Below are 144179 nucleotides of genomic sequence, written 5' to 3' on the forward strand. Positions count from 1 at the left end.
GAGGCTAGGGAAATACAGTACAGTATAGGGAAGTCACCAAAATCATGACATTTAAGAACCATGTGCCTTTCCTCAGTAGTAAAGGCTGGTTTGCAGTTTTGCACAACAAAACAACTGCATCATCATGGTATCGGTGCTTAGTGATGCTGCGAGTGTCATTGTTTATTGAGAGTGATTCATCTCTTAGTGAGTTTGTCCAGTGATTTTGGCCCATTATTTTAGTAAGTTTGGCTCACCTCTGTGTCTGACTTAAACCTATTGTACTGGGAGTGTAAGTTTTGTGTTCAAGGTGTCATCCCTCCCCTCCCCCCTTCCCGAGTCAGCACTTCTTCACATTAGCAGCAGGAGATTGGTGTATATTTTCTGGAGAAGAACAAATCAGACAGCAAGTTGCACTTAAAAATATTTGGATCCAGGAGTTTGGTCCAGATTATAGTGAGCTGTTTTCGTTGGTCCAAGCTCACAGAGGGACAAAATCACTGGTTACCATACCATCACTACATTTACGTCTGCATTAGACTTCCAACACACGAGTGAAAAATTCCAGCTGTTTGTTACCAAACATGTATGTTGTAATTAGTAACAGTGTTTTGTGGTGTTTAGGGCACTACAAAGGGCATATAAGTGGCCAGGAAGTTAAATTGCAGCTGCACAGTCTTGGAACAGGGGGAAGCAATTATTTGCAAAATTTTAAAATTTGTGGCAAAGTTTTACATATTGCCTACAGATGTTGTGGGCCAACTGTGGACTTACTCCATCAATCCAATAATATATTTTATACTGTATATTGTTATTGATACAGCTAGATTGTTTTCATTTAGAATGATCAAGCCCATTAATGAAGGCTATGTTTAACTCCATCAGTTTAGAAAGTGTCCTCAAAATTATCTAAGGTTCTGTGTAAGTATGAGGTCCTTTACAGGTATGGACCTTTGCCTTGGTAGGAGAGTAACAGCCTGAATTAATTGTTCCATATACTGGCAAAGTGTGAATTGGGAATAGGTGTCTGTTGGAATAGTGATGCATATGAAAACTGAAGTGTTTTAATGGCTGTGATTGTGTGTATTAGAGTCTGTCTACTGTGTGCCATCAGTAATTCCAAAGCACAAACATATTCACATTTATGAAAGGGCATAGTACTGCACCCATTTAAAATGCTCACCACAGCTTGGGTTTGAACCTTGACCCAGCCACACACATCATGAGGTAGTATGCCACTGATAAAGCTGCTGCAGATGTGAAAATGGCAAAAAAGAACATGAAGAGAGCCTACTTATAACGAGGATTTACTCTCCTTTGTCATGTTACTGCCTTATCAGTAACCCTATATTCACAGTGTAGTAGCTGCATACGTTTTGTCACATCATTGTTCTTCCAGTAATAGTAGATGTACACTGCTCTTCATACCTTGCAACATTTGTATAGATATAGAAGATAATAGCTTTGGTAAGATTAAGGTATTTGTGAAGTGCCGAGCATCAACCCCTTCGCCTCTGATGATGTATTTTCTACTGTATTCGTGCTACCTCCCTCCAGATGATTTTGTTAAGCTTTGGAAAGACCATGTGGAGTGACTGGGTCAGAAATGGTCTCCTTTAAGCCCGTGGTAACATGATCTCTCTGTTGAAGCTGAATAAAATAATCTGAAGGTAGTGAGAAGTAAGTAAAGAAATACATCATAGAATTGAAGGGGTGCTTTCATGCATGTAAGTTAAGTGCATATATGTTCATCTTGTCAAGCATTCTTTTTTCTGATGCATTATCATATTGATATTTCAGTACACTTAGTACGTGGTAATCCCAAAAGCATGAAGAGTTCCACTTATAATTTTCAATAACTAAGTGTAAAATTGTTTGAAACTGTAGTTTGGAATTAGGAAATTTTCATTCCTATGCTTACTGCACTGGAGTAGAAGAGGAATTTGAGCATAATGTTGTTGCACAGCACTGAGCTTACTCAGTACTGTAGATGAATTATACCCATAAATTGAGTTTATTTCATTGTGTATGTGTTTGTGTTTTATATATATATATATATATATATATATATATATATATATATATATATATATATATATATATATATATAAATCTTTTTTCCATGTAACCTTCATTCTCTACAGTCAACATCAAGTCATCAGCATACAACATTTCCCATGGGTGTCCATTTCTAAAATCACATGAAAGAGCTTCAACCACCATGACAAACAATAAGGGGCCCAAGACTGATCCCTTATGCTTGCCAACTTTCACGGAAAACTCAGCACTCAAATCTCCTTTCGCTCTCACCTGGAGGTGAGCACCCACCTGCTTAGCCATAACCACCCTAACCAGCCACTCCTTGATCCTCTGCTTTCTCATTGCTCACTTCACTACCTTCTAAGGAACTCTGTCAGAGGCCTCCAAATCAACAAAAACAAAATACAGCTCCCTTTTCTTTCCTCTATACTCTATATGTAGTTGTCAGACTATGAGTATGGCATCAGTGATCCATTTGACTAGTATAAATCTGAACTGTATCTCATCAATACAATATTCACACTTTCCCTAATCATACCTTCTAGGACTCTCAATCATCACTCATCATCCAATCCTACATTGCCCCATGAGGAGTGTAGGAGTCCGGGGCTAGGCAAGTTGGTCCAGGCATTTAAAATGAGAGTGACCAGCCTCACTAATCCCTGAGTGGCGTTACACAAGTAATAAACCCCAACCACTCCTTGGATATAAACCTAAACCGGCTCAATCCGATTGGAGTGCCGTAATTACCCACATAACCACTAGGCGCCAAAATTTTGTTATATTGTTACCACCCAGCATAGTAAATGGCTCCCTGGTGCACAGGAAACCATTTGGCTTGTCACTCCATTACTTTCATTATCTGGTTCAAATGCTGTACTTTCCTCTTTCCAGGCCATCACTCTTCCCCTTGTACACATTTACAGTCGTATTTTTCAGCCAGTCGTCTGGGACAGCACACTCATATATAATCGCATTTATCAAGTCTGTAACTAAACCCATTCCTACATCTCCTCAGGCCTTCAGCATTTCAATAGTCAACCCAGACACATTCTGCTGCCTTCCCCAGCTGCATTCTACCTATTGCCCTGCTCACAGTAGCAGGATCAATCAAAGGCCAAGGCCCAAACATAGGATCCAGTGACTCCACACCTTCCCTGTTCCAGTCAAACTCCTCATTCAGCAACTAGTTATAATGCTCTGTCCAGGCATATTTAATATCCTCGCTGTACACCATTACCTTTCCTTTCTTCAAGCAAAATAAAATATGTGACAAAATATGCACATGTCACTCTGTATTATATGTGGCATTTTGTTGTACTGCACTGATAAAAACAGCAACGGCCGAAGCCAGTCGTATATTACCCATTGTGCGGTGTAGGAGTCTGCGGCAAGGTTAGTGTAGGCTACAGTAATAGGAGTCTAGATAAGAGGGAAAGGAAATATGATAGAGCCATCAACAGCATGCCATGTGAAATGGGCTACTCATTCACTTCCCGTTCAAGCCAACAGAACTCCTGCTGCACTTCACATGCTTAACAATCTGCGTTTGTATTGAATTACTGTAATGTATATTAGTGGTGTGCCCATGTTGCAAGACACGAGTAAACTACTGTTACAGTATGTCTAATTAACATGTTCTTGCATTCAAACAAGTGTAATTTTGAAAATCACTGTGACACCTGAGATATCTTTATGACCAGAGTGTGAGTCATGACCCAGTTTGAGAAATCCTGCTCCAGAACATGGAACAGTAGGCTACTGATGTACAGTATTCCCTTAGTGACATTGTATGATCAACAAATCTACAACCACAAAGCATACTTTCTCCTCTGCTGGCATCTTTCACTAGTAAACCATGAAGTTTTGAAAGTTCATTTAACCCCTTCAGTCCCATAACATATTGTTTATTTAATTCTTGCACTGTAGACAATTTTGTTCACTTTCGAATAAACATTTTGAATTAGGGGGGTAGATATAGCCTTCTGCAACTTCTTTACTGGAGGTTGTTATTGTTGTTGTCCTGGGCTGATCTGAATGGGAACCTTGCAGACTGCAGGCTGAAGTTGCCTTTCTGCAGTCTCCCATCCTCCTTCTGGAGGATAGGGAGGGATATTGGTGCCACTGTATAAGGAGGTTTCTCTGTGGCACTTGCCTGGAGGTTGCAGAAAGTAAGTAAAGAAAAGATAAAAAACTCTTTGGCTGGAAGGGTTAATTAAATTCAGTGATTGAAGGGGTTAATTAATTTCAGTGGTTCATTTATTGTGGGTACATCCGAGTTGGACTGTGTTACTGATTTTTTTCCCAGATAAACATTATACATGTCAGCTGTGCTGTACAACTCATGCTTATTTCATTCATTTCATTATATTGCATTGTTGTAGCCATCCTATTCATCCATGTGATCCATGCCATATAGTTGTTAAAGTAACTAATTTTAGTTCAAAGTGCACTTATAGGGCAGCATTATTAAAACTTGAGTACGCAGAGGTGTAAGCAAGCCTGTAATTTATGGCGATAAATTTTAAGACACCTGTGTGGATAAGAAATGGTTAAACTGCATTCCACTTTACATATTGTACATAACAACAAAGTAGAAAGGTCAATTTATATTTTCACCATGTGTTTCGATATTTGATGTCAGTTATTGGGGGTTTGCCTTCCCCTCTATGACCTCTGTGTTTAGTAATGTGGCCCATAGCATCCTGAGTACTCCTTACCTAGCTGGTGAAGGAACATCTATGTCAAGTAGGTTTACAGCATAGAGTTGTATTTTTGTTGGCCAAGGAGGCTCTCTAGCACCTCTTTCTTATCAGTTTGTTTCAGCTTTTGGCACATTAATCCTGTAGGTCTCATGACATATTTTCAATTTTATTGTTGCTATCTCTAGGTAATATTATTCGTTTTGGGACTGACTTTTTGAGCTGGAGGGGTTAGCTGTAGCCATCATTGATACCTTCAGATCTACTGTTTTTGTTAAGTTAGATAACATTGTTTGGAAGCAGCGAGTGTAAAATATAAGAAGGTGTCACCGTATTCAGGAGGTTAATTCTCAGACTTCTATAACCCAATCAGAGATTAAAATCATCTGGCATTAGCTGGAATAGATTACTGGACTAAATTTATCATGATCTTGTGAGGGTTAATGGTGACAGTCAAGTACAGTAAAATCTCAGTTATCCATCGTCCCAGTATCGGACCCAACTCAATACTGTATCCAGTGTAACTATCTGGGCTCTGTTAAATTAATATCTGGCTAAATTAGGCAACATCTCACGCTGAAATGCGACATAACCGATTTTCCAGTGCAATATCTGACGCTGAGGTGTCTCAACTGACTCATAAGCGGTATGCAACTGGCACCAGGGGAAATCCTGAAACCCGGGAGCCATTGGATATGCTAGGTTACGCACCAGCCAGTCAGAATCCGTGGTGGGTGTAGTTTATCCAGTCCACCAAGGATACCGCTGTGCTCTCATTCTTGCCTGTGGGTGTCGTAGAGTCAGGTCCTCTAACCATGTGGTCACAAAACCCTGCTGCTTTGACCAGCTTTGTGGCATCCAGTGTTCAAGCTGCTGTATTGTATTGTATTGCATAGCTAATGGCCTGTCAGTGCTCTTGTCCTAGTGCTCTGTGTGATTGTTAAACTACCCCTGTGCTGTATTGTGTATTGTACTGTTTACTAATGCAAACCCCCCCAGTGCTGTTTCTCCCGATTGATGCCAACACTTGGTGAGTACATTCAGTAGTACACTATGTACAGTACTGTATTACTGTACTGTATCATTGTTGTATTGTTTTTGTGTGTGTAGGTTTCATTTTTTACTCCTGGTAAAGTTTTTAGGATACAGGGTCAAGACAGATAGAATCACAATATCTTGCTCAAAACCAAATGTTGAGCCAGATGTGCAATATCCAGGATTTCACATCATTCATCATAGGGCTTGGCTGGATTAAACCAGATGATTGAGAGTTACTGTATTAACACTCAAGCTCGTATGGCCCACATAGAATATGATTGGCTGGTATTAGTAGAAATAAAGTACTTTACAAGGGAAAACATGACCATGAGTGAGTTGAAATTCAATTGTATTTTGTCTATGCTTTCACGGTAAATCATAAGAGGCATAAATACTATACAAGATATTATTAGACTATTAGGACCCACCTGAATTAAATCATTTGGTGACAGTCAAAATAAAATACTTAGGAGATATTAATACTCTCAGGCTCCTATAACTCACCATCAGCAGGAAGAAACCCCCTAGTGGTAATCTAAATAAATTACAATACCTTGTAAGAAACTTGATGCAGTCATGGGAGGGTTAAGATGAAATAGGCAGAATAAGTCAATAATGAAGAGGTGCTAGAAAGCCATCCACCCTCATAAGACTATGGCCCATAGTCTCTCAGATCAGAAATCTTCAGATCAGTGTATTGAACAGATTGTAAATATACTGGGTATCATGGGAAAAGCAAATCAAACTGCAAGTGGTGTTCTTGAGCTGATTTTGAGTAATAAAATGCAATACCAACATGAGTGCATTTCTCACCAATTATGGAGCTACAGTTTCTGATTACCTTACTGGCCATTATGGAATTACAGTTACTGATAACCTTATTGGTAAATTTATGAGGGACACTTTTTGCCCATAAAGTCATTATTAGTTGTAGCTTCAGAATGGTTAAGAACTGGACCTAAGTTGATAGTACCTTTTATTACTTAAAATAAACTCAAGAATAACCTCCTGAGGTTTGCCACACTTTCCCTTAGACACTTTCTCTGTGTGCACAGGGGAGCAGCCCATTGTAATTTGGTAATCAAAGTTACAGAGTCTGTGTTGAATATATACCCCATACTTTTATGTAAGATGTATACCGTAAATGATAAATAAAGCATTTGCACAGGATTTATTTGGTGTTCTTGCATTAACAGGCTCTTATGGCTCACTCTCATCTGAAGAATATTATCTGGTTATAGGTGGAATAGAATGCTAGGGTTATCCCAACCATTAGAGGGTCAATTTTACTATTATTAACACTCAGGCTCCAGTGACTCATTCAGCTGAGTAAATGCATATGCCTTTATTTGGAACAGAATACCAGAGTTGTCCTAATTGTCAAAGAGATAAATATGCTCATTCCCTCTTTCAGGAAGTGTATATCAGTCACTCCAGGCTTCTTTAATGCATATTACAGCTTAGTATTCTCTTGGATGCTATATGGGGTGCAGGGTAGCTCAGTGGTAGAGCACTTAACTTGAGACCACGAGGTCGAGAGTTCATGCCCCGCTCGGGTAGCTGCCTTGCTGGGAGGGTTAGCACTCTCCTGTCACCCTAGCAAGGCTATATGATCTATCAGGGCCTAGCTCGGGGGATTATTCCTCTTCCTCCTGGACGCTTTATATATATATATACCATACATTTTTTTTAATATACAGTACTTTGATTGCGGAAATATCATACAGGAATTATTAATGCACTCACTGCAGAAATAAACTGGTAAGGAAGATGTGCTGGGGAACCTTAACAGATGAGAATATGAACCATATACTTTGAGGACTGACTGTACAATGACAATGGCCACTTGACCCCTTGAATGTAGTGACATCTAGTCTACTCTTGCTGCTTCCAGATGATCATAATCATATTAGAAGAGCATCCAATTAATGATAATGAAGCCTATACCTAACCCCTCCAATTCAAAAAATCAGTCCTAAGCTGTATAATATTGTATGTAAATGGCAAAATTAAGGTGGAAGATGTGTCATTGGACTAAAGACGTTACTGTAAGTACTGGAAGTTTGCACCCTACATATTCCATGTATGGATGTAGTGTTCAGCTCACCAGAGAGCATTTTTCATTGTCTAGTTCATAGTGTATCAGGCAAAAAATGAAAATGTATTAGTAAAAAGGGAAATGAATTAATGGGAATTATTTTTATCAGTGCAGTAGAGATCACCTGTCTTACACAATGAGAAGCAAGATTACATGATAAAGGGTATCCCTTCTGAGCTGGACAGGTTGAGGAGCTAGCTCTGTGAATAAACATTGTAGTGTAAGAGGTAAAGGACTGTACAGAGTGTTGTGTGCTGCTTGTACAATATGAAATCACGTGCAGTAATTAATAATGGAGATGGTATATACAGTATTAGTGCTTGAGAGTATATATACACCATAAAGTACCATATATACAAGTCTAATGCAAAGTGTAACATATTACGGTATTTGTATTGTGTTCGTGTGTTCAACATGCTGTACCAATACTGCAAGTGTATTGTGTATGCCATTTCAAATACAGTAGCTACTGTTTGCTATATTGATAGTACTATCAGTACTCTGAGTATGGAGGATTATTCATACTGTACTTATATTACAACAAATATTTGCTTCATTGCTGAAGTAAAATACAGTGCTGTAACTGAAGTGTTTAGTAGTAACCATGTTTTGAATACAGTACTTGCCAGAAATAGTCATTGTCATGAGGTGAACATGCTGTTAAGCCGTATCCTTAATTATGTAAAAATTATTAATACACAACAATAACATTTATCAAATTTATTTACAGAAAGGGAGAGTAGTGACCAACCTCATTGATTGTGACTTTCTATTAATCCCTTCACAGTAAGAGGTCTTTTTTCTCAGTTTCATACAGTAGAATGATGGTGATAGTGTCAAATGCAATGCTCTAATAAAGATGTCATTGTATTGAAGGGTTCAGTGGAGATTATCTCTTGCCCCTTCACTGCTAGAGGTCTTTGGTTAGCTGAGTGAACTCATCTGGCAGTAGGAAGAGATAATTACAAAAGATATCATAGTACTGAAGGGGTTAGAGTTGTAATACAGGTACAGCGTCAATTTTCTGGCACCCTTAGTTTCAGAGCATTGACAGATGAATCATTTTGATGGACTAACTTATGTCACATACAGTAATTGAAGAGGGACCAACAGGTATTGATTGTTAGGAATGGTTAATTATGAGAATTTCATATTCACAGACAAAATACAGTACAGACAATGCTGACCCACAAAGTTTGGAAAAATATGAGAAATGGGTTGCCTGGTTCACAAAAAGAATAGCAGAATATTTGTAAATATTGCTCATCCAATCCCTCCAGTCTTTTCAGTGGTTATTGTTTGGACATTAGGCAAAAAAGTGTGTGTAAACTTGTGGGCCCTGAACCAATTAACATTTATTCCCATTTATTGCTTTATTTGGTTATTGAAGGTTTTCGTCATTGCGGTAGTTTGGTGAACCAATTAATCGTGAGGTTGGGCTGTTGGAATAGACTGGTGTTTATGCTTGACATTACCACTGGTTCCCCCTGGGGAAGGGGGGAAAGAATGCTTCCCCAGTATCCCTGCTTGTCGTAAGAGGCGACTAAAAGGGGCCTCTTTGTCTCCAGTCTCTCTCCCCTTACTGTCCCCTTCTTCTCTTCTCTTCTGCCTCTCTTCTTGATATTTTTGTGTTTCTTCTCGCTTTTATTTCCCACTGCCCCTATCAGGTAGACATTTGGTTTCATGGCATGATTAGGTTAAGGACCTCCCATTGGCATCCACCTCTCAACTCCTCCTGGGTCAAGTCATTCTCCACATATCCAAACCACCTCGGTGTGTTTCTCCTAACGTTTCCTATCACATCCACACCACAACGCTCCTTCACTTCCTCATTTGTCAGTCTGTCTCTCCATGTGACTCCACATGATCCTCTCAGATAACTCATTTCCACTGCTCTCACTCTTGACTCCTGTCCCTCCAGCAAGGTCCAAGCTTCACTTCCATACGTTAGAGTTGGTATCACAGTACTATCATGTAGTAGCTTTTTCACTTCCATCCTCACTTCCCTGTTTCTTATCACTGTCTTCAAGGAACCAGCAACCTTTTTTCCCCTGTTGCACCCTTTCAAGCACTTCACCCTCTAAACTTCCATCCTTACTCATCACACTACCCAAGTACTTAAACACACCCACATTTTCCATTTCCTCCTCATCCAACCACACTGTCCATTCACTGACTTCATTTCTCTCGAAGACCATAACTTTATTCTTCCCTACATTCACCTTTAGATTCTGTTTCATACACACTCTCCCAGAATTATTCACCAAGCCTTGCAGCTCCCCTTCATCTTCACTTAACAACATAGTATCATCTGCAAACAACAGTACAGGTAGTTTCCAAACACTGCCCTCTCTCACTAGGGTCGCTCCATCATCCACTGCCCTACCTTGTATCACTTTTATAACCCCATCCATATTCAGATTGAACAACCATGGAGACATGACACATCCTTGTTTCAATCCAACCTTCAAATAGAAAAATTCACGCAGTTCACTATCCACACACACTGCAGCCTTAGCACCCTCATACATACTCTTCATGGCCTTCAACAACTCATCTGCTCCATATATTCGTAATACATTCCACAATCCTTGTCTATCCACCCTGTCATATGCTTTCTCTAAATCCATGAAGGCTGCATACAACTTCTTTCCCTTCTCTAGAAACTTTTCCACTAAAGATCTAAGAATGAATATCACATATATATAGATAGATAGATAGATAGACTGCTCAGGTTTCTATTTGTTTATAGTGTTGAACATAGTGCAATTGTAAGTCAGTACAGTGAGTTTATATATGATTTTTTTTTTTTTTTTTTTTTTTTTTCCTCCTAAAGGTTATGATACAAACTGACAACAAAATTTTGCTGCAGTATTGGTGTATATGTGTATGCTGCTTCTTCACAACTTCATTTTGTAAGCTACAGCAGATATCTCAGCAAGGCAGGTATGGAGGCTGTTAGTTCTATTACATAGCATAGATTGGATGTACAGTAGTAGTGATTTTGTTTACTATTCTTTATTGTTGTGTACATAGTATTAATAAATAGTACAGTTACATTAAGTATACCAGTACAGTACCAGTATTGTATTGAGCTATATATTGAAAAGTGCTGAATTCACCATAAGTACTGTAGTTCTGTAGTTGCATTGCAAGAAAGCAGTAAAATATACCCTATCATATAACTACAACGCTTCTCTCAGTGATAGATTACCAGCCTATCAGAGCACAGTACAGATCATTTATGCTGCCTTGAAAGACAAAATGAAGTAGCTTGTACCAAAATCTCCTTTACAGTGATGGTGTATTGGGTATAATGAGTCAACTGTTGATGCAAAAATATTATCCTATGTTTCAAATTACTGTCTGTGATGACCGCAGGAGGCTGAAGATCCTGAAATGTTTAGATGGATTACGTATATACCCCTACAAAAATACTAAACAGTAAAACAGATAACAGATCATTATTCACCCCCTTTTTAGCCTGTACAGTAAGTTGATTGAACCAGCTCAGACATGATAGTGAGATGGTTGCTGATTTTGGATTTTATTTTGTATCAGATTATTTCCTTTGATCATTGTGTAAAGACCCTGTTGCTCTAGAATATGTACTTTTGACCTTTATAAGATAGTTCTCTGAATTATGAAGGGAGATTATGGGTGGGCCTTTGTGCTGGGGGCTGAAGTAGTGCATTAGCCCGGTTGCTGTTATACAGTTTTTAGTTAGCACTCTGGGTGGGTGGGGTTCATTACCCAGGTAATGCCACTAAGGGGCAAGCAACTATTTACTTTCACCTCTTATGTCATGACTGAGTAGCATAGCCTTGGGCCACTACACTCCTGATGGGGCAGTACTGGACTGAATTTTGGATAGTTGGATCATTGTGTAAAGTGCAGTGGTTTGTGTTTACTGTTAAGGAACCACTGTACAGTAGTGTTAGTCACTGTTTCGCCAGTAATCAACCATTATTATTCATGTTTTATGAGTGTGTTTTTCCCATGGGAATGAAGAAAATTGCTGAGCAGAAAGACCCCCTACCCATGTACTGTGTGCATGTTAGAAAAGGTACCAAAAAGAGAAAGGATTCGTGCTCCTCCGTGCATTGGCAGCGGCACGTAGCACCCTTTCTGCTGATCACTTGTATCAGGAGGCGTGGCTGGGTAGTCACAGTACACAAGTGTGTCTTTATTCATCTTTGGAAGGTACTGGGATGTACAGTAGCTTGTTATTGGCTTCAGTTCTTTTCTACAGTCACATCAGGATGTCATAAAGATACCTTTGCTGTTGCCATAATACAATACATTGTGAGACTACAGTCTTTAGAAATGCAGAATGAAGGCAATGCCCAAGTGGTGGTATGCATTAATTTCAACTGCTCGGCCTTAGGGAATGTTCTAAATAGTCTATGCTCAGAGGAAAAAAAAAAAAAAAAAAACATGCTGTGAGCCGTTGGTTGTCGTGCATTTGGTTATAGTGGTTTTTATTTTCACTGTCAGATGAAGATCTGCAATCCTGCTGTTATTGCACATTTTTTGGCTAAACAACATTGATATTGTGCACCTGAGGTGGTTTCTGCCAACAGTGATGGTGCAAAATCTGTGTTTTCTGGTGGCTTATAGAGATTCAAAGATGAGGCCCAACTCGAGGAGTTAATTCCAGGTGGTGGAGACCACTAACTCTACCCTCCAGGCTTAGAACCCCTTACCTCAAGCCATCTCAGGTCTCTGTATGGTACGTGTTTCTTCTTTATTGTGCCCTTTTCATCATTTTCTATTAACCTAACCATGCTTATGTGTATTTCTGATACGTATAACAGTACGTACTGTATGTATTTAGAGGGAGTCCAAATTATTCCAAAAGGAAAAATTAGGGTTTTCGAGTGGGGTGACCAGTACCTGCTAGGATAAATCCCATAGATTCTGTGCTTTAGGTTGGTACCAGTTATGCATAATAACCAAGGGATCACCATACTGTACTTCCAACCTATGACATGAAAGGCGGGGACAACTACCTAGCACACCCTTTCCCAAAGTCTTGTCCCTAGCAAGATCAAAGAGCTTTGCTCTAGATATCCATATCCAGGGCCCAAGAGAATGAAGGATGTAGGACTGCTTGAGACTAAATTAATGTACTTGATCATTTAAATAGGAAGAGACCTCCCTTCAGCTTTGCTGCACTTACATTTTGGAAAAGCTTCTGACTATCTCCTAGATTTGACCATAGTGTGTTAAAGAAAAATTTTACCTGAGACTTCAGCATCTTGAGTTGTCCCAGCAAGAGAAAGTTAATAGTGGTTGTTGTTGATCACCTCCAGTCTGACCAAGCAGACCAATCAACCTCAGACAAGCAACCATCCCTGTGGAGTTGTTCCGTGCATTGAACCAATGTTCCCTTTCGGCTGACAGCACCTCACCACAATGAGGTGCAAGGAATAGTGTGGAGGTTTGGTCCTCGGATGGATGCTACATTTTTTTATCACAGGCATCATAGCAAGCACTACTTCACCCTGTAATTTGGTTACAGGGTTACCACCATGCAAAGTAAATGGTTTCCTGGCTTACAGAAAAGCATTAGGCTTCTCATGCAGTGTAGAGCCACCTGAAGTGGAAAGAGTTTTAAAAAAAGTGACAGGATGGAGAGGGAGAAGTAGGAAGACAGGAGGGCAGGCAGAGATAGAATGAGAAAGGGGAAAAAATAGGCAGCACAATATCAGTTAAGTGAATGATGGTTGCCATCACCATGTCATTAAGAACACTCAGGCTCCCATATCTCACTTTTAGCTAAATATAAATATCCTGTACAGTATCTCACCATAATTTGAATAAAATCATCTGGTGTTAGTTCACATAAAATACTAAGACTTGCTTTGACCATGAGTATTGATGATGACACAGTATTAACTTTCAGGCTCCTGTTACTTTCATTCTGCTGAATAAAATCATCTGATGTTAGCCAGCCCAGAATATCGAGTTGAGTTGTTTCGACCATGAGAGTAGTAATGGTGACAGTACAGTATTAACGCTCAAGCTCCATAACTTTCTTTCAACTAAATAAAATCATTCGGCATTAGCTGGAATAGAACACTCACGTATGCTCAGTCATGAGAATGTTAAAGTTCTAAGTGTCCTCCTATGGATGAGAATGGTGACCAAAGAAAGAATCACGTTCTTTTGTACTCTTTTATTTACATTTGCTACAATTACAGTAACAAACACCTGCACTAAGCATTACTGGTCACCATACTACTGCAATCAATACTGGTGGCTCACAGTATTAAACACTACAATGCACATAAATAAGCTAAAGCATCAATGTTAATCCTTTAGTTCTTTCACAATTAAAATTCCCTACCTGGCAAAAGGTTAACTTTAAACACTGTCAATAGCTATTAATCCTGGAAATTCTACTAAATATACACAGCTTTAAAAATATGTCCATTAAAGCATACTGTTAACAAAGAAAATGTGAAATGTAACAATCAAATGGCTACACATTCTGAATGATGTGGCTTACTTTATACAATAATGTTAAACCTCCTATATAAAATTACATTATATCTAGTTTTGAAAGCTGCATTCATCATCTGGCAAAGTTTGCTGTATATAACAAAAACAGTCGATCCCATACAAATCCCTTTAACATGCAGGGACCTGAGGAGAAACTGGGTTGTAATAATTTAAAATATTCAAACAAATTTCAGGCAGATACATTTGAGCCACAAGCTATCACTTAACAATACAGGCCGTCACTGTTCACTATTATTGCTACGATATGACTAAAATATCAATTTATACAGTAGTACAAATAGGTCACTGGTCTTAGCACCACAAAAATTTTAATGTAGTCTAGACTATTTTCTTTATCATACAATACAGCTACAAACTTTGAGCATGTTAGTTTTAATACAGTGTTGTGAATATGACACTGTCTTAAGCAACAAAATACAGTATGTTACATATTTTTCTGTGTTCACTGATTTTTTGCCCACCTGAAAGACAACTAAATGCTGAAAAGAGGTTAATCTGTCTAAACCTTGATGGTCTGATGCAGGACCAGGTATCTAATTTGGGTTTTATGCAGGTTATCACATTAAAAATTAATTACAGTGCTGCCATGGTGACAGTTTCACATGCGTCAATAAGTGGACAAAGTATCTTTTTGGTGACAGTTTAACTAGTGTCACTGTGTGGACAAAATTATCTATTTTTTCGACTGTGATGGTGATGATGATGTGTAAATGTCACTACTGAATAACTGGAGATCAGGGCCATCAATATTCCCACATTGCAGCAAAAGAAAGCAATACCTTCAAGCCATATGGGTACAAAGGCATTGATGGCATGAAACTCAAGCAAATATGCTGGCAAGAGCCAGGATGCTTGTGCTCCCACCCAACACAATGTCAGGATGATTGCCTTCTGCCAAGACACAGCCAACCTGGGAACAATTAGGGGAAGTAAAAGAAGATACCAAAGAAAATACTGAGATGTCACTACTTTATTAAAGGTGACAAATACGACTGTCTGAGTGAAGAGACCAAAGTGTACATCAATGCGATGGCTAAACTTGCATCCTAAAGCAACCACCAGCACCAGCTGAGGCCCAAAGGTTGCAACATTAAGCCCTGGTATGTTAAAATCTGCTCCAATATACAGGAGGTAAAAATAGACTGAAAAATTGTGTCGTGTATCAGTTCGTGAGAAATGGTAAAGGAAGGCTTCTTCAAGATACTGTTCACCATACATGGCAAGTCCCACTCCAGTCAGACCAAAGAATGATATCACTGTACCAAAACATAACCTCATCTTTGAATAGTTGGGTAGGAAACACCTCCAAAAATAATCATGAGGAGGATTATTTGAAAGAGATAGGTACAATGGCAGACAGTATATGACTGGGTATAATTTAAAGTGAATTGCTGCTCCTAGGAAGAACCCAGCAAGAATATTAAGTCTAAGTTTCATCATATAGAGGGTGAGGAGGATCAGAACAGCCATGACAGCCTCAGCACTACCTCTGGTTGATACACCCATCACTAGTGGGTTGTACAGCCACATAAAACAACACTTCAGGGCCATTACTTTGTTTTGACCCTCTAGAAGCAATATCTCATAAATCAATCGAGAAACAAGACAGTCAAGAATGGAGAATATGAGCTTGCCAAACACAAAATGGATGTAAACATTAGGGAGCATCATCCAAGCTAGAAATGGTGTGTATCGATATGTGTGCCTGAGGAAAGGTGGGTTTCCAGCTGCCACATGCCTTGCTGCATCAGTAAACACATGATAATCAATATCCGTGTACTTAAGGCTCGTGGTGCGGTCATGGTGTTCTCCATACATAACTAAAGCCACACGCACTACAAAACCTAGCACCATGTGTACCTGGATCAGCTCAGTGGCTCCAGCTCGGGATCCTCGACTGCCTAACCCCATGATGGTAATTCTTGTACAGAGCAGCAGTGAAACAAAAGGTTCGCAATATCAGAAGTACTGCAGAGTAATTATTATATTAGGATCTGGCAAGAGTAACAGCTATATTTGCCTATCTCTAATAAGAGGTAGCATTCTTCATCTTTTCTGTAACCTGTGTGCTATGTAAATCTTTAATTTCAGTTACTGGAACAACGTTACCTGCAAGGTAGATCCCAGATTATACAGTACTGTGCTTCAAACTCTCATCTTTGTCTTCTTAGCCACTTCACTGATGCACTTCTTAAAAGATTCAAACTCTGCAGTACAATCTCCTTTCAAGATATTCTCCCGAAGTGCAACACAGCGAGCATATTCAGCAGCGGAAGGTCCACATTTGGCAAGCAATTTGGGGTACAGTTGGAGACGTCCTCGTGCTTTCCTCACAGACTCCATAATGGTACTGCCAGTATTGTTAATCCTTTGATTCTGCTATCTTTCTTACAACTGACTGATGAACATATGAATCCACTTTTAAGTCTGATTCTGCTGCTTTCCTTTGTAGAGTACCAGGGGCTACTGAATCTTCTGTCACATCTAATGCTGCTGCCTTCTTTTTTACAAGGGAGTACTGATTATAAGAATCTTCTGGGAAGTCTAATTCTGCTGTATTTTTTTTTTCTTCCAACAGAGTAAAGAACATAGGAACCTTTTGTTAACTCAGTGCTTTAGTTTCAACTGTTTAGGTTTAAGTAATTAATACAGTATTAGTTCCCTACAATGGCCTCTACATAAATCTTTCTTTAGACTTTCATGCCTCAGTCTCCTTCAGGGCACGGCTCTGTTTGTATTTGTCAACTTTATCTCGTAAAAATAAATCATAAATTGGTCGACTAAAGAAAATTGAGAGGCCAACAGTAATACCAATAATCTGGAACTTGATCGGATTGCGGTGGATCCACAGTCGTCCACGTCCAATTTTCTTTAGCTTCCTGGCCTGAAATAAATAAAACTCTGTTACAATTTACCATAATAGCTTTGCACTATTTATATAAATTTTTTCAAATATTGTAAATGTAATGACTGTGAACATAATGACTGTAAACGTATTGAAAACTTTATGATATCTATTCCCCCACAGATAATAAACTGCTTTCGTTTTGTTTAGTTTAAAAAAGGTTCCAAAAATGCTTGTATGCGTTGGCCTCGGTCACCTAATGGTGGGTGTCCATGCTGCTTGACCTCTGCCAGCCTCCCTATTCAGCCACTCATCCCTGAGGTCATACTCTATGACCTCATCCCAGGTCTTTTTCGGTCTGCCTCTTGCAACCCTACCCTCTACGTTCACACTTCTCACTTTCTGCACCCAATTGTCATCCTCAATCCTCTCCATACACCCAAACCATCTCAATCTACCCATCCTCATCACAACACCAATACACTCCAGTCCCATCCTACCTCTCAACTCTTCCATTGTAAACCTAGCCCCTCCAGGCCTCACATTCAGGGACATACAACACATCAACCACATCAATGTCATTTCTATACATTTGAGCTTATGAATTTTCATTGGTTCAAGTGTAGAAAGGAGAATGATCAGATAAACATTTAGTGCATCCCTGACTGAAAGGTTTGGGGGAATTACACTTGTGAAAGATGAGAGTTCAAAGGAAGGATGGGACTTGAATATATTAGTGTTGTGATGAGAAAGGGTGGACTAAGATGATTTGGGCATGTGGAAAGGATGGAAGATGACAACTTGGTATGCAGGGCGAGAGGTGTGGACGCTGAGGGTAGAGTTACAAAAAGCAGATCAAAAAAGACTTCAGTCAGAGTCATGAAGTCTGACTTCAGGGATGTGGGACTAGCTAAGTGGAGAGGCTGCTAGAGACTGAGCGGCATGGAGAGCCGCCATTAGGTGACCAAGACTGATGTACGTATGCATGTTGGAACACCTATAAAAAAGGTAAAGTGAACAATGACAAGCCTACAACCAGCCTCAGCATTCCCAGGGTTGAAGTGACATGAAACTATTCATACTACTGTAGACAAGATACCATTTGGTATTTAAAAGTGTTGAGTTCATGTGCTAAAACAGATAATACTTCTGAAGCTTACATCTTCGTTATCATTGTACTGTATTCATCTTTTTCCACATTTATGGTCAGAAGGTGGGACCTGGTATCACCTCAGGGAGGTAGGTGGTCTTGCTGTGCACAAAATCAGTCTCCCTTTGGCAAGCAGTAGTACACATCTGTACCCCTAACAGTTAAGGTTATGACTGTATCAGGTGGCAGAACCCTGTAAGGGTTGGCAGCAACCCTTCAAGGGTAAGGATAACTGAGTACTAACCTGGGTAGGAGGAACTTGTAGCGTTGGAAGGCAGCTCCCTTGGGAAGCCCCCAAAACAAACCATGGTAATGAGTAGGGACTGCTACTGTAACTGGCTATAAAATAGACTAATTTAAGCCGTTGGCCAGTGGAAGGAAGTACTGTATAGGAATACAGTATTGTATTCCTATAAGGAGAAAAAAGAACCAAAGAACCAAGGGTGGAGGAATAATCAGGTAAAAGTGACCACCACAATGAGAAGCAAAAAGTAGGAAGACAGAAGTGATTAAATATAACAGAGGGGAGATTTATGTACTGCTTCCTATTCAAAATGTCCCTCCTAAGCTCAATAAAACTACCCGAGATAGCAAGACTGAAAATAAAATGACAAGGTACTGTACTGAAGAGGCTACATGAAACCCACCGTCAACCCATCCTTAGGTAGGGAAAAAGAGGTATGATGATGATGGTGATACCAAACACAATGAAAAGCTAAATATCATGTTGCTGTTGCTGTGGCCTTGGGTTCATCTGAAGTGAAGCCAGTGGACTACAGACTGATGTTGCCCTTCTCCTCCAGTCAACCAACTTCCTTTGGGGGAACTGGGAGGGAGGTGAGTGATGTTTGCAAAACTGCTGCCCAATTATATTGGTAAGGCCTCATGAATCTGACCCTCTCCAGCACCAAGCTAAACATAATATCAAACAATGTGCTTATAGTTATTACCTGATGTGTCCCTGGAGACTGGCCTGGTTCCTTGGGATAAAGCCTGGGGGGATTCAGATGATGGTGTGGGAAGTTAACTGAAGCATGGCCAGATGGTCCAGCACGATAGGAGCCAGGCACCTGAGTTTGGCTGGCTCGTATTTCAGGCTTCTGAGCACCAGACATCACTTCAGCTGCACCGTGAAGGAAAGATACCACTTCACATACACAGTCAAGGAGAAATGGAGAAACTGAAGTTGTAGAGTTTGAGCTAATGATGCAGAAATTTAGCCCACTTTAGTTTAGCTCCTTCAATTCAAGCAATCTTTCCTCAGTTGAATAAAACTGTTTGGTGGGAGCCTAAATACAACAGAACTCGTCTTACAGAGAACAAGTTTGTGGCAGTCAAAAGTAAATAAGAGAAATCATCATACTGATTGGATTAACAGAGACTGCTTTCAACTCCTTCACTATGAAACATTAACCTGATTGAACTGTTTCATAGCAAAAAAGAAAAAAAAGGAAAAGTTTCATACTGAGAGTACATAATAGTTCCCTTTCATCCAACCATTATCCTATCCTACATTGCCCCATGAAGAGCATAGCAGCCCGGGGCTCGGCAAGCTGGTTCTGACATTTAAGATGAGAGTGAATAGTTCCTCTTAATCTGAATAAAACTATAGTAACTAGAACAAAGCTGTCTGGATGCATTCATTCATTCAAAATCCAATCCTACTTTGCCCCATGAGAAGTGCAGAAGCCTGGGGCTAGGCAAGTTGGTCCTGATATTTAACCCCTCCGGTACGCAATTCTCCAGCCTCGGCTACCCCCCAGGACGCAAACACAGGCCTATTTTTCAACTTTCCCAAAGGTTAAAAGTTTTATGCCCGATTTATAGAGCTTGAATTTATTCACCTGAAAACGCAAACCCCCCCCTCCTAGACACAATAGTTACCGACCTATGGCCCATCAAATTTTATAATAGCTACCCGTTGTGGCCCCTGTGAGAAAGAAAATACGCTGCTCACATCCGTTTTCTTCCCAAAAATACGTACAAAAATCACCAAAATCAATATTTTTTGGTGTGTATAGATGTCATAAACCACTGTAAAGTGCTTAGAAAAAAATTGAATGGTCACAAATGAAGTACAGGTAATGATTCAAAACACATGCCATAAAGCGTAAACATTATGCAAAATATATGAGGCTGGGAGGGGGGGGAGATACTCTGTGCTAGGGGTGGGGGTCGGGGTGGGGGGTGGTAAGTCCAGGAGGGGGTGTACGGGGATGGAGAGATGGAAGACCACCTCCCAGACACAAAGGAAGGGCCTCAGCGGAGTACAGTACTGTACAGGGACGTGGAGGAAGGGTAGGGGAGAAATGCCCTCCCTCCAGATGACTGGGAGGGAGGAACATGGGAGGGATCCACATCGGACGGGTGGAGGTTGCATAAGGAGGGTGCGGGAGGGGTGGTGGTGGTGGTGGTAAGAACGGAGGAAGGTACAGTAGTAACAATGTAGTGGGGTAGAGGGACGTGGCGAGAGGGAGGTGGGGGGTACATCCCCCACAGCCTGGGTATGGGCCTGGATCCTCCCTCCCATGTGTCCAACACTTAGTTCTGATTGGTCACAAGCCATTACGTCACAGCCGGGGTGGAGCAAGCTGCTGCCAGTTTTTTGTAGAAGTTGCACAATCGACGTTCCTCATCCATTTAAAAAACTGTGAAAAAAACGTCGATCGTAGTACTTTAGGGGTTAAGATGAGAGTGACCAGCCTCACTCATCCCTGAGTGGCATTATGTGTGCAACAAACCCCAACCACCCCTTGGATATAAACCTTCACCGGCTCAATCCGATTGGAGCGTTGTAATTACCCACTAAACCACGAGGTGCCAAAATTTGGTTATATGGTTACCATCCAGCATAGTGCAACCAGAATATATTTTGCAGTAGCTAGAAAAAAAATAACATTAATGGAGAGTATTTTTAATTCCTTCAAAATATGAAAACCCTTCTAAGATGAATAAGGGTAGCAGCCATAATTAAAAACAATGGTCATCAAATGATTAGGATTATTGCTGAATACCTCCACAGGCAAACAATAATACAAGAGAAGAAACACTACTGTGGTAGGTGGGGGCGCTCTCACTCGATAAAGAGCTGCCCTCGGGTGACTGCCTTTTCCTCTCTTCTTTCCTTCCTTCCTCTTCTGTCTTTACTTCCTTCATTCTTTCCTCTTCCTTCTGCCTATGGCTGCCTTTACACTCTCCCTTCTTTCTTTTCTTCATTCTTTCCTCTTCTTCTACCTATAGGTGACTCTTCACTGAATGACAAGTCAAATGGTTTCCTGTACATCAGGAAACCATTTACTAGGCTGGGTGGTAACCATATAATCAAATTATGGTGCCTGGTGGTTTAGTGGGCAATTAAGGCACTCCAATCAGATTGGGCCTGTGCAGGTTTCTATTCAAAGGGTGGTTGGGGTTTATTGCTCACAAAATGCTACCCACGGATGAGTGAAGCTAGTCACTCTCATCTTTAATGTCAGGACCAACCTGCCTAGCCCCAGGCTCCTACACTCCTCATGGGGCAATGCAGGATTAGATGATGATGATGAGAAACAGTCTAAAAATAACACCTATTTATCCATAGGGTTAATACAGGATCAGATATCTGTAGTAACTGCGAAGTACTGGTATTATTAAGTGGGGCTAAATGACAAACAATAAGAAACATTTACTTATGTTACAATGTATGAACAATCATTTGGTGTAGGCTATTCTGCAGCCACTCCATTTACTTTATCTTACCCAGTCATCTGTCATGTAATATTTCACTCCTTCTTTGTAGCTGATGTTGGGTTTTCCTTTTGGCTAGGACTGGTGCTGTTGGTTGAAGTGGAATCAACCTTGACACCAGCACAGCACCCTGATTCTTTGGACCACTTCTTGCAACACTCTTGCAAGGCTGCTATCTCAGCCTGGCAAGATGTCTCCTTGTAGTTATTCCCTGAGAATGATTGGAGATACTTTAAAGAGGATTATTAACCAAACATGAAAGCAGAGTTGGACATGCAGGTATGGGTACTAAAAACTACTATAGCCTAATAAACCAGTCTGAGAAGGGGACAAGCATTTTTTAAAATAAGTCTGATGGAAGAACAGAAAAGATTGATATACTTTGTACAAATGATTGAGTTTTTAAACAGATGGATGGAGGTTAACTGGATATATGAACATGTCTGGGACAGAAATACAATACATGCAAAGGTATTAATCCTCCCATCATCCTCCCATCCCCGTGGACAAAATCACGAGACAGTGATCATCTCACTTGCATTCTCACTTTTCTTGGGTATTTATTTTCCCTTAACATGAATGGGCCATTCACTGTTTCTGAAACAATTATACACAATGTACTGCTACAGGCAACACCATGAAGGAAGAGAGATAATGGGTATGAGAGGGAAACACTGTCCTGGCAATGCTTGAATGCTTGGGAAGGCACTGACCAACCCTTTGAAGTGGGAAAGCTTTGCATGTGTCAGATATCAGTTGTCACAGCAAATCTGTTAGGTTCTGCTATAACATTGTCACTGCTAATGTTTTGTGGTTTGAAATTTGAAACTAACTCTAAGTCTGAGCAGGCTGCCTGTTTCATCACTATATATAAACAAACGATAACAAGCCACAGATCATACAGCTTCGGTATTATATTTGGTTTATATCCATCTATCTATAGTCAGATGCCATATCCCGTAAAGGGTGGCCTTTGTCTTTGAGTTAGTGGTTTTATGGGGAGGGGTACTAACTGTCTGCCAACCCACTTGCTGACATGTAGGGAACTTCTGTGGGTTCGTTATATGGTTACCACACAGTGTTGTAAATGGCTTCCTGGCTTAGCCTACAGGAAACCATTAAGCTTCTATGATACCAAAAATAAGCCTTCCAAAGGTGAATTATAGGCCAAACAATACCCGAGTTAGGACCAAACGATGCTGAGGTGATGGTTAAAGGATATGATACCAGGGTTAAGATTTGATTTTCAAATAAGTTCAAAGTTAGGATAAGGACTGTCACTTTCAGGTTAAGTTAAATAGTTTCCCACTGGGTTTGTGTAATCGTTTTCGTTTTGAAGGCTCCAACATGCTTGCATGTGTTGGCCTCAGTCACCTAATGACAACTCTCCATGCTGCTCAATCTCTGTCACTTTCTCTGTTTTGTCCCTTAACCCTGAGGTCACACGCAATGACCTTGTCCCAGGTCTTTTCTGTCTACCTCTCACTATCCAACCCCCAACATCAACATTCCTCACTTTCTGCCCCCAATTACCATTCCCCATCCTCTCAACATACCTAAACCATCTCAATCTACCTCTCCTCATCACAACACCAATACACTCCAGCCCTATCCTCCCTCTCAACTCTTCCATTGTAAACCTAGGCCCCTAGGTCTTGCACTCAAGGATGCACGGCACATCCACCTAATTACTGCCATTTCTGTACATCTGAGCCTGTGAATATCCTCTTCCTTTACTGCCTAGGTCTCCCTACCTTAGAGCATTACACTCCTAACACATGCCACATACAAAGATCCCTTAGCCCAAAGGGAGAGCCCTCTCAATGTCAGAAGAGGCAACAGCTCCCTGAACTTCCTCCAACCACTCCTCACTCTAGCTACAGAGCTAGCTCCTGCCCCACCTCCAGCACATAACATGTTTCCCACTTAACAAAACTCTTCCACACACTCAAGAGACTCACCAGCAAGTTCAATCCTTTCAAGCCTGGCAATATCCACGTTCTCCCCGACACACCGCACACATGAAATCAGGATTATCTCGCAGTCTACCTCTAATACCACTGCATCTCTTATGCACCCACTTATCACAAACACAGCACAGGATGTAATTACTTCCTATGCCCCTGTGACAAATTGCACATGGCCACTCTCCCTCTCCACTGACAGTACTGCCCCCAGCCCTAGATACCATCACTTTTGTTCCATCTGAATTTACTCTAAAGCCCTTGTGCCTCATACCATTTCTCCACTCACTAAATCTTTCCTCTGCCTCCCTTTCATTCTCTGCAACCAACACCAAATCATCAGCATACAACATCTCTCACAGAGTCCATTTCTGAAGTCTTGTGACAGGGCTTCAAGTACCATGCTAAACAACTGTGCAAGACTGACCCCTGATGCACACCAACATTCACGGAAAACTCATCACTCGAATCTCCATTCACCCTTACCTGGGTGTGAGCACCAACATACATGGCCATAACAACCCTAACCAGCCACTTACTCCAGAAGGTTAAGTAAACTGGAGGTACACTTCCAGGCCAGTTATATGGTAAGACTTCTCTATCATACACAAAATGAATCGGGAAAATAAAAATAACTGGACTTAATTTTGCTATATTAACGTGCCTAGTCACAACTTGCGCCTGTAAACTGTATAAAGAAATAAGCAAATCACTTGAACTCAGCTGAAAAGCTTTTGTAATACTTTTTCTTTTATATCTATTACCTATATGCCAACATTAATCGCTAAAATCAACCGATACGATTCTGAATGAGCTTCCCAATGCAAAACTTCAGCTGGTAGACCGGCATCAAACCGTACCTTTCCAAATCAACTGATATAAGACAACTGCACTCTCAGTTAATAATACGTACTCTGCAGGCAATACTGGATGTCACAGGCTCGCCTTTGGCACGGATCCTTCTTCATGGATGCACAAAAATATGAATTTGGTAAGATAACTTTTCGTCTGCTGAGGCCCAGAGTTCCCACACTAACATCCGCTTAAGAACACCTCGGCATAATGCATTGTGTCATCTCTAGTGCTCATCTTCCCCAAATTCATATTTTTTAAAATGTAAAACATGATGGTACTTATCATTAATAAAGAAAAAAACTGGCCATTGTTGATAAAGAATTTGCTTTGCAATATATGGAAGTAGTGCAGGCTTTTTACTTTATCAACATGATACATGAGGTTATCTTTACATATATATATATATATATATATATATATATATATATATATATATATATATATAAAGGTTACCTTGTGTCGAGTGGTGTTCAATATCTTAACACACTTCAATGTAAAATTGTAATCCCGCACAGAATTTGACGCTCCTACAACTGACGTGTAAATGTTTACTTTGACCAGCTGATCTACTGTACAGACTGTTTTGCTAACTTCGCGTATGTCACCGTGATTTATAGTTGTGTTAGTTATTTTTAGGTAACTGTTTTGAATTTATGCGTTGTTATTAGCATTAATTTAGTGTTTTCTGCTTTTAATATGAAATAGGGCATGAGTGGTGTTAACAGTTGAGGCACACGCCATGGATTGCCATAGGATTGCGACAGTAAGTGGACAACACTTACTTTAACCTGAAGAGGTAGGAGTAAAAATAGTGTGAATACCCTAGAAGTCAGCCAGTTTTATTTTACAAGTACACAATATGAAACACAGTTAAGGGTCATAGACAGGTAGGCCATCTAAAAAGATAACTTTTGCTTTACGTACGATACCATTCGCAAATGCATAATAACGGATATATTAATACCTAAAAACTACCAATATTTCATGGGTAGATGTGTGGCTGATACCATTTCCAAGACAATGACGTACGTTTGAAGTCATGTGGCAGTGGTCATTAAATTACCGGTAAGCATATTGCTGCACCACATAGCCCACTTTTCAGCCTCCCTGCCTCACTCAATGAGTTAGGTGTCATTATGCCGTAATAATAAACAATACATGTACCGTAGTTAGATTACAAACCTGTATGCAGTAAAGTATAGTACATTGTGCCTCTGTCAAAATCTGTACAGTAGAATTTTCGGTATTATTTTACAAGTTGCCAATATGCGGTTCAGGGATATTACCACCATAAACACATTGTATGAGACCTAACTCTAAGATAAGCATTTCGCTGCAGCAGGTTAGGTTAGTTTAGGTTAGGTCCAGAAAAATATACTGCACAACCTGGGGTGCGTATTGGCAGCTTGTAAAAATTTACCGAATTTTCATATGCTGTGTGTTGCAGTAGCTATAATTATTACCTTTTTTTTTTTTTTTTTTTTTCTCAGAATTTCAGTAATATCAATAATATAAAACACCATACTTGTTTCATGTGCAGAACAATGTCATCTGAGAGTGAAGATGAATTCCAGTCAGCTGATGAGGGCTCAGATGATGACACCACACAGCCTGTTATCAGTACTGCCAAACCAACACCACAGCAGCAGCCCTTGGTCACTGCTAATGGGGTAAAAGCACCAACTGCTTCACATACTAATGGTATTGTTGGTAACTCGGGTATAGCATCAAACAGCCAGCCAGAGAGCAGACCGCAGGAAGGCAGTTCCAGTGATATGCATCATGCTGTAGCAGACAGTGAAAAGCATGTAGTTTCAAAGCCTTATAACAATGATTCACATGAAGAAAGGGAGACTTCATCTGCAAAGGATGAGGTAGAACATGTTGTAGAAGATCAAAATACCACAGAAAATGAAAATGATAGGGTAAGACAAAGTAAGGCAGACACAAAAAAGTATGATAGAGAAGCAGGTGATGATGGTAAGACTAAGGTTATTGACACAGAATCGGAAATTTGTAGTACCAGTACTACTTTGCAAGATCTAAAAATAAGTGATGAGATGAAGCATCATGAGGATAGTGCACCTGTTACTTTAGCTGAAGAAGAGGAGATGACTGTAATGAAAATCCAAGAAGAAACTAAGAGAGAGCAGAAGTTTACAGAGAACTGTGACACAGAATCGAGAAAGAAAAGTGAAGTAGTAAGTGAACCAGCACAACTAGAAGGTATTGCAGACAGTAGCTCACTAGATACTGCAAAAAAGGACTTGAACAGTGATATAAGGTCAAAACAACCACGGGAATCAAGAATTGGCATGAAAAAACCCCGAGAGAAGCTTGGTGAGCGACTTGGTGCAAAAAAGTTGGGATCAAGAGTGGATAAAAAATCACTAGAGGGACTGAGCTCTGATGATATGGCATCTAGACCCAGAGAGAGTGGTGACAGTAAAAAGAACCACACAAACAGCCAGGGGAGAGATGGTGCCAATCAGGAGAGGAAATGGGAGACTGAGAGGAAAAAAGAGAGGCAGCTTGAGGAGGAGCGGTGGCATCAGATACAGCATCAACAGGAGGTAAGAAAAGATTATCATCATCACCCATTCACCCATCATCCTGATCTTTTTCCAACCTAAAGATGAGATGAGACTACAAAAATAAAAAATGCCAAATACTGGTATTGGTACGGTACATTCTTTGTAGGACCTGCATATTATGTGTTTGATATCATTGTTAACATCTTAGCCTGTGTGACTTTAATGTACCCGTTTGTCTCATATCTGTCTATCTATCTATCTATCTATTTATGTATCTATGTCTCTATCTACCTATCTGTCTATCTGTCTCTATCTATCTATTTATCTATCTGTTTACAGTATATATATATATATATGTATATATATATATATATATATATATATATACACTGTACTGTACAAGAATTGAGAGTAAGCACTACAGTATTTATTGCCAGTTTGTCTTATGAAGATCATCAAAATAGCCTTTACAGTACATTGTGTTTAAAGTTTATCTGAGATAACTCTTATTAGTACTGTAACCCAGATTTATCAATAATCAATTCTTGTCCATGATAGATTTTTGTAGCCAATGCAGTACTACCTGTATTCATAATCATCGTAGCACAGATTTCCACATACAGACCAAGCATACTATACATGGAATTTGGACTAGGATGACCTAGTGTTATACAGTAGGAATGTACAGTATTTATGTCAGGAAAAAGAAAGCACCACATAGAGAATTTCTTCATCTTTCCTTTTGCAGTACAAGGTATGAGGTCACAGTTGATCCCTCTCTTGATTAGGACTACTCTTGTATTTTGTTCCAGGTAGCACTCGGTTATTTTTTTCAATTGAAACTGAGTCACAGGTGTCTGAGAGTTAATCTTATCGCCATGAATCGTTTCATGATAGACAGCTCTCACATTGTATTCCAGCTGATGTCAGACTCCTTTTTTTTCAGCTAAAAGTGAGTCATAGGAGCCTGAGAGAGTTTATATACCTGTAGAGGATAATGGCTAGTTGCATTAAATTTCACACTGAATGTCTCATCATTCTGATGGTTGGCATACATCAGGGTTTTCATTGGCTGCCATGCAGGTTCTGTTGGTTAAATTACAGCTCATATGAATACTTTGTCCATGTACCAAGTATATTTTGTTCTGCATACTTAGGTTGCTTCACTGATCCAAGGGATTGTCCTTCCTGCCTCATAGCTAAGGCTTTGAATCTCTTGCAGTCATGACTTGTATTAATATTCAAGCTGTTCCATCAGGTGAACAGAGAATAAAAAATAACTACAGTATAGCCTGTCCAACCTAGACCTGTTCTGATAGTTATTACAATTGACTCATTCCTTCAGACCACACAACTGTCTGATGATGGTGGCAGTAGCAGTGGTTGGGGTGGCAGTTGGGGAGGATGGGGCAGCTCTCTGCTCTCAGCAGCCTCCACCTTTACCAGGGAGGTGGGGCGAGGGGTCGGCACAGTAATGGAGACAGTGGAGAGTGGTCTGGGGGTTCCTGATGCTGAGACAATGGCCAGAGAGATAGTAGAACAAAAGAAGATGGAAGAAAAAGAAGAGCACACAGCAGATGCCCCCAGCACTACCACTGGTGGTAGGTGCTATACCGGTACTCTCTACAATCCTCACACACTACCCTTTTGGGTACTGTTTGTGATTAAATTGCTCTCTGGAACTTGTAACTTTCAGTAAATCAACCTCTAAATCCGATAGTTATCTATACAGTAGTTGTATACTTTTTTTTTTTTCTGCACAGACATTGCAAATTTGAATTGATATATTCAGGGTGACATCACACTACAAGTATGGAATGACTTGTCATAAAGAACACTGTGTTTGACTAAGAAGCTTAACTGATACCGTTGGAACAACTTGATACACCAATATGACATTTTATTGGGTGAATGCCAATGATTTTTTTTTATATATTTGAATAAAATCTCAAAGATCTGGTTGTTACCTTTAATTTGTCATGAGCTGTACTCTTTACTGCTTGGTTTTATTTCATTATTATTATGAGTTTACGTTCTCCGGTTGTGACAGTCTGGTACTTTTGTATCATATCTTATTATTTATTAAGGGTCTAACATGATTGCATGCATCAGTCTTGGTCACTTAATGGTGGCTTTCCACTCTCCTCAATCTCTGGCAGCCTCCCAGTTCTGTCCCTTATCCTTGAGGTCACACTTTGTGACCTCGTCCCAGGGTTTTTTTTTGGTCTGCCTCTCGCAACCCTACCCCTGACATTCATGCTTCTCACCTTCTGCACTTAGTTGTCATCTTCCATCCTCTCAACCTGACCAAACCATTTCAGTCTACCGCTGCTCATCACAACACCAATTCATTCGAGTCCTATCCTTCCTCTCAGCTCTTCAATCACAATTCTAGAACCCCCCAAGGCCTTACATTCAAGAACACATTACACATCCATCTGGTCATTGTCATTTCTGTATGTTTAAGCTTTCAAATATCCTCTTCCATTACCTCCCAGATCTCTTTGCCATACAGCATTACACTGCTAAGACATGCTGCAAAGAAAGATCTTTTAGCAAAGAGGGAGAGCCCTCTCAATGTTAGGAGAGGCATTAGCTACCAGAACTTCCTCCAGCCACTCCTTACCCTAGCCACAGAGCTGGCTCCAGCCTGGGTGCATGCACCCACATACATAGCCATAAGCACTCTAACCAGCCAATCCTCAATTCCATGCTTTCTCATTGCCCCTTTCACCACCTCCCTAGGGACTGTGTCAAAGGGACAGCTCCGTTATTCTATTCCAGGTAATACTAGAATATTTTATTCACCTGGAAATGAATCCTAGGAGCCTGAGAGGGCAAATGCTGTTATATTAAACCTGCTTATGGTTGGGATAACTCTAGTATTTTGTGCCAGCTAATCCCAGAGAATTTTATCCAACTAAGAGTAAGTCCTAAGAGCCTGAGAATATTAATGAAATGTTAAAGCTAGGAGCACTTCAGAATACCTAAAATAATGTTTTATTGTATTGTTGCCATTTATTGAAAGCAGAGTGTGGTGAGTCACATGATTATAGTTAGAGGAAACAAGAGTACAATGAATCATAGAATTATACAGTACAGTACTGTATTGTAGTACTAGATGATAGAATGACCTCTTCTTGCAGAGAATCCTGCCAGCAGTGAGGGTGAGGAGAGCAGCAAAGTAAAGGAGGCAGGGCAAGGGGGACTGGGTGGGATGTGGCTGGGCTCCTGGGTGTCTGGTGTGTCAGGGGCACTGGAGACTGCTGGCAACAAGGTACCTCACTTTTCACTAGTTCATTTTATTTTCTTCCACTTAATTTTGAAAGCCTATGTACACATGACATTGCCACCCCAAGAAGCGCCAACCACCAGTGATCGAGAGTGGAGATTTGCTGATGATGGAGCTCAGCTGGGTGCTGTGTGCCGTGTGCCGGAGATAAATGCAAGGAAGAATTCAAGAACATTGAACACTGTCAGTTGCAAGTGGAGGAAGTGATGACTTCACTTTGAAGGGTTTATGAACGAAATGAGTTCATTAGCTAGTGAAAGCTTCAAAAGTGCTTGTGACGAAAGTGATGTGGCGGGTGGTGCAGGTGCATGCTAGGGTTCCGAAAAATTTTGCCATTAAGTCAGTTCGCCGTCAGAATATAATTACCGTAACTTGTTTCTTCCTCGCTGTAGTTGCTTTTTGTCTTGTTATTGTTGTGATGGCAAATTAACTTGACAGCAAATTCTCCTGAAACCCACACTAGGTGCCTCACCCTGCCTCAGATCCCCTTCTTACCTCCATTAAGCCTGTTGTCCTCTTGGGTGAAGGTGAGCAGCCATATTCTTGTTCGTTTAGTTAAGCCATATCCTTGTTGATTTAGTAAAGCCATAATCTTGTTGGTTTACTTTATCTTAGGTAATATGTCTTAGATAGTTTCCCTGTACAGTACAATACTTAGGTCTGAAAGGTGTCTCAAGGGTTGCCCATGAAGGAGGGTGCTGCCCATGTGTAAATTTTCCTATAAGTTTATGTATTCAGAGTACGTGAATTGCTAGTAAGTGACATCCTTTGCCGCCCATATACTCGTGTGCTGTGGGTACCTACTGTAGCTCATAGTCTCCCGTGAATGTTCAGTTTCATCGTCTGAATGTGCATATACTGTAATAATAGCACTGACTAGGACTTGTTACAAGCAGGTAATATATGGTATCTCCATGAAAGCAGATATACTAGCATGGTTTAAAATCATCAAGCATTATTTGTTAATTGTCATCCATAGTGTCATAGTGTTTCAGGCAAAGTGTTTTTGTTCGTTCACTTTTGAAGGTTCCAATATGCTTGCATGCGTCAGCCTTGGTCAGCTAATGGCGGCTTTCCATTCTGCATGATCTCTGGTAACTTCCCTATCAGTCCCTTACCCTGAGGTCACACACAGTGACCTCATCCCAGGTCTTTGTCAGACTTCCTCTGGCAACCCTACCCCTAACATTAACGCTTCTCACTTTCTGCACCCAGTTATCATCCCCAATCCTCTCCACATGCCCAAACCATCTCAATCTACCTCTCCTCATCACAACAATAATACGCTCGATTCCCATCCTACCCCTCAACTCTTCCATCATAAACTTGGCCACCCCCTGACCTCACACTCAGGGATGCACTGCACATCCACCTAATCATTGCCATTTCTGTATTTTTGAGCCTGTAAATATCCTCTTCCTTTACTGGCCAAGCCTCACTACCATACAACATTACACTTCTAACACATGCCACATACAAAGATCCCTTAGCACGAAGGGAGATCCCTCTCAATGTCAGGAGAGACAACAGCTCCCTGTACCTCTGCCAACCACTCCTCACTTTAGTCACAGAGCTTGCTCCAGCCCCACCTCCAGCACATAACATGTCTCCCAACTAACAAAGCTCTTCCACACACTCAAGAAACTCACCAGCAAGTTCAGTCCTTTCACGCCTGACAATCTCCACCTGCTCTTCCCGACACACTGCACACATGAAATCAGCATTATCTCACAGTCTATCTCTTATGCACCGACTTATCACAGACACTGCACAAGATGGAATTACTTCCCATGCCCTTGTGGCAAATCACACATGGCCTCTTTCCCTCATCTTTGACAGTACCATCACCAGCCCTAGATACCATCACTTTTGTTTTAACTCCATTTATTCTGAAGTCTTTGTGATGCATTCCATCTCTCCACTTCCTAAATCTTTCTTTCTGTGCAATCAACACCAAATCATCAGCATACAACATCTCCCACAGGAGTCCATTTCTGAAGTCACATAAGAGGGCTTCAGGTACCATTCTAAACAACAAGGAGCTCAAGACTGGCCCCTGGTGCACACCAACATTCACAGAAAACTCATCACTGAAATCTCCATTCACCCTTAACTGCGTACAAGCACCCACATACATGGCCATAACCATCTTAACCAGCCACTCCTCAATCCCAAGCTTTCTCATTGCCCACTTCACCACCTCTCAAGGGACTGTCATAGGCTTTCTCCAAATCAACAAAAACAAAGTACAGTTCCCTTTTCTTTCCTATATATTTTTCAAGAAGCTATCAAACAATGAATATGGCATCAGTGGTCCTTTTGCCTGGCATAAACCCAAACGCATCTCATCAGTATTCACTCTCTCTTTAATCATACCTTCTAGAACCCTCTCCATTACCTTCTTTATCTGGTCTAAAAGCATTATGCCTCTATAATTTCCTCTTTCTGGGGCATCACCCTGCCCTTGGTACACATTTACAATTACACTCTTCAGCCAGTCATCTGGGACAACACACTCATATATAATTGTACTTATCAGGTCAGTGACTAACCTCTGTCCTATATCTCCTGAGGCTTTCAACATTTCAGTATGCAGCCCAGATACACCCACTGTCCTCCACACTGGCATCCTGCCTATTGCCCTGCTCACAGTAGCAGTGTCAATCAAAGGCCAAGGGCCAAACACAGATCTGGTGGGCCCAGACCTTCTCTGTCCCAGTCAAACTCCTCATTCAGCAACTGGCAGTAATGCTTTCTCCATGCAACTTTAATATCTCCACTGTTTACCACAACCTTTCCTTCATCATTCTTCACATACTGCTCGTGTATGATATTCCCAGTCTCCCCTTTCATCTGATTTGCCACGTTAAATATCATATTCTTCCTTTCCACACAATTTAGGTTATCAAGTAAGAGTTTCCGTGACTTGGACTTCACCCTGTAAACCTCATTTCTATCTCTGTGCTTGGCAACCAAGTATACCTCTTTGTTACCACCCTTTTTTCATTCCCAGAAAACCCTTCTTTTCTCCTTAACTTCAGCTTCTACACCCTCATCCCACCACCAGGTTAGTTTATGTCTTGGTGGGCCTCTTGTCCATCCACATACTGAATCAGTAACTCTCAAGAGGTTGGTCTTGAGGGTTCTGTACTGTTCATTAGCACCTCTGACAATGTCTCCCTGTATATATGAGGTCACTCTAGAAAGAAGCCAAATTTTTAAAATAGCCAGCATAGTATGATCGCAACGGTAGCACTGTGTAGTAACGACTTAGAGCTGTAGTTAAACACTAGCTGCATCACGACGTGTCTCTTAGTCATCGAGGTCCATGCACTTGAGTAAACGTATGTGAGGAGGCATATTATACTTCTTACTCATTTTGTTGGTGCAGGTGTTGCTGGGGGGCCTGGATACGTTAGAGGTCATTGGACGCAAGGCCATGGATGCCATACAGGAGGGAGACCCAGGCCTCAGGAAGAAACGAGCCTTCCTTACCAACAATAAGCCAAATTTATCACAGGTATGTTTATTAAGCCATCTGTCAGTAGGTAAATAGATGTTTACTGTTTTTAGACATTAATGCTGAAGGCATACTTTTTTTTTTTTTTTTTTTTTTTTTAAATAGATTACTTTGCCATTAATTGAAGGTTCTACTATGGCTGTGTATGGAGAAACACATGACAAGGGCTTGGCTCTGTCTGACAGGGGACTTGAACTAAAGTCTAGGATGTCCCTTGGCAAAATTCTTGTGTAAGTGAAATACCTTTAAGTGAAGCTCATTAGGTTAGTGATGGGGAGTTTAAAAATGACAGCACATATTTCTGGCTTCAAACAACTTCATCTCAAATTACTTTAAGTGATGAAAAGGCATTAATTCATCAGCCACTTAATAATGGTACAACTTTACTTGAAACCCCTTTAAACAACCAGTAACTGTATGTACTTGATTAAACTCAGGTGTTGCAAGATGCACGCATGAGAGCAGTTGAGGAGGAGAAAATCAGGAGTGTGTGTGACGACACAGGAGCCAGAGGTGTAACCCTGGTGGCAGCTTGGGATGGGACAGAAGGTGGAGTGCATCTGGAAGCTCTTTCCCTTGTGGCCCGTCAGTGTGAAGCCAAAAATGCATCCATGATGGCCACACTCCCACATTTCCTCCGTAACTCACTCTCGGCGTCTAATTCAGAGATTAAGGTTAGTGAATATTTAACATTATTATTTAATGTTGGTAAGGGCTCATATTCCTCTGTTCATATTATTTTTTTCTCATAATTGACTTTACTATCAAAGCAATTACAGTAAAATTCCTTCGGTCCGACTACCAGTAATCCGAATATCCCAGTACTCTGAATGTTACGAGGCAGCACCGAAATTCCGCTGGTGACGGGGAGTGGCAGCAAACAGGGAGGACTGTCATTTTCGTTTTATACCTGTGCCCAGTCTGATTCTCTTCCAATAATTCCACTCGATTTTTGGACTAATAAGTGACTACAACAAAGTAGCAGTGGCTCCTAAATCTACTTGTCGTAGTGGAAAGAAAACTGATAAATGAAAGCATGTGATACAATAACTGGTAAACTCAAGGTCTGACCCCCCTCCAGCCAGCAGAATCCTCCCACTTTCCACCCCTCCCTTCTCTCCCTCCCTTCTACCCTGCTGCATGTTCATAATTTTTTCACCCCGAAATATTTGGATTACCAGATTTGATTTTATACCATTAGAAAGCTGGGGCTTTGTAGAATGAAATGAAAGAAAAACAAAAGTGATATTGCACAAAGTAAAATAGTTGTGACAAATGTAAGTTGAAAGCGTGTAAAAATTTTTATCCCATTTTTTTCTAAGCGTTTGTTTTTTTTAAATTTTCCCATGGATGAAAATAGTATCACCGAACTGGAAAGTGTTAATGATCATGTACATATTTCTAATGTTTTCAGAGGTCCCTCCCAATAGTCCAAAAAAACACTAGTTAGAAATACCCTTCAGTCCCCTGCCATTTGGATTACAGGACTTTTACTGTATCAGGGGTAATAGTTCGGTTTGTATGGCTTTCTTCATTTGTTGTCAGGGAAGGTATGATGAGTTAAGTTGGCCACTAAACGAGATAGGATTTAGTATCGTATTCATAATAAGAAAAGTTTTAGTAATCCCTTGCATTGCAGAAAAGAGCCATTGTTTGAAACTCTTGAAACTTTTTTTTTTCTGTAAAAGTACATATTACAGTTCAGTGCAAAATGAGTACAGGTACAGTATTAGTAGTTTTTCAGAATTTTGATGCTCTGAAGTTAGAATGACTGGTAAAAATGCCATTTCATTGTTGCATGTATGTAAATCGTTATGTGCTATACAGTGATCCCGTGGTTATTGTGCACATGGTTATAGAAGTTTTCATTATCACTGCAAGATGAAAAAATGCACTCCTGCTGTTGTCATGCATTTTTCAGCAAAAAATTGTCTGTATCACACTCCTAAGCTGGTTTCTGATGATAATGATGGTGCAGTGTCTTTGATTCCTGATGGCTTTGAGGGACTCAAAGATGAGGTCCTACTGGAGGAGTTAATCCCACATGGTAGAGATGACATACTCTCCACCCCCAAGCCTCAGAACCTCGTACCTCAAGCCCTTCTCAGGTCTCTGTATGGTAGCCTATATGTTTCTTCTTTATTGTGCCCTTCTCATCACTTTCAGTTAACCTAACCATACTTATGTGTATTTCTGATACTTACCATAACGGTATGTACAGTATGTATTTAGTTGGTCTGAATTGTCATAAAAGGGACAGTTTGGGTTTACAAGTGGGGTGTCCAGCATCAATTAGGATAAATCCCACAGGTTTTGTGGTTTCACTATCACGCAATATCGTTATCACACACTAGTCGCAGTACCAGTTATGCGTGATAATCAAGGGATCACTGTACTTTGTCTGCTTTGCTGTGGTGAAATTGACTATGCTCATTTTTTTTTACTAAGGCGAAGATGCACTTGACAGGTTGGTGATGATTGGCTGACTGCAACATGTCTGAATGACATCGTTGTCTATCTGTCTATAGCCCGATGCCCTAATCCTGCAAAGGGTGGCCGCAGACAAAACACCTCGAAGTCGCTCACCATTTGACTACCGTTCCCCCAACTCACCCCCCTATCCCTCATATACTTCTCAACTCCATCCCTCCACCTCATCCTCGGTCTACCCCTCCCTCTCCCTCCCTCCACCTCACCTACATACACCCTCTTAGTCAGTCTTTCATTCTCCATTCTCTTCACATGTCCAAACCACCTCAGTGTATTTCTCCTAATCTTCTCAACCACATCCACATCCACCCCACAATGTTCCTTCACTTCTTCATTCGTCAACCTGTCCCTCCACGTCACTCCACATGCTCCTCTCAAGTAACTCATTTCCACTGCTCTCACTCTTGACTTGTTCCCTTCTTGCAAGGTCCACGCCTTGCTTCCATACGTCAGGGTAGGGATCACAGTACTATCATGCAGTGACTCCTTAACTTCCATATGCACCTCCCTATTTCTCATCACTGCTTTCAGTGTACCAACAACCTTCCTTCCCTCCTGTACCCTTTCACGCACTTCATCCCCCAAAGTTCCATCGTTGTATTTAAAATAAAATAACAAGTAATGTGAATTGAAACTTATTTACTAACTCAAATTTCTCCCCTCTCATATATGTTGCATTCAGCCAGTCATCACCAACCTGTCAAGTGCATTTTTGGCTCGATAAAAAACTGAGTATAGGTTGTGTAAATGAGAGGGGGAGCTTGAATAAGGAGAGACACAGTTGTAATTGCTGAGAAACTAATAACTGTAATGTAGCAAGAAGAGTAGATGAGGGAGGAAAGATAATGAGTGTGTGAATGATTGGAAGATGATTGAAGTGAGATTATTGGAGAATGACCAGTTGAAGAGAGCAAGAGTTGAAAGTAAGTGTAGAGATGTATTTGGAGTGAAATCATATAAAGGGAGTGAAGGGGAAATTTTCGAGACACTAAACGAAGAGAATGAGGAAAGGAGATGATTGAGGATTATGTGTAGAGAGACCAAATGAGGAATATAAGGAATGAATGTGAGTGAAAATGAATGTTTTGATATTACTGAGTGAGGGAAATTAGGGGGGAGTGGGCAGGGAGGGCAGTGAAGGGCAATATAATGAGAGGGACTGGCATTGTTTTTTTTAACCTGGTGAAACCGAGCTACCCCCACAACTTGAGTGCTAGCTAGTGGTTTCATGATATTCAGTGAGCTTTCATTATGAAGTAGAAAGTAATCTCTTTGTCCTTGCAAAACTGACCCTCCAGTTTGATTACATTTGGCTATCAGTTGAACCAAAGTGTTAAGGAACTTTTAATAAATATGGTATTGACAGAGTGCATGTGAAGTGGGTGAAGAGGGTGACATGGAGGGCAGTCTGGAGGGGGACCTAAACCAGCACATAGCAGCCATCATTACCCACACTACCCTTCCCCTCAACATCAGCCGCATATCTCAGGTTAGTACTGTATCTTGTGTGATTTACTCTATTTGTAGCTTGTTTAAATCTGTGTATATACCATATTGTATTGTATTTACCTAGTACATGCATGCATGTGTGTGTGTATGTATGTGTATGTGTGTGTGTGTGCATGTGCATGCATGCATGTCCACATGTGCGTGTGTGCGTGTAAGAGAATATTATTTTTCTCCTAAGCTATTTATCAGTACAGTTGGAGGTATGATAGAGCATGGCTAGAACTGTTTTGAGATTAACCCCATCAAGTAGATGACTAATTTTTAAATTTTGTTATGGAAGATGGAAAGGGGTGCAAGGAACAGCATGGTGGAGTGAAGAGGTGAGACAGGCTGTGGCACAAAAGAAGAAAGCATACAATGAATGGATGAGAAATAGGGGCATGGAAGAAGTTGAGAGGCGGAAGAGAGAGTTATATGTAGAAAGGAAGAGAAAGGTGAAAAGATTAGTAAGATAGATTAAGAAGAGAGTGGATGAGGAATTTGGAAGGAATTTGAGTGTAAAGTGGAGGGACTGTAAGAAAATGTTCTGGAAAGGGGTGAAGAGAGTAAGACAGGGTGGCAGTGAAGCTAGTAGGGGAGTGAAAGGTTAAATGGTAGATTACTAGTGGAGAAGGGAGAAAAAGTGAGCAGATGGAGAGAACACTTTAAGGAACTGTTGAACATAGAGAATGGAAGTAATGCGAGTATAAGTGGCTGGGGAATGGCTGGGAGAAGGAGGGAGGTGAGAAGACAGGAAGAAATCAGTAGGATAGAAGTTGTGGAAGCAATGAAGAAAGTCAAATTGGGGAAAGCCCCAAGAATTGATGGAGTGTGTGGTGAAATGCTGAAGCATGGGGGAGAGATAGTAGTAGAATGGATGTGCAAGATGTGCAGATTGGCCTGGGAGGAAGGTAGAGTCCCGGAGGATTGGAAGTCAGGTATAATTATTCCCTTGTACAAAGGAAAAGGGGAAAAAGAAGTGTGTGGTAATCATAGGAGCATTTGTCTTCTTAGTGTAATAGGAAAAGTGTATGATAGGATACTTATTGACAGAGTTAGGGAAATAACAGAGGAATTAGTTGGAGAAGAACAGGGTGGCTTTAGGAAGGGAAGAGGTTGTGTAGATCAGATATTCATTCTTAGATCTGTAGTGGAAAAGTTTCTAGAGAAGGGAAAGAACTTGTATGCAGCCTTCATGGATTTGGAGGAAGCATATGACAAGGTGGATAGACAAGGATTGTGGAAAGTATTAAGAATATATGGAGTAGATGGGAAGTTGTTGAATGCTGTGAAGAGTATGTATGATGGTGCTAAGGCTGCAGTGCATGTGGATGGTGAACTGAGTGAATTTTTCTCTTTGATGGTTGGGTTGAAACAGGGATGTGTCATGTCTCCATGGTTGTTCAATCTGTACGTGAATGGGGTAATAAAAGAGGTACAAGGTAGGGCAGTGGATGTTGGAGTGGCACTAGTGAGGGAGGGTAGTGTTTGGAAACTCCCTGTACTGTTGTTTGCAGATGACACTGTGTTGTTAAGTGAAGACGAAGGGGAGCTGCAACGCTTGGTGGATGAGTTTGGGAGAGTGTGTAAGAAATGGAATCTAAAGGTGAATGTAGGGAAGAGTAAAGTGATGGTCTTTGAGAGAGGTGAAGTCAGTGAATGTACAGTGAGGTTGGATGGTGAGGAAATGGAAAATATGAGTGTGTTTAAGTTCTTGGGGAGTGTGATGAGTAAGGATGGAAGTTTGGAGGGTGAAGTGCTTGATTGGGTGCAACAAGTAAGAAAGGTTGCTGGTTCCTTGAAAGCAGTGATAAGAAACAGGGAAGTGAGCATGGAAGTGAAAAAGTTACTACATGACAGTATTGTGATACTGACTTTAATGTATGGAAGTGAAGCTTGGACGTTGTTGGAAGGACGGAAGTCAAGAGTGAGAGCAGTGGAAATGAGTTATTTAAGAGGAGACTGTGGAGTCACATGGAGAGACAGGCTGACAAATGAGGATATAAAGGAGCATTGTGGTGTGGATGTGGATGTGGATGTGATGGGAAGCATTAGGAGGAACACACTGAGGTGGTTTGGCCATGTGGAGAGGATGGAGGGTGAGAGACTGCCGAGGAGAGTGTATGTGAGTGAGTTGGAGGGGGATAGAGGGAGGGGGAGGCCGAGGATGAGATGGAGGGATGGAGTGGAGAAGTATATGAGAGAGGGGGGTGAGAGTTGGGAACAGGGCAGTGAAATGGCAGGGGACAGGGCGATGTGGAGGCGGTTTGTTTGTGACCACTCCATATGAGATTAAGGCGTCTGGCAGTAGATAGATAGATAGATTATGGTTGTGGAGAGGTTGCACTAAAACAACTAGACAAAATTCAGAACAAAGCTCTTAGAATTATTAAAAACCCTGCTGTTACAAATAAACTACCTTCTCTACAGATAAGATGGAATGTTCCCTCCCATGTAGTATTTTACAGATACTTTTATGGCAAATGCTCTGACAATGTTGCATCCATTGTGCCACCTCTCCATGCCTTCCTCTGTGCTACACGGGCATCTGGTAATGCTCATTACTGGAATGTCACACACTGCCCTATTGCAGAACTTACGCTTTACAGAAATATTTTATTCCCCGAACTGCATCTCTTTGGAACTCGCTTCCTCAGAGTTGTTTCCCCCCAAACTTCAACTTACAGCTTTTCAAGTCCAACGGTTACAGATTTTTTACGGATGAAAGACACCACTAATCTGGTGTATAGAGTATTTTTTTATTCGTTTTTCCTTCCTCTGTTCTGTTAATCATTAAAAAAAAAAAAAAAAGTATACTGGTTACTTTATTCATCTTAGGAGAACCCTAGTAATGAAGGCTGTATCTAATCCCCCCTCCCCACAGTTTGAAAGTCTCCTCTAAACCGAGTGAAGTTGCCTGGAGGTAGCAAGATTAAAATAGTAAAAAGATGCCATGGGCATCTGCCCTTTCCTCTCCTCCATCCTTCTTTCTTTCTATCCTCTCCTGTCTTTCTTTCCTTCATTCTTTCCTCATCCTTCTGCTTACAGGTGACTTTACACTTCTTCTCTTCTGTCTTTCTTTCTGTCATTCTTTCCTCTTCCTTCTGCCTGTGGGTGCCTCTACACTGAATGACAAGCCAAATGGTTTCCTGCACACCAGGAAACCATTTACTACACTGGGTGGTAACCATGTAACCACATATTGGTGCCTGGTGGTTTATGGTTAATTATGGCGCTCCAGTCAGATAGAGCCAGTGAAGGTTTATATCTAAGGGGTGGTTGGGGTTTATTGCTCACGAAATGCCACTCAGATGCGTGAGGCTGGTCACTCTCTTCTTAAATGTCAGAGCCAACTTGCCTAGCCCCGGGCTCTTACGCTCCTCTTGGGGCAGTGTAGGATTGATTGATAATGATGATGATGAAAAGATGCCATCAGATTGTTGGGATTAAAAGCTTTAAAGTTGTTGGTCATGAATGAATAATGCTGATGTGACAGAGTTTAGAAGATTCACCGGATTGTTAAACCCCTACCTCCCCCCACTCTCCCCCCCCCCCAAAAAAAAAGAGACTGTGGGCAAAGACATGATAGTCTAATCCCTGAGGCCTAGCATTTCCCCTGTATGCCACAAACTTTCACATGTAACTACTTCAGTGCTAATAATTATCATTAGTACCATATTGAATACATGCTAGAGCTTTCTTATTCAGATGGGTGTGGTGGTATAAGTGGAGGTGTTTTTACAGTGCATTATTGAATCTTGCTGAAGGCCAATAAAGTCTGTTTTAATGACATTTAGAATATCATACTATTCCTTGCCCTGGCCTGGGATCAAAATCACATTCCTTCAAACAGCAGATAATTTCTTTAACCACTCACCTACCACCTCCTTGTGCCCCTGACAGACGTGGTCAAGGATGCAGGAGCTTGAGGGTAAGGGTTGTGCAGTGGAGGATGGGGTTGATGAGGGTGAGTTATACAGGGGTGTTGCAGAGGTGGTGGCACAGGTGGTGGCTCTGACACACAAAGCTGCAGAGATGGCCCTCATCACACCACAGGTGGACCCTCTTAAACTTGCAACAAACTTTAGACAGTAAGTATCTTGTGCTTAACCATATTCATCAGATGACATATTCATTTTACTTATGCTCTAACCAGGTCATTACATTTTGTTTCATCTATATAGGCTCCAACACGCTTGCATGTGTCGACCTTGGTCATTCAATGGCGGCTGTCCATGCTGCTTAATCTCTGTTGGCCTCCATATTCAGTCCCTTATCTCTGAGGCCACGCTCTATGACCTCATCCCAGGTCTGTTTCGGTCTGCCTCTTGGAGCCCCACCCCTATTGTTGACACTTCTCTCATTCTACATTCAGTTGTCATCCCCTATCCTCTCCACATGCCCAAACCATCTCAGTCTACCCCTCCTCATCACAACACCAATACACTCCAGTCCCATCCTTCCTCTCAACTTCCATTGTAATCCTAGCCCCCCCAAGCCCTGCAATCAAGGACGCACTACACATCCTCTAATCATTGTCATTTCTGTACATTTGAGCCTCTGAATATCCTCTTTCCTTACTGCCCAGGTCTCACTACCATACAGCTTTACACTTCTAGCACATAGAGCATACAAAGATCCCTTAGCACAGAGGGAGAGGCCTCTCATTGTTACGAGAGGCAGCAGCTTCCTGAACTTACTCCACCCACTCCTTACCTTCACCACAGAGCTAGGTCCAGCCCCACCTCCAGCACATAACATGTCCCACAAATAACAAAATTCCTCAACACACTCAAGAGACACTTCAGCAAGATCAGTCCTTTCATGCCTGACAGTCTCAACATGCTCTCTCTCACCTCCAGCACATAACATGTCCCCCAAATAACAAAACTCCACACACTCTGCGAGACTCTCCAACAAGATCAATCCTTTCACTCCTGACAGCCTCTACATGCTCTCTCCGACACATAGCACACACAAAATCAGCATTACTGGTATTTGCCAGTCTGCCTCTAATACCACTACATCACTTGTGCACTCGCTTATCACAATCATTACTCAAGATGGAGCTAAATCCCACACCCATGTAGCATATTATGTATCATACCAAGGGCATTCTGTACCTATCATTTGTATTTTTAGACTGAGTTGCAGGGTGTGGGGTAATAATGTGATGATGACAGTGAATTTGATAATAATAAAGATGACCCTCTACTTATGTCCTTTACCAAGGATTTACTGTACTGTACTGTATAGACTTTTTTTTTTCTCTCTAGCTCCCTTGAGATTTACGGTACTTTACTGTATACCCATATTTTGTGCCTTCAGATTGAGCTGCAGTGTGTGGGGCAGTGTGGAGGGTCTGACTGACAGAATATGTGGGAGCATCACCTCAAGTGCCTCGACACCTGATGCGCAGGTTAACGACACTATCACTAACATCTACTTGCAGGTAAGGTTATGGTGGCACAGTTATTTATTTAACATTTTCAGTGTCGTGACATATATATTTCAGTCATTCATTTTTTGGACAGTTTTGTTTGACTCAGAAGTGACAGTTGGGCTCAGAAGAGGGTTAGATAGCCTGTTGTAGTATTGTGTGTGTGTGTGTGTGTGTGTGTGTGTGTGTGTGTGTGTGTGTGTGCATGCATCCATGCATGTGTGCAAGTTTTTAAAATTTATAGCATTCTGGGTCATTACAGGTATCACACGGAAGCAGGTACATTCAGCAGAGCATGGGGTACTTATCACCAGTACTGCAGTATGTAAACACCAAGAGAGCTGCAGCAAACCTCTAGTGAAGAAGCAGTGTGGTAGAACCTCTTTAATATGGCATGATTGGGCTTTGCAGTCAAAATAAAGGTAATTTTTCATTTTATGTGAGGGATGTCTTCTAAAATGTCACAACTCTTTCCATGCAGTTGGTACTATAACTTGGGGAAAGTGACAGATCAGCTTTGTAGAGAGCAATGGAACTTTTTTTATGCAAGTTTTTTGTTCTTTGCTTTAGACTTTCTAACAGAAAATAATATAAAAAGGGAGAACATATACCAAAAACTTAATGCAACAGATTTACCAATAGCATGCACAATCCCCCGCCAGCTAATCTGCATCATTACCAAATTTGCTGGATATGTCAAAATTATTGACATATTGTGGTAGGTGGGGACGCTCACCATCCACTCACTCGATGTAGCGCTGCTCTAAGGTGTTTGCCCTTCCCTCTCCTCCATCTTTTTTTCTATCTATCCTCGTCTGTCTTTCTTTCCTTCATTCTTTCCTCTTCCTTCTGCCTGTGAGCTACTCTACAGTGAGTGACAAGCCAAATGGTTTCCTGTACACCAGGAAATCATTCACTACGCTGGGTGGTAACCATATAACCAGAGGCGTACCTGAGAGGGGGCAGGGGGCTGTTTGAAACTGCCCCCCCCAGGTCCCCAATATAGGGGGGCCCAAAAAAGCCTTAAAAATTTATAACCTTGTTATTAATATTTAAAAATATATATATTTATTATCCCGACAATCCCAGCTGAGATATTACATAAGTTTTGAGAATGAGAGGGCTAGGTGAGGGGTTGCCCTGCAAAGAACCTAGCCCCCCGGGCCCCAAAATCTCTAGGTACGCCCCTGCATATAACCAAATATTGGTGCCTGGTGGTTTAGTGGTTAATTACGGAGCTCCAGTCGGATTGAGCCAGTGAAGGTTTATATCCAAGGGGTGGTTGGGGTTTATTGCTCACGTAATGCCACTCAGGGATGAGTGAGGCTGGTCACTGTCACCTTAAATGTCAGCACCAACTTGCTTAGCCCCAAGCTCCTACGCTCCTCATGGGGCAACGTAGGATTGGATGATCAATGAATGAATGAGTGTATATTTCTCAGCAGTTTTGTATAGGTGGTTTTACTATTATTTCAAAAGCAAAATATGATGATTTTAATGGAAGGTAAGCTCAGTATAAGTACATACAGTGTACTGTTCTCTTGTATTTTATTTCATTATCTTTGTATCAGCACTTTTATCAGTTTTGTTATGTCTTAAGTCAGCCATGTGTCATGTGTTTGCCTGGAACATGCAACACTGTTTTCTTTTCTTACTGGTTAGTTCAGTATAATATATCATAATTAAACTCTTCTGCAAAGTTTTGTTTTTCCTGAAGAACATTCAGCACAGCATTTTTGTTTTTCCACAAGAACATTTAACAGTGCATTTTTTTTTTTTCCAGCAAATGGTTTCCTGTACACCAGGAAACCATTTTCTGTGCTGGGTGGTAACCATATAATCTGATTATGATGCATGGTGGTTTAGTGGGTAATTAAGGCGCTGCAACCAGATTGAGCCCTTGTAGGTTTATGTCCAAGGGATGGTTGGAGTTTATTGCTCATGTAATGCCACTCTGGGATGAGTGAGGCTGGTCATTCTCATCTTAAATGTCAGGACCAACTTGCGTAGCCCCGGGCTCCTACGCTCCTCATGGGACAACACAGGATTAGATGATGATGGTGATGATGAAAAAGTTCACCTACAGTCCCCTGCCAGAATTATGTTTATCAACATTCAAGTTCCAACTCAAACATCTAAGAGTATCCTTTCTGAAACTCTGCTATTGTATACTGCATATTGTTATCTGTCCCATACACTAATTTTTCACATAACACCTTACATTGCCATTGGTGGCAGGGAAGTGTCAGCAAACTTTTGATCGTGACAGTACCTGTTGGAGGAAGGTTTAGAGTGGTCAGGGGGAATGGTGACAGAGATGCATGGGAGCGCATCATATATATGTTGCAGATAGCAAGTAGCAAGGATAACCTTGAGGCTTAGACATATAGTACCAGTAATAGCACTTGACATTCCTATCACGCAATGGCAGTTCTCCATCTGTTGGGAGCCTGGAATATTTCCCTGCTCAGTTTCTTAGCCTGGAGGTCTCCACGCAGAACTTCACTCCATATCTTCCATGGTTTCCTTAGGAGCACTGTTTCTTCTACATTCACACTTCTGACCCTCAACCAGTCATGCTTCTGCCACCTCATACCATTTCCAAACCATCTCATCATTTCTTTTGATATTTTTAGTGCCAGATTTCTCACAGTACACAATTTTCAGTTCCGTCATATTGTGAGACCCTACTCATCCATCTCGCCACTCTCATATCTGTGTATTTTCACATCTGTCTGCATGTACCCTCATCTCTTACAAGCCAAGTCTCATTGTAATACTGGGTAGCATAACACTGCACATGTTTTGTGGAGAATACTTTTGACAAAAAAAAATGGGTTGCTCCTCATGTTCAGGAGAGGCAACAGTTTCTTAAATATCTTTTATCCATATAATTCAGGAAATGACTGATTTATGCCCATTGTGACAGTTAAAGTCAAACCCCTGCACATAAGGTACTGCATACTGTAGTACAGTGCTCTTCTGTGGGATACCAGCACTTCACAGTGCTTTTTAAACCATGATGAAATATTGTGCATTGCTGAAGAAACAGCATTTGGTTCACACAGTTTTGATGATCCAGTGTTCTTAGGTGTTGTCATTTGTATGTGCAGTACAGTCATTTGTATGTTCAGTGCACTTGTACACTGATGACGTTACCCTTCACCTTTCCATTCGGTTCCCGCAACGTCCATCTCAGCAGTTACTTCAGCAAACAAGGGATGAGGCTATGGCACACCTAATATCTGACTTGGCTTGTATCTCTGACTGGGGTAAAAATAATCTTGTTGTTTTTAATGCATCAAAGACCCAGTTCTTACACCTATCAAACCGACAAAATCTTCCACAGGAGTACCCAGTAATGTTTCATAATATCCAGCTCAGTCTTTCATCATCCTTGGACATGCTTGGGGTTTCATTCACTCTGACTTCTCTTGGAAAGATCATATTACATCTCTTGTAAACTCTGCTTCCAAGATTATAGGTGTGCTAAGCCGACTCCGTTCCCTATTTATCCCTGCACAGTTGTTGACTTAATACACGAGCTTTATCCGCCCCTGTATAAAGTACAACTTTCATGTGTGAGGAGGCTCCCCACATACAGTTCTTCTCAATATGGTGGAGTCAAAGGCTTTTCGTCTCATTAACTCTCCTCCTCTTACTGGCCTCCTTCAACCTCTGTCTCTTCGTCAAACTGTTGCATCTTTATCTCTTTTCTCTCGCTACTTCAATGGTCACTGCTCCTCTGAACTGTCTGCTTGCATCCCTTCACCTCTACGACGGGCACATAGCACCCTTCTAGCAGCAAACTCTCATCCCAGCTCTCTAATGCAAGAGTTAACCGTTACTCCCAGTCCTTCATTTATGCAGCAGGTCAGCTCTGGAACTGTCTCCCTCTGTTTGTATTTCCTGCTAGCTATGATCTCCAGTCTTTCAATCGCAGTGTGTCCAGGCATCTCGAAATGATTGGATCTTGAATTTGGCTCTCTCCTGTACTTTGTTTTTCTCTTGGAAGGAACAATAATTGCGGGCTCACGGGCCTTTGGTTCCTTCTTCTTTGCATAAAAAAAAAAGGTCAGACAGCCCACAGACCAGTTTACGCCCCTCTGCACAGTGACGTCACGTGTACCACATGCCCGCTTCCCTCTCTCTCTCTCTCTCTCTCTCTCTTAAATAATTTGTCTTAGATTGACTGGCAGTATATTTGGCACGTTTTTAGTGTGTTTTTTCAGAAAGAAGAATCAATATGTAATACTTTACTACGAGATTTATTTACACAAGCAGTTTACATATATGATATACGAAGGTTAACATAGGCAAGTTTGTTCTGCATACTGTCACGTTATCGACTTAATAAATTTTCTATTTTCACTCCTGCAGGTCTTGCCATTTTTCATATTAATTCTAATAACACTATAAACTTCCTAATTCTAAAGAACACAGATATTTTGGCAAAGAATGCTATGACATCCTTCGATAAATCGACTCCTACACTGTGGATTTCAGACAATACGCTTGAAGCATTCTTTCCCCTTCCTCAGACCGTCTCCATGTAAAAGCTGAGATACTTCCCTCATTGTGGATAACTGAGAATACAATAACTCTGAAGGAACATACAGTCCACCTCTGTTTGTCAGTCTAAGTTCTTTTGTTCTGGGAAAGAGGAAATACTGTAAATTTGATCCTGCTGTATTTCTTCTTGTATTATAGCACCCCTATACTGAACAATTGCTTGGCATATCTGCAACGTTGAAGAGAGTTTAGTGGAAATATGTCACAGTAAACAGAGGGTGTACACACAAAGACGACCTGGGTCAGACTGGAGTGAAGGACACTTAGGACAGGGCCGGATTTACCAGTAGGCCAAGTAGGTCATTGGCCTAAGGCCCACCGATATCTGGGGGCCCACTGATAATAATTAGTTGCGCAGTGTGCCAGTGTTTAAACTTGTTTCAGGTGTTCATCGAGTATTTCATTATATAATATATTTAAAACCATAAGGGCCTCTGTGCAATAAGTATAGGGCCCGGCGTATGGGGACCCTGTACAGTAAGTACAAGTAATTACAGTAAGTACAAAATATAGTAATAGAGAGAGAGAGAGAGAGAGAGAGAGAGAGAGAGAAACATGCAAACATTTCTGTAAATCTGGGGGCCCACTGATGAGTTTGGCCTGGGGCCCACAAGTCGGTAAATCCAGCCCTGGTCAAGGACAGGGAGAAGCTGGCAGTTTGGTATAGTACAGCTGACGTCGTCACTCGCTCTACCTGCGCGCTGTCTGACCTTGTCTGTATGGGCCATGGCTGCACGTATTTTCTCCTGCTCCCCTTTTAGCCGGAACTGCGGTAGATCCTTCGACCTGTTGTGTTGGGGCCCCGGGTATTTTAGTAAGATTTGTGGACAGACTAAAGCAGCTGAAAATAAGACAGCGTCTAGTTTGGAATCTAAGGTATGTTCGTGACCTCAGGCAGTTGGAGTTTGTGCAGAGAAGATGGACTAGGGAAATACGTGGGTTGGAGAACATGGATTACTTCCGGCGGTTGAAAACTCTCAATTTGTACACAGTCAGAGGGAGATTATTTAGGCAAGCTATTATGCATGATAGTCTTCTATCTCGGGATGAGTTATATCCTCGTCCTGGGTTGAGTACCACGAGGGGCCATGACTACAAAGTTGCTTATACTCAATCGTAGCGTGAAGTCCGATGGAGATTGTGTAGTAAGTGTAAATTTGTGGAATTCTTTGCCTGTTGAAGTTGTTTCTTGTAATAATATTGTTGCATTTAAGCGTGCCCTAGAAATTCATCTTGGCTATACAAATTCAAAATTGCCGCTTATGATGCACTATCCAGCCATTTCTGTTCAATTATTTTTTTTTTTAATGTATATTTGTTTATTGGGGCTGGCTTATCAGCAGAGTGTGGCTTCCCGCGACGCTTTGCTGAGTCTGCTTGTCTGTGTGTGGGAGTGGGAATTAAGCCTACCAGCATACGGTAAGAAGACTGTCAGGTGCTGAGTAGGGGCGGGGTGTGGGGTGTGCTCTGGAGGGACTTAAGCAATTTGTGGGGTAACTCCCCCATGCCCCCCTCCCCGGCAGCTACTCTACTGTGCTGTACCGAAACGTTTTAGTAGGATATGGACACCACGAGCTAATCACAAAAAAAAAAAAAAAAAAAAAAAAAAAAAAAAAATGCACCACGTGTGACGTCATCTAACTTTTCCCCTTCTCCGGCAGCTACTCTACTGTGCTGTACCGAATCGTTTCAGTAGGATATGGACACCACGAGCTAATTATACGACAAAAAACCCTACATTGCACCACGTGTGTAAATAGTATTAATCTACTGTTACAGCTCAGCATTCTAGATGGAGAGATGGCAGTTTTAGGTCAGGTTGGAGTAAAATGGGTTTATTAGACCAAGATTACATCATAGAACTTTAACATCCTCCTTGTGATGGGTTCTTGTGACAGGAGAGCAGTTGATTTACCCACCAACTCGGGGCAAGACTGTGGCACTGGCCTGAGTCTTAAATGTCATCTTTAATGGCCAGAAAAGTATATATGGGATCATGTTACACAGTTGGGCAATATAAGATTTTGACCAAGCCATGACTTTGAGGGATGTGTGGTAAGTTGAATAAAATTGGCGCAGCAACAACAATATTAGACGATTATCTGATGAAGGAATTTAAATGTCATATTTAATGGCCAGAAAAGTACTTAGTGAGATCATGTTACTAAGTTAGGGAGTTTAAGATTTTGACAAAACCTACACTTGCATCGGATTTTGGTAAGCTGAATAAAAGCGTTTGATGTTAACAAGAACATAATAAGACCTGTTAGTGAAGGGCTTGAAAGTTATAATGGACGGAAAAGTAAATTGGGTGATCATGGTACACAACTGGAGTCACTGCATGATAGTATTGTGATCCCTACCCTGACGTATGGAAGCGAGACATGGACCTTGCAAGAGGGGAACAAGTCAAGAGTGAGAGCAGTGGAAATGAGTTACTTGAGAGGAGCATGTGGAGTGACGTGGAGGGACAGGTTGACGAATGAAGAAGTGAAGGAACGCTGTGGGGTGGATGTGGATGTGGTTGAGAAGATTAAGAGAAATACACTGAGGTGGTTTGGACATGTGAAGAGAATGGAGAATGAAAGATTGACTAAGAGGGTGTATGTAGGTGAGGTGGAGGGAGGGAGAGGGAGAGGTAGACCGAGGATGAGGTGGAGGGATGGAGGCGTTTTGTCTGCGGCCACCCTTTGCGGGATTAGGGCGTCGGGCTATATATAGATAGATAGATTCGATACCATATAATGAGAGTCATTATTTTCATATCTGCATAGAACTGGCTGACGTTTATTAAAGTTATTTCGAAACCAAATTCAAGTTGCTTGTGAGAAAGTCTAGGCAGAAAATGAACTAAAAAGCTGGGCAGTGCAAGGATGAGCCTGACCTTGGTGATCGTACCAAGGCAGTGGGGAAGGGTCTCCGACGATGCCAGTTCAACTTTGCAATAGGTGGAGAATCATTTAACGCAAAGTTTTGATGTCCTCTAATATGAATAAAACGATATTCCAAAATTCTGTCAGTATTATACCAGCGTTTTGAAGGTTTAATCATTTTGTGGATGATTCCTGGAGTCATGCAGAAAGACATTCTAGCATCTTCAGGTTTTACGTAGCCTCTCCCCGGGCTTGGCAGGCACGTTCACACCCAGCCGTATCCACTTGCACACATACGAGATGTACATGGAAGTTCTTTCGTTTTTAGGGCCTGCCATACATGTTTGCAGAGACAGTATATCATGATGCGTTACGACAGACACAGAACGTTCCTTGGGCATCAGTTCAGTCACTTAAATATCGAAGTCTGGATGTGAATGTTGACGTCATGGGTCTTCATCCTCCAAGCCTGTGACCGATACGTTTATGTCGGTGGATATTTAAGCGCATGGATTCAGGATTTCAGGTGGAGAGGGACTGTGTTGTAGCAGCGTGTAGACGATCAAGCATCCCGATCGTAAAAGACGTGAGTATTTAGTATTAAGTATTTTGTAATGAGACTCGTAAGTTTTATGTTCGCATTTCTAAACGCTGCACTCGATGACAATTTTTAGTTTATTTCTGCCATCTCCAAAATAGTTTGTAATGAGTGTTCAGTGTTCTTAACCGTTGCAGGCTGGGGACATCTTTTTAATTCCATTCTTACTGCTCCCACATTATTTTATTCAACTTAAGAGGAGTCCCTCGTGGTGAGTTTTAACAAGTGTATGTCTAACCTCTTGTTCAAAAAGTCTCTTCTGACAATAAAATCGTCTAGAAATACATACAGTAGAATAAGTTCATAGAAAGTCATGTATTGCTAACTGCTTGGTACTCTCCTTCAGTATACTGACGTTTTATAATCTAGTCTTCCCTTTACTGAATGATTTCACATGTCGTCGCAAACTTTAGAAATGGTTAGGTTACCAGTTGATAGAGCCTTCGTTAACCACTTCACGACATGTGAAGAGAACTGTCCTGTTCAACACACACACACACACACAAGGCGCCGTAGAGTATACTTACATTCTTAAGGCTCCATATTTACACAGCTGTCTTGAACTTCAGCCGTGCATAATAATCGGCTTCTTTTAATCACGTTTTCATTCACACTGTCGCCAAGTACTTAGCAATAACTGGAATGAAAATTAACGTGAAAAATGCCACCAAAGAGGGACGTTTGAGGGACGTTTGTAGCCTATAACCAGGCAGTTAAACTACTCAGTTTTCACCTGACAAAGATCCCTAACCCTTTCAGCTGAGTTGATGGCCAAGTGTGGTCAGATTTGACTATCATAGTAAGCAAGGAGCCTCATTCCTACCATGTAAGTAAGGCTGAGCGAATGTCACCCAGCCACGACTTAAGTATTTTCGTCATGAGAGTGGCTTAGTTCCCTCAAATGAAAACAAACCAGCTATGGTTAATATGAACGTGAGTGCTTTTGTGCTTCTTGCCTACTGTACAAAGAAACAACTATCATCCCAGTTCCGTCTGAAGAAAATTTACAACTGGCGAAATGCAATGAAAACTTGATCTTTACTAATACGTGTTTCAAATGGTTACGATTTTTCCGCTGTGTGTTCGTCAAACATCCGGGTTTGGGTATGACATCATTTCCCAATCTACGAACAGTCCGAGAGGGTAGATTTTTTTTGGATCGTATTCTAATTGGCTTTTGAGATTATTTAGCACCTCATCCTTACCGATTTATTCTGCTCACTGCGCCTCAATATCTTCTGTGTTACTGATGAAAACATTTTTTTTTTTTTTAATTTATCAATATGATGTAAATAGCATACAAAAGAATGACAAGGGGTTATACTGCAGAATTAATCGCTAAGGTGATACCACAATCCACTCAGGTGAGTGGATTGTGGGGGCTACGAAGCCTTACTCTGTGGGACGATAGCATCTCCGTGTTATTTCCGCAGCCGTCAGACAATTAACCCCGTCACTATTGCGATGTAATTTATATGCTTAGTTGTAGTAGTAGTAGTAGTAGTAGTAGCAGCAGCAGTAGTAGTAGTAGTAGTAGTTGTTGTTGTTGCTGTCATTTAGCCTCAGGTTCGTCTGAAACGTGAACCTGGCTGGCTGCAGGCTGAAGCTGCTCGACTTCTCCACCAGTTCATTTTGGGGGATAACGAGGGAGATATGGAACGTTTGTAAAACTAGGCAGAGGAGCCTCTCAGTCATATCGGTGCCACCACGTGAAGGCATCGCTCTCCAGCACCATACTATATTCTTGCTAACTTCACACTTGCATGATTACTCAGCTTTCGGTAGACTTTTCGAACTTGAGAGATATAGCCTTTATTAACCTGTACTCTGATCACTTTTTTGTGACCGTACTACTTCCAGAGAAATATATTGAGGTGGTTTGTCCATGTAGAAAGGATGGGGAGCGAGAGACTAACGAGGAGATTATGTGAGTGAGATGGAGGGGGGGAGAGGGAGAGGGAGACCGAGGATGAGGTGGAGGGATGGAGTGGAGAGGTATATGTGAAAGGGTGGTGTGAGCTCGGAGAGCAGCGAAATGGCAGGGGACAGGGCGACATGGAGGCGATTTGTTTGTGGTTACCCCTTAAAGTACGGTCACACCGAACGCGACGTGCGGAGAGGGGTGAGGTGACACGATAAAACACAAAATCCTATGTGGGTGGCCATACTGAATGAGCGGGGAGGTTTGTCTCCCCGCTCACCCTCCACGCTCGTCGCTACGCGATGCAGCATGTTCCAAAATGCCGCGCACCGCCTAGCAACATCCCCACTCCCCAGGCATTTGCATCATCGTCCGTCGTGCTGGTACTGCATGTTGGGGAGGTTAGGTTTGGTAATTATGTCTACTGAACACTTATTGGAGCCGTGTACCACAGGAGAGCTGTGTGGGATCCAAATGATCCATTCCACAAAAATATTGGAGTGTTGAAGAAACACTGGGAAGATATCTGTGAATAACTGTATACAAATGGTAAATTATTATCGAGCATTATCTTTTCATACGAATGCTTAAGTAAAGTTTGTTCCACCGTTGTTATAAAACCTGTAAAAGACCATTAATGTTAGTGCTCAATACCCTTTGTTACACCATAGGCTTAAAACCAATAAACAGATAAGTGTATACATTGTATGTATATGTGCAGTATATGTATATATGTAATGAACATCGACAATCTTATTATTTATCAGTACATAAATCTATGAAGTATAATTTAGTATATAGTGAACTGTCCAGCATATATTCCACTATAGTCACGCTTCTAACTACCTGTCGCCCGCGAGGTTGCCGCTCCGTATTTGGACACGCATCACGTTGACGTAGTAGTTGTTCCCTAGGCATCTGGCCGAACAGCCCCGTCGCGTTGACGTTTACCTCGCCGCTCATCGCTCGACGCCACCTCCACGCTTGTCGCGTTCGGTATGTATTAAGACGTCTGGCCATAGATAGATTGATAGACTGCCTCCAGACACTTTTTATTCATTTATTTATCAGCTTAGCGGAGACTTTTCAGACAGTAATTTGATCACTTTTTTATTACCTTACTACCTCAGACATTACTTATTTATTTATTAGCTGTGGAGAACTTTTCAAACTAGACGGGTCAGATATAGCCTTCATTAACGTTTATATCTGATCACTTTTTTCTATCATCGTATCCCCAAGCATTATTTAATTATTGATTTTTTCACGTATTCATCATCATCATCATCATCATCTTATTCTTCGTCGTCGTCTTCCTTTTTTCTTCATAGTCTTCTTTGTTTTTTTTGTTTTCATTGTTTTTCCGATATTTTTCTTATTTTTTTATTCTTGTCTTCTTTTGCTTCTTATCTTTTTCTTTCGTCTTTCCTTTTCTCATCTTTATCTTCTTTTTTTCTTCTCTTTTGCTTCTTTTTCTTTTGTTTCTTTTTTCTTCTCTTTTTTTCTATTTCAATTTTTTATTCACTTTCTTTTTCTTTTTTTTATTTTATTTTTCGTGTTTTTTTTCTTTTCATCTTTCATCTTTATCGGTACCTTTCATCTTTTCCTAAGCTCCTCGCCCTTTTTCAGGAGCATATTCCACTACAAGATGGCCAAACCTCAGTATGAACTTGTGAAAAACACTGGTTCTGCACCTGAAGGAGCCGTTCAGCTGGGCTTGCAGAAAGATGCCTCCGGGAATGAGTGGACGGCGGTGGCGCATACCCAGTGGGGAGACATACCAGGCAAAGCCACCGGGGGCACGTGCTGGTACCCCTATGGCGGATTGGAACATAAAACACAGGACTTCTCTTGGCTGGTCTCTCCAAAATCTGAGCTGGTTCTTATGATGAACGATGGCTCAGGACCGCCCCCAACGGCTTTCAAAATTGGTCACCAGAATGATGGAGAGGAGAATCTTTATGCTGCCATTGCAGTGTCAGATTCCTGGGGTTCCATCCCTGGGAAGGCAAAGGATAACACCTGCTGGTTTCCTTATGATGGAAAGGAACATCGTACTGATCTCTTCTATTGGGTTGGTACCAGGTTCAAACTCGAGAAGAGTTCAGATGTTCCTGTTAATGCAGTTCAGCTGGGTAAGCAGAAGAACTATGACCGTAATTACTACTCTGTGGTTGCTCACACACAGTGGGGTGACATCCCAGGCAAGTCGAAAGAAGGCAACTGCTGGTTCCCCCACGGTGGGAAGGAACACACCACAGACTCCTTTTCCTATGTGATCACTCCTCGCGCTGGAGCATTTTTGACACGAAACTCAAACACAGGGCCTCCAGCCACGGCTCTAAGAGTTGGCCATCAGACTGACGGTGCAGGGGATTTGTACGCTGCCGTGGCCATCACTGAGGAATGGGGAACAATACCAGGCAAGTCCAAGGACAACACGTGCTGGTATTCGTATGGCAGCAAGGAATACACAACATCGGACTTCTATTGGGTCACCAGTGTTAATACTCCTACAAGGTAATTATTTAAGATGACCATACACATTTTATCAAGGCTGTGTTATTTAAACTGATCATACACATTTTATCATGGCTATAATTGTATTTTTTTAAACTGACCGTAAACATTTTATCAAGGCTATAATTATGTTATTTCAACTGATCATACACATTATATAAAGGCAATAAGTACTTTATTTTAACGGATCGTATACATTTTATTAAGGCTGTATGTTATTTAAACTTACCATAGGCCTACACATTTTATCAAGGTTAATATTATTTAAACTGGTATAATTCAAGGATGTGTGGAAGCATCTCCCAAATAAACACAAGAAAATTACCTCTCTCTCTCTCTCTCTCTCTCTCATACACACACACACACACACACACACACACACTTTTGTATCACCTAACGCCAGACGATTTTATGCAGCTGAGAGTGAGTCAAAGGATCCGAAGTGTTTTTGCTGGTACCAAGACTCTCTAATGGTCGGTACAACTCATGTGTTCTTCCGGCTACCGCCATACGATTTCATTCAGCAAATAGTGGGTTAGAGGAGCTAAGAGCGTTATCATCAAAAGAGGATTATTTACTATACTGTGTATACTTTAACTCGACCTAAAACTGCCGTCTGTTCATGTTGAGTGCTGGTCTATAACAAGAGATCATCACTGAGTCGAGGTGCTAGTCACGAGGAAGTGTTGTGGAAACTGTGCAGAACCGCGGTGTTCTTATTCTGTCACTGAGTTGCAACAAGAGGTTAACTCTAGAATATGGTGTCACAAGGAAGTGCTATGGAAAGGACGTAGAGCCTTATTCTGGCATTAGGCATTAGGCTGCGAGAAAGAAGCTGCAGAGTTACAAAAATATACACCAGGTTAGGTGAACGAACTACAGCACAGTTTTATTAATCTCTCTCCCTCTCACACCAGGCCTCCTCGTCCAATAGAGGAGATTTTGAAACTGGTGAAGGAGTCGCTGTTGGAGTGGCGAAACACCAGAGGGCAGACTGTCAAGGGGATCAGGGCCCTGGCAAAAAGTGTGCAGGAGCACTTCGAGCAATTCAAGGTGTATGACACTGTGGGACTGAGCACCTCCATCACTGCAGGGGCCCTGGGTGTGGGTGCTCTCGTCACTCTGCCATTCCCTATCTTGTCTCTGTGTTTCGCTCTGCCTTCTGTCTTCATCGGGGCTGCTGGTGGAGCCACGACTGCTGTGGGAACGATATACAACAACGCTGCGCAGAAGAAGGCTAAGGAGGATGCTGAGAAATTGGTGACTGCAGACTCGGCCTGTCTGGAGAAAGTGTTTGCGTTGCTGCAAGAGCTGCATGATAAGCTGAAGCAACTCATTCCCCCTTCGCTACGGGACGACGAAACGTTTTGGAAAAAATTCTGGACTAAGGTCGTCACAGCTCTTCCCATCGCTGGGCTAACATGGGCCGGTGCAAAGCCAAACGTGCACGCAGCCAGTTTGATAATCAGTAGTTTGGGCAGTAACGCTGCACTGGTGCAAGAGTTTGGAAGTGTACCGTGGTCTGCATTATCCACCACTGGCCGCGTCATCTCTGGGGCAGGTCACGCCATCGGTATAGCAATGCTGGTGTACAACATCTATGAGCTGCAGGCGATTCTGAAAACAGATTCCCCGGAGCTGGTGAAGCAACTTGAGAACCTGGCCGACGAGTTGGAAAAGAACTGTCTGTCTGAGAGAGATATTGACAAGGTGATCAATGACTTGGGTGAGGCGGCCAAGGCATAAAGAACGAGGGATATGGGGCCCATCGCAAGACTAAACCTTTGAATCGGGTGGCGTCTGGCCTAGCCTTGGTGGCAGATTTCCCATCTATATACCATTTTTGCAATATACAGTATGTTAAGTTTGGTTTTCCCGGGATGATCACCCTTCCTTTTATTTTTATTTATTTTTTTACTTTGACCAGTTTTAACCTATCCAAACCTAAGTTAAACTAACAAATTAACCCAAACAACTAACTGACTAAACTAATATGGTACTAACAATACAAACTTACCAAGCTGATAGCAACAAAACAAACTTAATCTAACCTAGAGTTTCCTCGATTTTAAAAAGAAGTGCAAAAATTGTATACAGAATGAAAGTCAACGCCCCGGTCCACGTTTCTGATGGACAGTTAAGTATGGGGTAATAATTTTCCATAGGTGGAATACAGAGATTTTCGAATGCCGGAATGTATGAGTAAACAGATGCGTTGCCCATTTTAGTCACGCTGATAGCTCTCTCCATTTATCATACTGATGTTTCCCACTCCTGTCAGGATCCCTAGCTTCATTAGTGGGAAAGAGGGTTAGAATGATGCTTATATAACCCTTGTGTAGTTGATAGACTTTAAGTCCTCTCATTGTTTCTGGACCCATCCCACTATACCGTAAGTACCGTATTAGTGGGAAACAGGGTCGAGGTGATGATGCTAATGAATTTATCACCCGGGAACCGTCAGTTTACTGGGTCCGTATTTGTCAAGGATCTTTACCAGTTTTCAGGATAAAGAAGTCTCCATGCCTGTGTATTATTTATTTTTCTGTTAATATTTACTCTAATTGTGAGGTAAAGAGTAGGTATAGGAGTGAAGACAAAAGAATAAATAAGCAATTTTACACATCGCTTAAGCTTAAAATAAAACAGAAGTTGTTGATATTGTCCCAGATCTTGCATGGGTTTGTTTTCAGACTGAATAAATTAGTGTTGCTAGCACATTAATTTCTTCACATCATATACCTTACATACTGCATTTTGACGAGTTCAAAGCAGTCATGTGCGATATAAAATTCACTTCTTTAATAGATAAATAAACTGATTCTGTATGAGCTGAACAAGTTGTGTTTGTGAATATCTGTATTTCCTACTCAGGGTTTTGCTGGTAGTTGGTGTCGACCATCATCCACTTGATGTGGTGCTGCCTATATCTTCCTTAGGTGACTTTGTTCTGAGTGACAAGCCTAATGGTTTCCTGCAACCGAGGAAACCATTTACAACGCTGGGCGGTAACCATATAGCCAAGTTCGGGATGATGTGAAACCCACTATGGAAAAAGTGTGGTGTGGTGGGTGTGGCGTGCGTGGTGTGGTTTGGTGTGGTGTTGCATAGATGAACAGGGAACCTCTCTCTCTCTCTCTCTCTCTCTCTCTCTCTCTCTCTCTCTCTCTCTCTCTCTCTCTCACTGTGTGTGTGTGTGTGTTTTATGTGTGTGCTTTATGTGTGTGTGTGTGTGTGTGTGATTTGTGAGTGTGTGTGTGTGTGATTTGTGAGCGTGTGTGTGTGATTTGTGAGCGTGTGTGTGTGTGTGTGTGTGTGTGTTTTGTGAGCGTGTGTGTGTGTGTGTGTGTGTGTGTGTGTGTTTTATGAGTAAGCAAATGTACGTCTGTGTTTGTGTTTCTTAATATGCGTATGTGCGACTACATAACACTGACGATGACTCTCTCCCCGACGAAGGCGAAGAAGGCGATGCACAACCCCACCAACAGGAGATAAAAGGCCGTCTGTAAGTGGTGCATCCCGAGCACCTCACCGCTCCTCCTTACTTTTTCCTGCCGACAAAGGAAGACTACTTTTATCTCATTTATCCCATCTTCTCATCTAGTCTCGTCTCCTCTCTCTCTCTCTCTCTCTCTCTCTCTCTCTCTCTCTCTCTCTCTCTCTCTCTCTCTCTCTCTCTCTCTTAAACTCGCCGATGCCGTCTGCTGCTCACCCTCCCCTGGCTTGAAAACATCCTGCCTACTACGAAATCCCTTATCTTTTTCGTCTCTCTCTCTCTCTCTCTCTCTCTCTCTCTCTCTCTCTCTCTCTCTCTCTCTCTCTCTCTCTCTCTCTCTCTCTCTTAAACTCGCCGATGCCCTCTGCTGCTCACCCTCCCCTGGCTTGAAAACATCCTGCCTACTACGAAATCCCTTATCTTTTTCCTCTCTCTCTCTCTCTCTCTCTCTCTCTCTCACCGATGCCGATTGCTCCTCACCCTCCCACCCTTCTTCTTCCTTCCTCCTCCTGCTCTCGGCCAGTGAGGCTCTAAAGAGTTCATCCAGCCAGAAGTCTATGAGTCCGGCTTCAGTCAGAGTTCCTATAACCCAGTCTAAGGGCTTCAGGAACGGGGCGTTCTTCCTGGGGAGCAAAAAGACAGATCTGATTGATTGAATGATTGATGGATTGATTCAGTGAGTGATAAAGAGACATGTAGCAAGACAGATAAATAAATAGATAGATAGAATGATAGATATACAGACATATATAAATATAAGGGAGATAAACAGACACAGACTAACAGGTAGATGCAACTCGGTCTGTGTTTGTCCATTTCCATTTTATTCATTTCGCCCCGTGACAGACACAGACAATGCTACGGCTTCACAACCATTCCAAAGCACGTCTTTGTGACTAGCACCATATGTTTGTACTCATCTTCAGTTACATTTCAACATATATCATGGAGATATGGAAATTTTGGGCGATGTTAGAGCTGTTGTTTTTGCTTAATCCTGGTGTAGACCCGTTGACCACAGGTAAGCAAATGTTTCTGGGAGGTCATCTTACAGGAATAATGGAGTACCGTACATACGTCGTGTAGGACTCCGGCGCTCTCTTGTGGGAGACCAACTCACTAGGGTCGGACCAGTGTCCTTCAAGGGGCAAGGTGCACGAAATATCAGGAGGTTTAGCTCACGAGTGGACGCCTAAGCTGCACGGCGCCACCACGTGCAAGTTCGTAGTCATCGCTAAGTTAGAATAAAAACAAGACAGAAGGGATAATAACTTCATGAACGTTAGGGAATCCCTGGCAGCTGATAAGGAGGGTATGTATGACTCGGAGCGTTTTCTTGTTATGACCCACGTAAGATATTAAAGTGGGAAAACTAGTCCTTTCACAACACCCCATCCGCTCTGTCTAAGGATAGGTATCTATTCTGTTCTCGGCGCAAAACTGGCTTTTGTCTATCTTGAATGCCGACCTGTAACAAGAGATTGGCAGCAGAATATGATGCTAGTCTCGAAGAATTTCCATGGAACGGCTGCTGAACCATAATATTGTTTTATTCTGCCACTGAGCTACCGGCCAATCGATTATGGCACTAATCATGAGAAAAAAAAGTGTCGAGGAAAAGACGTGGAGCCGCAGCATTATCTTATTTTGACACTGAGCCACGGGATATATGCTCCAAAAAGGACGAAAATCTCCGCCAAGTTATTGACTGAACTGTAGGAGCGCTGATGTGGTTTATTCTAATTTCTCGCTACCATGAGACGATTTAATTACCCTGGATGATGAAACCAGGCTCAGTAGATGCTTAAGGAGAATACAGTTCATTCATTTTAACCGGGCGGAGATTTTTGTCCTTTTGCGGCTATTTCCCGCAGCTCAATGGCAGAAAATACTGTGCCGCGGCTAGACAACCTATCCATAGCACCCCTTCGTGACTAGCATCGGCTGCATCTAGTCTGGGCGCAAAATCCAATTTGCTGCTGTTTAATTTGGACGCCAGTATACCATTTCATTTGGGCGCCAACATATCGTCACTAACCAAACCTAACCTAAACTACTCTAACTTAACCTAACTTAAGCTAAACTAAATTATCTAACCTAACTTAACCTAGCCTAACCTAAATTTACCTATTCTAACCTAACCGAACCTAACCTAACCTATCCTATCCTATCCTATCCTAACCTAACCTAATCTAATCTAAATTAAATTAGGTTAGATTGGTTTAGGTTAGGTTTGGTATGTAACGATATGTTTGCGCCCAAATGAAATAGTATACTGGCGTCAAAATGAAATAGCAGGAAACTGGATTTTGCGCTCAAATGAAATGCATTAATCTCTGGTACAGTTCAGCATTCAAGATGGAGGGACGGTCATTTTACACCTAGTCAATGTGAACAGAATGTAGGATCGTCGATGTATTCTCTTGTCATAACCTACGTAACAAAATAGTGATAACTAAGTCCATTTAGTGTTGTTCTTGCCACCACCAGGCGACTGAATTAGCCTTTTGCTAGTTTGGGGCTACAAAGAAGTTGAAAATATGGACATTGACAATTTTCGTAGTATTGACACAAATCCCGTTTGAAATAGAAAAATATCGTGTTAAAATCTCATTGACAATACCGAGTACTGGCTGAACAACCTTATGTTTCCGTTTTGCCATAAAGAAGGAAAGTGCGACATCGAAAGCCGCCCATCTTTTCACAGTATTTGAGAAATTGCTTGCTACTTTCCTTATTTACAGCAAATGGTTGCATACCGTTGCTCAGCAAGTACTCAGTATTATGTCAAAACTATTTTCACATGATATTTTTCAGCTCTTAATGTGATTGATGCTAATAGTACAGAAATTATCAATGTCGATGTTTTCAACTCGTAACCCAAAACTTGCAAATGGCTAATTCAACTAAAGTGATAAAATCATATGCCCTCACCTAATTCCCCATCCACTCTGCCCAAGTATCAGTTCCTGGGTGCCGATGTGGAGGCGAGTGGAGCCCTGGGTGTCGGTGTAGTGGACTGAAATCACCGTCTGGATGTAGTATTTCCAAGTAAAGAAAGCATGCGAACCCGATAACACCTTGGCTAGCTGCTCCTTCCGTGGCGTTACCTGTCAGTTGTATTATTAGTATCATCATCATCATCGTCATCGTCGTCATCATCATCTTAGTATTATCATCAGTATATCCCGTGGCCATTTATTAGTCATGTCCACAGGCTCACATTCAGGATTATCGGGTCATTACGCCATTTCCTTTTCATTCCCTTTGCCACAACCTCAACAGAGCAAGACAGTAGTCTGAGCATCGATCTTCCAACTATACTCTTTTTACTCTCACTTGACCTAGATTTTCGTCCTTTTGCAACTTACTTCACATAGTTCTGTGGCTGAAAGTGACAGTGCAGCCACTCTTCATACTGTCCATAACAGTTTGTGACTAGCATCATAATTTAGTGCCTATCAATTTACACAAGTCATCAAGATTGAGATATGGGATTTTTAGGCCGTTAGAGTAAAAGGAGTATAACAATTAGACATACTGTGGACTGGACTATACCGATCACCAAAAGATATTATGTTCCGTATTACCGTATTTGAAGGCATTTTTTTTTTTTCCTTCTGGATGTTTACAAGCATTTCCCATAAGTATTCAGTTGTCAAGTACACTGTATCACAAGCGATGTTTACAGTGCATAACGAGAGAGAGAGAGAGAGAGAGAGAGAGAGAGAGAGAGAGAGAGAACAGCAAATATCAGCCACACACCGGTTTCCTTGCACCCACCTCCATGGCGTCAAACATTTGCTTCACCTCCGAGTTTATGTTATACTTGAACCAGTCCCAGCCCACCCCGTAGCCGCCCTCCAGTCCCCACGTCGCCCCAGTCACCGCCCGTACCTCCTCCAAGGTGTTGAGGGGCGCAGGGGTGAGGGGGACGGTGAGGTGAGAGATGAGGGAACTGCGATACATGGCCACCATCAGCACGCAGAACATCCACCACCACACTGACACCACCTGTAATTGACCGTGCAACATCATTATGGGAAAACTGATTATTTGCAACACTGTTCTGACACGATCTGCAATCAACCAAGCAACATCATTATTGGGAACTTTATTTTTTGTAGCACCACGTAGAACAACAACCACCTGTAACTGAGCGTGCAACATGATCAATTATAACCCATCGACATCCTGACACGACTTGCAGTTGACCTTACAATTTGATCATTTCCTCCCTCTAACTATCGGCCAGTTGCAACTCAAGGTGCAAAAAGATCATTTCCAAGCCTCTAACTATCGTCAGTTTGCTCTAACATCTTCTATCATGTATTTATTTGTTCCTCCTACCACTAATCCGGTTTATTTCACCTCCCCTCCTACCTCCCTTCTCAGTATTTTGACTCAAATATATTTTCCTAATGAAAACCATTCCTACGGTCCTAAACGCATCCTTATTTACACACATACATCCGTACATACATACATATTTGAATAATACATATGAATGCAATACATACGCACATTCACGCATGCATAGATAGTTACATAACTAGACTGACAGATAGAGAGATACATACATACATACATACATACTTGAATAATACACATACACAGTACATACATGCCTACATGTGTAGATAGATAGATAGAGAGACAGATAGATAGACAAGCAGATAGATAGTTAGAAAAATATATACACTGTAGACTGATAGATAAATAGAAGGACATATACATACATACATTCACACATACCTTAGCCGGTGTATGTGCTGGGCATGGGGTGGGCGGGTCCTGAAGAACCATAGCCCAGGCCGACAGTAATGTCTTAAGAAAACCCTTTTTACGCCCACCCTCCCCGCCCACCCCCGCCCACAGCCTCTCCACCGCCCACATCGCCACACCCGCAGCTGTTGTCCCTACCACCACCGCCGCCCACACCCCACCTGCCACGTGTGGGCGGAGGGAGAGGGTTAAGCCACTAGGATTGGTAGGTTAGTGTATGGTATTATTTCTGTTTCCTTATTTTATAGTGTAATAATAGTAGCGATGGTGGTGGTGATCGTAGTAATAGTAGTGGTGGCAGTATTAGTATTGGCATTAGTACTGGTATTAGCATTAGTGTTAGTAGTGGTGGTTGTGGTAGTAGTAGTAGTAGTCGTAGTCGTAGTAGTAGTAGTAGCAGCAGCAGCAGCAGCAGCAGCAGTAGTAGTAGTAGTAGTAGTGGTGATGGTAAGGACAATGTGCGTGTGTGTGTGTGTGTGTGTGTGTGTGTGTGTGTGTGTGTGTGTGTGTGTGTGTGTGTGTGCGTGTGTGTGTGTGTAATCAGATTCCCACTAACCAGAGAAAGGTCGAACTAAGGCAAGATGCTGCGGAAGGGGACCAGGGCGACGAGTGACCAAGACGAAGGGCTCAAAGATGTAGGGTCGAGTGAAATCGATGACCATTTTCCTGTGAGCGGACCAGAAGAGTCTCAGCGACATGTCCGCCTCTCCACGTCGCAGTTCGCCCACCATGCCGTTCCATCGCCTTCCCACACGTGTCCCCCACTTCCCATCGAGTGGACCACGGACCTTGTACCTGCAGACATTGCCAGTTCATTTGGGTTTTCGTGTTGTTAGAACCCTGAGCATACTGTGGTCGCTCTCCCTGCATCCCATTAACTTGCCCTTCTTCTTTATGTTATTTATATCTACCTCTCACACCAGCCCGTCCATAAACAGACTGAACAGCCATGGAGACATTTCACATGCCTGAGACAACCCCATCTTTACTGCAAACCATTCACCTTCTTCCCTTCCCACCTTCGCACATGCCTTATACCTTTAGTAAAACATCTTGCCTGCACTTAAATCTTTCCTCCTGCCCCATGCATTTGTAACGCGCACTACGAAGCCTCTCTCTCTCTCTCTCTCTCTCTCTCTCTCTCTCTCTCTCTCTCTCTCTCTCTCTCATCTGCGTCATATGCCTTCTCCAGGTTCATAGAAGCTACGAACTGTAAATGGGGTATGCGGCCGGGGCATGTATTCGGCTCAAGTAAGATGGGAGCCCCTGCCTTGCATAGTCCCGAGTCACCCTTGGGCAAGGTGTAGTGCTCATTAGCCCACCAAAAAAAGTAGTAGGTGGGTGGTTATCATCGTCCGGGGAGGTACTACTAAAGGAGTCACGCGGAGACAAGGCCCGGTAGCTGGCCATGCACAAGACTTCCTGGCGAGGAACTCGACCACATTAACCACGTAGTCAAAGTCCGGGCTAAGACTATTACTCATACATTATCTGTTATACACGGCCCATCTTCCTCTATGTTCCCTGCACCTCGCCATGTGGAAGGACCCTGTTCCGACCCTGGCAAGGCGCCTTCTGCTACAGGAAGGCGGCTGTCTGGGAGTGCTTGTGTGAGGCCAGCCAGTGTGCTTTTGCGAACACTAAAATAGTGTTATCTTCCAGGAAAGATGTAACCATTCATTTCCTACCTCTGTAACCAATAATAATAATAATAATAGTAGTGGTAGTAGTAGTGGTAGTAGTAGTGGTAGTAGTAGTAGTAGTAGTAATAATAATAATAATAATAATAATAGTAGTAGTAGTAGTAGTAGTAGTAGTAATAATAATAATAATAATAATAATAACAATAATAATAATAATAACAATAATAATAATAATAATAAATTAAAAAGTCCGCAGAAGCAAGCAGTCACGCACGTGAAGTTGAGTCGAGTAGCAGCCGTGTTCAGGATACGGAAGTCCAGTGAGTCGCAGGGCGTGAGGAAAGTGGAATGACTCTCCTGGCTCTGAGGTGGGAGAGGTGAACGCTTCTCAAAACACACGTACGGGTACAGCTCCTTGGCAACAACACGCAGCTCATGTCCGCTCAAGCTCTTCATCTCTAGCAAAGCCGACAAATCAAAAGACGCTACAGTGTTGACAGGTATGTACATTCGGGAACAAAGTAAAGTGGACATTTAAGTGAAAAATACATGAGTTTTGTGTACGCGATTGTTTATATTTCTGGTCACTGATGAAACTACCAAATAGTTTACAAACAAGATAAACATTATCTAAAAAAAGGGGAAAGAAAAATAGTATAATTTCTGACAAGAGTCAATCGCTAAAGAAAAGACCTCATTGTTGTAAAAATGGATGAGGATACTTTTTGAATTCTCTTACTCCCCCAAACGGCTAATTAAGATATTAATAATGATGGTGATGATGACAGCGACGACGACGATGATGATGATGATGATGATGTTAATAAAACTGAAGATGGTGATGAGGATATGCGACGAAGACGATCACGATGATGATGATGGTGGTGGTGGTGATGACAAAGACGAAGGCAATAAGTAATAAGAAGACAGTTATAAATACGACTACCGGGTAAGTAATTTATGCATATGATAACGAGAAACGGATTCTGACCTGCAAAAAATGGGATATGCTGAGTGATGCCGTAGGTTGGGTGAAATCCACCCTTCAACACCACTCCAGCCCCTCCAGCTAGGCAGTATTGGCACCTCCCGTAGATGCTTATCTTGAGGCACCCCTCTTTCACACAGGCACCCTCTGGAGAGAGAGAAAGAGAGAGAGAGAGAGAATGTTGATTGATTGATTGAATATTATTGTTGTAAAGGTGTACAGAGTACTTATACAACAAAAGAAGGTGAGGGAAAGTTAGTGTATATGCGTTTGGGTGAGAAGTTGCTTGTGTGTGTGTGTGTGTGGTGTGTGTGTGTGTGTGTGTGTGTGTGTGTGTGTGTGTGTGTGTGTGTGTGTGTGTGTGTTACCAGTGCTGTAGTGTGGATGTGGGTGGAGGTACAGGGCGTGTGGTGAATCTCTGAGCTGTGGGCGTAGTAGGGCGGCTTCTGGGTCCCCTCCCGCTTGTTCCTCTCCGCCCACTACCACCACCCTTGTCTCTGGCACCAGCGTCAACACCTCCAACACACTGGTGGTAAAAAGTCAATTCCGTAACACCTCCTTACCGATTTATTCAGCACCACACCTCAGTATCTTCGTGCATGTTATTCGGTAAAGAAGACGAAGAAACAAAGAAAGAGGAAGGAGGACGAGGAGGAGGATACGGAAAAGGAGCAGAATACGGAAGAGGAGGATACGGAAGAGGAGGAAGAAGAGGAAGAGGAGAACGAGGAAGAGAAGGAGGAGAAAAGATGAATGAAGAAAAGATGAATGAATGGATGGTTGGGAGGGTGTGTGGATAGATGCATGGATTGATGGTTGGATGGATGGGTGGGTGGGTGGGTGGGTGAGTGGATGGTTGGATGAAAAGAAAGGTTATTTGATGGATGGATGACTTGATGGTAGATTAACAGATGGATAACAAGCAGAACATCTGATTGATGACTGCCTGGATGATGGATGAGTGAATGAATGAATGAATGAATGAATAAATGAATGAAAGATTAACTGTGCTCCAGTTCTTCAATGTTCAGTTTTTTTGAAAATCCAAGCTGTGCTTTTGTTCAGTACTAAAAAAAAAAAAACGACTTACCTATATAAATCAGTAGCGTTCAAGATCCGTCTGATCTCAGTATCCGACGCTGTAGAGTTATAAATGGACTGCACGGGGGTGTAAATGCGAGTGATATTTGCTTGACTGTGGAAAGTTGTCATTGTAGTGGAAGCACCGGGTATTGTAGAATTGTGGAAAGTTGTGGAAGTGGAGGCACTGGTAGGTGTGGATGTAAAGGCAGCAGGTCTTGCAGAATTGTGGAAAGCTGTGGAAACGGAGGCATGGAGGAGGATGAGGGCCTGGCAGGGGAGGGTAGTTGGTGGAGTGGCAATATTAAGAGGTGACAGAAGGGTCTCATCAATAGTCGCCATGGCCACTCCCAGTCCTGCGTCCCACATAGGCCTGTATACACCACAAGAAGACACGATACTTCTTATTAGAATCATATTCCGCCCAGGGACCTATTTATTAGATTATTTCCGCTTATGAGAGCCTTCTCAGACAGCAGAGGTTATATTACAGTTTTCATTAACACCTTCATTATCATTTTTTTTTCTCTAAATTAAATAATATCATCGGACGTTGGCAAGAATGAATTAGAAGATATGTTACCCTGATTCAAAGGGCAAAGAGCCAGATATGACTGATATTTTAGTATATGTTGTATTTAGTACATTTTGCATAGTGGACTCTTATCCGTAATGCGATATTTGGGGAGCATTATCCCCCCCCCTCCCAGTGAATCTTAAGGGTGTCAGCCTCCCTACCCAAAATAATAACGATTAGAAGTAATGGAAAGTGAGCACATGGATTTCAACGAAATCGCCATACATATCGCAGGATTACGTTTCTAGGATTTCTCTGAATGCACAGAGAGAAACTGTGCATCTGCTTCATTATTATACTGTATATTATTTGTAGGATACACAGAAATCAAAGGTTCGTCAAACACTATACAGCAATATGATGATATTTAGCTTTTACTCATGCCGTTTCTTGATATTTTTATTAAGTTTAAGAGAGACTTAGAAATGATAATGTTAGATAGTGCCTTCGTTAACCTCTTCACTACGAATCATTTCTCCAGCACTGACTTAAACTGTCTAGCAATAGTAAGAGCATAATTTAGAAGATGACATCAAGTTTAGGAGGTTAAAACGAAATGAACACAGTATTGTAACTGTGCAAGAGACAACAGGAACAAATCCACATGGTCCCTGACCGTGGGTGCTTGCTCGTTGCATAGCACACGGTATTTTACATTTACACCACCATACATCTCCATAGCACCTACAGAGGCACCACAACAGCTACAGAAACACACCACCAACACCACAGCACCGGCAGCAGCACCATAACAAGAAATACGTAACATCACCAACACCACAGCACCGACAGCAGGATCATGACAACAGCAGAAACACACAACACCACCAACTTCACAGCACTGACAGCAGCATTATGACAACAACAAAAATACACACAACAGACCCAGCACTACAGCACATACTTGAGTATGTTTGCAAGAGTGGTGCTTTGAGGAGTTGCAGTGAACAGCATTAGATGACAGCCTGTCAGGTGTTGTGTTGCCACAGCTCCAACAGCATCAGCTAACACCACCTCCTGTCCCCCTAAGCCCACTCGGAAAGCTGGAAATCCTGTTGGAGGGGCGGCCCGGACCTGTACCGCCACAAACACTACTGCCCTGGAAAAAAATATATATAGGCCTCGTCAGCGCACTGACTGAGACGAGTTCTTTCAGATGTCCATAGTTTTCTTGCAGCTGGCCTGAATGTAATATTGCAATTTGTCAATAGCAGATACTACTACTACTACTGCTACTACTACTTCCGTCACTCTACTTATTACCGTTGTTTTACTCAGTGCCACTTACATAACAGTTTTTATGGGGTTCGGTGAATGTAGAGCCAACATGGCAAAGTTGTCTAGCCTCACACACCCTTCTACAGCCTGGCGTTATCTCACTGGAAGACTCTTATTTATAGGCTACCCAATTTCCCCGCTAAAATCAGTTCGCCACAAACTTGTACGGGACTTGAGAGGGTGATTATACTTGCCTGCCTGATATTATTATTATTGTTTTTATTATTATTATTATTATTATTATTATTATTATTATCATTATTATTATTATTACTATTATTATTATTATGATATGAAGTATTATAACAAAGTCATTACTACGGCCCCAGTCGTGCTTTATCATCCTCACGCAGGCGACGAAAAAGTTTGACCTTAAATCCTAAATGTCATCCGAAGACGATGCTCAAGTTCAGGTAATCTTCGCGGGCAAGTAAAAAAAGTAGTCCTAATTTTAATATAAATTGTGTGATTATGTCAAATGAAGAAATAATCAGACAGAATAAAGAGAGGATGCCAGATGGTATAATTTTTGACAACTCGCTTTATACCGTTGTGCAATATTCAGCCTGTCTGTGTGTGTATCTGTCTGTCTGTGTATTCTGACTTAACTCCTCCTAGGCTGTTTGATGGATCTGAATGAAACTTCACAGGAAAGTTCGTCTGGTTACTCCGAAGGTTTTCCACTATATACAATTTTCCAAACATTTTTAGGGGGTCAGCTCTCTCACTAAATTAAAAATTTTCAGAAATAGTGACATGAGGGCAGATATGGCTTTGATATCATAGTATATTATGTTGTACAATGAACTTTCATCCGTGATGAGATATTTAGGAAGAGTGGTCCCCCATTGGTTCTTGAGGGTCAGTCCTCCTTCCCAAAATGAGAAAAAGATCAGAAACAGGGGAAGGTGAGCTCATGGATTTCACCGAAACTTCTCATGTCATTTCGTCTGGTTCCTTGATAATGTCTCCAGTTATACAAAAGTTTCCACCATTATTTTTAGGGTGGTCAGTCCCCCTCCAAAACTTATATAGGATACAAAGTAGGGGCAGGAGGGCAGATATTGCTTTGCTATCTTACTACATGTTGTAGAATGGACTCCCATCCCCTAACTACTGCTACTGATGAAACAACTACTGCTGCTGTTGTTGCTACATACTAATACTACCACAACGACTACTATGTGTATCCTGGGATATCATCCCTTCACATGTGGCACTATTGCGATCATGTGGCCTTTGCACTGAGATACTAGCTTCTTGTATGAAGATGTAGTTATTTTGTGTTTCAGATCCGCATACATATCGCAGGATTGGGTCAGTGTGTGTGTGTGTGTGTGTGTGTGTGTGTTCTTACCTAATTGTTCTTACCTAATTGTATCTTTACAGGAATGAGTCAAGCTCGTATTGTCCCGTGTCTTAAACCATATTTATCGTACATATCCTTAAATTTGTGAATTGTTTTGGCACACACTATTTCATTCGGTAGTGCATTCCATTGATCAATTGCTCTGTTTGGGAAACTGAATTTCCTTACGTCTTTATCACTTCTCTTCTTATGCAGTTTTTTGCAGTGTCCTCTTGCTGATGCTTCTCCATATGTTATCATTTATGTCTATTTTCTCCTTTCCTGATATGCACTTATATAGCATTATCATGTCACCTCTTTTCCTTCTCTCCTGTAGTGTTGGTAGATTCAGTTTATTTAGTCTTTCTTCGTAGCTTAGGTCCCTTAAGCTTGGTATCCATCTTGTAGCAGCCCTTTGAACTTTTTCAATCTTGTCTATATACTTTTTGAGATGAGGACTCCAGACTATTGATGCATATTCCAGGGTTGGTCTAATGAATGATGTTATTATCCTTCTTAGCATGTCTTCATTTATGTATGTGAATGCTATTCTCATATTTGCAAGCAGTGTATACATGTTCCGTACCTTCTCGCTGATGTGGTCAGCCGGAGATAGTCTGTTATTGATAATCACACCTAGGTCTTTCTCTCTTTCTGATGTGTATAGGGTTTTATTTCCTAACTTATAATCCCAATCAGGTCTTTTTCCACTTTTACCAAACTTGATTACATGACACTTGTCCACATTGAATTCCATTTGCCATGTACTACTCCATTCATGAAGTTTATTTAATTCTTCTTGTAGCTCCCTACAAGAGTCTGTGCTAGTAATTCTCCTTTGTATTTTTGCATCATCTGCAAACATATTCAGATAGCTGTCATTTCCAGTGTTACTGTTTATATCATTTATGTACACTAGAAACATGATTGGTGCCAGCACCGAACCCTGTGTGTGTGTGTGTGTGTGTGTGTGTGTGTGTGTGTGTGTGTGTTCTTACCTAATTGTTCTTACCTAATTGTATCTTTACAGGAATGAGTCAAGCTCGTACTGTCCCGTGTCTTAAACCATATTTATCGTACATATCCTTAAATTTGTGAATTGTTTTGGCACACACTATTTCATTCGGTAGTGCATTCCATTAATCAATTGCTCTGTTTGGGAAACTGAATTTCCTTACGTCTTTATCACGTCTCTTCTTATGCAGTTTTTTGCAGTGTCCTCTTGCTGATGCTTCTCCATATGTTATCATTTATGTCTATTTTCTCCTTTCCCGAGATGCACTTATATAGCATTATCATGTCACCTCTTTTCCTTCTCTCCTGTAGTGTTGGAAGATTCAGTTTATTTAGTCTTTCTTCGTAGCTTAGGTCCCTTAAGCTTGGTATCCATCTTGTAGCGGCCCTTTGAACTTTTTCAATCTTGTCTATATACTTTTTGAGATGAGGACTCCAGACTACTGATGCATATTCCAGGGTTGGTCTAATGAATGATGTTATTAGCCTTCTTAGCATGTCTTCATTTATGTATGTGAATGCTATTCTCATATTTGCAAGCAGTGTATACATGTTCCGTACCTTCTCGCTGATGTGGTCAGCCGGAGATAGTCTGTTATTGATAATCACACCTAGGTCTTTCTCTCTTTCTGATGTGTATAGGGTTTTATTTCCTAACTTATAATCCCAATCAGGTCTTTTTCCACTTTTACCAAACTTGATTACATGACACTTGTCCACATTGAATTCCATTTGCCATGTACTACTCCATTCATGAAGTTTATTTAATTCTTCTTGTAGCTCCCTACAAGAGTCTGTGCTAGTAATTTTCCTTTGTATTTTTGCATCATCTGCAAACATATTCAGATAGCTCTCATTTCCAGTGTTACTGTTTATATCATTTATGTACACTAAAAACATGATTGGTGCCAGCACCGAACCCTGTGGTACTCCACTAGTCACTTCTTTCCATGATGAGTAGTTTCCTCTTAGTACTGTCCTCATTTCTCTTTTTATGAGAAAGTCTTGCATCCAACAAAACAGTTTGCCTCGAATTCCTCCTTGATGGTACAGTTTCCATAAAAGTCTTTGGTGTGGTACTGTGTCGAAAGCTTTCTTGAAATCTAAATAGATACTGTCCACCCATCCCTCCCTTTCCTGTATTGTGTTTGTTACTCTGTCATAGTAGCCTAACCGCATCTAACCCTACTTAATCCTACCCAGTCTCACTTAACCATACCATATCCGACCTAACCCAACCCAGTCAAGCCTAAAATGACCTAATCCAACCGAACTTATCCCAGCCTAACCCAACCAAATAAAACCCAACCCAAAAACCTATCAAAACCGACGTATTCTAAAGCAATCTAACCTAATCCGTCTATATCTAGTCGAACTGAACCCAACCCAACCAAAAATTACCTAATCAGACCAAACCCTGCCCAAAGTGACCTAACCTAACTTTCGATCGCCATAAATTCGCTTAAGAAATTTTGCTGCCTGAAAGTCTACGGATGTCACATTCCAAGTTTCGCCTGTTCTGTGTACACGTATACCTTTGTGTGTGTGTGTGTGTGTGTGTGTGTGTGTGTGTGTGTGTGTGTGTGTGTGTGTGTGTGTGTGTGCCTGCTTCAACTCTTCCTAAGCTAATTCATGGATTTGAATGATACTTCCCAGGTGAGTTCGTCTGGTTATTTAAAGGTCTTCCACTATATACAGTGTTCCAGCCCTGATTTTTTAAGGGGTCAGCCCCCTCACCAAATTAAAATTACCATAAATAGTGAAAGGAGAGCATAGATGGCTTTGATATCTTAGTACATGCTCTACAACCGACAAAAAAGTATCGTTACTTCTTCCTACGCCCCATTTTAAAACGCTAGACAAAGTGATTGATGTTGGTCCGAGAGCCTCGTTCACAGTTGATACACCTGTTTTACATTATCAGTAGCAGCAGCTGGGGACGGGAGTGGGGGTAGGCAAAGGCTGACCCATGTAAGGTATATTAGGAGAGAGAGAGAGAGAGAGAGAGAGAGAGAGAGAGAGAGAGAGAGAGTTCAGTTATGGCTTTTGATTGATCTAATCATGCGAGTTATAAATACTGAAGGTTCCATTTTGAGTGGCTACATGTTTTATTTTTCTCTTTCTTTCTTTCTTTTTTTTTAATCCCCATTATAAAAGCCTTCACCTTATTGACGTCTCTTTACATTTTATTCTTGCTCTCTTCAGACTACTTTATTCACCTTAGGATGGCCTATTCGAACTGGACGGATTAGATGTATTTATTACCCTCACATCACTACTACACTTTAAAATGACCTAAATATCCATCGCCCTATCTTGAATGCTGAGATGCAGTAAGAGATTAATGCTTAAATATGGTGTTAGTCACAGTGTGCTGTGAAATGCATGCAGGGTCGTAGTATTGTCTTATTCTGACGCTGATCTACTGGATATATGCTGCAAAAGGACGGAAATCTCCGGTAAGTGAAAATAACCAAGCTAGTCGTCTAGTTTTTTTTATTATATTCTTGTAGCCATCAGACGATTTTCTTCAGTCTAACTCCCTTCATTCTGATGACGTGTATAATATTGTATTATTGCTACCACCAGACGATTTTAACTTTTAGGAGGGGGAATCCCAAGTTTAGGCTTTTGTGGGACCATAAGAGCAAGTATTTAATACCTAGCAACTTTGAGTAAGACAGGGTCACAATATAAACTAGACCTACTTGTAGGCTGCTTTATTATAGTCAGAATCTAGTGATTCGCCTTCCCTCAGACTGACGAAAATAAGAGCAAGACTGTGCAGCCCCACTCCACAGTAAAATACTCCAAAAGGACAGCGGTCGCGTTGGGGATCGCCCTCGGGGGTTCCACCCTGCCTAAAACCTTGTCTGGGTGCAGGTGTAACACTGTGTGACCTCTCGTAGCCCTAGGTAAAAAAAAAAAAAAGAATGAATGTTAGTGTTCAATGGACCCCCGAGAGCCTTCACGCCCCCCCTCCCCACCCAGCAAGGAGGGGGCCTTCTGGGATCCCAGTCTGCTTAAAACCCACTGTGGTAAATGTTTTGTTTGGTTAAAAAAAAAAAAAAGAAAAAAAGAAAAAAAAAGAAAAAAGAAAACTGGAAGTACCCCTCCGAGGGTCGCCTCCTCCGTGGGGGCAGGAGAGTCTACCCAGCCTAAAGCCTATAGAGTGAAGGGCTACCAATGTGTGAACAATTTCGTCTTCCTAGGTAAAATAATGGTCGTGCATACCAGCGTGGACAACCAGATCACCCGGCCCCCCTCCCCTGAACACACTTCTCCAAGGGGGGTGGGCCTGGGGGATCTCATATCCCGCGTAAAACCTAGTAGGGTACTATCACAAAGCAAAATTTCACCTCAGGGTAAAAGAAAAAAAAAAAGTCATGCACACTGACACTGACTGACCCAGGATCTGCTTCCCTCTGGGTCCCACCCTGTCTAAAACCTGGTTTTAGACATTCGTTTTCCTAGGTGCTGCAGATGCTGACGAAACACGAAAATACGCCCTTAAAGAAACCCAAATAAAAGCTGTGATTCTCCCGAAGCGGGATCGATGTTTTCGCTTTAGGAAATGAACAAATAATTTCATACCTACCAAGATCATTTTTCAGCCCCTCCTTGGCTCCCTCCCCCTCCCCCCCAAAAAAATGTATATATTTATGTGGTAGGTGGGGGCGCTCACCATCCACTCACTCGATGTAGTGTTGCTTTGGGTGTCTGCCCTTTCCTCTCATCTTTCCTTCCTCTTCTGTCATTCTTGCCTTCATTCTTTCCTCCTTCTTCTGCCTGCGGGTGACTTTACACTCCCTCTCGTCTTTCTTTCATTCTTTCGTTTCTGTTCTCTCTGCCTATGGGTGGCTCTACACTGAGTGACAAGCCAAATGGTTTTCTGTACACCAGAAAACCATTTACTACGCTGGGGGGTAACCATATAACCAAATTACGGGGCCTGGTGGTTTAGTGGGTAATTCAGGCACTCCAACCGGATTGAGCCTCTGCAGATTTATAGCCAAAGGACGGTTGAGGTTTATTGCTCACGTAACGCCACTCGTGGATGAGTGAGGCTGGTCACTCTCATCTTAAATGTCAGGATCAACTTTCCTAGCCCCGGGCTCCAACGCTTCTCACGGGGCGGCGTAGGATTGGATGATGGGTATCTCTCTCTCTCTCTCTCTCTATATATATATATATACACAATTCTGGGTCCAAAGGATGAACTATATCTGTCTTTGTTTACTAATGGTTCCAAGTTCAAAAATTCCATTTAAACAATTCACGGCATTGAAAATCAAGACAAATCCGGATCTTCTGTGGTGTTCGCCGGAGTAAGATCATACTGACGACATGCGCAAGGACGGATCTATTTGTAAACATGGCAGCGTCACTAGAGGAGCGTGAGTATATGGATTTGTTTTTGTTATTGGCATATTAGGTGGCAGATGAATAAAATTGCTTCCAGTGAAGCTTTAGTTCATCTGATGAAACATTTGCACACAATTTTTATATTTGTGTCTGCAAAGGGTGTGTGATATTGGAAGGATCTCGGAGTATGAACTATGAAATTATTTTCAGAGCGGCCTGCTGCATGGATTTTGTAGGTAATATCGTACTTTTCGATCAGGGTATTTATTTTTTTTGGTAAACATGCTGTTTAGCATAAGTAGCAGAAATACCATAACGATTCATGTTTCTCCATGGTTGTTTTCTGTGCTTTTCTTATTTTTATTAAAGTAAGACAACTTTCACGCAGTATTTCCTACTATCCTATTGGAAGGGAATGTTGACAGGACCCACTGTTAGTTTTAATAGATCAGGGATAAAAGAAGACTGCAGTGATGCTGCAGTTTGAGCTATTTTCTTGCAGACCTACCTTCTGAAGGAAAATGACACACAAGGAACTTGAACAATTGGTGTTAATTCATCAACACCTTAATATGAAATAAACTTTAAACGAGGACTGCTTGTATATTGAAATGATTTCCTTCCAGGTCTGAAGCTGAAGCAGTACCAGGTAGACACATGGACCACCCGTGAGCAGTTATGTCTTGCCTCAGCGGTGATGAGAAGTGGTGACCAGAACTGGTGAGTTGTTTCTTCTTTGGTAATAAGCCTTTTGGCACTGAAGCACTGTTCTTCAAAGGAAACTGTCCATAACCATTTTGATATAGTGATGTCCTCCCCCCTCCCCATTTGTTTTACTAGTGAATGACAAGCGAAATGGTTGCCTGTAGCCTGGGAAACCATTTCCAATGTTAGATGATAACTACCGGTAGATAGCCAACAAATACTGTATATGCTTGGTAGTCTAGTGGGTTAGGGTGCTCCAGTTGGAGTGTTTAAATCTGAAACAGTGGTTGGGGTTTAAGTGGGGTTGGTGGAGGATTAGTGCCCCTCCCTGTAAAACAATTAACCCATAGCCCTTGGCCACCCCGTTTGGGATACATGGCGTCTGGCAATGAGTGAATGAATGAATAATGCTGTGTGAGTGAGGCTCTAGTCATTCATGCTTTATGTATTTAAGTCTAGACTGACTAGCATAGCTGCAAGTATGTATGCACATGTTAGAGCAGTAATGGATTTGGTGATAGATGATATTTTTCAACTTAGGGAAAAATATCTTATTGTGAAGGGGTGGAAACAGTCTCCATTAGTTTTATCAGTACAGTGGCTACTTAGCAGTATCCTTGTTACAACCAGCTTGGTGGAGATGTCTTGTAGTCTGGTTGAATATAGTTAGTTGATGAAGTAGAAAATTGTTTATAATGAACTACAGTAATAGCCTAAATGGAAGTAATCTGAACTCACATTTTCCTAAAGGTTTTAGGCAAGTAATTTTCATTCATTAAAGATCAGTGCCCAAGTAGCTACAGTGGATGAGAAAGTGGCATCTGTACAATGTTGTCATGTAAGCAGAATTCTAGTCATGGAGTAGAGAAAAAGGAGTGGTATTTAGCATCTGTAATGTACAGTACCATAGCTCATGTAAATGGATATGGTGACCAGCAAGCAAGGAAGAGAATGACTGTTTGAAGTTGAGGATCTCTTCAGTATTTTCAGTTCAGTATTTTCAGGGGCCCCATAAAAAGGTCTTTGATTTAGCTAATGCTGCCTACAGTAGTGTGTGACTTTGAACAGGGTTGCTGTGAGGCGAAATATCAAGATGCTGACAAATGAGACGGGCAGACCACATGACTGGTACTCCACCAAAAACTGTGCCTTACAATATGCTAAGCTGCTGGAACGTGTCGACACACCTAAGAGAAAACGTGAAAAAGGAGATGGTGGCAATGAAACTCCAGGAGAGATTGTCACCAAGATGCTCAGCAAACGTGAGTTGGGAGAGATGAAGTTCTGTACTGTAAAATGGATAATTTGCAGTCTGTAACAGGGGTGACCAGAGCCAGGTTCACAAGCAGCAGGTGTCTCATTTGCTCTCATAAGAACTGCTCATGAGACAACACTGGTTTATATTCCTGTTGTCCAGTATATATTTGAGGACAGAGTATGTACCAACCCTTATTTTTCAAATATATACCATATGGTAACTTGAGACCTTTGTAAAAATTATACATTGACTTGAAGGTGTAATGTTTGTGCAACACTGGTTGCATTATATTTTGGTACAGAATAAAGCTTATTATATAATTGTACAAATAAGCTCTCCTCATGTTGTGACTCCATCAACCATTTTTTTGTGTAATGTAGAACTAACTGCAGTTTTTTTAAGATCTCTGTTCACTTCAAGATAAATGTTATCATATACCGTAAGTTCTTATTATATACAGTAAGACCTCACTATGATGGACTAATTGGGGCTCAAACCATTCCAAAAAATGCAAAATTCTGATAAAAGCAACATCCGGACTTCCCCCTGCTAATCCGGACATATTCCGATATATCAGACATTAGTTCGGATCGCATGAACGGATTTTAAACTGTTTTGACAACCATTGCGGTGCTGTACTGTGTTATAACCTCACTACATTAATCAAATGCTATAATATATATAATAATACTGTATTGTACACTGATAAACATGTCTTTTATGTACTTTATTGTGGTGAACATAACTGAAGTGGTCAGGCAGTCCAGACTGCTTCTGGCTTTATCAGACTTTTTCTGATATATAGGAATTTAGTCTGGTAGCTCCTCAAGTCCGATAAAAGCGAATTCCAGTCTATTGAAGTTCCATTATATTGAGGTTTTACTGTATTCCAATTTTTGCTTTCTTTTATGCTTGTAAGTTCGCAGTAAATTGCAGAAAAAAAATGCTTCCTGTAAAGATGATTTACCAGTTTTCCACAGCTTACAGTACAGGTCCAATTGCATGAAGGAAATTGTGATGTTTTAAAACACATCCTAGTTCAGGGGTTCTTAACTGGGGGTATCCATACCTCTTGGAGGTGTGGGACTTCTCCTCTGAATAAGTTAAAAAAAATTATCATTTGCCATTTTTCCGCAAGGAAATAAATAGGATTATATCCTGATGATTTTCTTTCAGTTCTGTTACTAGTTATCCACATATAAAGTAAAACCAAGCTGTTGGCATCTTTTGAAGTCATACTGGCACATAATGGGACTGGTGATGATGTTGATTTCAACAGTCTGGCAAAAGGGGTATGGGGACATTGTTAGCAGTCCACTGGGGGTCCGGACAGGGAAAAAGTTTAAGAACCCTTATCTTCATTCTTACAAGGACTGCCTGTACACAGCTATGGCATATGTACAGTAGAGAATACATAGCCTATGTACAGACAGACCTCATTCAAGAATTTTTTTATATTCCTTTTTTGGTAGTAAATCTTCAGAAAATTAAATAAAAAGCTCCTGTCATAGTTCCATTGCATCTTACAAAGTTGTTTTGCCAGTCTCTTCCAGTTTACAGGAGCAGTTTATGAAAATTGTTGTGATACTTTGGAATACATCCCTTACATATAACAAGAACTGACCCTATTCTAGAAAGAATTGAGGAGCTCCGAGGATTGGAGAGTGAGGAGCGAGCCACTTATACACGATTAAGACAGGAGGTGCAACAGCTGGAGGCGGGACTTCTTGACCACAACCTAGATGCTCTGTGGGATCAGCTCATTAAGTATGGTTTCTTCATTTTGCAGTAGACTTATTTGTTTATTTTCTGACTTACCACATTTAGGCTATCTTCATCACCATCATGATCACGACCTCTCTCTCTCTCTTTTATTCTTGATCACAACATAATTATTCTGTCGTATCATCTCGTCAAGTGTGCTAAAGCCATTCTCTCATTTCTTTGTCATTTCATTTTAAACCTGGTATAACCATTAATTGGGCAAATACTTCTACACACCTCCATCAATTGTGGAAGGTGGGGGCGCTCACCATCCACTCACTCGATGTAGTGCTGCTCTCAGGTGTCTGCACTTTTCTCTCCTCCATCCTTCTTTCCTTCCATCCTCTTCTGTCTTTCTTTCCCTCATTCTTTCCTCTTCCTTCTGCCTGTCGGTAACTCTACACTGAGTGACAAGCCAAATGGTTTCCTGTACACCAGGAAACCATTTACTACGCTGGGTGATAACGATATAACCAAATTTTGGCGCCTGGTGATTTAGTGAGTAATTATGGCGCTCCAGTTGGATTGAACCGGTGAAGGTTTATATCCAAGGGATGGTTGGGGTATATTGCTCATGTAATGCCACTCAGGGATGAGTGAGGTTGGTCACTCTCATCTTAAATGTCAGGACCAGCTTGCCTAGACCCTGGCTCCTACCTCCTCATGGGGCGATGTAAGATTGGATGATGATGATAGGCCCATCAAAAGGTGTTGTGGGGTCTAGTGTCATTCCATTCAAATATATATTTAGTTAAATGTTGCAACATAGATCTGTAAAGTTTACCAATTATAGTGAGGAGGGGTGAGTGCTAGAGATGATTTTTTGGAGACCATTCTGCATTCACTTTGGAATATGGCAATCTTTAACCTATGGAGTGTTCAGGTTTCAAATGCAGATATGTTTGTCACTGGAAAGGTGTTACTTCACTTCCATAGGTTAACTGTATGTATATTTTATTTATTTGTGGTGTTGAGCCATTAGACTGAACTGGAAGTTGTGCACTTAGCTAGATTTGTAATTTAGCATGTATTTCTGCAGTTTGTTTTCTATTGTTGGATGTAATTATACTGTTTTTATACATGCATTTTTTTCTTTGCTGATAGACTTCCTTGACATTTTCTATCAGTTGCTTGTTTCTGTCACTGTACATTTGTATTTTCACCAGTTTATGGATCATACCCTCTCTTATGCATTCATTGGAATTAGGTGATAATTGGCTGTGTTGTTTATGCTGCCAGTTTCTCATTTAGTTCAGTACTGTATAGCAATTCTGAGAATGAGTTCAGAAAATAATGAAGAGTTTTCCTACACATTAGTATGAACTCGTAGCTGCTTCTAGGCATAATATATTTTCAGCATTTTAGAAAGTATTTTATGTGGTTTATCAATGAAAAATTGACTCATTACATCCTCAGGGAGCAAGCTGAGGAAGAAGAGGAAGAACAGCGACACCAACAATGGCTGAAGGAGCGAGAGGAAAAGATCACAGCCATCCAGCAGGCGCTCAAGCATCAGGGACCCAAAAGTGAATATTGCAAGGAACTCTCTTATAACATTCTCAACTCTGGTGTTAACCTTTCAGTCCAACAACAGATTTTCATTTTTTATTCTTGCAGTCACCAGATGATTTAATTCAGCTTCTTTCCTTCCATCCTCTTCTGTGTTTCTTTCCTTCATTCTTTCCTTGTCCTTCTGCCTAAGGGTGACTTTACACTCCCTCTTCTGTCTTTCTTTCCTTCATTCTTTCCTCTTCCTTCTGCCTGTGGGTGACTGTACACTGAGTGACAAGCCAAATGGTTTCCTGTACACCAGGAAACCATTTACTACGCTAAGTGGTAACCATATAACCAAATTTTGGCACCTGGTGATTTAGTGGGTAATTACGGCGCTCCAATCAGATTGAGCCAGTGAAGGTTTATATCCAAGGGATGGTTGGGGTTTATTGCTCACGTAATGCCACTCAGGGATGAGTGAGGTTGGTCACTCTCATCTTAAATGTCAGGACCAACTTGCCTAGCGCTGGGCTTCTACGCTCCTCATGGGGCAACGTAGGATTGGTTGACGAATGAATGAATAATTATGACTGGAGTGAAGGGGTTAAACAGTGGAACATTGCTTTTTGTATATTAATAATAGATTGGGAGCAAGAACTGAGATTTGCATTTACTTTTTTTTTTCACTCTTATCTTAAATGTCGAGACCAACTGCCTAGCCCTGGGCTCCTACACTCCTCTTGGGGCAATGTAGGATTGGATGATGGATGGATGGATCTTAAATGTCAGGACCAACTTGCCTAGCCCCGGGCTTCTATGCTTCTCATGGGGCAACGTAGGATTGGATGCTGGATGGATGGATGGATTTTTTTTTTTTTTTTTTACTGAATTTGCACAAATAACTAGCCTATTAGCTCATACTGTACTTGAGCAAATTGTTGGAACTGGAAGTTACCTGTCTTCCGATTCTGTAATGCAAATGACATGAGCCATGCTTTAGATATCCCAGCCTCTAGTGAAGAGTTAAAAATGGTTTCCTGGATTATAGAAAATCACTAGGATTGTCACTCAGTGTGGAGTCACCTAAAATAGAAAGAGAGGAGAGCAGACACAGAAAAAGAATAAGGTGAAGGAAAAAATACGGTAGGTAGAATTATATTGAGTGGACAGTGGTTGCCGTCACTTACCACCAGAATTGTCTGGTAGGAACAAGAATGTAGAGATAAAAATTACATAATATTCAGAGGGTTAATTATAATTGTAAATATTTCAGTATGTTGACACTTTCATCACTAAAAAGTGTTGTATGTTACAGGCAATTTTATTCTGTTTAGGAGGTTTCATCCCAGAGGGGTGAGATACAATCATCAGTAACCCCTTCACCACCAGGGTACACTCCTATGCTGAATAACATCATCTGGTAAAAAAGAAAAAGTAATTGAAGGGGTTAATGGTTCCCTCCTCTCCACCACAGTGTCGAAGCCTCCAGTCAAAAAGCCAAGGTCTCATTTGGGTGGTGTGGGGAGTGCAGCAGCCAGCCGACGAAACAGTGGTGTCTCGGAAACATCATCAGAGGTCGACAGTACTGTTGATAGTCCAGATCTAAATGAGGCAACCCCAGAAAGTCTAGTCAGTAACAAGGTTAATAATATGTGCTTTTTGGTGTATTGGGTTTTTGCCCAGTTCAATGGGTCACATTTCCATTCACTCATCATTCAAGCCCCCAGAATCCAGACTCTATCTGATACGCCAGTAATATTCAACGCATTCTGTAGCTTCACATAAACGTATTCGATAGAGTCAATGTGGATGCTGCCATGTTATAAAGGGGTGCCAAATCCCTGATCATGCACTTCTCCTCACAACATTCATCCAGCCAGCTCGATCTCTTGTCAGTCCCCTAGCCTCACCGGCTTCCATACCTCTCTTCCTCACGCACTCATCCATCATATCCCTCCACCCTCTCCTTGGCCTACCTCGACTCCTCCCTCCTTCAGATTCACTCATATATACCTTTTTCACCACTCTGTTGTTATCCAATCTCTCCACATGACCATACCATCTTAGTACACTCTCTTCAGTTCTGGTGTCCACAGACTTCCTCACTCCTCATCTTTCACGAATCACATTATTTCATATCATTTCCACTCTCTGTACTCCACATACATTCCTCAGCAGTCTTATCTCCATTGCTGTCACTTATGAATTTTCATTTTCATCCCACATCAGTCGCACATCCATATGTTAAACTTGGCGCTAACACTCCTTCATGTAAGCTTCATGCAGCAGCAACACTCAAGCCTCTGTTTCTTATCAAGGCCTTCATAGGACCAGCTGCTTTACTTCCTTATATTACTGTACTTTCCACTTGTTTTGCATATTTTCCTCTCTTCTGTCACTGTACCCAGGTATTTGAACTCTCACCAATTCTAATCTCTCTCTATTCACTGTAACATCACACTGGGAGTCACCTTCTCACTCAGTAACCATCACTTTACCCTTTTCTACATTTACACTTAAGGCACAATGCTCACAGACATCAGCAAAACTCTGCACTAGTCTACCAAGTTCTTGTCCGGTATATGCAAGTACGGTAATACTGCTTCATCAGGATACAACAAATTTGAGATATTCCATCCATCTCCATTCATTACCAATGCCATGTTTCTCTCCAATACATGTGTTTATCATCTCTCATCACCCCATCCATGTATATATTGAACAACCATGGGGACATCACACAACCATCTTGCATGTCCACACTGATCATGAACCATTCACTTAGATGCCCATTTACCCTTACACATGCCTCAATCCATCCATCCAACATCCAGTCTTAACTTGTCCCACGAGGAGCGTAAGAGTCCGGGGCTAGTCATGTTGTACATGCCTCAATACCATCATAAAATCTCTTGACAGAATCTAGCAGCTTACCATCTACACTGTACATGCGCAAAACCTTTCACAATCCTTCTCTATCTGCTTTGTCTTATGCCTTTTCCAGACCATTGAATGCTATAAACACCTTATAGTGCTTCTCACATGCCTTCTCTGCTATCTGTTTTACTGCAAATATTTGATCCACACATCCTTTGCCACTCCCAAAGCCACCCTGTTCATCACTCACTAGGACTTCTGATATCTCTCGTCCTGTCTCTTTAATAATTCTTCCATATATCTTCCCTACCACACTCAATGAACTTATGCCACGATATTCTTGCACTCTCTTCGCTCACATTTAGTTTTGTACAGGAGTACGATCACAGCCTTTTTCCACTCTGCTAGCATAGTTTCACTCATCCATGCCATCCTCCATATCTCCAACAAGCACTTCATTCCACCCTCTTCACTACACTTAATCATCTCTGCATACACCTTCTCAACCCCAGCTGCTTTCCCATTGTTCATCCGCTTCACAACATGCTTCACCGGTGCAAGTGTAACATTTCCTGGCACTGCATTCCTTCTCTGTACATCCCCAAAACCAGTCATGTTTACTGTGGCTCTTCTCTCTCTCTATTTCCATTCATCAGGCATTCAAAATATTCTTTCCATCTTGTCCTTACTTCATCCCCATGGATTAATAATCTACCACTTACATCCTTCACACTTTCACATTTCATTCTGCTGTCACTTCTGCATTTCTGCACCTCTTTCCAGAATAATTTCATGTTTTCAGAGTAATTTGCATTCATTTTTCTTCATAGATCTTTCATTACCTCCTTTTTCCTCTTCACTGATCTGTTTACGTGTTTCTTTCTCTCAACATCTTCAGTGTCGTGTAACCACTCTGGCCACTTCTTCCTCTTTTCCCCCACTGCTCTCTTAACCTCTTCATCCCACCATGCCATACCTTTCTTCTTTGTTGTTACTCTTGTTGCACCACACACCACTTTAGCACTCCTAACTAAGCAGTCCCTATGTGCATTCCACAGGCTGTCCAGATCCATTTCATTCCAATTCAATGATTTACAAAATATGAAAATAATGTATTGTTTGACTACTTGTATTTTTAGTTGTTTAGAATGGCATTTCAGGTTATTCAGACTTAATGAACTTACTCCACGAAGTTTTATGCCATAACAGCAATTACTTCTTTGCTTTATCCTGATGGTTGTTTTAAAAATATGTTACTCATTTTTAAAATCTTTGTTCATTCAGTGTGTACTCTTTGAAATTCATTAATTTATCTGTTTTACAATATTATGTGGAAACTTTTTGTGCCACTTTTGCTTCTGCTTTATTTGGTGTTTTGTGTGATGTAGCTTGCAAGTTAGTTTTAAGCTTATTAGCTTTCCATTAAAAATTGGTAGCAGACTGTCTGTTTGCTATGCTCTCTTTTAGTTGTTGAATGTTGGTAGGTAAGAATGCAGCCATTTAGTTTGCAGTTTGGAAAAAGGAAAGCAGAGAAAAATACCAGTATTAAATTCATTATACATGCATAGATGAACATTTTCACGACAGTCCTTGTCTTAAATGTAAGTCATGAATCTTTAATAATTAGCCTAACTTGCCTCTTCATCTTTCAAACATTTTCTAATAGAGTATGGGTTAATGCAGTATAAACAGTGTAATAATTGATTGCATTGTAGTGTTATGATACAGTAGGTTTTACTTGCATAGGCTTGATGTTTTCAAAGAATTTATAATATAAATTCACATGACCAATCCTTATATTGTAGTTTGGTTTAACAGTTAAATGAATTTTCTCACTACACTGTTGCACTCGATAGTTATTTTCAGCTTGATAAAATGGTATTAAGTGGGATGAGTGCTGTTTTAGGATAACAGAATAATATGTTTGGATATTAATTTAGGCACTGTTTTCTTCCTCAGATTTGTAGCACATATAGTCTACTAATGAAAAGTAGCTTGATCCTATAGCATGCAAAAGTATTTGCAGAAATAATTATGGAAATAGTAGGATAATAGGTTAACCATCAATTGCAAAGTCAGAGTGAGAAGTTAATCAGTTACAGAAATATCAGCATGGTCTTATGAATTAGTCTTAATTAGCTGTGTAAATGGTTGGTCCTTTGTAGAGTCAGGATGAGGGGGGAGGAGGAGGAGGAGGCAGTGTCGGCGGTGGGGGGGAGGGAGGGGAGGTAGCACGGCCCACCCCTGCTTCACCACTGCTCACCAACCTGCTCAGCAAGTTACCGCTCACCAATACTCCTCACCCACATGCACCATCACCACTTTCGCAGGTGCACACTTATTATTTCTCTTGGCATCTCTTCTTTTTGTCTTGCAGTTTCCCTGTTGTGTATGGATGACTTGCAATTCGTGATATTTTATTTCATCATTTATTGATTTGGAAAGGCACTATTTCATATATTCAGAGGTGAACTCTGTTGACCTGAGTATTCTCAGAACATAGATAGCTTCATTTTACACTTTGTGGTGCTTCCCTTATTAGTCTTTCTGCTGTCATATTGCCTTATGCCATAGCTCTGCATTGTTTCTTTTTGAGTGGATACAACAGGATGACCTGCTTGAGATGTTTTCCGCTCCACACATTAACTTAAAAAATCAGGTGACTTATTAGTTTATTGTTAGCATATCCAAGTGATTTTAATTCTGCCTGGGAAAGGCCATATCTAGCTCCTTCATTTTGAAAAGTCTGCTTTAACCTGATAGTATTGTCTGATTATAGGAAGAATAACCCACTGTAGTAAAATATGATCTCTGACCAAAGAAGTTATCTTTTGTATTTATGTTGTCAGAGTGGTGTGCGTGGGGTGCGAGGGCTTGGCTTTTCTCCGGTATCTGAAGCACTACAGAACTTGGTGACTTCAGCCATCTCTGGCACAGATACCCCTGACAAGGACAAAACATCACACACCTCTCCTAGTGCAGGTAATGAATATTTTAACCTCATCAATCTGACGATCTTTTTATCTTTTCTTACCCCAAGCTACTTAGTGGCACACTGGTAGTGTAGGGTCTGCATGGCATCTGGTTTACATCTATACTTGTCAACTTGTCTCCTTTAACTAATTATTAGTTGGCTGCTTCTCTTTCCACCATCCACTTCTCTTTAGTCTTATTTTGATATTCCCTTCAGTCCACATGATAAAATCTCTGTAAAATATCACATATGTTAGACAGTTGCCAAAATGCTTCACAATGAAGGATGGAGGTTCTGAACATGCAGATGTAGGAATCCAAGCATACAGTGGAAATGGCTAGCTTGAGAGGGGGAGGAGAGAGAGAGAGAGAGAGAGAGAATAAAAGTTGTTTCACTGTCTCACAGGGTCATCAACATTGTCTCGCCTTTTGGACCTACCTCCTAGCACCCCCGGCGGCCCATTGCCCAGACTGAGTGACCTCCCAGAGCCGACATTCCACCAGAGGGATCAGGTAAGACTTTGACACACAGCAGAACATAGGCATTGTGAGGAAAATGTGCAAGAGTATGGCATAAAATATCATTAAATATCACTCATATCATTTATAATGACTCCAACGTGCTTGCATGTGTCAACCTTGCTCACCTAATGGCGGCTTTCCATACTGCATGATCACTGGCAGCATGTTGGAGCCTTTATAAACGATATGATTCGATATGATCCAGTATTCATCTATCTATCTCTGCCTGTCTGTCTCTATCTGTGTATATCTGTCTATCAGTCTATCCCTCTGTAGACAGATATATAGATAGGCTAGATATGCACTGTATATACCTGTTAATGATTATTGTTTCCAGTACTCTTAGCTTGTGGGACCTCTCCTAAACTTAATAAAAACATCTTGCATCAATCAGAATAAAATAAATAAGAGGTTTCCTGGTGAAGAGGGAATTCCTGCTACAACTACACCATGTTATTATTTTTCCAGTTGGATAAATATTCAGGATTTTTTTTTTTTTCCCCACATTGTCAAACAGAAGTATGTTTGGAGAAACTGGTTAGTTATGCTTTCTAAATATTACAGGATAAAAAGTTTGACGTACGAAAGTCTGTCAAGGAGTCAGAATCATGTGGAGACACCAAAGGGTGTGGTGGAGAGGACAGTGACAAGGCCTGTTCAAGCAAGGAGAGTTTACCACAGAGTTCAGGTGAGGCATTGCTTCTTATTTATATATTCATTTCGAGGGAGAAAAAGAGAGAGAGAGAGAGAGAGAGAGAACAGCAGCAAGTTTGCAGGTAGCAGTGATCAGATGGATGTATTTTAGTAGGAATGCCTTTTGTGTAGTGAAACCTGAATTATTTATTTATTTTTTTCATCTACATGCTTTGAAAAAACATGTTATAGTAATTATGATATATGGAAACAATAGAAGGCTGAGATGGAGACGGATGGATATGGTAATTAACTGTGTGAGTGGTAGGTGGTGGTGACCACCATCCACTCACTTGATGTAGTGCTGCCTACTTCTTCCTTATCCTTTATCATTCTTTTTCTGTGTCTGCCCTCCCTTCTTCCTATTTGTCCCATCTTTCTTGTCACTTCTTATTGCTTTTCTTTCCATTACAGGTGGCTTTACACTGAGTGATAAGCCAAATGGTTTCCTGTAAGCCAAGAAACCATTTACAGTGCTGGGTGGTAACCATATAACCAGACCATACGTGCTCCCTACGTGTCAACAACAAATAACTCAAAGACAAATGGCCACCCCTTATGGGATTGTGGTGTCTGGCGATAGATAGATAGATAGATAGATAGAATAGGCAAGTACAAAAATATAGAGGACCCAGAAGACTTGATGAATGATAGAAATTGTTGAATGAGGTATTTACTGAGTTGACAAGGATTGCATACCTTTCTGAACTTTGCCATTGATGGAATGGTGTATATCCCAGAGGCATTGTGAAACACATTTTTGTGTGTGGATCGTTTGGCCTCGGAAGTGGAGACGAGAATTTTGAAGGCAATATTGAGATAATAGATATGTTACCCCATTTTCTTAAGTACTTTGTTTATAGCTCTCTTGCTTTTGCTCTTTGCAATCGCATGAACACTTCTACCCCCTGTATTAGTGGGAAACAGGGATAGGATGGTGCTGGTGAGGAATGTCTACAAATGGTGGCACTGATATTGTGTAACGTTGTGCCTCCATTCATTGATTCACAAAATGCCCATTATCATTCCCTATCCACCAAGAGGATGGTGGTGGAATGCAGGAGAAGCACAGCTTCAGCCTGCAGTCCACTAGGTTCACATTCATGCGAGCCTGAGGCCCACAACAGTAGCACCAGCAGGGTTAAGATGATGATCTTACTGCTCAGTTATAAAAACATCCTTCTATATATTCTTGTTTATATTTTGGATCCTATCCCTCCATTAATTAGTGGAAACCAGGGTTAGGATGATACTTAGTAACCCCTATCTTTATAATGAGATACAGGGTACTTATTTTATAATCTTGGTATTACATTACATATATGATAATCCCTTTCATAGCATCAGTTCATCTTACTATATACTATTTTTGAATTTGAAAATATCATTGCATACAAAGCATAGTTTTAGAAATAAGTGATAGAAGTGTTACTGGTATCATTAGGTGTATGTTGTAAAACACGACTTATATCAGAACCAACCTTTTCTAATACAGTTCCACTTATCGGATACTTCCAGTACCAGTTTCATTACTGAAATTACTGTAATTGGTTTTTGCCTGTCATATTAAAACATTAGCACCGTATTGAAGAGGTTAAATTCATTACCAGCCAGTGTTGCTGTTTGTGAGATTTTGTTGGATGGATCCTTAGCATACCACCTCTGCCTGCTTATGCAAAGTCATAAGGCTAACAGGTTCAGACTTTTGGGATCCCCCCATGATTGACTTCTGTAAATGGCCATTTCTGTCCTCAGTTCATAGAAAACAGTGGAGCCATATGGGTTAAAGGTTGCTCGTTTATTTTCATATTGAATCCTTTGTGGTTGGTGGGGACACTCACCATCCACTCACTTGATGTAGTGCAACTGTCGGGTGTCTGCCCCTTCCTCTCCTCCATCTTTCTTTCCTTCCATCCTCTTCTGTTTTTTTTCCTTCATTCTTTCCATGCCCTTCTGCCTACAGGTGACTTTACACTCTCTCTTCTGTCTTTCTTTCCCTCATTCTTTCCTCTTCCTTCTGCCTGTGGGTGACTCTACACTGAGTGACAAGCCAAATGGTTTCCTGTACACCAGGAAACCATTTACTATGCTGGGTGGTAACTATATAACCAGATTTTGGCACCTGGTGGTTTAGTGGGTAATTATATTGCTCCACTCGGATTGAGCCGGCGAAGGTTTATATCCAAGAGGTAGTTGGGGTTGATTGCTCATGTAATGCCACTCAGGGATGGGTGAGACTGGTCACTCTCATCTTAAATGTCGGGACCAGCTGCCTAGCCCCAGGCTCCCATACTCCTTATGGGACAATGTTGGATTGGATGATGGATGGATGGATGGACTTAATACTTCATATATCTGTAAAGTGTATTTTATTTCATAAAGACTTCTTTATTTTATCTGTCAGGAATCAAAGAGGAGAATGATTCAGAGGAGACTGATGGTAAAAGTGAGGTGAAAGAGACAAGTCTAAACGAGGATACCGAGGTTCAGCAGGAGAAACAGATTACCCAGGGAAGTCATGTTGAGGATAAGAGCAAAGACAAGGAGGTAGGATGAACATTCCTTCTGATTTTTAATTCTTTCAGGCCTCTATGACACACACTCAGATGAATAAAATTTTTGTTGTTAGCAGGAATAGAGTACACACTTGAGTTCCAACAGTGATTGATGGTGACACTGTCAACTCATAGGCTCCTATGACTTACTGTCAGCAAATAATATCATTTAGCATTACTAGAATAAAATACCAGAGCTGTTCCAGCCATAACAGTGATAATCCTTTACTTACAAAGATAGTATTTTTTTTTCTTGCTTTTGCTAGATGACTCTATTACACCTGCACACCTAAGTGCAACTGTGTTAAGTGCTTGGTCCTTTTGTCTGTCTGTCTGTGTGTCTGTTAGCAAGATAACATGAAAACTTTTGGATGGAATTACATAGTCATGGAATTTGGCATAACAGTTGAGGACCATCAGAGGAACAGAAGATTAATTGGGGACAAAAAAGGTCATAGGTCATCCATCAAGGACTGAATCAACTCAATTTTAACATGATTTTGGCCAGACATGGTTGAAAGGTTGAGGGAGAGGAAAGGGTGAGTTGATTCACTGTTGAGAACAATTGGTCAGAGATAAAGATTGTGGAGTGAGGTCAAAAGTCCAGTCTTTAACTTAGATGGTTTTGATTTGGTTTGAATGAAACTTGGCAGAAGGGTTTAGGGTTAACTGAGGGTAAAAATATTCTATTGTCAGAATAATAGATCAAAGGTGAAGATCATATGGTAAGATCAACTTTAACACTTAATCTGATTTGAAACAAACTTTGTGCATGGGTTAAGGGTCATGGAGAGATGGGGTAATTCAGTTTTGAGAACTATTAGTCAATGGTCAAGGGCACGGGGAAGAGTCAGATGTTCAGCCTCAAGACCCCTTCATATGATCAGTGTGCCCTTTTTGTGTCTAAAGCACACCACTCATCAGTTGCAAAGCACGGAGACAAATCACACCATAAACAGTAGTTATGAAGTGGGGAAAGTGCCCCATTTAAGTACTGCTACACAGTTATTTTCCAGCATTTTTCATTGCCATACTCCAGCATAACAGGTGTCCACTGATTGTGTGGATGGTTCTTTATATAGGCTGTATAACATGGATGTTGCAGTCCTTGGGTGATTTTTCTTGTTCAACTCTTGTAATACAGTACCTCCCTTATTTTAGAGGTTAAAAAGAAACTCCAATAATCTTTTCAGTACATTGACCTTTTTTTTTTTTTTTTTTTTTTTTTTTTTTATGTAAGTCCTGCTGACACCAGGCTGTTTTCTGTGTAGGGGAAACTTGTCATAGTATAAGCATTAAAACTCTTGTGTGGTGGTAAAGGTTACTGTATTATACTTTTCATTTATTCATTAATATTCATTTTGATACCTTCAGGGCTGCTAGACTTATTATTTTTCTTGCAGGTAATCATCTCTCAGATTGTTTTTGTTATTGTTATTGAAAACCCACAGTCTGTCAGGCTGAGCAGACCCATCAGCTGCAGGCAAGCAATTACCCCTGCCAGGCTGTCCTTTGCAGTGAAATGATGTTCCCGTGTGGTGGACATTGTCTTGCCACAATGAGCAATTATATGTTTTTGCATAAATTTTCAACTAACAGACAGTTCAGTGCTGGAAGGACATCTGGAAAAAAAAAAAAAAAAAAAAAAAAAAAAATCCATTTTGCTTTGTGTTTTACATTTCATTCTTGACAGTCACAACAGTTTGTATTTGTCTTTGGAAAGGCCGTTCCTATTGCAGGATTTTGTGAGTAAAATTGTATGGCAAAAGTTAGAAACAAAATCCTAGTGTTCCTTCTCCTCTGTAGGGGATGATTGAGATGGGTTAATAACTGATGACCATTTTAATACAGTGATTATTGATTGTCAGGGTAGTGGTAGGTGGTGGTGACCATCATCCACTCCCTTGTTGTAGTGCTGCCTACTTCTTCCTTAGCCTTTATTATTCTTTTTCTGTGCTTGCCCTCCTCTTCTCCTATTTCTCCCATCTTTCCTGTCACTTCTTATCGCTTTTCTTTCCTTTACAGGTGGCTTTACATTGAGTGACAAGCCAAATGGTTTCCTGTAAGCCAAGAAACCATTTACAACGCTGGGTGGTAACCATATAACCAAACCATACGTGCTTCCTGCGTGTCAGCAAGTGGGTTGGTAGAGGGTTAGTGCCCCTCCCCGTAAAACATATAACTCAAAGTCAAATGGCCACCCCTTACGGGATTATGGCGTCTGGCAATAGATAGATAGATAGACAACTCTTTGTGTTATTCTGGCAAACATCAGACAATTTCATTCAGCTAAAGAGAGATGTCTCCAGTTGAAACGGCTACAGATGGTCTCTGTGAAGCTCCTCAGGATGATGATATAATTTTGTTTAATTGAAGCTAACATCAGGTGAGATCTCCCTGTTAAAAGGGGTTAATTATTTCACTGCAGGAGATCGCCTGAGGTAATCATGTGGCAGTAGTAAAATTAAAATAAAGTTATCGTCATATCCTAGGGAGATAGTTGAGGTTCTTTTTAATTTTTAAAAATCCTTTCAGTCAGTTAGGTCATCAAAAGCTGAATAAAAAGTTCGTAAGAGTATATAAGGCATCTCAATAGTGGAGAAGTTAAGGGAGAGATACATTCCTTATCTGGATGAAATGATTTGGTAGTATCCATAGTATACTACTGTGTCCAAACTCTCTTGCTAGGGTTAAAGAATATGGCCTTCATGAATGAAGAAAACAAAAAGTCTTGTCAGGAGGACATTATTAGTGGTATAGTGGTAACTCTATACCTCACCACATGTGCCACAAGTGCCACTAAATCTTATGACTGGAGGATAGGAGGGGAAGAGATAAAATATTCTTATGTCCTACAACGGATTTCTGTTGAGTTTGTCATGAAAGAATTTGAAAAACAGGTACAGAATCTGAGTATGGTACATTTTTAGTGATATACATTTACCTTGATTTCAGCTCCATGATGAGAAAGATGCAAAAATAACAGATGGAAAGTTGGAAGTAGAGGAGGGTGCAAGGGAGAACAGTGAAGGAGACCAAAGTAAGACTGAAGGAGAGGTTAAAGAAGAGGATGAAGATAGCTTTGGTGATTTTCCATCTAAATTGTTTGAGAAAGACGGTAAAGATGGGACGCCGGACACTGGTAAGACAGAAGAGGATGATGGAGAGGAAGAAGGAGATGAAGAGAGAGGGGGAGAAGAGGAGGAACCCAGTGATAAAAGGAGCAAAGAAGATTGTGATAAATTAGTCGGCTTGAAAGATGACGTAGATAAAGTTCTCAATGAAACATTATTGGAGAATAAAGAAGATCTAGAAAAGGAGAAGACAACTTTCGAGGAAGACTCAGCTTCAAAGATTCTCCAAAATGAGGACTCGTTTACAAGTCTGGACATGGATAAGAAGCCGAGGAAAACCTACAGCAGGAAAGATCAAGAGGAAGATCAGGACAGCAAGTAAGAATAGCATTTGTACAAGGTGATTCTCTGCTCTGGGGCCCTAGAATAATGTCAGTATTTTAGTTATTAATGAATAGATTTAAGTGAAATTTGGTACTTTCTTCAGATCATTTTTATTTATCCTGAGTTACAATAAATATTTACAATGATCTTCTTCACTGACATAACTGAAATCAAGTAGAACATGATCACTGGATTAGTACATTAACTGAACTGCTGGTCACTAAGTGCTGCACTGGCTGAAGAGTGGCATTTCATTTCTTGCAAGTATCTTTTTTAATTCTCTGTTGGGAACTTCATAAGTACACTGTATGACTTGACATAGTGAAGTATGTAGGAACAGTTTCAGTTAAATCTATAGACCGTAGTTATATCAATGTTATTCTGGGACCTCAGAGTAGTAATGCATCCAGTATGTGTATGTGTGTGTGTGTGTGTGTGTGTGTGTGTGTGTGTGTGTGTGTGTGTGTGTGTGTGTGTGTGTGTGTGTATGTGTGTGTGTGTGTGTTACCAGTAATTGCACCATAATTTAACTGTGCCAGGTAGCCTAATGGTTGTTGCACTCAGGTCGGAGTGACAGCCTTGCGTAGGGTCAATTTTCAGGATGTGAAGTGAGGCATCTAAGTAATGCCACCAAGGAGAGTACACTGGTCAACTACCCTGTAATGTATTTTACTACAGTTGTTGTTGAATAACCTTGGTCTGGCATGCTAAGTAGATCCTTCAACTATAGGCAAGCAACTGTCCCTGCAGGGCTGTCTCATGCAGCAAACCTTTGTTCCTTTTTGGTGGGCTGTGCCTTACCACATAAGGTCACAAGAAAGTGTGTGGAAGTATGGTTCCTGGATGGACACCACATTTGCATCTCTCCAATCAGTCACTGGGGGCACCACATCACCCTGTTATTTGGTTATATGGTTACAGCCCTGCATTGTAAATGGTAGCCTAGCCTTGGTCACTTGCACCTGGAAGAGGGTAAAATGGGATTGCCTTTTTCTGTTATTTAGTTATTTATTTACTGATCTACTTTTTCCACCTTGTGGAATGTCACAGAATGCACAGTGAGGTTGGATGGTAAGAATATGGAGAATATAATTTCATTCAAGTACTTGAGTAGTGTGATGAGTAAGGATGGAACTTTTGGGGATGAAGTGCTTGAAAGGGTACAGCAGTGAAGGAAGGTTGTTGGTTCACTGAAAGCAGTGATGAGAAATAGGGAGGTGAGTATGGAAGTTAAGAAGTCACTGCATGATAGTATTGTGATCCCTACCCAGATGTATGGAAGCGAGGCATGGACCTTGCTAGAGGGGAACAAGTCAAGAGTGAGAGAAGTGGAAATGAGTTACTTGAGAGGAGCATGTGGAGTGACATGGAGGGACAGGTTGACAAATGAAGAAGTGAAGGAAAGTTGTCGGGTGGATGTGGATGTGGTTGAGAAAATTAGGAGAAATACACTGTGGTGGGTTGGACATGTGGAGAGAGTGGAGAATGAAAGACTGAGTAAGAGGGTGTATGTAGGTGACGTGGAGGGAGGGAGAGGGAGGGGAAGACTGAGGATAAGGTGGAGGGATGGAGTTGAGAGGTATATGAGGGAGGGGGGACTGAGCTGGGGGGAGGGCAGTCAAATGGTGGATGACAGAGCGACTTGGAGGCTTTTTGTCTGCGGCCACCCTTTGAGGGATTAGGGCGTCGGGCTATAGATAGATAGATTGATTGATGATAACATAATAGTACACGGCCTAGTGTAAGCACAGCCATGAGGCTATGTAGGATAAAAAATAATACTGAGGAAAACTTTCATCAGTTTCAGGAAGACATAGCCACTTCTGGATTTGACTGTGACCCATTCCTTCCCTATTAAAATGGATAGCTTAGTTGTATAATGCGCAGGACATACATTGAGAGCATTTTTTTTATTTAAAAAATGTGAAGTATATGTGGGGAAATACAGTAGCTTTATCATGAGATCTCAGTCTTATCAAATTTTTTGTAATATTTAAGAAGTAAATTTTTCTTGAAGACCATTCTTTCTAAGCTATATTGTATTCTTAATATATTTGTGAAGCTCCATTTCAGTGATTATTTAAAAGCTAACATCATTCACTAATAAGCCCCACATCTGCTCACACACCGTGCTATGACTTCTTTCATGCCTTAGTCAGTATGGGTCCTTAAATTGCAGTTCTTTCATTACTCCATTGTTTGAACCTTTCATGTAACACATCAGTGGTGACACGCTGAAGTTTACTTAAATTTTTGCACTTAACCCCTCGACACTGGGCTAAAATCTGCTCATGCTTCACATCATTACAAAAACAAATAAAAAAAAACAAGTAGCTGCACTTCTAGCCTTAATATCTCAGAAACTACAGCAGTTAGGTATATACTCTCTAACTCTTCTTCTTGCGAATGAAAGTATCCCTGGGTCTGTAGGTTGTTGTCTCGATAAGTAATGACATGAGGAAGAGGACTAAATTTCATCACAAGAACAGGATGTGTTCATCCATCTGCCCGTACCCCTGGCTACGGCTTTGCTCTCAACGTGATGACTTCTTCATTACTAGAGAAACTAGGTACAGTGGTGTCCAAGGCATGCCCTATGGCACCATCGCTGAGTCCTTTCCAAGTATCCATGGAAAGAAACTTGGCAGGGTTGGATGAGGCAAAAGTCCACTTGAAGAGGGAACAAAAATTGGACGAGAGAGGTTAAGAAAAGATCGTCCTGCACCTGGCAGAGTCACAGAGAAGACTGAGGTATGGTTGGGCGAGCTGGTGGGAGTCTACCCCAAGCTTTTGGTGACGAGATAAAGTGGTGGCCACTTCAAACTATGTCGGGAAAACAAGTGCGGTTCCTACCGACACCTGATTTTTTGACAGTTCTGACCGACGCCCGGTGGTTAGGGGTTAAATATTGACTTAAAATTTCCAGAAACAGTGTTAAAGTTGGGTATATTTTTATGTTGGTTCTTATAGTCATAAATAGTGGTGGCAGCTTTGGTGTACTTACCATGCAGCTTCCTTGATGAGTTGCCTCTGCCCAACTTCTTTAGAATTGCCCTGATTTCATTATTAATAAGCATTTTATATCTTTTCATGGTGCTACCATTCTTTGAAGATATTTTGAGGGTTTAGCTATCAACATTTGGCGATACACAGTGCTAGTTTTGCAATATTTAGTCAGCATCGAGAATGGTTAAATCTATCACTTTGGTCAAATAAGGCCAGCCTAAGCTAGCTTTGGTAATACAGTGGGGCTTTGAAAATATAGCGTCAACCTGGGAAACTAAACCAGGGTGTATTTTTATGGTAATTTTCCTCTTTATGTTTTGGGGAGTAGTAACTCTACTCTGTCAGAATTCATTCAGAAAAACTATATTGTTAGATATTCAAGAATTAGATTTGAAATTGCACTGAGCTTCCTAAATATTCCCCACTTGTCGTAACATCAATTAAATGAGGTGGGAACTGAGAAGTTGACAACTTTCTTTCTTTGTGTTGGCATGAGGGTGGGTAATCCATCCCTTTAGCAAAAGGTATGTACCTGCAGTAGGGTGGTTGGTCAGTACTAAGCAACATATGTTGCAGCTGCTAGCTTCATACCTCCAGTGGCAGAGGAGGGAGGAGATTGTTCCTGTGGCTTCCTGTCATCTCTGACTCACGGTCATTAAAAATTTAAAAGGCCTCTTGCAACATCTAATCCCAAATAACATGGGAACTGAGTAAGGTTGATAATGATTGGAATGAGTCAGTGGCATGTTTCAGTGCCTCATAGTCCTTTTATAATAATGTAGTATAAAAAATGAAATTGGTTCTTGTCTGTGATATATTCAGTATTGATTAGCATTATAGTACAGTATTGGAACATCTGTGTTGTATGTTTACTTAAAGTCAAGTGAAAGTGAAGATTTATTTTTTAAATACTGTATATGATTAAATTTTATTTGGCCAGTCTTTGTGCATGGACGCATTGTTGATAGCTTCTATTTTCTTGTTTTAGTTTCTTATTTCTGGCTCCCACCAACCCCAGAGGATCCTCCAGTGGTCAGTTGTATAACATGCTTGTCTGCCAGTCATCTAGACCTGGGTTTGATCCCAGCTGGGGACATAAATATAAGTAAGTGTAGTAGTGTCTCTTAGTTACATCATGTTTAGGTTCCCATGGTAACATATGTGCACACTAACTCATAAACACACCCACTGCAGTAGTAGAGATTCCGTGTGAATTTCTTGACTCATGTTCCAAAAAGCCCCCCTCTTTTTTGTGGTACTGTACCTGTGTGTACGTGTCTAGTGTTGGGTAAGTGCGGATCACTCCTTCAACGATAGAAAGTAGAGTCTCTCAGCCATGTAGGTTAGTTACCCTTCAAGACCCTTATAACACAGCTAGGATGTGTATTGTAAAGCTACCCAGCAGGTTACCAGTGTCAGGCATGTACAAGCCAGTCATTAAGATATACAGTTCATACTGGTATGTTTACATACTTACCTAACCAAGGGTAAAGTAAGATGTAGACGTAGAGGGATCGTAATGTACAAATATTGTACTTTATTACTAGAATCTTGATGCGGGTGTGTACTTGTGTGGAATCGATTGGATTGTAAACAGTGTGATATTGCCAGGGATTGGGTGAGTGAGGAGGAAAGTAGTTCAACCAGTAGCAGGAAGCGCAAGATATCGGGTGGGGACCTACTTGGCTGTTCCTCTCCCCTCATCACTGAGTCTGCACCTAACTCTCCGGCATCTACTCATTTTGGGTGAGTTTCATTTTACTCATTTCTTGTATGAGGTACGCGTGACTTTAAGAAAGCCCCTCCCCCCTTTTTATTTTATTTATTTTTTCATTATAAGGACTTCAATAGACTTCAATAGACTGGAATTTGTTTTTATTTGAATTGAGGAGCTGTCAGAGTAAATTCCTACATATCAGAAAAATTCCGATAAAGCCAGAAACAGTCCGGACTGCATGACCAATTCAGCTATGTTCACTATAATAAGGTAAATAGAAGACATGTTTATCAGTGTACATTACAGTATTATTATATATATTATATTATTTGGTCATTGTAGAAGGTATAATACGGTACAGTACCGCAGTGGTAGTTAAAACAGTTTAAAAACCGTTGGTGCGATCTGGACTAATGTCTGATATATCGGAAAAAGTCTGGGTTAGCAGGGGGAAGTCTGGATGTCTCTTTTATCGGACTTTTGCATTTTTTGGAATGACTTGGGCCCCAATTACAGTAAAGCCTTGTTATAACGGACTTCAATAGACCGAAATTCGCTTTTATCGGAATCGAGGAGTTACCGGACTAAATTCCTATACAGTATATCGGAAAATGTCCGATAAAGCCAGAAGCATTCTGGACTGCCTGACCACTTCAGCTATGTTCACCACACCAAGGTAAATAAAAGACATGTTTATCAGTGTACAGTACAGTATTGTTACTGTATATGTATTATACCACTTGATTATTGTAGTAAAGGGATAATACAGTTCAGTACTGCAGTGGTAGTGAAAACAGTTTAAAAACCGTTGGTGCAATCCAGACTAATGTCTGATACATTGTACTGGAAAAAATTCGGGTTAGCAAGGGGAAGTCCGGTTGTCGCTTTTATCGGAATTTCGCTTTTTTTGGAATGGCTTGTGCCCCGGTTAGTCCGTTATAGTGAGGTTTCATTGTACTCTGTTATAGTGAGGTCTTATTGTACAGTAATACCCCGATATACAATACCCTTCCATACAATACCCCGGCTTAATGATGGAGGTAGAAATACCACCTTACCCCACCTAACGATGGCCAAACCATAGTTTAACAATGGGTTTAGATTTTTTTTAAAAGATTTTGATGATATCAAAGACTAAAATTGTGTGTTTAGGTTGAATTATAAATAGTTTTTAGACTTAGATTAGTGTGTTTTAGCCATAGGTGGGGTAAACATCGTCATTTTGGGGTACAGTTTACTAAGTTTGATTTTTTCCGGACTTATATTTGTTGATTTTCCGATTTTATTCGTTGGTTTTAGTGAGTTATTTACAGGTGTTAGGCTCAGGTTAGCTTCTTTTACGGCTGTTAGCCATTTAGTTCGGCTTTAAACTTGTTTTTGGGCTCATTTGGGTGGGTTTTGGACTTGGTTGGGGGGGAAACCCAAGGCTGAAAAATGCATCCCATTACTTTACATGTTAAAACTACCCCGATATATGATACCCTGCCTAACAATGAGTTTTTACCTAACCAATTGCATCGTTAAACTGGGGTATACCTGTGAGTGTGTATATCTATCCATCCATCATCCAATCCTACATTGCCCCATGAGGAGCATAGGAGCCCGTGGCTAGGCATTTGGACCTGACATTTAAGATAAGAGTGACCAGCCTCACTCATCCCTAAGTGGCATTACATGAGCAATCAACCCCAACCATCCCTTGGATATAAACCTTCACCAGCTCAATCCGATTGGAGCGCAATAATTACCCACTAAACCACCAGGCGCCAAAACTTGGTTATATAGTTACCACCCAGCGTAGTAAATGGTTTCTTGGAGTACAGGAAACCGTTTGGCGTGTCACTCAGTGTAGAGTCACCCACAGGCAGAAGGAAGAGGAAAGAATGAATGAAGGAAAGAAAGACAGAAGAGGGGGTGTAAAGTTACCCATAGGCAGAAGGATAAGGAAAGAATGAAGGAAAGGAAGACAGAAGAGGATGGAAGGAAAGAAGGATGGAGGAGAGGAAAGGACAGACAACCGACAGCAGCACTACATCGAGTGAGTGGATGGTGAGCGCCCCCACCTACCACAAGTGTGTGTATATATATATATATATATATATAGATAGATAGATAGATAGATGGATAGATATAGATATATAATAGATATATATATATACTGTATATATATATACATATCCAGTTTAGTAAAACCTCACTGTAACAGAGTAATTGGGGCCCAAGCCATTCCAAAAAAAATGAAATTCCGATAAAGGTGACATCCGGACTTCCCTCTGCTAACCTGGACTTTTTCTGATATATCAGACATTTGTCAGGATTGCACCAACAGTTTTTAAATTGTTTTCAGTACCTTTGAAATACTGCACTGTATTATATACAGGCATACCCCAGTTTAACAATGTAATTGGTTAGGTAAAACCCCATCATTAGGCAGGGTATCGTATATCAGGGTACTTTTAACATGTAAAGTAATGTGGAGCGTTTACCAGCCATGGGTTTCCCCCCAAACCAATGCCAAAACCCATCCAAATAAGCCCATAAACAATTTTAAAGCCAATCTAAATGGCCTAACAGCTGTCAAGGAAGCTAACCTAAGCCTGACACCTGTAAATAACTCTCTAAAACCAACAGATAATATCTGAAAATCATCAAATACAAGTCAGGAAAAAAATCATGTTTAGTAAACCGTACCCCAAAATGACAATGTTCACCCCACCTGTGGCTAAAATGCATTAATCTAAGTCTAAAAACAGTTTATAAATCAACTGAAAAACACAGTTTTAGTTTAAAATATCATCAGAATCAGTAAAAAAAAAATAAAAACCCATTGTTAAACTGGGGTTTGGCCATCATTAGGCGGGGTATAGTGGTATTTCTAGCCCCATCGTTACACCAGGGCATCGCATCTAGGGGTATTGAATATCGACGTACAGTATTACTATTCACCACAATAATCATATGGTACAATGTATATAATAATACTGTACTGTACACTGATAAACATGTCTTTTATTTACCATATTGCAGTGAACAGAGCTGAAGTGGTCAGGCAGTCTGGACTGCATCTAGCTTTATCGGACTTTTTCCCATATATAAAAATTTAATCTCATAGCTCCCTGATCCCAGTAAAAGCAAAGTCTGGTCTATTGAAGTCTGTTATATCGAAGTTTTATTGTATGTATGTCTCTCTCTCTCTCTCTCTCTCTCTCTCTCTCTCTCTCTTTCTCTTTATATATATATATTTATGTGTATATATATATATATATATATATATATATATATATATATATATATATACATGGTAGATATCTTCTAATCTGAATAAAATCATCTAAAGGCAGCAAGATTGAAAGAAAAGATCATTTTGCCGTAGACATTAATGAAGATAGTTTCAGATTCTTGGACAACAAAAGCTGTTTCAGAACTTATACAGTACGGATAAAATCATCTGCTGTTAGGAAGAAGAAACTATAAATATATATATCTTAATGGAGAGGGAAAGAAGTGTTGCTGTGCATTTGTCTGACTTGCAGATACATGTACACCTCAAAGGGGACTATAAGGGATCGGCATTTCCATCATCACCACATTACTCATATCTTCATTATCCTGACCCCTTTTCCACCAAAAGATTGGATGAAGTAGCATCCAGAAACAGAAAAAGAAATAGCATGAAAGTGAGCCAAATGAAATGGTCCACACTTTTATTCAGGACCCTGAAATCCTTGGTACATCTCACAAGTTTAAAGTTCCATCAGCTGTTAGGTTAAAAGAAGGATTCCAAACCCCATGTGCATCTCCTTATATACTTCAGCCATCCAGCTTGACTCGCTGTAAATTCTAACCTCCAGGACTTCCATATCTCACTTTCTCACGTGGTCATTTACTTTTTCATTCAGGTGCCAAACCACACCTCCTCCCATCTTCATACTTGCACATATATTGTACCAGTTTACACTCTTCCTGTATCCATTTTCTCTGTTACTGTTACCAGTGGCTGATACCATTATTGTGAATTGCACTTGTAGGAATTTAGTTCTAGTAAATGACATTTTCTAATTGTATTTCTCTCTTCATTACCTTCAGGGATGATTCTGAAAGTGAGAAGGCTTATAGATCATGGAAGAAACCCATCATGATTCTCTGGAATAAAATAGCTGAACACAAGTTTGCTTCACTCTTTCTGCGCCCCATAACAGACGAGAAGGCTCCAGGTTATCACTCAGTTGTGTACAGGTAATTTAGTTGTCATTCTTTGAATGCAATAACCCGTTTGGGTATGGTTATATTGTTAAACCTGAAATTGTAAAGGGGAAGGCAAACCTCTGATTTTTTTACATCTTTTTTGAAATTGTGATCCAAACCAAAAGAAGCTTTGAACATTCTCTCACGTTGATAATTGCCTTAGGTAAAATGTAATGTAATGTAACTACAGTGAGCACTCACATAATGCTCGATCCTATAGCGCGAAACTCACGTAACACGAGAGGCAAAATATGATGTTCAAGTATAGCCACAACGCAGAGAAAATAGATATAACGTGGTTGGAGGAAGCTTCTCAGTTTTTACAGGACCTGACTATGCGGTGACAATGGACATATTGTGGTGGGAGGCCCCAGTTTATATTTCAAAGTCATACTACACGGCATAATATTGGGGTTGAAAATCACACAGCATCGCAGGTGATAGGCAGAACGAAGATTGCATGAGCTAAAAAATGAGACATCAAATATCACATGCAGTAAGGTGAGGCGGTGGGAGGTGCGGTTGAGGGCAACTGACAACACACAGGCGGTGAGGTAAGTGGGGGGTCGGGGATGGGTATGGGGAAAGCAGGAGCTTCAGGGTACAATATTCTCGCATTATGTGAACGCTCGCTGTATTATAAACTAGTCTACAGTTTCCTGTACAGTACATGTAGCATAACATAAAAGGACACCATCCTTCCTCACAGTGAATCCTCATGTTGGGCTTGGCCGTGGTATGTCTGATGTTTTCAATGGACTGGAAGCTAAATGAAGCTAATTAGCTGATTGCTTCCCAGCAGTTCCTAGAAGTTGTTGGGAAAAAGGAAACATGAGATGTGTAATTAGATTTGTGATGATGTGAGTCTCAGCTTGAACTTTGACAGTGTACAGTCACCCAGAAGAAAGATCACCTGGTGATTGTACTTGTGACTAAGTGTTCCATGCCTAAGAGTGATAATTGTGTGGGTACCTGTGACTAAATGTTCCATGCCCAAGAGTGATAATTGTGTTGGTATGTGTGACTAAATGCTCTATGCCCAAAAGTGATAATTCTGTGGTGCTTGTGGCTGAATGTTCCATGCCCAAGAGTGATAATTGTGTGGGTACTTGTTGCTGAATGATCAATGCCCAAGAGTGATAATTGTATGGGTACTTGTGACAAAATGTTCCATACCAAAGAGTGATAATTGCCTGGGTACTTATAACTAAATGTTCCGTGTCTAAGTGTGATAATTGTGTGGGTACTTATGGCTGATTGTTCCATGCCTAAGAATGATAATTGTGTGGCAAATTAACAAGCATGTAGCCACATTTCACCCTCCTGGTAGTACTTCCTGGTGTTGATGGTAGCCATCCATCAACCATGGTGTGCAGCCTTAGAATTATTGCCATTACTACCATATTATCTTTTTATAAATATAAAGCGTGGCTTTCCTTTCGAGAAGAAGAAAGCATTTTGGTCTATTTATTAGTATCTGTTTGGAATAAAAGTTTGCCAGAGTATCAGTAAGTTTAATTACATGATCATCTACACTGTACCTCCATCCTTCCATCATATTGTACCTATTTATTCATGATACTTACAGTACAGATATGTTTGTGAAGTTATTGCAAGTATTTGTAATCATTGCTGACATTAATTTACTTATGCTGCATTCACGTTTGTCATTACAGGCCAATGGATCTGCAGAAAATTAAGAGGAATATTGAGAGTGGCGTAATCCGCACAACAGGAGAATTCCAGCGGGACATAATGCTGATGTTCGTCAATGCCACCATGTACAACACCCGTGATCACAATGTCTTTCATATGGCACACCAAATGATGAAGGATGCTGTTGCAACGATCGAGGTGAGCAAAACTGTCACACAGTCAAATTATCAGCGAGTTGGTGAAGAAGTGCTTTTTTTTTTTTTTTCCATTGTTGTTTAACCCCGGTATGTTTGGTTGAACAAACTCACTGACCACAGATTTAGCCCCTCTGTGGAGTCATCCTACAAGTACAGTATAGCACATATACTACATAGGGATCAGACACTCCCTTGTGGTAGACAGTGCCCCATCAGGGTTGGACCAGGATACTTTCCACTCTGAGGTGCAGTGAAATATTGGGTTTGGCTCCCGGGTGGATGACATAGCTGCTCCACCTAGGGTGCACAACACCATTATGTTTAGGCTTCTTGTAGATTGGTGGAGTGCTATCAGTTGAACCCATCTAACCATTGCATTGTGTAAAAAGACAAAATAAAAACATGATGATGATAGGATATTTGATATTTGTGTGTGCTAATGTAAGAAGTTAAATTCTTTTATATTCGGTAATAGGAAATGTAATTCTTGTATGTGCCATCTTAGGAAATTTAATTCTTTTATATGCGGTCATAAGAATTGTAATTTTGTGTGTGCACACACTGGAAATCCAATTTCCTAAATTTCTTTTGTAGGAATTCCTCAACACTCAAATGCTGGCACGTGCAGAGGACACACCACAGAAGTTATTGCGGCGTGAGACACGAGAATCTTCTGCCAAAAGAACAGATGATGACCCCAAGAGAAAGAGGGACACACAGGATGACAAGGGTCTGAAGAAAAGGAGATTATAGGTATGAAGAGAACATTAGTGTTCTAGGTGGCAGAACGAGGAGACTATGAGTGATTGAATTAATAAATGTAGTTGTGGTTGCATGAAATGATGAGCATTAGTTATGAGGTAGAAATGAATCTCCTTGGTTACTGTAGTTGGTTTGTTTTTTCCCTTATACAACTGGGCCATTGTCACTGCATTATTATACTTGGCCCAAATGCCAGATCAAATCTTGAGCTGGACTTGGAAGTTGGGTTTGGGACAGTTCCATTCCTAGGTTCACATGTTATCTGTGAATCCACTCAACCCAAATCCAAGCTGGTAGTTCAGGAGGGCTGGTTGGTATCCTGATCTAAGCATGGCTAAGTCAACTTGATCATCTGTATTTAATGATACCTCCAATGAGTGGATTTTTTTTGGGGGGGAGGCTTGTAGTACAGTGGTCTCATGGTTATAGTGGTTTTTTGTTATCACTGCAAGATGAAAATCAGCACTCCTGCTGTTATCGCACATTTTTCAGCTGAGCTGGTTTCTGTCGACAGTGATGGTGAGTCTTTGATGGATTCAAGGATGGGGCCCAGCTTGAAGAATTAATGTTGGTAAAACATGAAATGCAGAGAAGGGACCCATTTTATTTGATGTTCTGCCAAGCAGGCACCCTCAGGAATAACACACTGAAATCAACAAGCTACTACAGTACTGTACTTGGAAATATATATATATTTTTTTTGAATGCAAGAAAGAAGAAACCAAAGGCCAGGAGCCCGCAAACTGTTCCTTCCAAGAAAAAACAAAAACAATACAAAAGAGAGCCAAATTCAAGATCCGTTCATTTCGAGATGCCTGGACACACTGCGTTGAAAGACTGGAGATCATAGGAAGTAGGAAATACAGACAGAGGGAGGCAGTTCCAGAGTTGACCTGTTGCATAAATGAAGGACTGGGAGTAACGGTTAACTCTTGCATTAGAGAGTATTATATATTATGTACTGTTCAGTCTCTTGGGATTACTGACAATCTTGGGGTCTTTCTTGTAAATTCCTTTCAGATTGTTCCTTTATGAATCAGGTTTGTTGCTCAATTTTCAGTGTTCCCACAGCATGAAGGTGTTCCACAGGGTGGTGTTGTTGGTACCACTCTTTTCCTGATTGCCATTAATGGCATTATATCCTCTCTTCGTGACGGTATCCATGCCTCTTTGTATGCCGATGACTTTGTAATTTATGCTGCTTGGTCCCATTTGACAGGACTGCAGTCAGCAACCACTGTTGCCTCAACTTGGGTTGAGACTCATGGCTCTAATTTTTGTGTTGCTAAATCCCATGCTGTCTCCTTTACTCATTCTCACATTATTCCACATCCCTCCCTTTATTTATATGATACTTCTCTTTCCTGTCAGCCCATGGTTACCCCTTTAGGTCGTTTTTTTTATTCCTGTTTGAGTCAGAAAGGCCATGTTTTTCCCTTCATGTTGCTTTAAAATGTTTACAGCGGCTCATTACTATAACATGTTCTTGGGGTGATGATTTTACTTTGCTGCTTTGTTTTCATATGACTTTAGTTTTATCAGAGTTGGATTATGGTGGCAGATCTATTCTGCCTCCAAATCTGTTTTACGTCAGTTACATCCAGTCCATCATATTAGTCTCCAGTTGGTGCTTGGCACTTTCAAATCTACTTTTGTTACTAATTAAAATGAGGTTTTCTTTCTCTCACACACCATCGTCTGCTTTTATCCCTTTGGTCCTCTGCCAGACTCCATCAGTTTCCTTCTACGTCTCAGTTGTCCCTGTTCTGTTGTAGATGCCTTTTCTTTTAGATCTTATTTATTGCCTCCCTCCTGTGTGCACGTACAGACCTTCCTAATGTCTTCCTCTTTGTCTCTGCCTAGTATTCTCCCTTACCTTCCCCGTTTATATCCCCCAAGGCTTTAACCATGCCCTTTTATCTGCTCATCTATATCCCCTTTCTGAAAATCGTCCTTCCTGCCTACCGTGCTCCGTTCTTTCTTTCTCACACCCTTGTTTACACTCTGTCAGTCAGTTTCAGTCAGTTCCTGTATACACAGGTAGGTCTAAAACTGATGGTAAAGGTTGTGCAGTTCTTTTTCCTTCTGCCTCGTGTCAGTATCTTTTTGCCATCTGTTGTCAGTGTTGTAACAGCTGAACTTTATGCCATCCTCTTTTCTGATTCTCTTAATGCACTCTGGCTCCTTTTTTTTCGACCCCTTACACACATCCCCTTTAGTTTTTAAGATGCAAGAGTGGCTGTTTTGCTTCTTAGTTCATCGTAAAGTTATCCAGTTTTTCTGGGTCTGTGGTCATACAGACATCCTGGGTAATGATGAAGTGGATCGTCTTGCCCGGTCTGCCGTTTCTCTTCCTGTTTCTGTTTCTTACCCACTTCCCTCTTAGGAACTTTCCCCAGTGTTTGAAACCATGTTATTTCAAGTTTGGCATTTCCACTGGTTGCATGACACTTGCAATAAACTCTGTTCTGTGAAACCATTTGTTTATCCATGGTCTTCACTTGGTCACAGGTACAGATGATGGGAAACTGTGTGTGCTCGTCTTCAAATGGGCCATACTTATCTAATCCATGGTTACTTCATGTCCAGTGATCATTGTCCCACTTGTTCATTTTGTTATTAATGCCTCACTGTCACCCACATCCGTCTACACTGCCCTTTGTTTCGTGATGTTTACCACACCTTTCCTCACTTGGTTCATATTCTTAATGAAGTTTTGCTTGAATCTCCCTCCTTTCCTGTTGTCCATCTTATGACCCTTCTTTGCCACATGAACATCGTTTTCAGTTTGTAGTTCGTTTCTGTCCATTCCTTTGTAGCTGTTTTAGTTGCCCTTTGATGTCACTTTCCTTCGTCTACCTTGTTGCCAAATAGCCTTGTGGCTTGGTGGCTCTAGGATATTCAGTGAATCAGTTATGAGTTTGGAGACAGTCGGTCAAAGGTCAAAGTGACAAGGCAGGGTCAAAGATGTGGCCTCAAACTGATTATAGGGCACAAGTGTTTCTCTCTCGTTTTGTCATATTCCGGTTATAAAGGCTCCAACATGCTTGCATGCATATGCCTTGGTCACCTAAAGGCGGCTGTCCATGCTGGTCAGTCTCTGGCAGCCTCCACATTCAGTCCCTTATCCCTGAGGTCACACTATGTGACCTCGACCCAGGTTATTTATGGTCTGCCTCTTGCCACCCTACCACCAACTTTCACACTTCTCGCTTTCTGCACCTAATTGTCATCCCCCGTCCTTTCTAATGCATTTTATTGATGTGGAGAGGCATCCCCTGCCCTTTCTAATGCTTTTTATTAATGAGATGCCCACTCCCACGGGAAACCCAGGGAGGGGTGTCGCAACACCCAACCCAGGAAGGACCCACAGTCCCACACCCACCCCAGGAAAAGACCACGAGGAGGCGTATAGAGAGAGCGCCAGGCCCAAGTGAGATGGGCCTAGGTGCCCCATGACCCTGCGCCCCTCTTCATCAACATGGCCACCAGCAGGAAAGCAGTCCCGGCCAACTACATCGCAGCCGGGCCAGCCCTCGCCAGGATCGGGGTGGGACTTGTCGTAGCACAGTCCCAAGCAGCACCGGGGTGACGGCCACTGTACGCACCGGGGAAGGGACGGACACTGTACACCCTTTGTCTGCCACTTCCTTAGGGAACAGCCCCGCGGTGACAGCCAGTCCTTGGGGAGCAGCCCCGCGGTGACAGCCACTGTACGCACCAGGCAGGAAGTGACGGCCACTGTATGCACTTTGGCTGTTGTCTCTAGGGCTTGTGGACCCACCGTAACGGCCACTGTATATGCTGGGCAGGAAGGGATGGCCACTGGATGCCCTGCATCCACAGCTCTTGAGACTACCCCTATGGAGGAAGTCCCTGGCTTGGCCCACCACCCATCCAGAGGCCGAGTGGGACACTTCTTTCTCTCTCCTCACACGTGCAATCCCCCAGAGGAGTTGCAGTTAGAGGAGTTGTGGCGAGGGCCCATACTGAGCCTGGGGATCCATGCCCTGCTGGCCTCCCCTGGATGAAGCCTGTCGCTGACGGACTCCACGAGGATGGGATGCTGCAGGCAGCTCCTGATGGCAAACCAACCCTACGGAGACCGCAGCCCCCAGACACCCAGGGGCAACCCCAAGACCCCAGGGTGGGACCTCCCCAACCCCACCCGCAGACGACCCTCCTCCAGGAGCAGGTGGAGGCAAGCACGCCTGTTGGCCGTGTTCGGCCCCAGTCCAGAGGACCTCCTTCTAGGTCGAGGCCCCACCAGGAAAGGGCCTCCCTCCACACCGACCAGCAGCCCCATCCAGACAACGTCACCCCTGGCAGTGCTTCCCACGGGAAGGCACACTTGACGAGCTACCTCCCACGCCCGGGCGCCACCTGTACACCCATCCCCCAGCAGCCCGGACCAAGGTCTATCAGCCTGACAGCGTCCCCCCTTAACCTGTATATGTACATAATTATTGTGTACTGTAAAGATTGTAATTAAGGCAATATACATGTAAGGTTGGTCAGCCGAGTTTTTGTGTTCCTCTTGTGTATTCTAGTTCCGGTTTCGAAAGAGAACCCCGGCTCAGTAGCTAGTGTCCTTAGGAAAGAAGTCGACCTAAAAACACCAAGCATAAAAATTTTTGCGGAGAGGAAGCTGAACACAGAGAAACCTTGGGTATAGGTAGTAGTGTATACGAGAGTGAAGACCAAAAGTAACTGGAAAAGAGACAAACATATGGTATTTTTTTTTACAAGAAAAGAAGTAGAGGAAGGCGCGATTGGATTACAGTATATAAAGTCGAAGGCCATTGATATACAGAATGGATAGTAACCCAAAACGTCAAGGTGTGAACATGGTTGAGCAGGTGAGATGAGGGAGCGTTGTAGGCAAATATTCAAGTAACCCAAGCTACTCCGTTTTCTGTGCGGACGGGGCATTGACCGCAGTTGTGTCCCGTTATATTGCTACCAATAGACTGACCGGGCTATCTGTGGGCAGAGCAGCTTGTTGCAGTTTTACACGTCTGTTACTGAATAATGACTCATGAATAAGTCTCTAAATAACTAAATTAATTGCCCAGGTAGACTATCTCCCTTTCAGCAGTTACACAGCACAGCATTTCCCAAGTCGGCAGGTTAATGCGTGTCCACCTAATGAGGGATATATGTTAATGAAATAAACCTTTCTATATACAGGGTATTAAGTGAAATAAACTGTGGCTTTGAAGTGGTGTTGGGTCCCCGATACCGTAACCGAGCTCATTCTCTAGCAGAGTTGCAAAGGTTGTTTTCTCGCACCGTTGGGCTAGTTTAAGGGCGGAAAGTTTTTAGGTGGTGGTAGTAGTGGCTAGTTTTGGGCTACTTTACGCGATTAACTGGGCGATAGCAGACCCTACCGAACTGGCAACCCGCCACTAGCGAGTCGGAGTCCTAGAGAATCGGTGTGAATCAAGACGTAGGAAGAGTGGGTGTAATATCCTAGGATCTGACATTACCTTCTTGTCTATTATTTGCGGTACATTTCCTACACGATCCCCTAATTATTTTCGTATCTTCTGTTGCCATTAGTCTCATTATTCAGTCCAACAAAATCCTTCAGTTTGATAGTTAAACAATGATGTCCTTACGACTCCGTAGCTGCAATTTATTTTTCACGATCTACACTCCAAGAGTCACCAGTTTAACTTACCCACATAAATAACGTTAAGTTTTTATTCATCTAAGTTTCTGCGCAAGTGTATCCTCTGCTGATCTAGTTGTATGACTGCTAAAAACTTCTTAATAACTTGATGCTGTTATTTCGCAATTGAACGTCCAGGGATACTTTACTACCACCAGTCTCACTCTCAGCCCGGAATATTCTCAGCGCATGGTAAGTAGAGTTAAATTGTAATGCCCTTGACAATTTTACGTTGATGATGTATTTTTGCACCCGTACTTGCAGTGTGAGAGAGAGAGATTGTGCTCGGCGTGTTCTTAGGGAGGCGAACGAAATAACTTTTAATCAGATTTCAACCAGGCAGGATGGAAGGGTCGATGGTCTTCCCAGAGGCTGACTTGTTTTTCAGAATAGGTCAAAGTCACAGCGATGTCATGTAAACAACTTTAAATCCGATTTAAGTCAAACTTGATGGAATGGATGAACGTAAGGCAAGGATGAAGTGAAGCGACTTTGAGAATGATTGTCGTCATATGGTTCAGCCGAATACCCAAAACAGATGTAATTTGATTTGAAATAAACTTGTTGGTAGGGCAGAGATCCGATTTTGAGTAGTCAAAAGTCAGGCCGGAGGGCGTTGTTAGCTTAGCCATTTTTGATCCTGTTTGAAGCAAGCTTGGTAAAATGGTTAAACGTCAGGCAAGGATGAAAAAATTACAGAACTTAAAACGAACATGTGATTTCGTATGTTTTATATGTCTAGCTCTGGACACAGACTTAATAACATGTGAAACTGATAGCGCAATGATCAGATATTAAAAGTCTTCAGAAAGGATCTCCGCCAATATTCAAAATAAGTCACTCTAAAAGTGAATCAGCATGTTTTGTTTAGTCGTATTTTTCACTGTAATACTCATTCAAGGTAGCTAGTTAACGAATACAGCCCCAGAAGTTCCTATCTCTTCCCCACTCCCATTTATGTTTTATGCCAGATGCCTTAATTTCGTAATGGATGGCCACAAATAGCCTCCATGTCGCCCTGTCCCCTGCCATTTCACTGCCTTCCCCCCACCTCACACACCCCTCTCTCGAATACCTCTCCACTCTATCCCTTAATTTCATTCTCCGCCTCCCCCTCCCTCTCCCCCCCCCTTCCACCTCATTCACGTACTCTTGCTCTCTATCCTTTCCACATGGCCAAACCACCTCAGCGTATTTCTCTTAATGCTTTCTATCAATTCACACGACGACGGTCCTTCACACCCTCATTTGTTAGTCTATCTCTCCATTAAGTCCACTTGCTCCACTCAGATAACTAATTTCCAGTGCCCTCACCATTGAAATGTGACTCATCACATTGACCAACTACTGAGGTTCAGTAGTTGCTTACTCAGTGATTCATTTTCTTGAAGGAGGGATTTTAATTGATAACACTTAGAGGAAATTGAAGTATAGATGAATCACATCTTCAGATTTATCACATACTGTCCCAAATGAGCTGCGTGATGAAGGAGGGTTGCCTTTTTAAAATAGCTTCCATAGGCCAGTTTCTGTGTAGTCAGTGGTTGCATGGTTACCAATGATCCGTGGATATATTTCCTTAAGACTGACCTTTCCTGAGCTACAAACCTTCTGTGAGGACAGTGAAGGTCTGCACAGGTCAGGCTTTGGGGAGGTAAACTACCATATAAAGAATCAGCCTGGCAGGGGTTAATGAATGGTATAGTTGTAATTTTGGAAACTAGTCACAGAATAGACCTATGCTGAAGCACAGCATACTATTTCAGTACAGTACATGATTAATAGTGATGTGTATTTGCCACCAAAATAAGAATTTCATGCATGAAGTGATCTTTTTAACTAACCTTTATTAATATTGGTCACTGCTGTCATAAGCTACTATGTGAAATTCATAACCCTTTTACCCAGTGTGTCGAATGTTAAGTAGTCATGTTATTTTTCAGGTGGGCTCAAATATGATCAGGACAAGACCATCACCACGCCATTCTTAACTGCCCCCTAACCAGCAGCAACTCCAGGATTGCCTCATTTGCTATGTTTCTCAGACGGAAGTTGTGCAAGAAGTTCTTTTTGTTAATCTTGTGCTTAATCTTTTTCATGACATTTTTGTTGCAAGATGATGGAAACCCATCAAGTAAGAAGAGTCAGAAGAGAAAGCAGTCACTTCTCATTAGGGCTACTGGTGGTAATGGAGACTCCATCCAGCGTCAGAAAGATGTTAGAGATTTTAGTTATTATTACAGCCCACATTTGTCTGAACAAGTCCATTTGAGTCACAGACAACACCAGATGATGCTTGATAACATAACACCCATAGTGGAGAAACAAGATACTAATACAGGGACCGGTATTCCAGTTAGGTACAGAAATGTTGCAAATAAACAGTCATCATTAACAAAAACTATAACAGTGTCAAATATGAGTGAATCCCATCAAAGTGATATCCCACCAACATGGCTGCGAATCAGTGATGACATGTACACATACAGTGCACATTGGGATGCTAGAGACGGCCTTCAACCCGCAGGTCCTGTAGTCAGGATTATGGGAATCTTGAGGTATCGAAAAGAATATCTCCATGAGAAAACTGGGGTTATATTTAATGGTAATGTAAAGGAAGAATTTTTGAACTGTTCATGTTTCTTGTGGTACACCGGACAGAATTATAAAGAGGGGCAGTTGCGAGCTTTTATTTATGAAGAAGGCTTAAAAGCATTTGTTGGAACATACTTTCTTTGTTACCCTCCACAGAGGTCCTCAGATGTTTCTTCGGATAAGAGAGAGACAAGTATGGGCAAGAATATTCCGTATGCTGTGTCACTTGTTCCTCATGGCTTTGCCAGTAATACTCACAAGTTGATTTATATAAGAACAAGTGAAGAATTGCCAAATAATAGCAGTGGTTTGTGTGTCAGACCATTGTTTGGACCATACTCTGATGTCAGATCTATAACTCAGTTCATTTCTTACTATAACACTGTCTTGGGCATCTCCCATTTCTATTTCTATGACCTTGCAATTGATAAGACAGTCAGAGAATTTCTGGACCATCTCACTCCTGCAGGAGTAACAATTCAAGTGTTGCCCTGGAATTTGCCAACAAATGCATGGGAGGACTTGTGGGACTTTGGTTCACTCACTGCTCTGAATGATTGCATTTACAGGTCTGCTGGACTCCATCATCACATTGCCATTGTGGATATTGATGAATTCATTGTGCCAAGAACATCAGTGGCAAATCTTGCCCAGGTGTACCAGAATGTCCTAAAATACAAGCATGGTGAGGAAGGTGATTCTGCCCTCATCTTAAATGCTTTCTACTGCAGTGAATTTGAGAATGGTACCAACTTGACAGATGTCCTGTCTTTTCCAATTTTCCACTTCAAACAGCGGGAGCTTCGTCTGTGGCCTGCAGAGTCTCGTTCTAAGATGATTCTGATTCCCTTGTCAGTCATATCTGCAGGCCATCACATGGTTCACAATTTTCTACACAAATACCTTAAAAATCGAGCTTCCCCCAAGCATGTGTCAGTTCTTCACCACTACCGCTCATGCTCTGGTGTCAGTCTGGGCAAAGATGGGACAGGACCACCAGTGATGAAGCAAGGGAGTGTGAAGGATGCAGCCATGTTAAGATACAAACAGAGAATCCTTGCTTCACCCATCATGGCAGTCTACAAGATGACTCTCATGAGCTAACAGTGAAATACTGTACAGTACTGAAAATTCAGAGTGATGTGTACTTACTCTGTCACATACCGGTCTGCTGTACAAATGTAATTAGTCTGTCGCATGTACTGTACAAAACCTTCTGAGCCAGATCGATATCTGATAGTTTGGGATCACTGTTATGGTCGATTTCAGCACAGAAGTACTAAATGATGTGCTCTCAAAAGTAGGACTGTGCCAAATATTTGCCCATCTGGTGCTTCATCCAGCACCCAGCCAGTTGTCACTGTTATGGAGCTGGCTGTCCAGTCTGGTTTATCTGTCTGAATTAGGCAGTAAAAGTGTGAGATTATTGCAGATGGTGAGAGGTGTGAATATTAAGCTCGACTGTGAGGCAGACCAAAAAAGCATGGGACAGGGTCATAGAGTGTGACCTCAGGGACAAGGGACTGAATAGGGAGGTTGCCAGAGAAAAAGCAATGGGGAGAGCTGCCATTAGGTGACAAATGCCGATGCATAAATGCATGGTGGAGCCTTTATAAACTATACAGTACGATGATACAGTGACACTCAGCAGCTAAATTTAAAGCAGTTTGTTAAATTAAACTACTTAAATGATTAAGAAACCTCTAAATGAAACTCATTTGCATTGTAAATATTGTTTTGAAATAATCATAACCAAGAACTACCCTAATTCAGCGTTGATGAGAGCACAGCTAACTGCTTTGTCTTCATCGGTAAACAATAAAAACTGACTGAGGAAAATGAAGCTCGTAGTGCATATTTCTTTGTGGTACTGTATTATTAAACTAACATAAGTATTCTTTATATTAAAACAGCATTGAAGTGACACAACATTTCCAGCTGGCATAAAATTTCAGCAAAGTACATTTGTACTGTAAGGTATACTATGATAAGCTGTTTAATTATAATGTACAGGTTAACCATATATACAGTTATTTTCACCTTGAATTTTACCAGTAATTTTTTACCATGAATTATTTGTAGTCCCATCACCCCAGTGAATGATATATGCTCTGTGTTTATTATCTCCAGATGATTTTATTCAGATGCAAGCCTTCATTAACTCTTTACCGAGTAGAATATCCAGTACAGTACTAACCTGAATTCATCCAAGATTATATTACTCCTTCCAGAGGTAGGAGCCACAAACAAAGTTTCTATAGTCTAATACAGTTACTCTTGAATCTGATGTATTTAAAGACTTATTTTTCCTAGCGAATACAATTTCATTCAGCTTAGGGGGAAATTCTTTTAGCGAAGGGGTAATTGAAGTGTATATCTAACCTCTCCAGTTTGAAGGCTTGCCAGAGAAGAACAAAATCATCTGGATGTAGCAAAAAGAAACGAACACCTAATACTGTATATTATCAGACTTAGTGGTGCTAGGGAAAATGCAAAAAGGTTGCAGCATATCACTTTTTTTTTTTTCTCTTTTTTTTTTCCTGTGAAGTCATTGTGGAAAGAATGCATATTATGGTTCCACTACAACTATAGTACTTTTTTTTTTTTTTTCAGTTTCAGTCAATTTACAGCATCAGTTGCGTGGAAAATTTTGATATTTTGAAAAACATCCGTGACTAATCACATGGTCTGCCTGTAACTGCTACAGCTCTTTATGGCATTACTCTATCCCTGTAGACATCATAATTCCATTAGAGGTGGCCACAAATGAGTCACCTCCATATCAACCACTTCTCTGCCATTTGGCTGCCCTCTCTCCAACTCACATCCTGCTCTGTCATATACAGTATCTCTCAACCTGATCACTCCAGCTCATCCTTGGTCTCCCCCTTCACCTCCACCATACTCACCTTCTCCCAATCACTTTTTTTTTTTCTCCATCCTTGCCAACATGGCCAAACCATCTCAAAAATTATTTTCTCCTAGTGTCTTCTAGTACATCCACATCAACAACACAGTGCTTCTTCATCTGTCTGTCATCCCACACAATCCAAAACCTCACTTGCCTCATAGGGTTCCATCTCACTCACTTGGCAGGGACATAATTTCATCTACAATGACTGTCATTATAAGTAAGGGATGTGGTCCAAAATATCATAACATTTTCAATAAAGCTGCAGCTTTCACTTGGTGGAAAAATAGCTCACATCCATAGGCAATATTTTCATGTTAAATGGCACTTTTTCATTTGCGGAGGACTTAATAGCAACATTGTAAAAAAGACAACTTATACTAACATATTGAATTAGTTTTTTTTTCACCTAACAGAACTGGGCCATGCGTACTACTTGACTATGAAGTCGTAGCTGCATAAAAGTCAATGAACCTCATCTGTGAGGTTGCGGTGAGTTTCCCTGGTTACTAAAATAGTCATATGAACCCCCCAGTCTGGCTACATTTGACCATCAACTGAGCTGTAAGGGTTTGGGATCCTTGTCAGGTTATAACTAATGCATCAGATGATATACCAACTTTTGGACCATTGGGCACCTGTTTTTAATCTTTAACTCTTTTATGTAGCTGACATTAAATTCACATTATCTTTGCCATCTCTGAAGGACGTTATTCAGCTCAGAGGAGGCATTCCAGAATTGGGGGGGGGGGTACAAATAGCTTTAATTCCTTCACTACATTAGATCCTATGTAAGTTGCACAAAAATGGTCTACTGTAGCCAAAATAGACTAAAAAATACATCTCCAGGTTGAAGGTATTAAAAAAAAATCAGTCATGCATGAAAGTTAAAATATTTACTTCACGTGAAAAATACAATGACATGAGAAGTATATAGACAAGCCAATAGGTCCAGTGGAAGGTCATTAAACCCATGTTTTATTGAAATTCAAATCTTCAGACTGTTCCCTGCCTCAGTCTGGGATCAAATTTACAAAACTTCAAACAGCAGGCCACTTCTCTATTTCACCACTACCACCATGACCTTATACAATGTAGAGCTGGCAGTGAGATAATTATACCTGAGTGTGAAGGGACCTAAAATGCTGTTTTGTGCCTGTATTATTTATTACATCTACTTATGTACTCTAGTTAACCCTTTCAGTATGATGACATCTTTTATACAATGTTTTTGCCATTGCTACATGATTTTAATCAGCCTGATGATAGAATGTCTGTGGTGAGTGTTGACCACTTCACTCCATTGACATCATTTTGTTTGGTTTCATTTATAAAGGTTCCAACATGCTTGCATGTGTCAGTCTTTGTCACCAAATGCTGACTCTTTATGTTTCTGTCTCTGGCAGCATCTATATTCAATCCCTGAACCCTGAGATCACAGTCTATGACCTTGTCCCAGGCCTTTATCAGTATGCCTCTTGAAAGCCCTGCTTTCAATGTTCACACCACTCACCCTCTGCACCCAGCCGTCATCTTCCTTCCTCTCCTTATGCCCAAACCATCTCTACCACTCGTCATCACAACACCAATACTGTACATTCGAATCGCAACTTTCCCCTCAACTCTTCATTCGCAGTCTTAACCCCCCCCCCCAGGCCCCTCCTTCAAGGACACACTGCACATCCATCTAATCATTATCATATCAGTACATTTGAACTTACAAATATCCTTTTCTGTTACAGCCCAAGGCTCACTACCATACAGCATTACAGTCCTAACCCATGTTGCATACAATGACCCTTTAGCATGGAAGATGAGCCCTTACAGTGTCAGGAGTTGCAAAAGCTCCTTGAACTTCCTCCAACCACTCCTTTCCTTGGCCACAGAGTTAGCTCCAGCCTCCACCTCCAGCACATAACATGTCCCCCAAATTAACAGAACAACTCCAGGCACACACTGAAGAAACACCAGCAGGATCAGTCCTTTCCTGCTTCTCAATTTGTACATGCCCTCTCCAACACACCACACCCACAAAAAAAGCATAACTGTATTTTGCTGTCTACCACTAACAGCACTACAGCTATTATGCACTCGCTTATCAAATACCACACACAATGAAGTTACTTTCCACACCCTTGTGGCAAACTGCACATAGCCACACTCCCTCTGCTATGACAGTACTACCATCAGCCCTAGATATCATTACTTTTGTTTTTTACATGTTTACCCTCAAACCACTGTACCCCACTCCATCTCTTCGCTTCCCAAATCTTTCCTACGCCTCCCTCTCTTTCTCCGCGGTCAACATTAAGCCTTCAGCATACATCTCCCATGGCAGTCATTCTCAAGTCACATGGGAGAGCTTCAAGCACCATGATAAGCAATAACAAGCTCAAGACCGACCCCTGATGTATGCCAGTGTTCACAGAAAACTCATCACTCAAACCTACGTTCATTTTCACCTGGGTGCAAGCACGCACATAATTTGTCTGGACGTTGCTATTTCTCACCTCGCCATAGAGTGGGAAAGGAGGTCCAGATCATGGTGATGATGATGACCACTCTAACCAGCCAGTCTCCAATCCCAAGCTTTCTCAGTGCCCATTTCCCTACCTCCCTAGGAACTCTGTTAAAGGCCTTCTTTAAATCAGCTCTCCCATCCTTCCTATGTATTTTTCCTGAAGTTCAGACATGTTTTGTATTTATTATTGTTACCAGCAGATAAGTTTATTCAGTTCTGGTGAGATACTCTGAACTGAAGGGGCTAGATATATTCTCCATTAAGCCTTTCACTTTATAGGTCTGCTTCTCCTAAGCTGAATACAATAATCTGGTGGTAGAAAGAGAGAGAGAGAAAAAAAATGTACCCTGGTTCAAGGGGTTGACTGTTTTTACCCCCTCTTTTATATTTTTCTTACAAGATACTCCTTGTTGTAAAAGGGTCAATGGAGATGGCTTAATTTCCACTCCTTCACTACAAGGTGTCACTTGCAAGCAATAAAGCAACAACCACAATGAAGGGGTAAACCCGTACACTATTATCATGTATATTTTATTTATTTTTTGCTCAAAAAAAAAAAAAAAAAAAAAAAAAAAAAAAAAAAAAAAAAAAAATTATTCGCCTTAAGACAGACTTTCAGTAAATGAGGCCTTTCTACAGTTGAATAAAATCAGCTGGACAGAGCAAGAATAAAATATAAATGATGTCCTCAGGCTGAACAGACTGAATAATGTATTGGTACTTCAATAAATATTCAGATACCACAATCTAATATCAGTAAATATGGTGATAGATCTCATGAATGGGAGTGCGTTTAACCCAGTGTGATATGAGATGGTAAGCGATGGCTCCAGGTGGAGGGACAAAAAGTTCGCCAGATGGGTTCCCTCGCAGCCGCAGGTAGGGGTTGCCACTGATTCGGTCCAGTGCTGCACTCACTTCATCTCTGCTAAACCATCTTGCATCTTGTAACTCATTAATGTCCAAATTCAGCTGAAATATTCAATCATTGTCATCATCGTCAGCCATACCTCTCTTCCCCACTTAAGGATAGGGTGAGGTAGGATCCAGAAAAACAAGGAAAGAGAAAACATTCATTATCATAATCGTCATCAGTCATCCAACCTTATTTATTCCTACACTCAACCCTCAGCTATCACGGGTTCCGCTATAGCGTACCTCGCTATCACACCTATATAAAAAACTACCGAAATACCTTTATCATGCACTAACTGCCTGCTATCGCGCACCGCAAATGTTTGAAAATTTTAAAAAGGCCAGGCTTCAGTGCTCAGCCCAGCCAACAAAAGCTTCACTCCGTGATTGGTCGTGTGACGTCAGCACCAGCCGAGCGCTGATTGGCAGCCCGACTGAGTCTCCTGCCCACCAAACCATTCAAGTGCACGCCCTCAGACCGTGAAGAGTGATAGCAAGAACAATAATCTTTTTTATGATATGATCATGGCCAACGTACCCCCTCCCCGTCCCCCTACCATCACCCAACATAAAGCTGCGGCACCTGGCAGGGAAATATAGAAGAGGAAGAACCTAAGTTATGCAGATAAACTGGAAATGTGAAACTTATAGAGAATGGTGAGACCAAGCAAAGTGTGGGGAAGAAACATAACATCAGTGAATCAACTGTGAGAGGTATTTATAAGAATCGTGATCACATCATAAAACATGCTCATATTTAGACTATTACCGTATATATTAATATGTGGTACAAAAAAGGTATCTTAGGGGTAAATATTGAGGTCATGGCACCAATTAGAATTATTACCATAAGTTCTTCAATTCGGCTATCACGGTTTCGGCTATACCGCAGACATAGCGGGACCAATTGGGAGTGATAGCTGAGGGTTGAGTGTACTTAAGGATGGGGTTATGTAGGCTCCAGAAAACATAGAAAGGTGGAAACACAAAAGAGGGAGAACTGTTGACAACCTGCCCAGTCAACCGTATAATTAATATGGACTATGGTATAACCACTTCAGCAAAATGATTTTTTTTTTTTTTCTATTACTGGGTGATCTTATTCAGCACAGGAGAGCCCATGGTGATAAAAGGGTTGATGAATACATCACCTGATTAAACTGTTTTTTTCAGTCAGTATATTTTCTCTTACTGTAAGACCATGCTTCTACATCAACTCATTATAAAAAATCATTGAGAGAAATTATCAAAGATTCAATATCCCACCCAAAATGATGACCTGTTTTCCAATATATCCTAGTGTATTATACTCTCTCCTCTGTGACCTGTCAGTGCCATTTCTCCATCTTGAATCCTGAGGTGTAACAAAAAACTTACACTAAAATATGATACAAGTCATGAAGAAGTGTTATGTGAGGATGTAATCATACCACTATCTTGCCACTGAGTGGTGGAAAATGTGCTGCCAAGATAAAAAGGCTGAACTATTGTAAATTACAAGAAGGCATGGAGTAACATACAGTACCTCCTGTATATCGGCAATAGCAAAACACCCAGCCATGAGTGACCCAGGAAAGGGCCAATGTTGTGAGGCCACATAGCGAACTGATGCCACCTCCACCCCAACCTCCTCTGCAACCTCTCGCTTTACCGTTTCCTCTAGGCTCTCTCCTGTGGGAATAGGTTGGAGGAATAAATATATTTAAAATAAGAAAGAAAAATTGGTTGTAGCTCATTGTACTGGGTGGCTTTGGCCCCTGGCAACTAGTGACTGTAATGTCCCCACATGAAGCTGGAATGTGTCTAGCCTCTCGGTATCATTGCTGACTGCACTTTGTAATGTGAAATGCAGGCCGATAATACAGTACAGGCATTCCATCAATAAAAAAAAATTACAAGGTTCATGTAACCTTTGTGATCTAAGATTGAAGTACACATATGGATGTTACTCAGGAAAGAAAAAGCCATGCAATACATAAGATGAGATAGTACCTGCATCAGAAAATCCAGCAATACAAGAGTACATGCCAGGGGGGTGGCGTGGCTGCCTCACCAGCACAACATGGGTCAGAGCTGGGTCTGTCACCAACACAATACCCACTGGTGCACTGCTGGGGTACTGGGTCAGCCCACAGCTACCACACACACGTGAGTACCCTGATGGAAAAGCATGAGGCACAGAGGAAAACACTGGCAACTACAGTATAATACTTGAATATTAACACAAGTCTATCTATCTGTTGCCAGACACCTCAATCCCATAAGGGGTGGCTACAAATAAAATCGCCTCCATGTCGCCCTGTCCCCTGCCATTTCACTGCCCTGCGCCCAGCTCCTATACCTCTCCACTCCATCCCTCCATCTCACAAGTGCTGTATAAAATGGGTATGTCAATCCTTCATTATATCTGGGGGCCCCAGAGGGCCTTGGGTGTAGAAGGGCCCAAGGCTAGGCTAATACTTTATTGCCTGTATCACTGAAGTTACAGGCACCCATCATCCACTCACTCAATGTTGGGATGCCTTATGTCTCTGCACTGAGTGACAAGCCAAATGGTTTCCTGTACCCAGGAAACCATTTACTACACCAGGTGGTAACCATATAACCAGGGCTATGTCCCCAAGATTCCCCTATCCAAAATCACTTTATCATGGCAGATGTTTGCGAGAGCCTTGGAAAGCCAATACCAGCACAGGGTCCCAACCATATGGGCAGATTTGCATGGCCAAGTGGAATGTGAGAGGTGTGAATGAGGAAAGCAAGAGGGTGGAAGTGGTGAATTTGGTCAAGAGTGCAAGATATGCTGTGATGGCACTGTGTGAAACAAAGATGAAAGGGTGTGAAGTGGAGGAGTGGGAGGGTGTGGAATGTGTAAGCTTAGGCATGAATGGGCAGCGAAGATGGAAGGAAGGAATTGCTTCGTTGACGAATGATGTGTGGCAGAGTGAAATGAGAGATTATAAATGTGACAGCTCGAGATGTGTGTATGTCAAGATCAAGTGTGAGAAGGTGAAAGTGGAAGTGACTGTAGTGTACACACTGCGAGATGATAGGAGTGAAAGAGAGAAAGACAGGTTTTGGGATAAGCTGGATGAAGCAGTGTGAGAAATGCCCAGGTGCTGTAAAGTGATCATAATGGGTGATATGAATGAAGAGTGGGCACTGGTCCTGAGGATGATAAAATGGGTTGTAATGGAGTACCAGGAGAAAATGATATAATGGGAAGCAACTGAGGGATGTGTGCCAGGAAAGGAGATTGTGCATTTGTAACTTGTATTCTAACACAAAGATGCACATAAATACAGTATACATGGTACAGAGGGAACAGGGATCATGTTGCAAAGGAGCCTGATTGATTACGTGCTCGTAGAGAGGTTGATGCTGGGAATGGTTGCTGATATGAGGGCCATGAGAGGACGATGTGGAGGTCTGTCAGATCATATGACTGTGGTATGCAAGGTCAAACTAAGAGGAGCGAGGTGGACCAGGAGAGAAAGGAGCAGTCAGGGAGAAAGACTGAAAGTTGAGAAGCTGAGGATCAAAGAAATAGCAGATGAATACAGGACCAAAGTAGGGGAGGAGTTGGAATCAGTGAATTGGAATTAAATGGATCCGGACAGCCTGTAGAATGCGTACAGGAATTGCTTGGCTACGAATGCTAAAGCGGTGCATGGTGTGTGAGTAACAACAAAGAAGAAAGGTATGGCATGGTGGGATGAAGAGGTTAAGAGAGCAGTGGTGGAAAAGAGGAAGAAATGGCTAGAGTGATAACAGAACGGGTTCAGTCGAAAGAAGAACTGAATATACTGAGAGCAAGAAGCACGTAAAAAGACTAGTGAAGAGGAAAAAGGAGGAGGTATATGATGATTAGGAAGAAAAATGAATGCAAATTACTCTGAAAATCAGAAGTTAATCTGGAAAGAGGTGCAGAAATATAGAAGTGACAGTGGAGAGAAATGTGAAAGTGTGCTCCAGTCAGATTGAGCCAGTGAAGGCTTATATCCAAGGGATGGTTGGGGTTTATTGCTCATGTAATGCCACTCAGGGATGAGTGAGGCTGGTCACTCTCATCTTAAATGCCAGGACCAACTTTCCTAGCCCCGGGCTCCTATGCTCCTCGTGGGGCAATGTAGGATTAGATGATGGATGGATGGATGGTGAAGGATGTAAGTGGTAAATTATTAACCCATGGGGATGAAGTAAGGACCAGACAGAGAATATTGTGAAAGCCTAATGAATGGGAATAGAGAAAGCAGAGTGGCTGTAAACGTTCACGATAATCTCTATGCCTCGTTGTGGTGAGGCACTGTCAGCCATGTGGGAACATCGATTCCCTGCACGAGTCAGCCCTGCAGAGGCAGTTGCTTGCCTGTGGTTGATGGGTCTGCTTTATTACACAGACTGATAGCACAACAGGGAGGGGGGGGGGGAATGATACTTTTGTTATTACTGATAACCACGATCTATTACATGCCTGTTATCTTTCCAGTATGAATGCTCACGAATTATCTGGCTAATGATATATACTAAACACATATTTAAAAATGCAAATGATAGAAAATACTAAAGGTAGAACATTAGTTTTATTACCATCAAAAATCACTTGAACCCTGTCTTCCTGTGTTTGGGAAAAAAAAAAAAAAAAAGTTGCATTTCACCCATTACCATTTACAAACACTCTACATTATACTGTACAGTATATATCTAGAGACCTACATCTATCCATCTACCTAGCAAATTATGCCAAATCAGTTTTTAACCAAAGTAGCTAACACAATATTAACAATTCATTCTTATTCCATTTGAAGCTCTTAAAAGATGTACTATTTACAATACTACATTTCGTTCTTGCTAACTTCAGACTATTTAATTCTCACTGGGAGGATTTTCCAAACTAAAGAGGTTAAAATACAGCCTTCACTTACCCACATATACCTACCAGCAGCATTTCTTTCTGTTGGGGCTCCACACTTCCCACAGAAGGCATGGTTCTTATTCCACATAAGGACGCAGTTTGCTCGTGAGAGTGTGTGGGCTTCCTGCCAGCTGACCATGAACAGTGCCAGCCGTAGGTCAGTAAACATGGCCTGGGTCTCGTGCTCCAACTGTTCCTGAGTGGCTGTCGAAAGTGCTCCTACCTGGGGAAAAGATTAGCTATTTTTCATTTTTATTGTGTTCAATGCTGGGCATAGATATGACAGCCAATTCCCTGATGCACACTAATCCTCCTATGGGTCCTACACTTTCACATCTCTGCTTCAACCCTAATATTGTACCCACAGTTCACATTGCATAGGGTACATATAAGGTCTGCTTTCTTCAGGGCTGGTGTCATGCTATTAGCAGGGGTTAAGTGGGTCTTGTAGAATGTCAGTAACTTGTTTTAAGGAAATAAAACAAGTAACATGTTCCTTGTCCCATCTTTAGTCAAATTTACTTAATTTTTTATAGCTGACTACGTCTCTAACCACTTAACCACCACCTCCACAGGTGTGCAACATAGGAATATTGTCTTGAAGATTATGCTATATTGTTGCAATACCAGCCATAGTCTCATGATACCAAGATACAATACCAAACAAGACTGTATAAATGAGAAGCTACAGTGTCATATATAGTGCGTCACTTAGGATGAAGCACTAGGCAGCCTCATGAGTCCAAGAATATGTGGCCTAAAGCATTTCATTCATTGCCAGATGCCATGTATCCCAAACGGGGTGGCCAAGGGCTTAGAGTCAATTGTTTTACAGGGAGGGGCACTAATCCTCCACCAACCCCACTTGACATGTAGGGATGCCAACAGCATCTGGTGTTCCCAGGCGGTCACCCATCCAAGGACAACGTCAATCTGATATATTATTAAAGCAGGAAGCATTAGGACAAAAAACATTTAGTGAGTCATATTACATGGCAGGTCCCTATGTGACAACAAGTGGGTTGGTAGAGGGTTAATGCCCCTTCCCCGAAAACAACTAACTAAAAATATGACCAAGAAGCCTTGGACCAGGACTTACCAACAGGTGATGACTAAGGATCGAACATGGACTTGGTACGGATTGTGACACTGAATGTAAGGGGTGCACATGATGAGGTGGGAGAGAGGTTGTCCAGGTGCTCGAGGGTGCAAAAGTGGATGTATGTGGATTAACTGAAACCAAATGGGATGGTGTGTGTGTGAGAGAATGGGAGTATGGATAGGGTATATGTGCAGAAGTGGGGGAGAATGAGAGGGCAAAAGAAGGAGTGTGTACTGTTGTGTGCAACAGATGGAGGGAGAATATTTGAGAGTATGGATCAGTTGGCTTGAGGATTGTGTGGAGAGTTGGACTACAAATGTGGGCAATTGTGTGTGTGTATGCGCCAACACAAGATCGTGCAAGCAAAGTGAAAGAAGAGTTCTGGACAAATGTGGAAGTGTGCATGGAAAAGTTTGAAATGAATAAGAGGGTGTTTTTTACTGGAGATATGAATGGAAAAGTAGGGAATGTGAAGGTGGTTGCAGTAGCTGGTGAATGGGATGTGCGTGAAGAAATGGATGAGAATGGCAGTGCTCTAGTGGACATTTGTGCCAGGAGGGGGTTGGTGATTGCCAATACCCTCTTCACACACAAAATGATCCACAGGTATAAGTGGCGAGTGATGAGAAAGGTGGAAGGAGAGAAGGATGGAGGAGAGGACAGGGCAGACACCCGAGAGCAGCACTACATTAAGTGAGTGGATTGTGAGCGCCCGCACCTACCACAAACACCTATACTACATTTCATTATATTAAGCTACAGTTCTGTCATATACTTACATTTATTTCTGTCGTGCATGTGAAGTGTACCTGCAAATCTGAAAGGTTTCAGTGATGAGTGAATGGATATATGGTTCACTGCCCTAGGTAATTTGTTGGTAGTTATCTTGCTTTTGTGCTTTCCTGATCCTGTTTTTTGTGGGGGGAGAAAAAAAAAAGTAGGGATGGTGGGTGATACAAGGATGGCTGGATGCTTTCTGTAATTTCATTATGATGTCTACAAAACAGGTTCCTATTTCCTTGTCTTTTCATGATGTTCTTGGCAATGAACTCCAGAAGTTTAAGGCACAGAATCTTCCTTACTTTCTTCTCACTACACTACAAACAAATATCTAATGACTCCTATTGCTTAAATGAGATCTCCACACATATATGAAATACAAGCCCCTTCCCCAGAGAGTACCAGGTACAATGCTGTGCACTACATATATGTCTGGTGCCTTTAGATCTGTGCAAGTTATATGGCTCTCTGCATTACAGTTTCACTATACTGTGTATTCTTAACTGTACTAGTACTGTACTATGCTCTCAGTTGTTGTTAATGTTGTTGTGGCCCCAGGCTCATCTGGATGTGAACCCACTGGACTGCAAAGAACAGGCAAATTCAGCCAGGTGCTTCCTAGGATCTTTTGTCAAAGCTGTTTTGAAGGACTGTCTCTGTTGGGAAAGTGTAGTGTACGAGGTAAGCAAATATGCTGTGGTGTGAGAGGATGCATCACTGTAAGGGCTTAGCTATGAGTTACTGCTGAACTATGCAATCTAAGTTTTGCATACATCATCAAATACACTGGCTGGACTGAGTGAGTGAATGAATGGAATTAACTGAGACATTTCTGAGCCTATTAATACTGTATTCCTAATAATGTGGAAAGTTTTTACCTGCACACTGTACCTTGGTTTGCCTTCCTCAGATACATCCAGAAGAACTGTGCCGCTTGGGATTTGTGGGTAGTACTTTATTATTTCTGAAAGTTGAGAGGATTATGAGATAAACAATATCAACACACATGCAGGTCAGTAACACTGTACTGCAGCTTCAGTGTAAATACTGCATCATGATGGGTACTACTAATTGCTTCAGCCCACTGATGTACGTTTCTTTACCGTATAGAGTAATACCTCCACCAAGGAGGTTATGTTTTTGGTTGGGTCTGTTTGTCTTTTTTCAGCAATATTATCGAAAACTTCTACATCAAATTGCACCAAATTTGGCAGAATGGTTAGGACTGTCTGAGGAACATGTGATTAAATTCCTGGTAGAAAAGGGTCAAAGGACAGAGTTAAAAATGGAGGATGGGGCTGCCTTGGAGGTATGCACTCTCTGGCACTCTTGTCGTTTCCTGGCATTTTTATTAAGTTTAGGAGAGACTTTTCACTCTTGGGGGATCTAGAGATTAACTTTATTAACTGCACTAATACAGGGATCTTTCTGGAACTTAGTCACCAGGAAGTAGCAAGAATAAAATACAGTATATAGAAAATTACATCGTCAAAGTGAAGGAGTTGAGTATACTGTCCTTACAGTGGCAGAATACCTTCCATAACCTACACACTGCAGACATCTTAATAAGGTTAAATGTACAGAAACATGTGGAAAAATAAATCAGTGACATTTTTATCATTCTAGTACTGTACCTAAACCAGTTATCAGCAATACAGTATACAGTAAATAATCACAGCTAATTCTACATTACCCCCTTCTACTGTTCATTCACTTTTCAGAGGTGAGATAAACCCTATCCATTGAGTTATGATTTGCATATCCCAGGTTATGCATACTTGACCCATTAACTGCTCTATACAGCCTGGGCTGTTCCGAGTGCGACTGCTCAATACAGCCCTGGCTGCGCAGGTGAATTTCGAATATTGTGCCATGGTGACCAAGGCCGACCCATGCAAGCATGTTTGAGCCTTCAAAACCGAAACCGAAACCAAAAAAGATAAACAAAACCAAAACCATACATTCCAATAGAATCAGACACTTCGATGTTCATCCATGGCTTTACCAAGGTAAATATTGAGCTAATATTTCGTTACTATATACTTAGGCATGTGTTCTCTCAATTCCTAGGACAAAATTTGGCCTTTGGGAAATTTCATTTTTACCCCTATGTCTGCTCACCACGGACGCCTCCAAAAATCCGCCATGTGCAGTTAACAGGTTAAACAGAAAATTCCTGGGTCTATTTTACCCAGTTTTTTATGCCAGTACTGATAAACTTAATCCATTTCCAATACTTTTACTAAGTACTGGACTATCAGCATTTACATCCACTCTGACAATACATAAACTGAAACAAGAATTGGAAATACTGGTTTTGAACTGGAATGAAAAACATTATGGCTGCTGTTGCCTACCTAGATGAGCTGTACATGTAGGTGATGAGCTCCCTCCTCCCCCCTAGGAATAGTACTCCAAACATGAACAAGTAAATCCTGTGAATCTGTTATATATATCCAATTTCTGGGAAGCAGATTTTGCAAGGCAAGTAACTGCACTGTGCCTGCTGAATATAACAGGGTATTCATGTGGAGGACATGGGACATGGTAGGCTGAAAGAAGGAGGAAATGAGTTTTTGATGAATCAAAAACAGTACTTCATTTACCCCAGCCATAAATAAATGACACATCAGAAACTGGGTTTGCCTAGTAGCTGACTGTTAAGATGACTGCTGTGATGAACGCCATGAGAAGGAGAATAATAAATGAAAGCTACCTTCATCAGCATAGGAGTGGATAGGGCCAAAAGTACAAGTACAAAAATCACTGATGAAAAGGAGGAAGAGAACTGAAGAAAGGGCAGAACCCTGAGGAATACCACCACTGACAGCTTAAAAAGGCCATCTAAAACAGCAGCTATAGAAGACTAGAAAACAAAGTTAGAAGTGAGGGCATAGATGGAAAGACAGAAACTGAAAGTAGGGACTGGAAATAAAAAATTCATGCCAAACACTGCTGAAAGCCTTTGATAGGTAAAGTTCAATGGCAAAGGCTTCACTGGTCCTAAAAAGGAGGTTTACCACAAATTTGAAAGGAATATGAGAAGACTGCCAGCAGAGCATCCTTGATGGAATTCAAAGCAAGTCAGAAATGTTATGAAAGGAAGGGTACTTCAATGGACTGACTGAATGAAAAATTCAGCTAGTAAGGAGGGAGCATACTAATGGACAAAGCAAAAGTTTGCCTTGACAGAGAGTCAGCAAAGAAGCACAGTTCCTCAGAACAACAGAGACTGAATCAGGACTGCACAATTTTTAGTAATTAGGCCAAAGAGGATATCTTCAGGAGAATTCTTAATTACAAGCATGATAATATCAGAGGGTAGGTGAGATGAAGGAAAAACACAGAAGTGAAGACTGTACTTGCAGATTTTTGTCAACTCTAATTTATGTTCCCTACTTGCTCTGGATCTCCCTCCATATCATGTACAAGTGAACTGGGTTGTTCTTGTTCTCGCTGTTGTTGTGGCCCCAGGCTCATCTGCACATGAGCCCAAAGGATTGCAGGAAGCTGGCCATTTCCGCTGGGTGCCCCTATACTACTTTTGTTATGTTGAAGAAATGTCTGTATTAAGAAAGTACGGTGTTTCAGGTGAAAAAGTGTGTTGTAGTGTGAAGGGCTAGGTGATGATCACAATGACTGCTGATCAACCTGGGGAATCTAAATAATCATTATGATCAATCTATTTCCTAAATGAATTAGCTGTAATTATCTAACATAGTACCAGTACTGATACTAAACAGTCTGTAGCAGATATTTCAGCTAAGGTAAGAGCTAAACAGCAACAATCCATGATTTTAAAATGCATCCAGCAATCAGGAATTAGCTTAACCCTATAAAGATGTCAGGCATATTAACTTTATTATTCTTGATAACTTTCAAGTTTTATTCTATGAAGGAATATGGTACCATACCTGAATAGCTGAGCCAAACTAGAGCATCCTTCGTGTTGGCTTTATCGATGCGCACCAAAGGTTTGCCACTGCTGTACACTAAGAACTGGCCCTCAGACAAGTGGGAGAGGCAGGCTGAATCTTGTTCTTTCAGTTGCTGCGATATGTAGTCTGAGTCAACTATAATTTACACAATATGCAAGTACAATACATTCTACCAATTACAGATAGCCAACACACTGTTAATCTGGTAAGTTACCATAGTTTACCACCTATGGGGTATAGTACACTACAGTGAAAATTAACACTTACTGACTGGTGGTACTTTAATTCACAACAGACATATATTATGGATGGGTTTTCCTGCTATATTAATTTAAAAAAATTCCTCCTGGTCAACCAACTGGGCTGCTCTGGTGTTCAGGATGTGTCCACTCTACCTGCCAACCGATTTATACTTCCAGCTTCAACCACATTTTAGGTCAAGTCTTTTCAGTCATCTAAGACTTTATTCATCATGATGCAAAACTGTTTACCTACTCATCTTGCCCAACACTGAGAAAATCACAGGTAACCTACATTAGGCCTATATGGCAAATGCATACTGCAGACAACCATTACCAACCTGAAGGAACCGTATTCTTTCCACGTAGCTTATACTTCTTTGTGAGAAATGTGGTGTTAATTTTAATGAACCAAGTCTTCTCAGAAGTGGTAACAATGCCATTTCTGAAATTCTGATGAACAGTGGACTCAACCGAACACTTAATGTATGGACAGCTACTGGAATAACTCCAAAACGATGGGGGGGAGGGAGCTGTCACACATCTGTAAAACTATTATTTTCGGTATTTACCTACATTTCTAATGCGAATATTTTCTATTTTGGCTTCAAAATGGGGAAAACAATAATATTCACGATGATAATTGTCTTCAAGTTGAACCATTACAATTGGACTTTAGAACTAATCAAACATCAAGTATTTATGTATTACCCTTCGATAAATACGGGTTGAATAACTTGGAAGCCAATTTACTTCTCTTCCACTCGTATAAGAATAATAAACTTTTGTAAAGAATTGACTTAAAACTAATAAAAAGCGTTGAAATGATACAATTTCGTGGTGTTTTGGATCAAAATGGTTATGATAAAGTTTAAAATATACAACTCGATGGTTTCATTTTCTGTTATAGAAAACGTAGGTTATCTTGCAAGCGTAAATTATTTACTAGGTTATTTTTGGAAATTTATGAGCTGCGAAAGGATATGTAAAATCGAAATTTCTCGAAGACAAGTAGCACCTAGTAGTGGTCTTGCACATCCACCGTCGCCATGTATGTTTACGTGTGGAAGTTCTGTCGTCCCCATAAATCTTAATATTTCTGGGACATCCAAACTCTGAGTACGTTCGCGATATTCTCAGTATCATCTTAAATATCTCGTGCCTAATTCTGAATGTGTTACAACTGTGTTGATAATATACTGGTGGAACTAAGGACTTGTTAAGCAGCTATGGTTTGGTGACTGATCGCGATGATCTACTGAAGTTCGTGATTGCCCCAGCATCCTGTGGCCTGCCTTCTTTCCGGGAGTGATGTTCCCCCTGAAGCCCCGTTTTAGCCTTTACATCACCGGCCGCTTGTTCTGGTACGTAGCCTTTGTACATAACGGTCCTTGGGGATACAGCCGCTTCGGCCCGTGCGTACAGCATCTGTGTCACTAGTTCCTCCTTAGCTGGATGTATCAAGCTTCTTTCATCCATTCATGAGTGATAATTTTAGGAAATCCAGAGATGCACCCTGGGCACGGCCCACTTTTTTGGACATTGATGAGATCTTATATTGGGGATATTTTAAGATCTGCCTGGATGGGTCGTGCAGCTCAAATTTCTCGTCGTCTGCCAGTGTATAGTAAGATCTTTACTTGTAGCGTGTGGTCGCTCACTTGGTTTACTTCCCTGGTTGGCTACCTCTAGTTTCAACAGTCATGCTCAATTGTCAAGCAAGACAAATAGAGACAGGCAGCCCAGAGCAGCTGGCATGTCAGCCCACTAATGAACAAACCACAGTGAAAGTACAACCATATGTATAATAGGTGGATATGTGTGCCATGTGCAGGTTGTTTATGTATGCCTAGGTATAAGAATTGTGAAACTGTGTTATTGAAAACTGTACTTAGTAGTAGTCTGGTTGTTACTTCTTAGCTGCATATGGTGCACCTTCCAGCCTTCTTTGCTTTGTCTTCTCTTACACATTTCTTATTTTCGGGTATTATTTTACAAGTGGACAATACGCAGTTTAGGATAGGGCAGTATGTAGACCATTTGTTCATGTATTCTCTTGTAGATTAAGACTGTCCGGCTGTAGACAGATTACTATTATTATATATTATTCTTTTATTATTATTATTAATTATTATCATTATTATTTCAGTTTTGTTGTGTCCGGCCAATAAAGGAGACGGACTACAGGCCCCACTTGCTCACCCTCGCAGTCCCTAGTCCGGCCAGGGGATTGGGAACCATTAACCCACCGGCCATGGCCAGTGACTGGCTTTGACCATGGGGCACCCTACTGGGACAGCTACAAGGACACCCTCTAAGCCTGCCTTAGCATTGTAACTGCCTTGCCATTATACACTCATTGATAGGGCAGCCTCCTGGGGTGCTACTCCCAGATTCAGGCCCCTCTATTTGTTGGAAGTGGTAGCCTGGGAACCACAAAGTCCTGTACCCTCTGGCACAGATCTGAGGCCCATCTCTCCTGGTCCCAAAACTGCACTGGCAGAGCCTGCGCCATGCCTCACCTCAGGTCCGCCACTACGTTGTGGGGGCAGAGTTTTCTGGTTGTATGCCCCTGCTGGTGTCAGCCCCTCTGACGTAGTGGATATGTTGTGTGGTATGTTGTGTAAAGCACATGTAGTGTGTCAGAGAGTTTGGTGAAAGTGTTTGGGAGAGTGTTATGGCCTATTCTTGATGTTAGTGTCACACAGAAAGGTCAGCAAAGAGGGATGACCAGAGTATCCTGAGGGCTAGTGAAACAGGAGCTCCAGCTCTATCACCAATATTTCCATCCTCTTTGGGAGTACTGTCCTGATTGGCAGGTGCTACAGCCTACTTGAGTGCGAGGCCCGGGGGGCCTAGGATTGTGATTGAAGAGTTGAGAGGAAGGATGGGACTTCAGTGTGATGGTGTTGTGATGAGGGGTAGATTAAGATGGTATGGGCGTGTGAAGAAGATGGAGGAGGGCAATTGGGCACGGACACTGAGAAGTGTTAACGTCTGGGGGGAGGGGAGGCAGTTTAGAGACACCCAAAAAGACCTGGGACAAGGTCATAGAATGTGACCTCAGTGATAAGGGACCCAGCAGGAAGGCTGAGAGTTGCCATTAGGTGACCAAGGCCAATGCATGCATGTTGGAGCCTTTAGGAATGGTTCAGTACCATTATATGAAATCATAAGTATGTTGGAAAGATTGGTGGATGCTTATTAAAATGATTGTCAGGCTGTAGACAGATTATTAGTGTATATCAGCAGCAGTGTGACCCAAATTTTTGCTTTCTCTCAACTTAGTGCACACAGCTTAGTGATGAGACAATACTGGCTCTACATCCTTTCCATAGCTATATTGAACTTCACAGTGAAAGGGTGTAAGTGTATCCTAAAGACTTGTTATATTTTCAGGGGATATTACTTCTGCTTTGGTGCTGCTTGCTGCCTGCTGGTGATGGTGGTGCTGCCTGCTGATGATGATGGTGGTGCTGCCTGCTGATGATGATGGTGGTGCTGCCTGCTGATGATGATGGTGGTGCTGCCTGCTGATGATGATGGTGGTGCTGCCTGCTGATGATGGTGGTGATGCCTGCTGATGATGGTGGTGATGCTTGCTGATGATGGGGGTGCTGCCTGCTGATGATGGTGTTGGTGTAGTGCCTTTGCTGCCAGTGCTGCATTTGCTCTGGCTTCTATGTAGTGGGGTGGTCAGAGGGGTGGCAGGGATGGCACTAGTCATCCCAAATCTCCAGTGGAATACTTTCTGACTGCCGTGAAGAGATTCCCATAGGCATCCGCAGCCTATCTTCGCTACACCTCTACACCTACTACTACTTCTACAACTACACCTACTGCTATCACCACCACCCTTCTGATATGTGAGTTACGCATTTTATCGTTTGTCCACCCTAACTTGGCAGAAATTTTTGTCCTTCGTCAGCCTAAACCCCAAAGCACAGCAGCAGAATAAGGTAATACTGTGACTACATCTTTTCCATAGCACTTTTAGGCCAAGTTGAGGTGGACAGAGTATGTTAACAGTTGCTCCCCTACTTATGAAATTGTATAGAGAATTCCTTACTTGATATTTGGTAGGAAAATGAGGATAGGGTAATGATGACAGTGATGATAATTGTCAGTGCTCGATTCTATAACTTAGGCCTTTGATCCTGTGGCAGATTATTCCACCGCTTTGGTACACAAGGCCACTCTATCATGCCAGGTATCCACAGTTCCTTCACCTAGCTAGTTATTCATTTCACTTGCTAATTGATGATAACGATGACAACGACGATTGAGGATGATGATGATATATACCGGTAGTTCAAGATGACGAGATTAAGGATGATAGGTGAAGATGACGATGATTGAGGATGATTGGTGAAGATGATGATGATGATGATTGATGATGATAGGTGAAGATGATGATTGAGGATGATGGTAGAGTGACAGGAAGCAAACTTAGGCACGATCAGTCTGACAGCTTATTATCTCGAATTATTAAGAATCCAGGTAAGTCTTCAGTAAATTAACTCAAATGATCATAAGTGGGAGAGCAACTGTCTTAATTCCAACTAACAACAGATTTATTCAGCTGAGAGTAAATATGGAGAGGTCTAAGGTCAGTAATTATCTTTATTCTTAACACTTTATGTAGCTATTTATTTTAGTCTGTCCTTGCAGTCCTTTTACCTTGCCTCAGGGTTTTGTCCATTTAACAGCCTATTTCAAGTAGCCCAGTGGTAGAAGTGCTTCAAGTCCACATCCTTTCCCTTGCACTTCTTCATGACTAGCATTGTTGTTTGCTACACTATTATTGAGATGGTAATTTTGTTGTCAGGTTTGAGTAACAAGAGTGTAGTTAGCAGATTCCCCAGATATACCAGTAGCAGATAGTTTTCAGTCTTTCCATTGCACTTCTTCTTGATTAGCACCATTCACCTTGCTAAACTATTGTGTGAACTGAGTATTATTTCAAGCTGATAGACAGATAGATAGACATAGATAGATAGATTGCTAGACAATTGGGAGATAGGTTCATGATAGACAAGCACATTACATAGATACACATAGATAGATTCCGAGATAAATAGCAGATAGATAGAATTTTGAGATAGATAAAGTTCCCCATATTTTGTATGCCATCTGCTCGTACAGTATTTCTCTCAGTTGAACATTGTCTGGTGTTAGTCCAGTGAAAGGGGCTTGTCTTCTAAGTGGCTTGAGTTTCTTAGCATCATTTCATAGTCAGCCTCCCATGTGCCAGCTAGAAGACACCCCACTTAATTATGCATGTGATTTATTATTATTATTATGATTATTATTATTATTACTTATTGTTAAGGTATATTCCTAGATGTGCAGTGGACAGATTTTATAGCCTGTGGTTGGACACTTTGCTTCATAAAAAAAGAATAGCGTAATGGATTAGCATAAACTGGTATGTATTGTACTCTCTCAGATGGGACGATGAGGTCACTTGTGTTTTCCGTTTCAGTCACCCACACCAATCGACCCTGCGATGTCAGCATTACTCGTTGTGTACAAACCTCAGCCCTATCGATTACCCTATGTCTGTAATTAACCTTATTGTTCCATGAAAACCTGTGCGTCAAGAAAAGCAATTACGGTATTCTTAACGTCAGACGGAAATTGGACGTACTTATGAACGAAAAGTCTGCTTTGTAAAAATAAACTTTAAAAATTTCATTCTGAATTAGTTGCTGTTTTACTGTTGTGTAGCATGGCCCCAGGTCCCTTTGCTGCTGATGTGGTTTTCGGGGATTGGGGATTGAGGGGGTGGTTGGGTAATGCACTACAGCACACACAACCCACCATTGTGTGCCATGATATATATCGGTTCTAACATCGGTAGTGGGGGCTGTCGGACAGAGAGAAGGGGTCCATCAGTGCATATGTTGGAAGGATAAGTGGCACACAGGTGGATGATTATTTAAGTAAACATGCACTCAGCCCTTGCTTGCAATAGCCACGTTGTGGCCGTACAGTAAGGGGGCGGAATGCTCTATGAGGGGGTTGTGTTGATGGTTGTTTTGTTTTTTATTTTTTATGGCTTAGGCAATGCTTCAAGGATTGGGCATACGCTCTTAAGTGGATATTGCAAGCCGGACGTTGCACACTTTGTTCACATCTATGAGATGCTGGACCACACATTCACAGCCTCCCATTCATTCACCAATTTTTTATTTCCCCATTTTGCTTGAGATCTGGGACTAGCTACTGACTAATGTAATACTGTATAGGGCTGCATCCCGCTGGAGCGCCGTAACTCCTTACACAACCATGTCACTGTCTAGGTGTATGTTACCACCAAGTGTAGTAACTTATATCCTGGGTAGCAAGAAGTCACTTGGCTTGTGTCTCATGATAGTCACGAGATGTCCACTTTGATTAGTAATCATATCAAACAACCATTTCTTTACCTGCTGCTGTCAGCTTTGAAAGAAGACATCTTCGCTAGATTCGAGTAAAGCGACTTAGGTTATAGCCAGCTGTCCACTGCCATAGGCTATGAAATCCTATCCTGTGCATGAGCAAAAGTATGTAGACACTTCTCTGCTGGCCGTAGGAATGGAAGGTGTTTGAATTATTTTATGTGGTAACAACTGCACATCAAATTTACTATTCTTTCATAGTCCACTATTCTCCTTTAGGGGGATAGTAAAGGAACTGCAGGCTGTTAGTTTAACCTGACAGTTTCAGTATCTGATCATTACCATGTGAAGGTGTCTGTTCCAAGGATCAGGAAAATAAGTTGGAGAAGGATATTACTCGCTTGTCATTTGGGGAAGTGTGATAAATATGAAGGACAAGTTAGTGCTGGCAGAGTATTGTTGGCATACTTTTGCACATGCCTGTACATCACAAACAGATGCAGTAAGTCCTGGTTATAAGCCACATTCTAAGAAATACAAGGTGTTTCATATATAACATGTCTGGTCCCATGTGTTTTGTTCTTGCCTTTTTTAATCATACCTTACCCCATCCATAGGTGGGAAGAAGAGGTTAGGATGATGATGATGGTTATGATTATGATTGCAATGATGAGTATAATAATAATCGCTCATGTTGATTATTATATTGAATATGATGATTATAATGATGACTGATCTGGTGAAGGCTCAGTCAGCATTTCATCTACCAAGCATCATTCTCTGTTTCCCATAACGCTTTCTTACTTTATAGTGATTGCTTGTTTGCATCCATTGTTTGCATTTTTTTATCAAGTAATTAAATATCTCCTCTTGCATTTGCTTTAGTAATTGCTTAAAGTTCACTCATTTTAAGTAAGCAGAGATTTTTGCCCTCTGTCTTTTATCCATATTTTATCTATCTATTCCCAGACACCTCAGTCCCATAAGTGGTGCCCACAAACAGATTAACTCCACATCACTCTGTCGTCTGCCATTTGACTGCCCTCTCTCCAACTCACACCCCTTTCCCTTGTATCTCCGCTCCGTTCTTCCATCTCAGCCATGATCTCATATCCTCCCCTCCCCCTCCACATCATACACATACCTTCTAGTCAGTCTCTCATTCTTCATCCTCTACATGGCCAAGCTATCTCGAAGTATTTCTCCTAATAGCACCACAATGCATCTTTACTTCCCATTTGTATATCTGTCTGTCCATAAAACTCCACACACTCCTCTCTTCATTTCCACTGCTCTCACACTTGACTTGTGTCCTTCCAACAGGATCCAAGTCTCGCTTCCATGCTTATTTCCCAGCTCCTTATCACAGCTTTCGGTGATCCAGCAACCTTTCTACCCTGCTGTACCCATTTAAGCACTTCCTTCCATCCTTACTCATCACACTGCTTAAGTACTTGGATGCACTCTCGTTTTTCATTTCCTTACCGTCCATTCTCACTGTGTATGCTGTGACTTTATTTCCGTCAAAGATGATAACTTTACTCATATATACATTCTCATTTAGATTCCATTTCCTATGTACATCCTCAGACTCATTCACCTGAGCCTTACAGTTCACATTCATCCTCACAGTACAGTTTCATCAGCAAGCAACAGTTCAGGAAGTTTCCACACCTTACCCTCTCTCATTAGACACTCCAATCTGTTCATATCCCTGCCTATTATCTCTCTTATAGCTCCATCCATATACAAATTAAACAGCCACAGAGACATGACACACAGAAACATGACACACACAGACAGGATAGACAGAGACATGACACAAGGAGACATGAGACTTTTGTCCTTATGCAGATTCATTTCCCATACCCCACTGACAGGATAAGATAGTACTGTGACCCAGCATACATTCCATAGCACTTCATGACTAGCACCATATTAGTCTTGTTTCAGTTAGCACGTACAAAGGAAAGGTGGTAATTTAATCTTCAGTTAAAGAGCATAATTGAGTAAAGTCGTCAAAATACATGCATCCCCATACCCGCAGACTGAGCCGATAACACACCAGATACAGTATATATGGGCAGCCCTGTATTGTGGTTTAGTAAATTGTGGGCTGCTGTTGCTGTGGTCCTGTATTCCTCTGTAGTGGCGCTGTAACAAAACCACTTTTCTGAATCAATATAGCGTCAGTTTCAGCATTTTTGCCGATACAGTATTTGCTCCTTGACTAAATAAAACAGTGTTAGTTGTTTGTAGCTTATCTGTGTGTGCTGATCATCTAGCTTCTTGAATGAGATGACTAAATGAGCCGAGAAATTTTGCTAAGGCTATATGCATGTCATTTTCCAAAGTTGACTGCTGAAAAATGCACACACATGTCCGAAAAAGATTATTAGAGGATAATCTTTGTTGTAAGGAGAGTTTTTGGAGCTTAACTCGCATCCAAAAGCTCATGTTGCCTCCTTTCTTTCATTAAATTCCAGTATTTAGTTTCTTCAGCATTGACTTATTCTTTGTAGTTAAAATGAGCCAGGGACCACCACAACAGCAAGTATTACCAGCCCAAAAGATCATAAATAAATGTGGCAGATAAAAGGACTTCGCAAAAAGCCATAGTGCTTTTTTACCAAACAATAAAAAATAGGTGATCTGCATATATTATTCTACCTGAAGTATTGATATTGGTTGTGTTATATTTTTATGCCTGTTTTCTTGTAATGATGTGTTATTTTTGAATTATTATTGCCATGCCATTATGATTTACTGCACAGTCTGCCACAGGAAAAAATATGCTGAAAAAAACATGTTCTCTTGTCTGTCTTTGGTTGGTTTTAATTGGCAACAGGTCAACTGTGAAATTGTCATCCTCATTCTCTCTTTCTCCCTGCCAATGACCTATCTTTTAAACGCAATGCGTGCAGAGATTTCAGAATTAACTTATCTTGAATTTGGCTCTCTTTTTTGTGTATTATTTCTTGCAGCCTTTATTTCTTTCATCTCTGCTTTAAAAAGAAAAATGTATTGCCCTAAATAGACTGAGAATTCAAAACTAACAAGCATCCTTTGTTAACGACCATTTATTTCGAAGATTAATGAGCATTTTGAGTTGATTCCCTTCATTTAGGTCTGTGATTAGCGAGTTGAGATTTTTCACTGCATATATACAAACATTTGTTGTTAGTATGGTTTATGTTTTGTATTTGTTAACATTTTTTTCCCCTGTGGCCGACTGTACATTTATATATTGATGTGGGTATGTTTTTTGGTGCCTTTTTTTATTTCTCTTGATTTATTCTGTAGTCTGTTTTCATCTGACAGAGATTCATTACCTCTTAGCCTGGTTGATGGCCAAGTACTGTCAGACTAAAGAGTTAATTGTACTAGTAACCAAGGAGGCTCATCCCTACCTCATCACAAAGGCTTTTTGAATTATATACACCCATGATTACCACTGAAGTTATAAAAATTGCCTGGTTTTGTCAGATAAAAACTAGACTATAGTAATATGTGCGTTGAATTGTATTATGTTATTTATACTTTTCTGTTCATACTTTTAATATTCTGGGTAAATGTGCCTTGTATGGACATTTTCAGCTGTTTAAAGTTGTATGGAAACATCCTAAGGTGCCCCAATGGACTATTTTGATATACTGTTTCAAATCACATGGCCATTTGTCATATTTTCTTAAGCATTTGCAAGAACTAATTTGCCTGTCAGGTCGCTATCGTCTGAGAGCCCGTTGTAGCTCAGAAATCAGCAATATTATTTGAGCAGATTATTTTGTGCAGTATGCGATATTAGGTTAGGCAGAGAATTTTGCATAAAGTTGTAAGCTGTCTAACGTGACAGCCATTTACTTATTAGTTTGAGTAATATATCGAAGGCTGTTCGTTGGGTATGCTGTTAATATTTCTTACACTTTGAAGCTTTTCGTGTGTGTGTGGATCTTTTTAGTTCATGGTGGTGGTGATATTTATGTGTATTACGTGTATTCAAGATTGTTAAGGCTATTCTTAGGCTATGCTGTTGATGTTTCTCCTACATTGTTGCTTTTTCTTTGTCTGTGGATCTTTTGGGGTGTTTTTGATGATGTTGGTGTCTGTCAGAATAGGTTATTGTGGTTTGTGAGAGAGAGAGAGAGAGAGAGAGAGAGAGAGAGAGAGAGAAGGGTGAAGTGTCTAAATGACAGTGGTTTAATATCAGTGTTGGAGTGAGCAAGGATGTGTGATTAATTCATGGTTTTGTGTGTGTGTGTGTGTTAAAGATTTTGGGATCTCAATGGTGAGTGAATGAGTATGAACCATTTCAGTGGGCTTACAGTTGGTTAGTTTCTCCCTCAGTTGGGTTCTTTCTTTGATTTATGAACTCTGTACATTTCATCCATATGTAAAAAGAAAAATGGATAGGGTGGTGGCGGTGGTGATTGCATAAAAAAAATGGTTACGATGATGATTGAAAAAACTAATTAGTTACAGTGGTGAGGATTAGTCCACGTGGCTGGGCATGGTACTGACAATTCTCCCACATGAAAATCTGCCCATTCTTAACTTCTACCTCAAGTGGCTCTAGCTGGAAATAAAATTGAGAGAGAGAGAAAGAGAGAAATTGGGAGAGACTCTGGTGCCCTTGTGCTAAAAACCATTACAGGCCTCTGACCTCCCCATCACCTATACTGACAGTCTTTCCCTTCACCTTCCCTTCAAGCAGAAAAAATAAATCTTATATGTATTCCTTTGTCAATAGCTAAAAACCTGTTAATTCAAGATTACGCAGCTTTGAAGAATATTTACAACGTAATAGTAAATCTTGCCTTGGTTTGTGGGCCGGTTCTAGGCTCAGGCTCCTGTGTTTTGGCATATCCTCCTCTCCCAGGCCCTGGATAAAATAGATGTAAATTGATTGATGGTGGTGGCTGGAGCTCCATGCTCATCTATACATATGCTCAGAGGACTGACTACAGAAATCCTGGCAGCCTCTAAGATGCATGTTGAAGGATTGTTGTGATAGTGTGGTGCATGTGGTGTGTTGTGGTGTGGGAGGATGCATTACACTGTGGTACATGGGGTGAGTGTTTTGTGATGTGGGAGGAGGCATTGCACTGTGGTACATGTGGTGAGTGTGTTGTGGTAGTGTGGTGCAATAGTATGGTTCATGTGGTGTGTGTTGTGGTGTGGGAGGAGGCATTACACTGTGGTACATGTGGTGAGCATATTGTGGTAGTGGGGTGTGACAGTGTGGTACATGTGATGAGTGTGTTGTGGTGTGGGAGGAGGCATTACACTGTGGGCATAGTGCACTGTTTGTGGGTTGCATTTTGTGTTGACACTGAAGCAGAGAAAGGTGATGGTTTTGTTGGAGTCAGGTTATAATCATTTAACACTAACTTGACACAAATTATCATGTTTATGCAGCATTTTACACATTGCTTAGTGGAAGAAATAGGAAATATTACAGACCTACATTCTTCCTATAGCGTTTCTTCTCGGCAAGCATTATATTTTAGTGCATATGCAGTGTATTCTTACAGCTCAGCATTCATGAGACAGCATAAGGTATTTTTAGACCAAGTAAGA

General features: G+C 41.3%; 8 protein-coding genes across 8 annotated transcripts; 4 read left to right on the forward strand and 4 right to left on the reverse strand.

Moving 5' to 3' along the window:
- Positions 1-10760: 10760 nt before the first annotated feature.
- LOC145410778 (uncharacterized) lies at positions 10761-44286 on the forward strand. The gene is made up of 10 exons (XM_080280879.1): positions 10761-10803; positions 26466-27498; positions 28805-29060; positions 30606-30736; positions 34143-34271; positions 34709-34945; positions 38128-38250; positions 42153-42340; positions 43578-43701; positions 43952-44286. The coding sequence occupies exons 2-10, from the start codon at positions 26470-26472 to the stop codon at positions 44045-44047; spliced, it is 2313 nt and encodes a 770-aa protein (XP_080137005.1). The 5' UTR covers positions 10761-10803; positions 26466-26469; the 3' UTR covers positions 44048-44286.
- Positions 14032-16519, reverse strand: PIG-M (Phosphatidylinositol glycan anchor biosynthesis class M). The gene has a single exon (XM_080280882.1). The coding sequence runs from the start codon at positions 16294-16296 to the stop codon at positions 15055-15057; it is 1242 nt and encodes a 413-aa protein (XP_080137008.1). The 5' UTR covers positions 16297-16519; the 3' UTR covers positions 14032-15054.
- On the reverse strand, positions 16743-22196 carry LOC145410780 (uncharacterized). The gene is made up of 3 exons (XM_080280883.1): positions 22119-22196; positions 19331-19503; positions 16743-17269 (listed from the first exon to the last, which is right to left on the reverse strand). The coding sequence occupies exons 2-3, from the start codon at positions 19493-19495 to the stop codon at positions 17084-17086; spliced, it is 351 nt and encodes a 116-aa protein (XP_080137009.1). The 5' UTR covers positions 19496-19503; positions 22119-22196; the 3' UTR covers positions 16743-17083.
- A 7385-nt stretch (positions 44287-51671) lies between the features above and the next one.
- On the forward strand, positions 51672-59002 carry LOC145410805 (uncharacterized). The gene is made up of 3 exons (XM_080280924.1): positions 51672-51720; positions 55283-56173; positions 57091-59002. The coding sequence occupies exons 2-3, from the start codon at positions 55302-55304 to the stop codon at positions 57917-57919; spliced, it is 1701 nt and encodes a 566-aa protein (XP_080137050.1). The 5' UTR covers positions 51672-51720; positions 55283-55301; the 3' UTR covers positions 57920-59002.
- A 590-nt stretch (positions 59003-59592) lies between these two features.
- Positions 59593-66553, reverse strand: LOC145410676 (glutamate receptor ionotropic, kainate 2-like). The gene is made up of 7 exons (XM_080280790.1): positions 66372-66553; positions 65011-65249; positions 64425-64615; positions 63453-63683; positions 62604-62779; positions 60130-60292; positions 59593-59724 (listed from the first exon to the last, which is right to left on the reverse strand). Exons 1-7 carry the CDS (start codon positions 66551-66553, stop codon positions 59593-59595), a joined length of 1314 nt encoding a protein of 437 aa, XP_080136916.1.
- Positions 66554-76748: 10195 nt separating this feature from the next.
- Brd8 (Bromodomain containing 8) lies at positions 76749-109994 on the forward strand. Its single transcript, XM_080280791.1, has 17 exons — positions 76749-76779; positions 77374-77467; positions 78521-78714; positions 80345-80477; positions 81891-82000; positions 83443-83609; positions 87065-87175; positions 87695-87827; positions 88225-88331; positions 88905-89028; positions 91438-91580; positions 94544-95040; positions 99664-99798; positions 103856-104005; positions 105691-105868; positions 106462-106620; positions 109963-109994. Exons 1-16 carry the CDS (start codon positions 76758-76760, stop codon positions 106618-106620), a joined length of 2457 nt encoding a protein of 818 aa, XP_080136917.1. The 5' UTR covers positions 76749-76757; the 3' UTR covers positions 109963-109994.
- A 4329-nt stretch (positions 109995-114323) lies between these two features.
- LOC145410803 (uncharacterized) lies at positions 114324-117422 on the forward strand. Its single transcript, XM_080280923.1, has one exon. It carries the CDS (start codon positions 114338-114340, stop codon positions 116000-116002), a length of 1665 nt encoding a protein of 554 aa, XP_080137049.1. The 5' UTR covers positions 114324-114337; the 3' UTR covers positions 116003-117422.
- A 3495-nt stretch (positions 117423-120917) lies between these two features.
- On the reverse strand, positions 120918-132669 carry LOC145410701 (NAD(P)H pyrophosphatase NUDT13, mitochondrial-like). The gene is made up of 7 exons (XM_080280812.1): positions 132561-132669; positions 131957-132092; positions 128921-129006; positions 126185-126383; positions 123238-123402; positions 122771-122916; positions 120918-121302 (listed from the first exon to the last, which is right to left on the reverse strand). The coding sequence occupies exons 1-7, from the start codon at positions 132660-132662 to the stop codon at positions 121084-121086; spliced, it is 1053 nt and encodes a 350-aa protein (XP_080136938.1). The 5' UTR covers positions 132663-132669; the 3' UTR covers positions 120918-121083.
- Positions 132670-144179: the final 11510 nt, after the last annotated feature.

This window comes from Coenobita brevimanus, chromosome 86 (genome assembly GCF_032717465.1).
Source record: "Coenobita brevimanus isolate Jiangsu-jjx chromosome 86, ASM3271746v2, whole genome shotgun sequence".
Lineage (NCBI taxonomy): Eukaryota > Metazoa > Arthropoda > Malacostraca > Decapoda > Coenobitidae > Coenobita > Coenobita brevimanus.

Bases quoted from the DNA above. Each gene is read 5' to 3' on its own strand.
- PIG-M (XM_080280882.1), bottom strand. From the start codon at position 16,296: ATGGGGTTAGGCAGTCGAGGATCCCGAGCTGGAGCCACTGAGCTGATC.
- LOC145410780 (XM_080280883.1), bottom strand. From the start codon at position 19,495: ATGTCTGGTGCTCAGAAGCCTGAAATACGAGCCAGCCAAACTCAGGTG. The intron at 17,270-19,330 runs GTAATAACTATA...TATTTATTTCAG, and splicing joins AGTCTCCAGGGACACATCAG to GCCAGGAAGCTAAAGAAAAT.
- LOC145410778 (XM_080280879.1), top strand. From the start codon at position 26,470: ATGTCATCTGAGAGTGAAGATGAATTCCAGTCAGCTGATGAGGGCTCA. The intron at 30,737-34,142 runs GTACCTCACTTT...TTGTTGGTGCAG, and splicing joins TGGAGACTGCTGGCAACAAG to GTGTTGCTGGGGGGCCTGGA. The intron at 34,946-38,127 runs GTTAGTGAATAT...TGGTATTGACAG, and splicing joins CGTCTAATTCAGAGATTAAG to AGTGCATGTGAAGTGGGTGA.
- LOC145410805 (XM_080280924.1), top strand. From the start codon at position 55,302: ATGGCCAAACCTCAGTATGAACTTGTGAAAAACACTGGTTCTGCACCT. The intron at 56,174-57,090 runs GTAATTATTTAA...CTCTCACACCAG, and splicing joins AGTGTTAATACTCCTACAAG to GCCTCCTCGTCCAATAGAGG.
- LOC145410676 (XM_080280790.1), bottom strand. From the start codon at position 66,553: ATGAAGAGCTTGAGCGGACATGAGCTGCGTGTTGTTGCCAAGGAGCTG. The intron at 63,684-64,424 runs GTATGTGTGAAT...GGTCAATTACAG, and splicing joins CAGCACATACACCGGCTAAG to GTGGTGTCAGTGTGGTGGTG. The intron at 62,780-63,452 runs GTGGGTGCAAGG...TACAACTGACAG, and splicing joins AAATGTTTGACGCCATGGAG to GTAACGCCACGGAAGGAGCA.
- Brd8 (XM_080280791.1), top strand. From the start codon at position 76,758: ATGGCAGCGTCACTAGAGGAGC. The intron at 76,780-77,373 runs GTGAGTATATGG...ATTTCCTTCCAG, and splicing joins GGCAGCGTCACTAGAGGAGC to GTCTGAAGCTGAAGCAGTAC. The intron at 82,001-83,442 runs GTGAATATTGCA...TCTCCACCACAG, and splicing joins CAAGCATCAGGGACCCAAAA to TGTCGAAGCCTCCAGTCAAA.
- LOC145410803 (XM_080280923.1), top strand. From the start codon at position 114,338: ATGTTTCTCAGACGGAAGTTGTGCAAGAAGTTCTTTTTGTTAATCTTG.
- LOC145410701 (XM_080280812.1), bottom strand. From the start codon at position 132,662: ATGGCATTGTTACCACTTCTGAGAAGACTTGGTTCATTAAAATTAACA. The intron at 126,384-128,920 runs GTAAAAACTTTC...TCTTTTCCCCAG, and splicing joins AACCAAGGTACAGTGTGCAG to GTAGGAGCACTTTCGACAGC. The intron at 122,917-123,237 runs GTACTATCTCAT...CTATTCCCACAG, and splicing joins TGCTGGATTTTCTGATGCAG to GAGAGAGCCTAGAGGAAACG.